The sequence below is a fragment of the Dermochelys coriacea genome, chromosome 1 (genome assembly GCF_009764565.3).
Source record: "Dermochelys coriacea isolate rDerCor1 chromosome 1, rDerCor1.pri.v4, whole genome shotgun sequence".
Lineage (NCBI taxonomy): Eukaryota > Metazoa > Chordata > Testudines > Dermochelyidae > Dermochelys > Dermochelys coriacea.
The window spans coordinates 15,660,592-15,804,770 of NC_050068.2; the positions used below are offsets into that span (position 1 = coordinate 15,660,592).

Genomic DNA, 144,179 nt, shown 5'->3' on the forward strand with positions numbered 1-144,179 from the left:
ACATGAAAAGAATGCAGATACAAGAGGGACTTCTCAATGTGTGTGATTCATTGAGGGGCACTGGCCTTGGCCTGGAGAAACAGTTTTTGGATACTCAAGGTTTGATAGTGTAAAACTGCTGCACAACACTGGTGACATCTGAGAGAGAGTAACGTTATCTAATCAGGTTTCAGAGTAGCAGCCGTGTTAGTCTGTATTCTCAAAAAGAAAAGGAGTACTTGTGGCACATTAGAGACTAACAAATTGATTTGAGCATAAGCTTTCATGAGCTACAGCTCACTTCATCGGATGCATTCAGTGGAAAATAGAGTGGGGAGATTTATATACACACACAGAGAACATGAAACAATGGGTGTTACCATACACACTGTAAGGAGAGTGATCACTTAAGATGAGTTATTACCAGCCGGGGCGGGGAGGAGGGAGGAAGAAAACCTTTAGTGGTGATAATCAAGGTGGGCCATTTCCAGCAGTTGACAAGAATGTCTGAGGAACAGTGGGGAGTTTGGAGGGGGAGAATAACATGGTGAAATAGTTTTACATTGCGTAATGACCCATCCACTCCCAGTATCTATTCAAGCCTAAGTTAATTGTATCCAGTTTGCAAATTAATTCCAATTCAACAGTCTCTCGTTGGAGTCTGTTTTTGAAGTTTTTTTGGTTGAAGAATAGCCACTCTCATCTCTAATCGAGTGACCAGGGAGATTGAAGTGTTCTCCGACTGGTTTTTGAATGTTACAATTCTTGACATCTGATTTGTGTCCATTTATTCTTTTACGTAGGGGCCGATCCAAACTGCTGGAGATCTAGATACCTGCAATTTAAATAGTTACATTCACAACATGGTTATGCTCAGTTTGACCAATGTACATGGCAGAGGGGCATTGCTGGCACATGATGGCATATATCACATTGGTAGATGAGCAGGTGAACGAGCCTCTGATAGTGTGGCTGATGGTGTCCCTTGAATAGATATGTCGACACAGTTGGCAACAGGCTTTGTTGCAAGGATAGGTTCCTGGGTTAGTGGTTCTGGTGTGTGGTTGCTGGTGAGTATGGACTACAAGCCATCAGGAACAGTATCCCCGATAATGTCATGGCTAACCTGGTGGCTGAACTTTGTGACTTTGTCCTCACCCATAACTATTTCACATTTGGGGACAATGTATACCTTCAAATCAGTGGCACTGCGATGGGTATCCACATGGCCCCACAGTATGCCAACATTTTTATGGCTGACTTAGAACAACGCTTCCTCAGCTCTCGTCCCCTACTGCCCCTACTCTACTTGTGCTACACTGATGACCTCTTCATCATCTGGACCCATGGAAAAGAAGCCCTTGAGGAATTCCACCAGGATTTCAACAATTTCCATCCCACCATCAACCTCAGCTTGGACCAGTCCACACAAGAGATCCACTTCCTGGACACTACGGTGCTAATAAGCGATGGTCACATAAAAACCACCCTATATCAGAAACCTACTGACCGCTATTCCTACCTACATGCCTCTAGCTTTCACCCAGATCACATCACATAATCCATTGTCTACAGCCAAGCTCTAAGATACAACCACATTTGCTCCAACCCCTCAGACAGAGACAAACACCTACAAGATCTCTATCAAGCATTCTTACAACTACAATACCCACCTGCTGAAGAAACAGATTGACAAAGCCAGAAGATTACCCAGAAGTCACCTACTACAGGACAGGCCCAACAAAGAAAATAACAGAACGCCACTAGCCATCACCTTCAGCCCATAACTAAAACCTCTCCAACGCATCATCAAGGATCTACAACCTATCCTGAAGGACGACCCTTCACTCTCACAGATCTTGGGAGACAGGCCAGTCCTTGCTTACAGACTGCCCCCCAACCTGAAGCAAATACTCACCAGCAACCATACACCACACAACAGAACCACTAACCTTGAATAAAGACTGGGAGTGGATGGGTCATTACACAAAGTAAAACTATTTCCCCATGTTATTTCCCCCCTCCAGCCCCCCACTGTTCCTCAGATGTTCTTGTCAACTGCTGGAAATGGCTCACCTTGATTATCACCACTAAAGGTTTTCTTCTTCCCTTCCCCCCCCCGCCTTGCTGGTAATAGCTCATCTTAAGTTATCACTCTCCTTACAGTGTTTATGGTAACACCCATTGTTTCATGTTCTCTGTGTGTGTATATAAATCTCCCCACTCTATTTTCCACTGAATGCATCCGATGAAGTGAGCTGTAGCTCACGAAAGCTTATGCTCAAATAAATTCGTTAGTCTCTAAGGTGCCACAAGTACTCCTTTTCTTTTTGTTATCTAATCACTGTTTTTCACTCTCTTTCACCTGCTTGGGAGAAAAATTATTTTAGCTCTTCTGCATTTCCTGCACACTCCATACAGATATTTACATGGTAATCATTAAAAATAACCCAATTATTTTAAAGTCATTTTCTGTACATATTATTTATTCTACAACAGTGCTTAGGGTCTGTTGTGATAGGCATTATACAAATGAGAGAAACAAAACCCTGCCCCAGAGAGTCACAGTTCAGGATTATGACAATATGTGTAAGGTAAGAAGGATGGCGCTGTGGACTGGCCCACTGGACTGCAACTCAGGAAGCATGGGTTTAAGTCCCAACTCAACCACAGTCTTCCTGCGTGACCTTGGACAAGTCACTTAATCTACACACAGTTCCCATCTGCACAATGGGGATAAATTCTTCTCTACCTAGCAGGGGCATTAGGAGGATAAATCTATCAAAAATTGTATCAGATGCTGCAGTGAAGAGAGTCATGATATACAATGACAGGGAGTGTGTATTGGTTGTAGGGTGGCTTTACAAACGTAGGTAAATCTGCTTGGCCAGTTGAACGTGAAATCATTTCTCAATAAAAATGGGAAAGTACACGTTGGCTTCAGAGGCTCAAATGTACTTCCACTTAACCGAACATTTCTTTCTTCCCACGAATTTGCGTTCTCTTTAAGACAGTATGCATAGATCACCTCTTACAGAGCTCTGTGACTGGTGTAAGGTAAAGGATTCAGGTGCTGAACAGGTTGAAAGAATCACCATTATGATGAACACCAAAATCTTCTGACTGAAAAACAAACCATGAGGGAAAAAGCCAACTATGCATCTTTATTGACTCATAAAATCAACTGCCACCAACTCCCTGACCCCGGCTACAAAGTTACAAAGAAGAGACATTTTTCCTGACAAGATTCAGCTGATTAGGATCTACTTTCCAACCTCAACATGTACGTGCTTTTAATTCAGGGCGGGAGAATCTCTCTTTACAATAGCCATTTCTTAAAAGCAAATGTGTCACAGTAATGGCAACACCGTGCAGTTTTATCACACTCAATCTTCAAAGCACTGTACAGACATGTAATTAAGCCTCATAGCACTCCTGGCTCCCAGTCCTGTGCTTGGCTCACACCCCCTTATTAACAATCTTGCATTAAAAAAATATTAGCGCTCAAAAATGTTTATTCATTATAGTCCTAACTTTTGTTCCTCCCATGAGGATTTTAATCCTTTAGTTAAGTAAGATTCATTAATGCATCTCAAGTGCTTTGACAATTTAAAGCGCTATATAAATAATACTAAGAAATGGTAGGGTCTAAAATCTCCCAAGAAAAGTCTTGCTCGCAATCTCTCCATTAAATTTACCACAAGATTATTTGGTACAAAAATTCTCTCCATCTTTCCCCAATATCATCACAAGCAGTCATATGCACACACATTATACATACAAACACTCCAGCGCAGACAGGTCCATGTGAGTCAACCATGGAGCTACAAAAGACAGGAGTGAGGAAACCTTGGGAAAGGAATAACATCTTTGATATTATCCACTCCCAAGATGCACTGCAGGTAGCGTTCAAACCCCATTCCGAAGCCTCCATGAGGGGCCGATCCAAACTGCCGGAGATCTAGATACCTGCAATTGAAATAGTTACATTCACAACATGGTTATGCTCAGATAATGAAAGTGATTCTTTCCATTTAGAATTTTTCCTTCATCTTAATTACTTTGCTTGACCCAGACTCTTGCAACATCAAAAGTATCTGTAGTTAGAAATGGAAGACATCTAATTAGCTCATTTAGTCCTTCCCCTACTGATGCTGAATTTTGCCCTACAGGGATTCTTTAATTTTCCAATCAAATCCCATTTTAAATGTCCTAAGTGATGGGGTTGCCAAATGTGCCCTGGCACACTATTCCGTTGCCTACTAGGGCTTGGCATTAAAGGTATGTCTTCACCGTAGAGTTAACTCGGGCACTTCCTCAGATGTTGCCCCTCATTCCCCTCCTCTCCCATCCACACACACAAAACCCTCTCACATCTGGGGTTGGTAATGTTTTAGACCCAGGCTAGCTGGCCCAGCTCGGAGTACAGGTTAGAGCTTTTGCACAGGCTATTAACACACCCGCTTTGCAATGAGGATGCAGGCTAAAACACTGAAGTGCCGGCAGATGTCTAATGCCTTCCCACAATTCTCCCCTATGTGCCCGAAAGAACAGACAAGTTCTCCCAAAATTCACTAGGAAAGAATCATACAGCAGCTCAGCGTTCTACAGCACAAACAACCCTGGAATATATCCCCAGAAACTGCAGACACACACACACACAGAGGATACAGCAACTTGGGTTTGGGTAGGGCTTTGCAATGTGGCTGCTCACACCTGCACTAGGCTAACCCACGCATTCAGACCTGAGTGCTGATCTAGAGCCCATTAAAGTTAATGGAAAGCTCCCACTGCCTTCAATGGGCTTTGGATCAGGCACTTAACCCATTTCTGATGATTGCTACAGGAGCAGCTCTTTCCCTGTCAGCGCATCACCCATGGTGGAGTCGAGACATTTTCAATACTGCACTGACAAGAGAAAAAGCAGGTTGTGGCAGATGCACGGAAATTTTCCTTTATGCTGGAAAATTCTCTTTGAGGATCTCTTTATTCAACAAGCTGCACACTGTACATTTTCCACATGAAAGAGCCACATACTAGCCTAGCATCCTATCTCTTGCAGTGGCTCACACATGAAGCTTAAGAGGCAAGCGAACTGCTCCCCCTGCACCTGGCTGATTGCACAATGAAATTCCCTGAAGGGAAATATTTTTCCATGACCCCAGCTAGCAATCAGTTTATGCCCTGCAGCTGAAGAGTTGATAGCCCGTGTAACCTTTGAATCTTGCTAAACTATGTACTGCAATAACATCCCAGGGTGGTGAATTCCAGGAGTTCATTATATACCAAGTTAAAAAAGCATTTCCTTTCATCCATTTCAAACACGTGTCCTTTTATCTTTGTGACATGCCCAGTTGCGGTATTACGAGGCACAGCAAAAAGGAGCACCCTCTTTGCTACCATTCACGGTAGGATGTATTTCTACCTTTTCTGTCTCCTTTCAAAACAACATAATCCATTCCTTTTAATCCCCTCATTACACTGAAATCTCCTTGCCCTCTGCTGGTTAAAGAAGTGAGCCTGAAAGAACAGAGGTGTCTGGGCACCCCACGCACCTGAACATTCAAGGTGGGGAAATGCTTTGTAAAACTGAAAGAAGTGCGAGTGAAATTACAACAATCCCAAAGAAATCTTGCTTTGTTGACTGATCCAACACTCCACAAGGGACGAGAGCAAAAAGAAAAAGATTTTGCTCACATCTGGGAAGAAACTGATTTTCTTCCCATTGGAAAAAGCCTTGAATCTTTGGGTTGATCAATGCTGACCTCAAACAACCTCAGTTTTGCATCTCAAAGTTCGTCTCAGTTTCCTATGCTGTTCAGGACCCTACAGGGTGAAATACACATGCAGGAGGCCAGATTGGATGATCAGAGTGGTGGTCCCCTTCTGGCCTTATGTATTTTAAATTGAATATTTCAGTTAATATCCAGGCTCTGTTGCTACGTAGTGATGGTAGGTATAATGTCTGCTTCTGTTCCACACAGGACATGCTGTGTTGGAGAGGCATTCGGATCAAAACTTAGCTACATGAACTGAAGACAAAGGCTTGAATCAGCACCCCCTGGAGTCAATGGAAAAATTCCCCTTGACTTCAATAGGCCAGTTCTGACACTGACGTACTGCGTGCAATTATGGGCAGTCAGTTCCCCATCTATGAAACAAAGAAGACACGATTTCCCCGCCTCAGAGGGGGATTGTGAGTTTAACATTTGCATTGTGCCTCAAAGAGGAGATGCGGCCTATCAATGCTGCTATTACCCATTGGTTGGAAATGCTAGAACAGATGAAGCTCACCTGCTGCCAGTGAGCACTGCAGTATCTCAGGTCACCTCTGCTGCCCTGCTCTCCACTGTATAATAAAGGAGGGGAGTGGGAATGAGGAGGCAGTGGGTCGCAAAGATAGAAAGAAGTTAAAATGACATGGCTTTAGATAGTTTTTACTTCTAATGGCATTAAGTTCTTTCCTTCTTCTGTTGCCATAGAGGGTCATCTCTACCCTATTCAGCATATTGATAGAAAGATCATACTTGCCATTGAGACTCAGAGGAGTATATTACAACATGGAGAGGCCCAGCTTGGCTAGCCCTCCTCCAGTCAAAAAGGTAATGAATTCCAATGGGACAGAACGGACTCCATCTCCAAAGAGCAGATCACACATAACCACCTGCTCTGTCGCTATCCCACTGAGCGAATGCTAGGAAATCCAGATCCCTAGGCAGAGATGCCAATGGGACAAGTGTGAAGCTACTTTCAACATTTATGTCCACAATGAAAGTCAGAATGAGGAAGCGAGTCCAGTATCTAGAGAGTATCTGGGCTGCTACGTGCAGTGTGGGTGGGCATGGTACAAGAACTAGCAGCTCGGGGACAAAGTGTCCCTGTTATTATTATGATAGCGTCTAACGGCCCCCATTGTGCTAGGCGCTGTACAAATACATAGCGAGAGACAGTCCTTGCCCCAACAAGTTTGCAATCTAAACAGGCAAGATAGACAAAGGGTGGGAGGGGAAACAAAGACACGGCAGAGCCAGAAAACTCAGATCTCCTGATTCCCCCAGAGTCCAGTGTCCTAGACACTGGACCACTCTGCCCCTCTGATGCTTATAGTCAAATCTGATAACCAGTAGCATTAAAATGAGGTGACTGAGTTCCTTGCAAGTTACAGTGTGAAAGAAAGGACAGTGGAAATAATCTCAATAACTGCACAAACCAATGCTGAACATCCCTCTCCAATGTCAATCAAAAGGAAAATCTACAACACACACACAATGTATCTAACTGAAAGATCAAGATGGCTTCAGGAACTTTACTGTATTTTCTTATTAAAGCCCACTCATCAGCTGAATAAACGATGGGACCGGGAACACTGTCTGTTTCAGATTACTGATTCTCTCCTTCCACCCTCCTCTCCCCATGGTACAATGGGTCCATTAGAGGCAAGCCACTCCTTAAATAACACACTGAGGAGTGGCCAGATTGTGATTTCCAAGGTCCCACAATGCTCAGTGGGAGGAAGAGGCAAACAAAGATACTCTGTTTTATGCACGATCTCAGAAAAGGAGCATTTTAAAGCATTTCCTGTGCAAATGTTAGTCAATATCTTACTTTAAAAATCACATAGAAGTTTCAATTACCCTCCAATGAGCTATTATGTCAAATTTGGAGACTAAATTCAATCATTAAAATGTTAAAAAAGCAAGTTCCGTCCTGCTGTAATTGTCAGTCTCAGTGCAACTGCAACTAGGGGATTTGCCACTAATCCCGCTGTAATACTGATGGATAATTAGGAGGGGATACAGCGAAGCAGATCAGCTCAATAACTGCCTGCTCTTTGGGTGGACTTTAGAGATCAGGGTTTAGGAGCACTTTTGTGCACTCCTATCCAGGAACTTCCAGCGCACAAGCCCCTGCAGAATCCAGGTACAAAACCAGAAGCTATCCCTCTGCTGAGCCGCGAGGGCTACGACAGTGTCAATTGCTCCCTATGCTGTGTCCTGAGGGCACATTTTTCCTGATGGGAGGTACGGTTGATGGGAGGGTGGAGTGTGGGGACAGAATAGAAAGTGCCTCCAGAACGTGTTGGAAACCCCATGCACCAACACAGACAGGCTGTTGACAATGACTCCTTGTGCTTCCCCCAGGAAAGTTAGAAAGATATGGCACAGCCTTCATGCTAATGTTGGTAGACTCCCTGCCATTACAAAAATAGCCTGCCACAATCTCCCAGCATGGATCTTCATAGAGCTATTGTTTAAAATGCAGCCAACCAGCAGAACCCTATTCATGCACAATCAGGTTGAATGTTGCAGGGCTTAAGGTGACTTCCTATGGGGAACAAATAGTAAGAAGTTACCCTCCTCTCTCCGGACACACTACAGCTTTGTGCAATTAAACTAGGTGCCACATTCCTCAGAAGCACCAGGCACTTCTGAGAGCAGGAGAGCAGCCTAATTGGATCAATCATCTGATGTACTATGACAACTCCTGTGTTCCTGTGATTTGTCTCAATCACCATTCTCAGCTCTATGTGTGCAACAAGCAAGCAAGAGACCGACTATGGCGATTGAACTTGAGCACCCTCCACGTCCTGAGTCCGTGGCAGCTTTCTGACAACACATGCAGTGCAGATGAGCTGCTCTCGGCCTGCATTCTTACCTACAGACATGGAGGATTCTCCCTCACTCCCAATTTTTAAGTCATGACTGGATGTCTCCAAAAGAGGCATCTCACACAGACACTGAAGGGGCTAATATGGGCCCGAGAGGCCAATTAACAGTACCAGGCTGCACCTGGATGAGAAGCCAGCCTTAACTGGACAGGAGAAAGATGGTTAGTATAAAGAGAGAATGTCTGTAGCAGAAAGGGGCTGACGCCCAGCAGCAGCAGTCATTTTTTCAGACTCAGTCTCAGGGCTTATGGCAATAAGAAAGGGTCTCTCCAAACACAGAAGTGATTTAATCAATCAGATTATATTTCCAGTGACAGAGTTAATACCGATGGGGAAACATGTAGCATTAGCCTGAATCCCAGTGCATAATGGGGTAAAGAGGGACTGAAATGGTGGGACAAAGCAGCTAAAAGCACTGTAAGAAATGGAAGGATTGACACAGAAATACCGTGAGTAAATGCATCCGATGAAGTGAGCTGTAGCTCACGAAAGCTTATGCTCTAATAAATTTGTTAGTCTCTAAGGTGCCACAAGTACTCCTTTTCTTTTTGTGAATACAGACTAACACGGCTGCTACTCTGAAACCCGTGAGTAAATGGGAATTCTAAAGCATAGTACAAAAAAATTTCAAAGAAGAATGCCAAAATCTTTGCATCAACGAAAAAAGAGGTAGAAGATATTTTGAACTGTGCCCTGGAGTTGAGAATAATGACATATTTCAGGGCCTGGACAGGAAAAATCAAGTGATTTTGTTTAGAGTACTGACTGGGCACTGTGATTTTAACAAAAATCTGTTGAAAAAACAAAGATGGAGTATGTGCATTCTGTAGGGTAAAAGAAAAACTGATCACCTTTTATGGGTATGTTAGGGCTTTGATAAAAAAAGGGCAAAGCTTTTTGAGGAATTTAAGCGACTTAAGGTAACAAAAGTTATTATCATGTTACTCAGAAAAATATCAGGGAAATGGGATTGTAGCAGAAAGGCACCTGATGGACACAGGGCAGAGCGAAAGGATATAAACGGCTGAGTATTTAGCAATTATAGTCTGTGGCTATAGACTATTCAGTTAAGTCTGCTTCACCATGGAGAGAAAGAGAGGAAAAAAGAGTCTGCAGTACCTCTCTGGGAATAGAGAGGCAGTGAGGGGTAAGCCCTGGGATCCTAGCTAGATGAGGGGAAGGCTGGGAAGGAAAGCTGGATTGCACGGGAAGGGAACACCCCTGGGCAGCAGGCCCTAAGAGAAGGGCGGGTCTGGGTAAGAAATTTGGAGGAGGGGTTAAGCCCTGAAAGAGGGGCATGGCTAGGAAAGCTGGCAATGGAACAAGGCCCAGACTAAGGGAAAGGATCAATAGAAGGGCCTGCAGGAAGGAACTGGTACCCTGAGACTGTTCCTGGAGGGAGAGCGCAGCTGGGGAAAAAGAGACTTTCTAAAGCAGGCCTGGGAGAAGACAGGCTCCAGGGCAGAAGTCCTGAGTGTCAGTGGTTTGGGAGGAGCTGGGCCTCCAGAGAAAGCCCTGGGAAACAGCTCTCTGTGACAGAGTGAGGAGGAACTCTGCAGAGCCAGGGGTGTACTGACTACTGATTTGGGGAAGGACAGAAGAGTTTTTGTCCCTTTGAGCTGGGACATAATTACCCTGGAAGAGGCGGACTAAATCATGACCCGGCTGAAGGGTGGAATGATGGGGAAAGAGACTACCGCAGCATTGGCACAACCATCGAGGGGCAGCACTCAGTGAGCAGAGAGCCACTGTGCCATGCCTGGCCACTACGAGGTGCTCCTGCAGTGAGTGAACTCCTCCACAATATGCCATAGTTCCAACAGAATTTACAGACTTGACACCAAAATTACTGGGTGAAATTCTATGTCTTGTGCTAAGCAGTAAGTCAGACTAGCTCATCATCATGGTCCTCTGGCCTACAAATCCATGAAAGATGGAAAGAAGTTTCATTTGCCCTGCCTACACATGGCTGATATAGAGGCTTGTGGTACCTTGTGCTGTGCTATTCCCAAGCAGTTTCAGGATGCAGGAGGGAATCCTGCCTTCATTACAGCCTCTTAATCCAAGTTATCAGTTTAAAAAGCATTCTCCTCCCTAATGGCTATTCTAGCTTCCCAAGTACTTTTTGATAAATTCTCCGACGTTTGAAACACTTTTCAACATCACTCCTCTACCAGATGATGAACAGATACATCCTAAGCATTATTACGATAATACAAATAATTCATAATTTTTCAAAACGGACACAGAGTCTGGACAGTCACTTTAATAGGAGAAAACTCAGGGAGCCTGTTTTTCCCTTCTTAAATTCAAGGACTGTTCTATTCTATTTCTTTAGAGGGACAACTGTAATTACTTCAACAACTACCCTGCAAATTGCAAGTGGAGTTTTTCATGTGGCCACTAAAGATTAAAAATAGCTTGTGGTTTTTGTGCCCTATTTATCACATACAACAGCACCTGGGATTTTTCAGTAAAATTCTGGGTTTTTTGCATACAGTTTAAGGATTTCATATTAAAAATTCTTGATGAGCAGCAAGTTAATCCATTTTGTGCAATAATGAAAGGTATGAAAGAGTCAACTCTGGCTGTAACTAAACAAGTCGGAGGATAAACTTTAAGTAACATATGGTTAAACTTTGTTCAGGTGAGATGGCCACTTCATTGTTACTGGTTGCAGCTCACTGAGGGCCCCAATGAAAAAGCTTCTTCCGTAACAGTAGTAAGAGAACAGATACTGTTTGTAGACCAAGCTATAAACTTACCATTGGTAGGCATCTGCAAGTCCTAATCTGTGGAATAAACAAACTCTTGTCAATAAATCAGCAGAGCAGATCCATATCAGCTGTGTGATCTGTTAAGAGTTTAGTGCATGGAAATACAGAGTAAGAAAAGGGAAGATATTACTAATTAATAGGGCTGTCAAGTGATTAAAAAAAGAATCGCGATTAATCACGCTGTTAAATAACAATAGAATACCATTTATTTTAAATATTTTTGGATGTTTACTACATTTTCAAATATATTAATTTCAATTACAGCACAGAATACAAAGTGTACAGTGCTCAGTTTATATTTTTTATTACAAATATTTGCATTGTAAAAAACAAAATTTTATTTTGCAATTCACCTCATACAAGTACTGTAGTGCAACTTACAAATGTAGAATTATGTAAAAACAAACAAACAAACCTGCCTTCAAAAATAAAACAATGTAAAACTTCAGAGCCTGCAAGTCCACTCAGTCCTACTTCTTATTCAGCCAATCACTAAGACAAACAAGGTTGGTTACAATTTATAAAAAGAAAAGGAGTACCCGTGGCACCTTAGAGACTAACAAATTTATTAGAGCATAAGCTTTCGTGAGCTACAGCTCACTTCATCGGATGCATATGCTCTAATAAATTTGTTAGTCTCTAAGGTGCCACGGGTACTCCTTTTCTTTTTGCGAATACAGACTAACACGGCTGCTACTCTGAAACCTGTCATTTTACAATTTATAGGAGTTAATGCTGCCTGCTTCTTGTTTACAATGTCACCTGAAAGTGACAACAGGCGTTTGCATGGCACTGTTGTAGCTGGCGTTGCAAGATATTTAGGTACCAGGTGTGATAAAGATTCATATGTCCCTTCATGCTTCTACCACCATTCCAGAGGACATGCTTCCATGCTGATGTCGGGTTCTGCTTGGTAATGATTCAAAGCAGTGTGGACTGACACATGTTCATTTTCATCATCTGAATCAGATGCCACCAGATTTTCTTTTTTGGTGGTTTGGGTTCTGTAGTTTCTGCATCAATGTTTTGCTCTTTTTAGACTACTAAAAGCGTGCTCCACACCTCGTTTCTCTCAGATTTTGGATGGCACTTCAGATTCTTAAAGCTTGAGTCGAGTGCTGTAGCTATTTTTAGAAATCTCACATTGGTACCTTCTTTGCGTTTTGTCAAACCTGCTGTGAAAGTAATCTTAAAACGAACATGTGCTGGGTCATCATCTGAGACTGCTATAAGATGAAATATATGCAGAATGCAGGTAAAACAGAGCAGGAGACACACAGTTCTCCCCACAAGAAGTACAGTCACAAATTTAATTGACAATTTTTTTTTTTTTTTAAACAAGCATCATCAGCATGGAAGCATGTCCTCTGGAATGATGGCCGAAGCATGGAAGAGGCATACAAATGTTTAGCATATCTGGCATTGAAATACCTTGCAATGCAGGCTACAACAGTGCCATGTGAACGCCAGTTTTCACTTTCAGGTGACACTGTAAATAAGAAGCAGGCAGCAGTATCTCCCATCAATGTAAACAAACTTGTTTGTCTTAGCGATTAGCAGAATAAGAAGTAGGACTGAGTGGACTTGTAGGCTCTGAAGTTTTACACTGTTTTGTTTTTGAGTGCAGTTATGTAACCAAAAAAAATCTGCATTTGTAAGTTACACTTTCAAGATAAAGAGATTGCATTTCAGTACTTGTATGAGCTGAATTGAAAAATACTATTTTTTTGTTTATCATTTTTACAGTGCAAATATTTGTAATAAAAAATAATATAAAGTGTGCACTTTGTATTCTGGGTTGTAATTGAAATCAATATTGAAAATGTAGAAAAACATCCAAAAATATTTATTAAATTTCAATTAGTATTCTATTGTTATAAGTGCGATTAATCACGATAACTTTTTTTAATGGCGATTATTTTTTTGAGTTAATTGCGAGAATTAACTGGGATTAATTGACAGCCCTACTAATTAATACAAAAAGGGGAAGAAAGGAAAGAAGCATAATCAATAGCAGAGGTTTCTGAAATACTAAGTAGTACTTTTTTGGTGGTGGTGAACAATGATCTTCTTAAATGTATTGTACCAATTCAAATGCAGTAAGGCCCCAATCCTGCAAAGACTTGCACACACGATTAACTTTACACATATGAATTATCCTATTGACTTCAACTAGGATACTCAAGTGAACGAAGTTAAGCACGCGTGCAAGTCTTTGCAGGATCAGGGCCATAGTTTCTTTACACAGTTGTATTATAAAATCCAACTCTCTTTTAGTTACAATAGCTCTTCAGGGCTAAACATGAGTTAAGACCAATGAAAATTCCTTTACTCAGCAGATCTGACCCTGAATACTCAAAAGGAAGAGATCCCAGAGTAAGATGATGCCATTTTCACATAGTTGCTCTTCAGAGCAGAGCTGGAATTTAAGCCCATTGAAGACATACATTTCATTGATTTATACACCTCTGTTGTATGGGATCTTACTCCTCATCATTCCAAATTAAATAGTTCTGGTTTTAATCTCTCCCCACCCGGATCCTGTACCTCTACAGAATGTCAGTGCCCTTCTTTGGTTCATTATGCTGAAGTGGGCTTCACTGTACTTCATTAACTAGACATGTTTCAGCTGAATAGGTGACTGCTCTAAGTACTAAATGCATTTGCCAAATGTAACTAATGTTACACTGGGATTTCCAAAATCCTCCAAAAATGCCTCTTGTATGTGACTGGCCCAAAGGGGCAGGACTGAACTCTGTGAAGGGTACATTGAAAATGGAGATTGGATCTGAGTTTAACCCTGTGAAAAGGATTTCCTCCCTGCAGAATCACAGGACTGCAGCCTCAATGCCAGCTTTGATAATTGGAGACAGTGCTGCTTCCGGATGACTTCAAAGCACCTTGAAATCACACCGACTGCTAGAGGCCAGAGGGGTGGGGTGGGGTGGGGTGGAGTCAAAGAGCAGAGATCTGTGACAAACTAACATGGGTTCCACTTCCTAATTAACTTATCAACATCTCTTAGCACAGAACAACACTTTCTGAAATGATAGCACTGAGGTTGCAACCACACTAGCAAAGCTCATAGCTGTAATTCACTGCAGTGTGGTTCCTTAGGGTTAGACAACACTGTGTCAAAGAGACCCACGCCCTATCTACACTACAGCTTCCATCTTTGCTACCACTGGTGGTGAATTACCATGTTGGTGAGTGGGCACAAGGCCTAAGGAGGGAGTCCATGTGCCAGACACAATTACTAGGGCTGTGGATTACTCGCAGTTAACTCATGAGATTAACTCAAGAAAATTAATCGCGATTAAAAAAATTAATCATGATTAATCGCGATTTTAATCGCACTGTTAAACAATAGAATACCAATTGAAATTTATTAAATATTTTGGATGTTTTTCTACATTTTCATATATATTGTATGGTAATTGAAATAAAAATGTAACAATTATTTTTGTTTATCATTTTTACAGTGCAATATTTGTAAACAAAAGATACAGTATTTTTCAATTCACCTCATACAAGTACTGCAGTGCAATTTCTTTGTCAGGAAAGTGCAATTTACAAATGTAGATTTTTTTTTTTGGTTACATAACTGCACTCAAAAACAAAACAGTGTAAAACTTCAGAGTCTACAAGTCCACTCAGTCCTACTTCTTGTTCAGCCAGTCGATAAGACAAACAAGTTTGTTTAGATTTACAGGAAATAATGCTGCCTGCTTCTTATTTACAATGTCACCAGAAAGTGAGAACAGACATTTGCATGGCACTTTTGTAGCTGGCTTTGCAAGGTATTTACGTGCCACATATGCTAAACATTTGTATGCCCCTTCATGCTTCAGCCACCATTCCAGAGGACATGCTTCCATGCTGATGACACTAGTTAAAAAAATAATGCATTAATTACATTTGTGACTGAACTCCTTGGGGGAGAAGTGTATGTCCCCTGCTCTGTTTTACCTGCATTCTGCCATATAGTTCATGTTATAGCAGTCTCTGATTATGTGGTTCATTTTAAAAATACTTTCACGGCAGATTTCACAAAACACAAAGAAGGTAGCAATGTGAGATTTCTAAAGATAGCTACAGCACTCGACCCAAGGTTTAAGAACTGAAGTGCCTTCCAAAATCTGAAAGGGATGCTTTCAGAAGTCTTAAAAGAGCAACACTCCGATGCGGAAACTACAGAATCCAAACCACCAAAAAAGAAAATCAATCTTCTGCTAGTGGCAGCTGACTCAGATAATGAAAAGGAACATGCACCAGTCTGCACTGCTTTGGATTGTTATCAAATAGAACCCGTCATCAGCAGGGACGCATGTCCCCTGGAATCGTGGTTGAAGCATGAAGGGACATATGAATCTTTAGCACATCTGGCACATAAATATCTTGCGATGCCGGCTACAATAATGCCATGAGAATGCCTGTTCTCACTTTCAGGTGACATTGTAAACAAGAAGCGGCCAGCATTCTCTCCTGCAAATGTAAATAAGTCTGTTTGTCTGAGCGATTGGCTGAACAAGAAGAGACTGAGTGGACTTGCAGGCTCTAAAATTTTACATTGTTTTATTTTTGAACGCAGGTTTTTTTGTACATAATTCTACATTTGTAAGTTCAACTTTCATGATAAAGAGATTGCTCTACAGTACTTGTATTAGGTGAACTGAAAAATACTATTTCTTTTGGGGTTTTTTTTACAGTGCAAATACTTGTAATCAAAAATAAATATTAGGTGAGCACCGTACACTTTGTATTGTGTTGTAACGGAAATCAATATATTTGAAAATGTAGAAAATACCCAAAAATATTTAAATAAATGGTATTCTATTACTGTTTAACAGTACAATTAATTGCTTGACAGCCCTAACAGTTACTGATAGCTTCCTCGGAGCCCATATGTTAGGAGAGGTTCTTTCTGAGTAGCATGCCACCTTTTTCTGTGGTGAGATGGTACAAAGAGGCACTTTGCATGTTTACCCCAGAAGCAAGTTATCATTTGGGGATACAGCCATATTTTGCTTAATAGATAAACAGCTGATTAATAGATACTTCAAAGCCAATAAACATAATGGAACATCTACTGTCTGTACATCTACTCCTCGTCCCACCAAACTCCAGTGGCGTCTGACACACTCCCTTGCCAGACTGTTCTTCCCCTACTGCTGGTAATCAGCCATAGGGTTTCTCCATACCTCTCTAAGCGTGATTGCAGAAAATGCAGTCGCTCCTCTCTCAGGCTGCCGCCACATAACTCCCCTATTCCTGGTACCAGAAGATCAACAGCTGCAACCTTAAGGGAAAGAGAACCATAAACTGAGTCATGCCATTTAACTGTGCAGTCCAACAGTAATCCTAGGGCTGCTAGGAGGAGAAATTCATTCCTGTTTGTGAGGTGCTCCAATACTATGGAGATGGATCCTATGCAAGTACCTAGATAGTGATCTAATTTATTGGCAGCTGGACATCGTAGTGACTAGCATAAGATAACAGATGGCATAGCTTATATGGTGTACAACAGATCAGGGTAAGTCTACACTGGAGCTATGGTGTAATTTCCAGATCAAGACCACATAGCTGCACTAATTCTAATCAAGCTAGCATGCTAAAAAATAAAAGGGTAGCTATGGTGGTACAAGCAGCAAGCAACCCTGCATACAATCCGGTCTGAAACCATGTGGTCGAGGTGGCTACACTTCTATGCATGCTAACTTGATCAAAGCCAGAGAGGCTACATCTCCTCGAGCTGGAAGTTGCACCTTCCACAGAAGACATATTCTGGCTGGTCATCGGATGCAGGGATTGAACCCAGAACCTCTGGATAGAAAAGCAGGAGCCTCTACTGCCTGAGCTAAAAAACCCAGCTGTGTTAGTCAAAGACTGTAGCAGACTCATGAACTCCTGTTACTAGAGGGGGACAAAGAAGCACACTGAGGAAACATGGGCTTCTACAGGGGTCCTCACAGACCCTTTCCCAAATGCTGCTCCCTCTTGCCAGGTGGGAAGGGCTCTCCCATCCAGTCACTACAACTGCGACTCAAGCTTCCTCTGTTGAGTCTAGGATACCACTTATGTAAATATATGCACACTCCAGAAGAGCTTCTCCAGCCATGATTGTTTATAGCAGCAGCAAATGTTTCATTTCATTACCTCAGACTTGCGGAATGCAAGTTGCAGAGGGGCAGGGTCACTAAATGCAGCAGCCATCTGCCAGTGAGGGTAAAAAATACCAGACTGATACCAAAATCAAATCGAAGTGGGCCCCTTTCGTTCTGAAATAAGTGTCCACACCAAAATAACAAACCGTGTGAAATGAAACAGATTAATTTATTTTGGGGTAAGTCTGTGTGTGGCCAAGCCCCAGCGTGCACAAAGAACCCAAGAGCAAGCTGTGGGGAGGCAGGCAAACACAATTATGCCTCGACTGTCCAAAGCATAGAGGAATTCCTCCAGATGGAGTGCCTGGAGTCACACAGTTCAAAGCAGAACCCAGAAGGAGTCTATTTCCTGTCCCCATCTGCTGGTAGGAGGATAAAATACTCACAGACTGGGCTGGGAAGGCAGGAGAACAATGCCATTGAATACTATGGGCATTGGTTGTCATTAAAGAGACTCCTCTTGAAAAAAACTTGCTACCTTATTTTATGTTTGAACTTCCCTTAAAAAGAAACTGACTACAGCAAACCTAACTGGCTGCCTTCCAAAGACCTAGACTGTCCATTCTTCTCTTGACTGACCGGATTCTCTCCTGCTTTGGATCTCTCTCTAAAGGAAGGAAAGGATCTGGACTGAGGCTTAACTGTTGCAATTGATTGATGTATCTTATCTCTTGCTTCCTGACTGGAGACCAGAACGATGATAATCTATTGCTAGGTAGGATGAGGGAGGACAGGGTGTGTGACCAAAAAGTATGGAGATGGACACACACGGACTTACTGTGTGTTGAGGTCCATCTTCATTGTCCCGCATGTAGAAAGGTTTGAGATCATATGGGTAATTAACCACAAACACAGGAACCTCGCCACAGTGCTTCACCAGGTATTTCTCATGTTCAGTCTGGAGATCGCTGCCCCACTGTAAAGACAACAACATGGAGAGCAAGGGAAGTTGGACCCTGCCGTAGTGCAGTGCGTGCACTTTAGAAGACACAGTAAGACTGCACACAGTGGAGATGCACCATTTTCAAAGGCTGGATACTAGGAAGGGCTCTGCCTCTCACAGGGTCTGTCTGACCTCCTGCATAACATGGGCCAGAGACTCCCACCCAGGAATCCCTGCATCTCTCCCAATAACTTGTGCTCGAAGTAGAGCAGATTGTCTGTTTACTTAGACAACATAACAATCTGGACAAAGGTTCCACGTGCCCCCAACAAACCAGGTCAATTTTTAGCAACCAGCTAAAGTGAATTTATCCAGCCACAGCTTGTACCCATCCTGTTCCCTGTCTCTTCCCTCCCTTCCCAGATGCGCTCTGGTGCATGCCACACCATCTCTGCAGCCTCTTGCTTCGGAAAACCAATGCCCCCTGGAAGAGACCATCAGGTGTACCCGCATCCATTGTGGCAGGAGTGTGAGCCATGAATGATTTGTTGCAGGGAAACTGCTAGTGTAACCGACAGAGGATTTACAACTCTGTATTAATTTATTCTTACAAAAATGGGCTCAGAGTTTATCTGTTGATTTTGGGCTATCTGCGCTGAAGGTGGGCCCAGCCAGACTTATCCTCAAAGCAGTGGACTGAGGACTGTTAAGACTAATGACTATGTATGCGAGATTAGAAGTAGGTTCTCAAGTGAGGACTTTGCTTCCTGTGGCATCTGTTAGAAGCAGGGATGAAGTAGGAGTTTTAGGAACACTGTAATTTGTAAACTGCTTTCTCCTTGGCTACAATAGTCTTTTAGAAGAACAAAGAACTCCCTTTACCTATCTCCGCACTACAGTGTTTTGACTCAGTTTTATTTCATTATTCCCAGTTAAACCCTTGGTACGACCTAAATTCCTCTCACCTATTAGGTGTTCCTGAAGTATACACAATGCACTAGGCACTGTCCATGCACACAGGCAGGACAGCTCCTTCTGCAAAGGGCTTACAATCTAATGGTATCATGCCACTTCTCTTAAGCCATTGCTTAGCTTCACTCTGCACACTTCACTCTTGTAACAACTTGTTTCCTAAATTATTCCATGCTTCATCTTCCAAGCTACTGTGGTTACACTGGATTATGGCTGGTTTGCAACCGTGCAATAACACAAAAGGACTAACGCGTACTGTGTGAACTAACAACTCTGTTGCAACATCAGAAAGAGAAGCGAGGCTTCCCCAGGATTTAGAAATGGAGAGCATTGTGCAGATCCACACCACAGAAGCAGGAACCAGGCATTGGCTCTCTCACAGCCAGGGTACCCACTGACCTTTGGTTGGAAAGTAAACATCTGAGGAGCTCGCTTTAAGATTTCCACTGCTTCAGTATAGGAAATTCTGTAACAGAAAAAAACTAAGCATTTGACATTGCAAATGCGAGTACCAAGAGGTTCCCTTCTTACGTATTGCACTGGAAAATGAAAGGGACAGTGCAGCCATGATCTCAGATTTCTCAAGCTAAGCAAGGTCAAATCCGTTACGTACCTTGGATGGAAACCTCTTTCCTAAAGGAACCCTAAAATATAAAAGGAAGAGCTCCTGGTAACTTAGTAGATGGCAGGTTTCTCATTGAGTCAGTCATTGAACCTAGGTCCCAGCTTGGTGCTGCTTATTGCTTTACCACACATGATGCCTTAACAATGAGCACCTGGAGAGATCAAAGATTACATGATACTCTTCTCAAGAGGTGGTGGTGGGGTGGGGGCTTAGTCCCAGTGGCCCAGGCAAATTCCATTTTGGAGGATTATGTTCTGCTTGCCTTCATTTCATATGATGTTTCTTTTATATTGTTGCAACATACTGTTAAACAGACTTCGTGTTCCACCCTAGAGGTGGCTGCATATCGTCTAGGAGTGAAGTGATTCCGTTGGAATCCAGTTTGTATAAGTACTTGGGGGCTCTTCAGGATGAAAGGTACTCCCATCAGCATAGCACCAAACATGTGCTCCACATAGTACTCTACAAGAGGATAGATCATGCCATGAAGCGCTTACATTAATAGAAGGGTTACAATTGTCACAATGTAAAATGCCAGACTTATTTTCATCAACATGTCCATGTCCTCAAAAAGGCAATTCTGGCACCAGATTCTCCACCACTGTAAATCAATAGAGCAACTGGCAGAGAGAATTGGGATAACAGAGTGGAGAATCTGTCCCACTGTCTCCTTTGCAACCTGCAAAATGTGACTGGAAATCAAAACCAAACCAAGGAGGCTGCGTGATGGATTTTCCACATACTAGGCTGTAACAACATAAACAAGCCATCACTGGGAAAACTAAATTAGCCTGGTAACAATAATCAAATCTCTGTGTATCACTGGCTAAATCCAGTTTTAAACCAAGCTCCCTAAGAAGATCCACAAGGATTCAATAGCACATTAAAGCTTTCTGAAATAAACAGTCAGTGAGGAATATGCTGTTCCATGTGCTTGGGTTATGTGATTCCACAATAACCTGGCTGGAATCTCACCTACTTTTGCTACCTGAAGCCTTTTGAAGTGGCCCATAGCTCAAATGTGACTCATCGTGTTCTCAGACTCAGACGCACACACTGCACTTCTCAGCAATGTTTTGTGGTGCTTGTGCAGATGAAACTTTCAATAACATTGAAAGTTATAGATCACAAATCCATCATCATCAAGCAAGGATGTGGCAGGCTAACTTAAGTGCAACACCCGGGAGAGCTGTGGTTGGGTGACCTGGTATGGCTTGGCAGAATGAATGGACAGCCACCAGAAGTCAAGGGCTCAGATGAGAATGAAGCAAAAAGGAGATGCTTGGAGGCCCAGAATGGGGACTGAAGTCATCTCTTATCTAAAAGCAGTCAAGGGCTATAGAGCTAATAGAGGACAGCAGGGATTTCAAGGAAAGAGAAGCTTATCACAGTCTAAAGGAGCATGGCTGCAGCCTATGAACTACTATTTATTTTGCAGTGGCACCCAGAGTGGGGGTAAGCACTGCACAGCCATACACCCCATCAGGAAGACAGTCCCTGTGCCAAAGCGTCTGGGAAGACAAAAACAAAGGGGAGGAGAAACAGATGCAACACACAAGCAAAGTGGTCAGGGAGACAGTAACCATTCCTGGGGCAAACAGCACAGCTTAAATACAGGTATGGAATTGCGATTAGTGCCTTTAAAAGACATTGAGCAGAATTAATAGTCAGTGGCATGACAAGAGGATGGGGAAAAATAACTATCGAGGAGCTCGACCAACAGCAGCATATCATATGTCAGCAATCAAAAATAGTACTCACGTTATGAATTTGTTCTTCAGCATCTGTTCTAACCTGCCCTTGGTTAAAACAAAAGACAAAAAAAAATGTAAACCTACTCTTAATGGGTAACACAAGAGAGCTCTGTTAAATTCAGGCCTACGCACTGCAAAGAGTGTTTGCAAGATATAGGGGGATTGCAGTTTTTTCTCTCATGTTTATTACCTTTTGGGCAGGAGATACATATTTATGAAAAAGCTCAACATCTTGAGGACATTTGGAGAGCACGATGCTTGTCGCTGTCTTGAAAAGATCCTCCATGACCTAACAGGGAAAACATAGAAGAGCATGAAAATTGAGACCACCTATATATCCTAGGCTATAAAAACGTGTTACATGCAGGCCAAGAGTATCTTTGTCCCCCTCTAGTGGCTGGACTACATAAGAGCCTATCAGCTTGTTCCTGCTTCCAACTAAAGGGCTTAATCTTTTAGCTCAAGAGGCTGAGGTGTGGGCTTTGAGAGCTGCTCCCTTCTGATGACCTGATATTCTTAAGTTTTTGCAATGAAAGATATGTATTTAAAACATTCAAACAGCAACCCAGGTCAGCAGCAAATAAAAGTTGTTACCTCCTGTATTTGTTGATCTCGAGCTAGTTCATAAGGGGTGTTTGCCCTTTAATGAACAGTTCTTTTTCTGCTTTGTTATTATGATTTGTTATAAGGTAGCATTTTGAGGACCCATCCAAGATCAGGACCCCACTGTGCAAGGCACTGTACAATCATAGTAAGAGACAGTTTTGGCCCTGAAGCGCTTACAAGCCAAACAGACAAAGGGTGGGAGAAAGGAAACATTATTCCAATTTTACAGACAAGGAGGCGAGGCACAGAGAGACTAAGACGTATCCACAAAGATATTTCAATGGGAGATAGGTGCCTAAATACCTTTCAGGAACTAGGCTGAAGACACTGCCCAGCATGACACAGGGAGTCTGTGGTAGAGTTGGGAACTGAACTCAGAGCTCCTGAGTCCCAGCCCAGTGCACCAACCACAAGCATATCCTTCCTTTGGAATTTTGCTCTTCTGTGGTATATGTAGAGGAGAACGTGATACTGATGGGGTGTGAACATTTGCTAAGCCTCCTGCTTTCTCTTTCCAACTCACGGCAGTGTCCAAACTCTGCAGGCCTGTGTCAGGGATAGAATGGTGCAGTCGGGCCGCAGCTCAGCTGAAGCAGAGATTAAAGTTTAGCATCTCCCAATAAAAGGGAGGTTTTAACACGTTCTGAGGCATTCTCTCAGATCGCAAGTGGTGATTCTGCCCTCAGTAGCAGAGTCCTGAATCTACTATTTACTCCAGGTTACTAGTAGCCATTGGCTAGCCCAACAGCGACTAACTGAACATTTGAGGTGCAGCAATTCCCAGTCAGTAGAACCTGAGGCAGCATGGGTTTCTGGGATATACACAACCTTGCTGCAGAGCGGAGGTGTTTCAGGGAGGGTGAACATAGACCTCCAAAAATCTCTCTTCTAGCGCCTCTCCACACTGGGGAAATTTCCTCCCAAACTCCTAACTGAATTTAAAACCAGTTCAGCTAAAGCAGGTTTAAAAGTGGATTGGAATCACAGTATAGACCAGCTTTTAGGCACTCTGTCCAAGTTCTCCAGCTAGTCTCAACTAGAGAAGGTATTCTTCACCTCCTGTCGCAAACTGTTGAAGTGCTGCTGGGCATTATTAAATAGTTTCTGCATTCCTCCCAAGAGGTGGCTGTATTGCTACAGTGGGTAAATGGATTTCTACAGGGCTAAACGCTGCTCTCGGTTACATCTGTACAACTCCATGGAAGGTAATGGGGATGCCTGGATATAAACAACAGAATTTGTCCTCCAGTTTCAAAAGTGTTTGCAGATCCAAATGGCTGAAAGGCCCTACCACATGTAAATAAAGACTGTTACCATTATTGGTACACCTACACGGGATAAATTAAAAGCCAACATTCCTACAGTTGAACTGATGGAGCAGCAAGTGACCCAACAGTTGACTTTGTACTCTCTTTAAACTAGCAAGAAAAAGGCTTACACAAATTAAATTAGGAAAATTAATTGAAAATTACAGCAGCCCAGGTTCAAGCAGGCAGCAAGGAAGGGATTTTGCATTAAGCTTCCTCTTTCTAGGAAATGAAAGTATCATCTGGTGCATGAAACCAAAACTTTATTTTGTTTAAGTAGCACTATTTTTTGTTTTTGCTTTGTGCTAAAGTAAGAATTAGGTTACCACAGCATCCAACATAAGCAGCTTTCTTCTTGCGGGAAAAAAAGTGGGTGGTATGGGGAAAAAAACAAGCTGAGAAATATTTCCAAGCTTGAGACTGAGGTTATATTTTGGCAAAACCAAAACCACATGGTGCACACTTTGTCTCTTCCTGACTGCAGTTACTCTTATGTATATATGCATTGCCAAGGTACTTTATAAGGCAAAATCAAGATGAAAGATCTCTGCCCTAAAGGGGTATGTCTTCTCTGCAAAGTGAAGGTGTGATTGTAGCACAGGTAGGCATACCTGTTCTAGCTTTAATCCAGTTAGCACAGGTAACAATAGTAGTCAAGACGTGGTAACATGAGCTAGCAACCCAAGCCACAAGCCTGTTGGTTACCCTGAGAGCATACATAGGTTGCTAGCCCATAGTGAAGCCCGTGCCACCATGTATACACTACGGTTGTTACCTATACTAGCTAGATTCAAGCCAGCATGCCTACCCATACTGCAATAAAACCTTCCTTTGCAGTGAAGACATATCAACAGGGTTACAATTTTAACTGGACAAGATGGAGGGATGGGAAATAGGATATCACAAAAGCAAGTGGAGGAATCTAGCCAATGCCTTGTTAATTTCATTTCTGTTAGCAGTTTGGTCATGGGATGGACTGGAGGGGCCAGGTTTATAGACCTCCTGGAACAAGGGTGACCTGCAAAGGAAATTTTTTTTGTCTGTTCTCTTTATTTCTTAATAAAGAAGGCATAAAGAAGATCCCTGGGGAGGGATGGAGGGAGGGAGCAGTGGAGTGGTGGTGGTGGTGTAATTTTAACATCCTCCACCCCAAATTTTTCTCCTGCTCTTTTCTTTTTAAACTTTAAAAGTCTCGGCAACATCAAGCCTGGCCTTCCCTGATTTTGCTGGAGGACTTCTTGAAGGTCTCCAACTGGGATTCTGAGCTCAGACCTTAACTTTGTGGTACTCTGCTTGTGACTTTCGATATCCCCAAGCTAAGCCTACATCTGAAGTGAAAACAGTAAATATTTCAACAAAGCAGCACTGTATTTGCAACAAAATTGAAGGTTTGAGACAACAGGGCTGCTGTGCGATGGAGAAGAATGTGTGAGCATCTCTGCTGTCAGCCTAAGGCACAATCACTGATACACTCCTGCATGGGATTATTTGTCTTCACGTTCACCCTGAATCATGCCCAATGACAATGATGTAGTCTTCGGTCGATTGCAGGTTGCTACATATTCAAGCATGGTCATGCAATTGTCATGATTCACCTGCGTTTTCATACACTTATATTCCTATCCTCTTCATGCTTGCTCACACAAAATGGTGAGATTCATGTCAGATACTCGCTCAACTCTGCTGTGCATAGCTGTTGTGTAAGGAGGGACATTTCTAGAGAGCAAGGGCTGTGCTCATGGTGTGTCACAACAGAACAGTTAGCGGTGTCACCCAGCTGTCTACATTGGTCTGGTGCAAATGAATGATGTAACTGAACACCGTCGTAGGCAAACACATCACCCCGGAAACCAACTCTGGGATCTCAGTGGAGCTCTTTCACCATTTTTGTACAGGAAACGTTTGCCTCAAGAAACAATTGCTCCGAAAGACCAACAGAAATAATTTGTCAGTGGAACAGCTGCAAAGAGAGTATTTCTCATTGTGTTGACAATGACCTATTTCCTAATGACAAACACAAAACTTACATTAAAAGCGCATTATTAAGGTTGCAAAGTCAAGCAATCAAGTTAAGAAGTGCCCAAATCAAAGTTGCCCATGCAACTTTAATTCAGTCCCCTTGTGCATATGCATGATGATCTTTAATTACATCATTACATACTATTTTTTTCCACAAGATCCTGCCTCATTAAGTGCACAGGATGAACAGTGCTCACTTAATGAGGAGCTATTTAATAGTTTGTTTTCTCCTTGACCACAGCCTTATTTACTACACACTATTCAAACCCTGATCTGAAGACAGAATTATTAATTTCCTCAAGGGCTTGTCTATGGTGCTCATCATTATGTTATCTGAGTACTTCCCAAACATTAATTATCACTACATCCCTTGTGAGGGGAGGGCTATTATTACGACCCATTTTACAGATGGGGAACTGAGGCACACAGAGCTTAACACCAAAAGTATCCACTAATTTTGGGTGCCCAATCTGAGATACCTAGGTTATGATTTTTCAGTGCACTTAGCATAACATATTTTATTTGTTGACTTCAATTGCAGCTGTGAGTGCTCTATACTTCTACACATCAGACCCCAGGTGTCTCAAGTTGGGCACCCAGAAAACAAAGAATACAGAATTAGGGACCACCTGTGAAAAGTGTGGTTTAAGTGGTTTGTCTAGTATCTCATGGAAACTCTGTTGCAGAGGCAGGAATTGAATCTAATTCTTCAGGGCAGCATTCAGTTGCACTACAAGACCGTCCTTTCTCTTCCTGCAATGCCCTGTCTCCCTCACTATGCACCTTCCGAAGTCTGTAACAAATGAGGCAGATAACAGCCTCCCGTACTATATAGCACTGATTCACTCCCAGAGCACCAGCCACAGCGTGCACTGAATGAGGCAGGGGTCCTGTGGGAAAATATTATGTAAGCATGTAATTAAAGACTGTATCATAATGCATATGGACTAGCGGGTTAAATTAAGGTTCCACAGGCAACCTTAATTCTGGCATTTCCTAATTAATGAGGGTTTGACTTTGCAACCCTAATAATGTTCTTTTAATGTAGTTTTTGTGTGTGCAATTGAGTCGGATTTTATGAAAGCAAGCTGAAATATTCCATCATGGGGTATCATATTAACACCCACATGGGTCATCAGCAGGGTTGGAACCTTTAGGTGCACTGCACAACCTCTGCCACTTGAGCTAATGGAGTAACTGACAGCAGTAGTAGGTTGTAATCGCCAATGTGGACCAGCACTAGTGGAGGAGGGGATGCTTTGCACCAGTCGGGGAACTGAGGATTCATGGACGTTGAGCTCCATGCCAGATGCTGGAGGACAGTGTGCTCTAACATGCACACACTCTTTTGCCCCTTCCCTCCAAGCTCGACCCCTTCTGCCCTAAATCACTCCAACGTGTCCCTGCACCAGTCCTGGTCTCTTCCCCCATCCCTGGCTCCTCATCCCAGTGCCATTATCACCACCAAGCCAATCCCAGTCTCCACTCAGGCTTTCCATCCCAGCCCCAGTCACCTCACCCAGCCAGTCCCAGCTTTGCCCCCCCTCCCCCCTAGCTTTCACTAATGCAGACAAAGGCAATGAAGGTGTACATTCTGGACTATTTCCCGCCCAACCTCTGTGATTAGCTAAGAAATGAGACCCTCTCATCTTGCAGGTCATTCATCTTTAACCATTCATACCTTTAACATTACCAAGTCAGTATTTTTGTAAAGTTTTTGGAGATCTCACTGAGAGTGACTGATAGCAAGCCAAATCATAGGACTGTGAATGACTGAGTTAATATGTATAAGAGTGGACAACTGCAATACCATTTGTACTATATTACATATTGCATTCCTTAACAAATGCTTTATGATGATACAAAAAGAAGCTATTTCCTAAGAAAAAAGAGCGTTCCGTTTTTTCAACATTAACGTTTTATTAAACTATTTTTACGTGGAATCATGCCGAGGCAGTATTGGAGTTTGTCTGTGGATACAGATTGTTCAAAGCTACAGTTTGATTGACTGGTCAGGTCTTTTTGATGCTCTTCCTAAGGTACTTATACAGCCCCCATTAGTGCAACATACAAGTGCATGAGAGCTGTAATACATTTATCTGCACAACACTCCAAATCGGGAGCACAAAGGCCAAGGACAGAGTGACACACAAGAAGCCTGGAGCAGAGCAGAGATTTGAACTCTAGTCTCCCAAATCCCAGCCTAGCACACAAACTAGTGGACCAGACCCATGATGGGCAGGGAAAAAGTCAATGGGGGGGTGGAACTCAGTGCCATTGGAGCGGGGAACGGCATCCGTGGAGGAAGAAAGGGAGGGTCTGCATGAAAGAGAGTGACATGACTGCTCTTGCCAAGCTGCCTTTTCATCAGCAATCTGTCAAATTTAACTCATCTTCCTGGGTAAAGACTAACCTCCACCAGCTGCTCAATAGACAAAATACAGTGTCTAGTGCAGAGCAGCAAGAGGTGGCGTTGGGCCATGAAGTGCTGCTGACAAAGCAATAGAGCGTGGAGAAAATCAGAGGATGCAGAAGGAATTCAAACTGCCCACGGGACCTCAGAAAGGGTTAACAAAATAACATAACAGAACGGAAAAGGCGTTTGTCTGTCTCTGAGGAGCTATACTTCCCTTGAGGAAGCATATGGGGATAATGCTGCTCCCCCAAATAGTGCTAAGGTTTTCTTCATGCAACTATTTATAAATTCTTCAGCCAAACTCTCACAGCTATAACATCCATATGCATATTAGTGTGCTGTTGGTGCACCTCTCTGGTGGTTAGTGGCATGTATCCTTCGGCATCATGCCTGTCAACGCACCACAGGCTTCTAGCAGCCTACTCATGTAGCCTGCATAATAGCTTCCTGTTATAATATTTGCTAGCTATTCTGTGACACAGCCCAATGTTCCTCTGGGAAAAGAGGAGATAGAATAACCCACATGTGACATGGTAATCAGGAGACTTGGCTAGAGTGCTCAGCACCATGCAGGATCCCCAATCCACCACAGCACTTAAGGACATGCTTAACTTGGAGCATGTGAGCAATCCCACTGACTCCAATGGGACTACAACTCATTTGCTCAAAAGCAAGCATTTGATTTTTTTGCTAGATTGGAATCACAGCACTCAGCATCTAGCCGGACTGAGCCTTTGTTCTGAGCAGTTCTGGAAGGTGCTCAGATATTATGGTGACGAGGGCTGGCTCTGAATCGGAGTAGAATGATGTCATCATATGTCATAATGGATAGGACCAAGGGAGTGGAGTTCCCATTGATGTAGAATACTTCATTCTGAATTTTCCATCTTGTGTGGTTAAACTCTCGACCTTAAGGCTGCATTGATATGGTGGACATTAGACAAGATTTAATTCCATGATATCTTCTTAATCAGGGGATCTGACAACTCCTTGAATGGGAAACCGCTGTCTTTGAAGAGCCTGCAGCCATCACAGCAGACGAATAAGCGCAGAAGTAGCTAATAAAGCATTGCAAATATCCCCTTCAGTCTTGGATGTCTCACATTGTGAATACAGCACATATAGTGTTGACAATGCCGAGAACAATATTAACACTCGGGTCCTCAAAAACTCCCCCACACAAAGCCCAACTCTGATGTCTGTCAGTGGCCAGGTGACAGCAACCAGAGCAGCGGGGACCTAACTTTATCTGCTCTAAAGTGATTCCCTTGCTTGAGCAGAAAGTCATAATTATTCAGAATTAAATATTCACTAACTATCATAAGAAAAACAACTGGGAACAGATGCAGTACTGTCAACCCCAAGCATAAAAAAATATATGAGTCAAGACCCATATCATGAGGGTTTATTTTTTTAAATAATACATTTTGGGTACTTTTTATTTGGCTTCTGGATTTTGACCCTTCAGGTTAGACTTGGTCATGTTTTCAAGCTCTTATCCATGACTTTGAGGACTAGGAACTGACTGGTTTTTAAATGAAAGCTGAGAGTCTCATGTAATCATGACTCCCGCAGCTGGGGCTTTAAGAAAAGAGGCAGGGTACCAAAAGACGGGGGATAAAAATCACAAGAGTTGGCAACATTGTGGGATGGCTCTGGGGACTGTGTAATGCAACACAGTACCTTTCATTACAGGATGACAGTAAAAAACGATCACATCCTGGGTGATACTGAATGAAAAGTGGTATGAGCTATCAATGGCTTATGCAAAATAAGTTTTGCCATCTCAGTCTGTTTCCTAGTGGACAGGCGTCTACAGCCCCAAAGCCACTACTCCTGTGCTGGCAATAACTAGTCCTCGTTGATTGTATCAAAGAGGTCAAGGATAGAATGGGCAGTGATCCTCAACTTTTCTCTCTCTCTCTCTCTCTCACACACAAGCACAAGCACAAGCACAAGCACACACAGGTAGCCCATCTGGGTAAGAGGTCAGCCTCAGTGGCAATAGGGCAGTGTCAGGACTTAGGCCAAAATTTTCACATGCGGAAGCCTGATGTAAGGCTTGTGTATTCATGTTTACGCCCCTAAACAAATGGCTTGATTTCCAATAGAACAGAGCATCCAAAACTCCCAGTCACTGGCGTTGATGGGAGGTGCAGGTAGTCCACACTTCGGAAAAATCAGGCTGTTTGTACCAAGACATGGATTTAGAAACCTAACTTGAAATACCCACACATGCAAATTTGGCCATTAGTTGCCAGGGCTTTCAATTGGGAATCCTTTGTAAAGCACTAAACTCAGTGACAACAAACTTTCAACAGAAAAACTGCACAGTGCACTGAGCTGTGCAAGGGTGTTGCATTTAGATCAGTTTCTCTAAAGACTTATGGAAAAACAGAAACTTAACTGAGGCCTTAGTGCAGCTGTCAGATATTTTTTAATGACTTGCCCAGTGATTTCAAGAAACAGGAACTCTACTTCTTTAAATAAGAACATCACAAGAATAAGTATTTTGCAATCCTGAATGTGACCTGTAGAATAAACCACTGTGATAGGAAGAAGAATTTTTCTCACAGCTGCTGATGGTGGTCAAAGATTGAGGGGGGAGTGGAGAACCCAGAGAAATTAGGATTTTGCAAGACATTTAACAACAACAACAAAAATTCTCAAAGCCAAAGGGGAAAAGTTCTTTCCTTCCCCCTAAACAGAGCAAAACCCCTAAACCTTTCAGAACTTTGAATTATTTTTGAATTGTTGAACCTGAGAAATTCTGAAAGATTCTAATTCTCTATTTTCTCTGGACTGACTCTTCCCCACAAGACCCAGGAAGTGGGGTCCTCAGAACAACTAGGACAGCGATGTGTAAACTGTGCTTTCCGAGAGCCAGAGGGTGGCATCTGTTTGTGCAAAATGGCTCTCATCTCAGCTTTAGTACGCAGGTAAGACCAGCAGTGATTACATGTTCCAGCCTTCTACTAAAATCAAGGTGGAATATTACATGCTGGGAATAGTAATCTCTGCAGGTTGTTCCTTTGTATTAAAAATTAGCGCTGTCCTGGAGCACATCGTAGATATCTCTGTTTGGCCAATGGCTCACACAGAGCACTCTGGATCAGCCCTTTTTTCAAATCCTTCCTCCTATCCCCTTAATGGCCATTCCTCTGCTCACAGAGAGAGTTTAAATGCTTAGCTGTCTTCAATACAACTCCTGATTTATCTAGAAAGATTACAGTAGGTGATAGGAAAAAGAAAAGGAGTACTTGTGGCACCTTAGAAACTAACAAATTTATTTGAGCATAAGTCTTCGTGAGCTACCGCTCACTTCATCAGATGCATTCAGTGGAAAATACAGTGGAGAGATTTATATACATAGATAGGAGGTTCAACTCCACTGTCCCTGAGGCTGAACACAGTGAATGGAGGAGAAAGCTTCAATACTTTTAAAATCACACACAAACTGGTACCTACCTGAATGATGTCCTGGAGGCTTTCAGTAAAAGACATCTCTGCTTCTACCATGTAGAACTCTGCCAGGTGCCTGCGACTTTGAGAGTTCTCAGCTCGAAAGGTTGGGCTGAAGGTGAACACCTGTGTAAATGCACTGCAATGCAAAAAGAAACAAGATGCAGTTTAGACACAAGGTAAGACAGCAGATTTTGAACTGGGAGCACAGATGGGTACATTCTACACAAGCTCCACCTACAATCCCATTTTCCTCCCACAATCTCAGAGTAGCTGGGATCTTTGTGTTAACTGTTTCACTGCTGATCAGTTTAACAGCACTGTCATTTAAAATTGCCATCATTATGCTTCAGAGTTAACACCCTGAGATAAGTGAGGCAGTTCCCACCTCTTTGTTACTGAGTCAGCCTCATTCAGATAACATATGGCATGTGGATGGGTTTTGCCATCCACATTAGTGCTAGACACATTTTTCTTAGTAAATGAGAGCCAACACTGCAGAAACAGATCAGGGTCTCAGAGACATGCTGGCACATCACAATGCTCATGACAGACAAAGCTCCAGCTGCCAGACACTATTGTTCGACCATGTTATTCACACCTGCTCTTCAGCAGGTTTATCTGACATTGTAGTGGTAAAAATGCCTCAAGCTACTTCAGTCTGGTAGACATGAGGGCTCCCATCACTGATGCAGCTGAACAGGTGCTAGTGGCAACAGGAAATATTTTGTAGTATAGCTAAGGAGTACTTGTGGCACCTTAGAGACTAACAAATTTATTAGAGCATAAGCTTTTGTGAGCTACAGCTCACTTCATCGGATACATTTCACCGATGAAGTGAGCTATAGCTCACGAAAGCTTATGCTCTAATAAATTTGTTAGTCTCTAAGGTGCCACAAGTACTGCTTTTCTTTTTGCGAATACAGACTAACACGGCTGCTACTCTGAAATTTGTAGTATAGCTGTAACCTTCTCTTACACAGTGTGGCTCTCTGCCCCCCTCTAATGGCTGGTCCACAGAAGTTTATAGGTCTGCAGCAGCCTTTGAGATAAATAGACCCGAGCCTTTCATTTCAGGCAGTAGAGACTCCTTCTTTTAGATCCATAGGTCCTACATTCAATCCCCACTTCCAGTGACCCATCTGGGGCTTTGTGTGACTTAAATGTGCTCAGTTGTCTCCTAATTGTTCGATATTTGCCCAACAGCCTTCCATGGAATCTATTTCATTTCTTCTCGCTCTATGCCACACTCATTAGCGTGGAAACTGAGGGCCTTCCAGATCACCATCTTCCTCCACGAAAATTCTTCCTACCGAAAGTCAACCCCTTTCAGTTTAATTTGTTTTTATCCTGGGAAGGTTACATTCAAAGCAGCAAGTTTTCCATTGTGATCTGAAGACTGCCAGATTCATGGAAGTTCTAATTCAGGAGAGAGCTTCACAGCCATAGGCCAGCGGCTTAAACAGCCTTGTCACTCCCACCCCTACACTTCAGTACATGGGTGGCCAACCTGAGCCTGAGAAGGAGCCAGAATTTACCAATGTACATTGTCAAAGAGCCACAGTAATAAGACAGCAGCCCCCCCCCATCAGCTCCCTGCCCCACCCCCACGCCTCCCACCCACCAGGAGCCCTGCCGATCAGCACTTCCCCCTCCCTCCCCACACCTGCCCATAGCGTGCAGGAGGCTCTGGGCGGGAGGGAGAGGAGCGAGGGCATGGCAGCCTTAGGGGACGAGGTGGGCAGGGGTGGAGTGGGGGCAGGGCCTGTGGCAGAGCCAGGGGTTGAGCAGTGAGCACCTCCAGGCACATTGGAAAGTTGGCAGGGAGTTATATCTCCACGTGGTGCCTTGGCACCAGCAATATTCAGAGCCCAGGGGCACAGCTCCACCAACATTCCCTCCCCCCCCCCCCCCCCCCCCCCGCTTGCTGCCCCAGGCCCACCTCTGTGAGCCTCCCTGCCTCTGCCCTGCAGCTCCATGCTGCCTCCCTGCAGCAACTGCTGCCGCAGGGTCCTAGTGTCCCCCATCTCCACTGCCAGGGCAGACTGACTCTGAGCCTGCCCTTCCATCTCAGACCCTTCTCTTTTCCAGCAGGACCCTCCACCAGCACAGGGGGGCCCCACGCCGGCAGTCACCTCTCCTGCCCCATGCTGGGCAAGCGGCAGCCCCACCCCTCACCCCCAGTGAGGCTACAGTCAGGGCAACAGCAGGGGAGGAGGTGCATGCAGCAACCCCGGCACCCACCACGGGGGAGGCCAGGGAGATTCCTGGAGCTGAGAGGGGCCCTAGGAGCACATGCAGTGACAGTGGTGGGGATGAGTGTGCTGCTGGAGGGGCGGGAAAAGGGGGCTCCTCCCCCAGAGCTCACTGCTGCCAGCAGGGAAAGGGCTGGGGGCGGGGGGAGTCCTCTCTGGCCCCTGTCCCGGAGCAGCCTGCCTGCACCCCAAACTCCTCTTCCCCAGCCCTGCCCCACCCCAGATCCCACACCCCCAGACAGAGCTTTCACCCCCCCGCCGCACCCTCAACTCTCTACCCCCATCCCTAAGCCCCTCCAACACCAAAACCCCTCATCCCCAGCCCTAGCCAGAGCCCTCATCCCCCCGCACCCCAACCTCTGCCCCAGCCCTGAGCCCCCTCCAACACCACAAACCCCTCATCTCCAGCCCAGCCAGAGCCCTCATTCCCCTGCACTCCAACCCTCTGCCCCAGCCCTGAGCCTCTCTAAGCCCCAAACCCCCCAGCCCCAGACAGAGCCCTCACCCCCCACTCCTATTCTCACCCTGAGCCCCTCCCACACCCCACATTCCCAGCTCCAGACAGAGCCCTCACCCCTACTCTTGCCCCGAGTCCCTCCCATATCCCAAACCCCTCATCTGCAGCCACATCCCACAGCCCTCACCCCTGCACCCCCTCCCATCCCCAAACTCCCTCCCAGACCCTGTACCCCTCCCTCTGCACCCCCTCCCATCCCCAAACTCCTTCCCAGAGCCTGCACCCCAATCCCCTGCCCCAGCCGAGGTCCTGCACCCCAGACCTCCTCCCCCACCCAAACGCCCTCCCAGAGCAAGTGGTGAGCGGAGTTTGGGTGGGGGTGGGTTCTGGGCACCACCAAAATTTCTACAAACCTGCCACCCCTGGCTCCAGCCCCAGAGTCGGTGCCTGTACAAGGAGCCGCATATTAACTTCTGAAGAGCCACATGTGACTCCGGAGCCACAGATTGGCCACCCCCGCTTCAATAGAATATAGCTGTGATCACGGACAGTAGAATGGGTCTAGATTAGCTGTGCCATTCGGTTTATTCTTTACCTGCCACTATCTTTAACGGTAGGCAGCGTACGGGAAAACATGAACTCTCCTAGTAGAGATTAAGAGTTGCTTGATATTCACGTGAAGCAGTGAAGTGCAGGAGTTGTGTGCGTAATCCGAGACAAACTCAGTAAGGGTACACGCTGAAAGAGGATGTGCAGCTAATAAAAATCTGATCACAACAGTTTCCATTCATGTTAATTCTGATAAACAGAAGGTTTAAAAAGAAAAAACAAAACAAAACCCAAGACCACAAAAATTAAAAAGGTTCAAAAGTGTCACAGGATTCCAAATAAAGGAACATGCATGTTATTGATCAGTCAGCTCTTCCTTCTGATCTCCATGTTGCAAAAGTTTATACATTACTATTTGGAGGAAAGAGCACTTCCACTGTCCAATAATGACCAGGAATGAGACAAATGATAATGCTGTTGGAAGAATCATTTTCCTAGCTCATCACTTATAAGACAAGAGACAACCGATGGATACAGACAGCCAGAGGAGCACAAGGAAACAAGACAATATTGGTCAGCATGATAGACAGTACACCAGTGGCCTAATGTATCACAGCAAAGGAGAGTTTTAAGGAGGCATTTGAAGGAGAATAGGGAAGTAGCTTTGCGCATGTTTACAGGGAGCTCCTCCCAAGCACGAGAGACTGATCCATGACTGGGGTTCTTAGACGCTACCGCAATACAATTAATAACATTCCCAGTTCTCTTAAGACCAGTAGAGTATGTTTACACTGCAATAAAAGACCCCTGGCGTGGCCGTGGCTGGCCCAAATCAGCCTACTCTGGCTCGTGGGGCTCAGGCTCCAGAGATATCAAACTGCAGCATAGACTCGGACTTTAAAGTCAGAAGGGACCATCGTGATGATAACATAAGAATGGCTCTACTGGGTCAGACAAAGGGTCTATCTAGCCCAGTATCCTGTCTTCTGACAGTGGCCACTGACAGGTGCCCCAGAGGGAATGATCAGAACAGATAATCATCAAGTGATCCATCCCCTGTTGCTCATTCCCAGCTTCTGGCAAACAGAGGCTACGGACACCATTGCTGAGCATCCTGGCTAATAGCCATTGATGGACCTATCCTCCATGAATTTTAGTTCTTTTTTCTTCTGGTCCTGGCCTTCACAACATCCTCTGGCAAGGAGTTCCACAGGTTAACTGTGCATTGTGTGAAGAAATACTTCCTTTTATTTGTTTTAAACCTGCTGCCTATTAATTTTCATTACTTAGTTCTTGTGTTATGAGAAGTAGTAAATAACACTTCCTTATCTACTTTCGCTACACCAGTCATGATTTTATAGACCTCAACCATCTCCCCTTAGCCGTCTCTTTTCCAAGCTGAAAAGTCCCAGTCTTATTAATCTCGCCTCACCTGGAAGCCATACCATATCCCTAATCGTTTTTGTTGTCCTTTTCTGAACCTTTTCCAATTCCAATATACCTTTTTTGAGATGGGGTGACCACATCTGCACTCAGTATTCAAGATGTGGGCATATCAAGGATTTATATAGAGGCAACATGATATTTTCTGTCCTATTATCTATCCCTTTCTTAATTAGTCCCAGCATTCTGCTCGCTTTTTTGACTGCCACTGTACATTGAGTGGATGTTTTCAGAGAACTCTCCACAATGACTCCAAGATCTCTTTTTTGAGTGGTAACCGCTAATTTAGACCCCATCACTTTATATGTATAGTTGGGATTATGCTTTTCAACGTGCAATACTTTGCATTTATGAACACTGAATTTCATCTGTCATTTTGTTGCCCAGTCAGCCAGTTTTGTGAGATCCTTTTGTAGCTCTTCGCAGTCTGCCTGGGTCTTAACTATCTTTAGTAACTGTGTATCAACTGCAAATTTTGCCACTTCACTGTTTACCCCTTTCTCCAGATCATTTCTGAATATGTTGAATAGGACTGGTCCCAGAACAGACCCCTGGGGGACACCACTATTTAGCTCTCCATTCTGAAAACTGACCATTTATACCTACCCATTGTTTCCCATCTTTTAACCAGTTACCAATCCATGAAAACACCTTCCCTCTTATCCCGTGGCAGCTTACTTTGCGTAGAGCCTTTGGTGAGGGACCTTGTCAAAGGTTTTCTGAAAATCTAAATACACTATATCCACTGGATCCCCTTGGTCCCCATGCTTGTTGACCCCCTCAAAGAATTCTAGTAGATTGGTGATTTCCAAAGGCATGATTTCCCTTTACTAAAACCATGTTGACTCTTCCTCAACAAATTATGTTCATCTATATGTCTGACAATATTGTTCTTTATTATAGTTTCAACCAGTTTGCCCGGTACTGAAGTCAGGCTTACAGGCCTGTAATTGCTGGGATCATCTAGTCTGACCTCCTGCAAATTGCAGGCCACAGAACCTCACCCACCCACTCCTGTAATGTACCCCTAATCTCTGGCTGAGTTACTGAAGTCCTCAAATCATGATTTAAAGACTTCAAGTTACAGAGAATCCACCATTTACACTAGTTTAAACCTGCAAGTGTCCCCTACCCCATGCTGCACAGGAAGGTGAACCCTCTGCCCCCCAGCATCTCTGGCAACCTGACCTGGAGGAAAATTCCTTCCAAACCGTAAATAAGGTGATCAGTTAGATCCTGAGAACATGGGCAAGACCCACCAGCCAGACACCCTGCGAAAGAGCCCTTCCCATCTAGTATCCCATCACTGGCCGCTGGAGATATTTGCAGCTAGCAGTTGCAGATCAGCTACATGCCATTGTAGGCAGTCTTCTCATACTATCCCTTCCATAAATTTATCAAGCTCAGTCTTGAAGCCAGTTAGGTTTTTGCCGCCACAGATTCCCTTGGAAAGCTTTTCCAGAAATTCGTTCCTCTGATGGTTAGAAACCTTCGGCTAATTTCAAGCTTAAATTTATTGATGGCCAGTTTATATCTGTTTGTTCTTGTGTCCACATTGGTGCTTAACTTAAATAACTCCTCTCCCTCCCTGGTATTTATCCCTCTGGTGCATTTATAAATAGCAATCATATATCCCCTAAGCCCTCTTTTGATTAGGCTAAACAAGCCAAACTCTTTGAGTCTCTTCTCATTAGGTAGGTTTTTCATTCCTTGGGTCATCCTACTAGCCCTTCTCTGCACCTGTTCCAGTTCGAATTCATCTTTCTTAAACATGGGAGACCAGAACTGCACACAATATTCCAAATGAGGTCTTACTAGTGCTTTGTATATTGGTATTAAGACTTCTCTGTCTCTACTGGAAATACTTCGCCTGATGCATCCTAGGAGTGCATTAGCCTTTTTCACATCCGCATCACATTGGCAGTTCACAGTCATCCTGTGATCAACCAATACACCCAGGTCTTTCTCCTCCTCTGTCACTTCCAACTGATAAGTCCTTATAACAAAATATCTTGTTAGTCGCTAAGTGCATGACCTTGCACTTTGCACTGTTAAATTTCATCCCATTTCTTTTACTTTTCAAAGTCATCCAGATCTTCTTGTATGGTATTCTAGCTCTCCTCAATATTGGCAATACTTCCTAACTTTGTTTCAGAGTAGCAGCCGTGTTAGTCTGTATTCGCAAAAAGAAAAGGAGTACTTGTGGCACCTTAGAGACTAACAAATTTATTAGAGCATAAGCTTTCGTGAGCTACAGCTCACTTCATCGGATGCATCCGATGAAGTGAGCTGTAGCTCACGAAAGCTTATGCTCTAATAAATTTGTTAGTCTCTAAGGTGCCACAAGTACTCCTTTTCTTTTTCCTAACTTTGTGTCATCCATAAATTTTATTAGCACAGTCCCACTTTTTGTGCCAAGCTCATTATGTTAATGTTAAATAAGACTGGTACCGAGACCGATCCCTGAGGAACTCCACTAGTACCCTCCCTCCAGCCTGACAGTTCACCTTTGAGCATGACCCATTGCAGTCTCCCCTTTTAACCAGTTCCTTATCCCCCTTTCAATTCTCATATTAATCCGCATTTTCTCCAATTTAATTAATAATTTCCTATATGGAACTGTATCAAATACCTTACTGAAACCCAAATAGATTAGATCTACTGCATTTCCTTTGTCTAAAAAAAATCAGTTTTTTTCTCAAAGAAGGAGTTCACATTGGTCTGACACAATCTACCTTTTGTAAAACCATGCTGTATTTTATCCCAGTTACCATTTGGGCTTGGGGTGAAGCCTAGACTCTGAGACCTCATGTGCGGGGAGGGTCTCAGAGCCCAGACTCCAGCCCAACCCCAAATGTCTATACTCCTATTTTTAGCTCCACGGCCTGAGCCAGCTGACCCAGTCTCTAGGACTCCGTGCCATGAGTTTATCACAGTACAGACATAACCTTAGTATTTGAAAGTGACATTTGAAAATCAGGAGCTTAATTTTCATAAGATTCATAGATTCCAAGGCCAGAGAGGACAACTGTGATCATCTAGCCTGACCTCCAGTATAACACAGGCCATAGAACTTCCCCAAAACAATTCCTAGGGTAGATCTTTTACAAACAGATCCAAACTTGATTTAAAAATGGTCAGTGATGGAGAATCCCAAGAAATACTGAGCACCTTCAATCCCATCTGAAGTCAATGGGAGCTGATGATTCTCAGCACCTCCGAAAATCAGGCCCTTTTATGTCCTCAGATGCAACCAGGGGCAGAGGGGGTGGGCGGGGGGAAGATACCAGACAAACCCTAACATGTGCCAAAGCGCAGCAGCTGGGGCATTATTGTCTGTAATACTGTTCTGATATATGCTACCACAGGAACACAAAATAGGCTTTGAAACAAGACCCTCGGTAGCCAATTTCACACAAAGCAGGACTGAGCCCACTGGAGCTGACTGTTCACATAGCTAATAGACACTATTTGAATGAAAACAGCACTATCAAAGAGTGCAGCGCTACCTTTAATAAACTGCTCTCTCTCCAAAACTGCTATTTGATTTCATTCACTTCTCTTCTCATTCACTCCTAGTCTGAAGCCCAATATTGTACTGTACCACACAAAGCACACATCCTACGGCACCAGCATGTTAAATCCTGTAAGATGCTTAACACTCTGGCCCCGATCCAGCGAAGTGCTGAGGCACATGCTTAATTTTAGGCATGTGACTGGCCCCATCTACGTCAATGGAACTACTCACATGTTCCAAGTTAAGCACTTGCCTAAGTGCTTTGTTGGACTGGGGCCAGAGCACTCAGCACCTTGCAGGACTGAGCCCTTGTGATCCAGGTCTTTGTACTGTACTCAGAGATCATTAGTTGCGTCCGATCTGTATGTATATTCCCAGGACCAAGGGAAATCAAGACACAGGGGGAAAATGACCATCTCTCTCCACCCCAACACCTCTATTTCCCTTGCTACTCAAATCCTCCTGGTTCTCTCCCATTTGACCCATTTCGTGGGGAGCAAGCAGGTGGCTGATGGCTGGCTATTCCCACTTCCCTTTCTCAGGGCTTGTCTACATGTAGAAGTTACGCTGGTTTCACTCAAGTCGATTTAAAAAACAACTATTACAGGAGCATGTTAAACTGGTAAGAGCTAGGTTTAAACCAATATAAGAGGCCCAAAGCTACACCACTTTAAACTGGCTTAAAAGCACCCCTTTAAATCAGCACAGCAACACTGCAGACTTGGTCTCAGCCACCCAGCTCCATTGATGACTTTTATGCTGCAATTCAAATTTAGTTAACAATTCTGCTAATCACTCATGGGCAAGGAAAGGATCCAGCTCCCCTTCTCACAGCGAGGGCTCTGCAGGAATAATAAAGACTTACTTGTGTCACTGAACGAAGCAAATATACCTCTGAGCCATTTTACATAGTCAGCTTAATAACCATCACACAGCAAGTTAGTGACAAGGCTGGGAATAGGACCCCCAGGAGTCCTGACTCAGGGCTAGCTACTAGACCACACATACACACATTTATTACTTCTTATTTGTTTTGCTGCAGTGTTCCCAAAGTTGCAGGAGCACTGCCAACACAAAGAAATCACTGGAATGGGTCTTCAGGGCAGATTTGAGCCAGAAAGGCAACCTGTGCTGAGTGGGAATAAATCCTATTCTGAAACAAGAGTAAATGGACACAGAATGTGACCTACAAAGATAGTGTTCTCTTTGCTGATCCTCCACCCCCACAGTTTGTTCCCAGATGAAAGACCCTTTCTTAAAAGTCAGATCAAAAACCTAAAAAGTGTTTCAATCCAAGGGTGGTAAGCAAGGCATGACGTCAAGAGAGAGTAGGAGCAGCAGATAAGGATGGGAACGCACCTGAGGCTGAGCTTCCTCAGCATGCCGTCCTCTCTGGAGGAAGAGGAGTGCAAAAAAGGCTCATTCTTATACAGTTCCATTGTATTTCACCTGACTTTGCTCATTTTGTGAGGCTTTTATCACTGAGGGCCGACCTGCTCCCCAGGCACTTTCCATAAACGGAGGATTTTGCCCCAATGTCCAAGGCCAAGACTCCCCCTCCCTCAACCACTGGGCACCAGCTGGCTACCACTCTAAACTCAGGGGAGGCTGTCTTTAAGCAATGCTGCGGTTCACAACAGGCCGTGGGACCTTTCAGGATACAAAGCACTATATGCTGTTGCTCATTCAAGCAGACAGAGCCAACGCACACAGGGCCAGGCTGTCAGAGAAGCTGAGCACCCACTGATCCTAAGAAAGTCAGTGGGACAAAAGGAGATAGAACGGGGCTGCTGACTGGAGCCGGCTCACACTCTTTATCTGAAACTCCTTTCAAGATGAAAAATGGCCTTTCTTGAAAACAAACATTTACAATGAATATTTGTTTTAAAAAACTTGAGAAAAAGCAAAACACGTGATTTTGCCCCCACTTCTTCCTCCTCCTCACCCTGCCTTCATTTGAAAAACAGACACTGGGGTGACAAAAAGTCTATTTTTTTAGCTATATATATATTTTTTTTTCCTCCAGGTTTGGGGGATTTTTGTTGAAAAAAATTGAAAAAATTCATTTGAAATAATTTCTGTAAAATATAGTCTTTTTGATCAGCTCTACCGATAACTATATATATATGGAAAGATACACCTCGACCATGCAATGCAAGGGTGGGTTTAGGCCTAGGCAAAAGATGCAGATGGCTGCTGTTTCAATACTTGATGTGACAAGGTAGAACTATACTTCCTTCTGTATACAGCCAAAAACAAGCTGCTATCTGAGATGGTTAGACAGGCAGGGACTGAGAAGTGCAAAACTTCTGCTACCAGTCAGTCAGATCAGGCAGCAGTCTCCCTCACCGTGATTGCCAAGGGGCAAATGGAGCCCTGCACCTGCGGCAGGATGAAGAGTGGGCCCAGAACAATAGCACACATACCTAGAGGCCTGGCTCTCTCCAGCTGCAATTTCATCAGTTCTGCTCTCGGTGCAAAGAATTGGGGATAAAGACACTGAAGTAGGTACCAAACAAAATTAATATAGGGTCACCCAGGTCAGATTGACACAGATCCAGGCATATTCATATCATCCAATAAATAAATATTAATCATATACTTTGCATTTCTACAGCCACCTGCCATCCCAGGCCCTCTAAGCATGTGACATACATTAACGAATTAAGCCTCACAACACACCTGTGCGTTATCCTTATTTTACAGATGGGGAAACTGCAGCACACAGAGGTAAAGTGAATTGCTTCAAGCCATACTGCAAGCTTACGGCTGGACCACAAATAGACCTGAGATCTCCTAAGTGCTACTCCTCTGCATTTACTACGATGTTATTTTCAGTGGAGTTTTGTTTTTCCCTGGTTTTGATTTTCATCAAATCACTTTATTTTTTAAAAAATCAATAAAGCCTCCAGATAGCAATGGCAGCTCACATCTTTCTGATGAAAGACAGCACACCAGTTTTTAGGCATTAGTTCAAATAATAATTCCCATGTCTTAGCTAACAGGGACATTTCACAGTGGAATGATACAAAATGTTCCACAAACTGAGATAAAATATGTAGCAAAGATCTCATTCAAAACCTGATCATGAGAGGGGCAAAGAACGCAACTTTAATGAAAGCAATTGTGTCCCATCTTTACCCTCTATGCTGGAAAGAATGCACACCTCCTCAAATTGCAGTGGAGTGGCTTTAAAGAGTTTTTTAAAGAGTCAATTTTTCAAACTATGTGTAGTCCCTGTATTCTGATGATTGCATGCAGCACACAAACAGTGCTCAAAAATTATGCACACAGCTGCTCCGATGTACGAATGGAGACACGGTTGAGGCACCTTTAAAATTTTGGATCCAAGTATTTAAATCCTGCAGGTTTCAAAACCTACAGCATGCAAAACAAATGAATGACTATACTAAAATCCTGAAAAAAGTGGTTATGGCAACATTCGCCAGGTAGTGTTGTTACACATCACTTCCAAAAAGAAAAGGAGTACTTGTGGCACCTTAGAGACTAACAAATTTATTAGAGCATAAGCTTTCGTGAGCTACAGCTCACTTCATCGGATGCATTTATGAAAGCTTATGCTCTAATAAATTTGTTAGTCTCTAAGGTGCCACAAGTACTCCTTTTCTTTTTGCGAATACAGACTAACACAGCTGCTATTCTGAAACACATCACTTCCACTTTCTTTTTCTTCGGATGCAAGCACTGTTCATCTTTAAAGAAATGCTTGCTGTTGTTTGTTTTGTGATGCAATCGGTTTGTTTTAAGGGAGGTGTGGAAAGCAGCAAGAGTTTGCTTTTTGCCTTAAGCTAACTACAGTCAGTTCCTGAGATAAAGCTGGCACAGGGAGCTGCTCCAGGGGACTTGCTGGGCGCCGCTTCCAGCAGTTCCCATTGGCTTGGAGCAGCGAACCGCGGACACTGGGAACCGCGATCGGCCAAACCTGCAGACGCAGCAGGTAAACAAACTGGCCCAGCCCACCGGGGCTTTCCCTGCTCAAGCAGCGGAACAAGTTTGGGAACCACTGATCTAGACCATCTCTGCCAGGTGTTTGTCTAACCTGCTCTTAAAAATCTCCAATGATGGAGATTCCACAACCTCCCTGGGCAATTTATTCCAGGGCTTAACCACCCTGACTGTTAGGAAGTTTTTCTTAATGTCCAACTGAAACTGTCCCCAACCGTTTCAATCGCGGGAGCCCTATTTTTGGCTCAGAGCCAACTATACTCATTTCTTCTTTTCCTTCTCCTCCTCCGGTTGCTTAATTTGGTGCTGTTAGCCTATACTTTAAAACAACTTCACGGAGTTAATTGGTTGCTTTCCACCCCACCCCCCCTTTCACACTTTTGGTTTTTCTGAAGTTTTAAACAGATCTTAAGGCAGTTAAAGAGAACTTAGTTTGATATCATCCTGTCTGGCAAGAAATCACTTCTCAATGGTTGTGAAACCCTCATTTCTGTACATTTTATCTTTATGGCCCCCACTTTTCTATTGTTAATCTGTCTGGTTCTCTAATTGTTTCTGTCTGGCATACAATAAATGTTGCTAGGTGCAAGTTAATTAGGGTAGTGGGATATAATTGGGTTAGTTAAATTTCAGTAAAATGATTGGTTAAGGTACAGCTGAGACTATTACTACATAAACAGGACGTGGGTGGAAGGGAAATTGGAATCATGCTTGCTGAGGGGGGAGAACGGGAACAGCGACACAGGCAAGGCTCTGCGGCATCAAAACTGGGAAGGGGACACGAGGTAAACGCTCTGCGGCATCAGAGCTGGGAAGGGGGACGCGGTGTAAACGCTCTGCTGCGTCAGAGCTGGGAAGGGGACACTGGGGAACAGACTCTATCGGCGTATAGAGATAAGCCCAACTGGTGTGAAGGGCTTTGGAGTATGCTTGCTTGGAAACTAACCCTAATAAACATGGCGTTGTCTGCGCTTCAGACTTACGTCTTTTGTTGTTTGCTGTCTGCGTGACAAGAACCAGGGAAGTGGGAGAGTGAAGGGAAAGCCCTTAACAATGGAGATTCAAAAACCTCCCTAGGTTTTATTTTATTTATTTATTCCAGTGCTTAACCACTCTGACAGTTAGGAAGTTTTTCCTAATGTCCAACCTACACCACCCTTGTTGCAATTTAAGCCCATTGCTTCTTGTCCTATCCTCAGAGATTAAGAAAAACAATTTTTCTCCTTCCTCCTTGTAACAACCTCTTATGTACTTGAAAACTCTTATGTCTCCTCTCAGTCTTCTCTTCTCCAGACTAAACAAATCCAATTTTTTCAATCTTCCCTCAGAGGTCATGTTTTCTAGACCTTGAGCATTTTTGTTGCTCTTCTCTGGACTTTCTCCAATTTGTCCACATCCTTCCTGAAATGTGGCACCTAGAACTGGACACAATATTCCAAATGAGGCCTAATCAGCACAGAGTAGTGCAGAAGAATTGCTTCTCGTGTCTTGCTTACAACACTCCTGCTAATACAACCCAGAAGGATGTTCACTTTTTTTTGCACCAGTGTTACATTGCTGACTCATATTTAGCTTGTGGTCCACTATGACCCCCCCAGATTCTTTTCCTCAGTACTGTACTACTTCCTAGGCAGTCATTTCCCATTTTGTACGTGTGCAACTGACTGTGCCTTCCTAAGTGGAATACTTTGCATTTGTCCTTATTGAATTTCATCCTATTTACTTCAGACCATCCCTGCATCAAGCCCAACAGCATGTGCCTCAACTAGAGGACGTCTCGCCATGCCGACCGTCAACCTAGCACATCTCTTGTACTGACTGTACCCCCAGGGATGTCAGCCCAGTTTACAGATGAATAGAGAGAGGTCAAACAGCTTGTCCAACCAAGTTGCGAACCACTGAGCAGGAGTCCCAAGTCGCAGGTCCCCTGCTTTAAACCCTAAAATCGCACTCCCATCAAATAAAAAAAATGTAATTAAAAATCACTAGAGCAATTACAAACAAGACTGTAGTATGCAGTAATTGAATTAACACAGACATGTCATGGCTGCTTTTTATAGCTCCAATTAAGTGTCTGTACCAGTCTAATTAATGGAAGTTAGTTTGCCATCTAATTACAAGAGTCTGTGTTATGAGTGTGATTCAGACAAATGTTGCACAAGACACTTCATGAAGAGTCTTGTTTTAAAAGGATCCAAGATAAATTAGCCAATTATGCCTTACACTTGGTGACTCTTAACAGCAGGGGTGCTGAACAGGTCTTATACAGCATTCACGCATCTGCATCCAAACGTATTTAAGACTGTACAAGGCAGAGCAGTGACGTGCATGAAGAGAATACAGGAGGGAAGCTCCTTTCATGGGCTGCATAATTAAGAAGCATCAAATTTCATCATTCTTTAAGGCAGCATTTCCCAACCTTCTGAAAGCTAAGCCTTCTTCAGGAAAATGAAACCAATTGGAAAATGAAGCCCTGCTCTGTGTTGTTAAAGCCTACCACAAAATGAGTGGTCAGTCCCAGCAGATAGTGTAGATCCTCCTAGTGTGATACTACTACTTTCTTCCATGTTCAGATGAGCAGTGAAATATTGACATTTCAAGTATTATTGACATCTGAGCAGCCACCAAAAAGAATAGGGCAGTTCACACCTCAGGGCTATTTTTTCAGGCTCTCAGCAAACATAGGTTTCAGAGTAGCAGCCGTGTTAGTCTGTATTCTCAAAAAGAAAAAGAGTACTTGTGGCACCTTAGAGACTAAAATTTATTTGAGCATAAGTTTTCGTGAGCTACAGCTCACTTCATCAGATGCATTTGGTGGAAAATACAGTGGAGAGATTTATATACACACACAGAGAACATGAAACAATAGGTTTTATCATACACACTGTAAGGAGAGTGATCACTTAAGATGAGCCATCACAAGCAGCGGGGGCGGAGGGGGGGGGGAGAAAGGAGGAAAACCTTTCATGGTGACAAGCAAGGTAGGCTATTTCCAGCAGTTAACAAAAACATCTGAGGAACAGTGGGGTGTGGGGGAGAAATAACATAGGGAAATAGTTTTACTTTGTGTAATGACTCATCCATTCCCAGTCTCTATTCAAGCCTAAATTAATTGTATCCAGTTTGCAAATTAATTCCAATTCAGCAGTCTCTCGTTGGAGTCTGTTTTTGAAGTTTTTTTGTTGAAGGATAGCCACCCTCAGGTCTGTAAGCGAATGACCGGAGAGATTGAAGTGTTCTCTGACTGGTTTTTGAATGTTATAATTCTTGACATCTGATTTGTGTCCATTTATTCTTTTACGTAGAGATTGTCCAGTTTGACCAATGTACATGGCAGAAGGGCATTGCTGGCACATGATGGCATATATCACATTGGCAGATGTGCAGGTGAACGAGCCTCTGATAGTGTGGCTGATGCGATTAGGCCCTATGATGGTGTCCCCTGAATAGATATGTGGACAGAGTTGGCAACGGGCTTTGTTGCAAAGATAGGTGCCTGGGTTAGTGGTTCTGTTGTGTGGTGTGTGGTTGCTGGTGAGTATTTGCTTCAGATTGGGGGGCTGTCTGTAAGCAAGGACTGGCCTGTCTCCCAAGATCTGTGAGAGTGATGGATCTGCTCCGCAGATATTCTTGTTAACTGCTGGAAATAGCCTACCTTGCTTGTCACCATGAAAGGTTTTCCTCCTCCCCCCCCCCCCCGCTGCTGGTGATGGCTTATCTTAAGTGATCACTCTCCTTAAAGTGTGTACGATAAACCCATTGTTTCATGTTCTCTGTGTGTGTATATCAATCTCCCCTCTGTTTTTTCCACCAAATGCATCCAATGAAGTGAGCTGTAGCTCACGAAAGCTTATGCTCAAATAAATTTGTTAGTCTCTAAGGTGCCACAAGTACTCCTTTTCTTTTTGCGAATACAGACTAACACGGCTGCTACTCTGAAATCTGTTCCTGGGTTAGTGGTTCTGTTGTGTGGTTGCTGGTGAGTATTTGCTTCAGGTTGGGGGGCTGTCTGTAAGCAAGGACTGGCCTGTCTCCCGAGATCTGTGAGAGTGATGGGTCGTCCTTCAGGATCGGTTTTAGATCCTTGATGATGCGTTGGAGAGGTTTTAGTTGGGGGCTGAAGGTGATGGCTAGTGGCGTTCTGTTATTTTCTTTGTTGGGCCTGTCCTGTAGTAGGTGACTTCTGGGTACTCTTCTGGCTCTGTCAATCTGTTTCTTCACTTCAGCAAGTGGGTATTGTAGTTGTAAGAATGCATGATAGAGCTCTTGTAGGTGTCTGTCCCTGTCTGAGGGGTTGGAGCAAATGCCGTTATATCGTAGAGCTTGGCTGTAGACAATGGATCGTGTGGTATGATCTGGATGAAAGCTAGAGGCATGTAGGTTGGAATAGCGATCAGTAGGTTTCCGATATAGGGTGGTGTTTATGTGACCATTGCGTATTAGCACCGTAGTGTCCAGGAAACATAGGCAGACATTGTTGCATTGTTACACATGGGTCACAATTTTGAGATTCTCTGTGCGACTAGAACAGCCAGTGTCTTAACCTTAAAGCTGAGACTCTGGAGAATAACTGAGATGCTGATTTGCACCAGTCACTGCAGCTAATTCTTCGCACCCTCCCGGGGGGACATATCTAGCCTTCTGGGAAAGGGTGCCCTAAGGTGAGCTGCAAATAAAATCTCAGAAATCCCATCTGCTTTAGTAAAGTCTCTGTTTTTAGGATCACAAAGGGACATAATTTGTGACAAATGCTAGTCAGGTTGCTCAATTATGATGACTATTGTGGCACCACCAAGAAGCCCCAGTCATTGACCAGCACCTCATTGTGCTATATGCTTTACAAACACAGACTACTATAGTGATGAGGGAGAGACATGAATCTGAACAGAAAAATGTGTGAAAAAACATCCATGCCTCAGAGAAAATAATTAGCAGGAAATACATAGGAAATTAGGCAAAAGCTACGGCTAACTATAGCGGGCCACCTACAGTTAAGGTCTCGACCAGCCTTCTTTTTAAATACAATCAATAGCCAATTTTAAAAGGTTGGTTACAAAGATTACTTTGCTCTTACACTGAAAAGCAGGCCACTCCTGTGGGATCAGACTGAGTGAATAGGGTGCGGTGCACATCGTCAGTCTTTCTCAAGGGGTAAAAGCAGTTCCTGCAGAATCTTCATTTTTTAAACCAAGTTTCTAGATACTATGGCAGCAAAAGCTAAATACAATTCCAGCTCTACGCAAAACCTTGTGGGTAACTAAAGAATTTGCAGTGAGGCACAGGGAAGAAAGAGAAATATCCAAAACTGTTCCCAAAGGCTATTTACCAACAAACTGCCTGCTCATCCCTATGGCTCTATGCTTGGGAAGAGCAGCTGAGGAACCTCTGCTTTTACCCATTTAACCCAACCACATGCTCTCCCACCTTCTCAATAAGGTCTCTTCAATACTCTTCATAAGCCCTGCTTTCCAGAGCTATCCCCGTTTTGCTCAACCCCAGCTACTAATAGGCTTCTGACGGTGTCTGCCCACTCCTGTTTCCCAAGCAAATCAGGGCAGGACCTGGCTACATGGGGTAGATGGAACAGGGTTTTCCTCCAAAACCCTTAGGAACCAGGCCAATGCTCTTGGTTTAAAGGTCAATGTATGTCCCCATCCTCACCTATAGTCATGAACTTTGGGTAATGACCAAAAGGACGAGATTGCAAGTAGAAGTGGCAGAAATAAGGTTTCTTCACAGGGTGGGTGGGCTTACTCTCCAGGACAGGGTGAAGGGCTCGGCTATTTGGGAGAGCCTCGGAGTAGAGCCGCTACTCCTCCAGATTGAGAGTAGCTTGTTGAGGTGGTTTGGGCACCTGATAAAGATGCCCGCTGGGAGGCTTCCTTTGGAACTCTACTGAGCACATCCCACTGGGAGGAAGCCCTGAGGCTGACCCTGCACATGCTGGAGGGATTATATCTCCCTGCTGGCCTGGAAACACTGGGGAACCCCAAAGAAGGAGCTGACATCTGCTGTGGAGGAAAGGGAGGTCTAGTCCTCCCTACTCTCCATACTGCCGCCGCCACCACAACACTCACCAGGAAAAGCAGTGTAAAGGAAAACGAAGAAAGAAGAAGTGTCTGTACCAGATGACTGGAAGGTAGCTAATGTCAGGCCAATTTTTAAAAAGGGCTCAATAGGAGATGCTGGCAATTACAGGCTGGTGAGCCTAACTTCAGTACCGGGTAAACTGGTTGAAACTATAATAAGGAACAGAATTAATGGACATGGTTTGTTGGGGAAGTGTCAACAGGGTTTTTGTAAAGGGAAATCATGCCTCACCAATTTATTAGAATTCTTTGAGGGAGTCAACAAACATGTGGATAAGGGTGATCCAGTTGATATGGCATACTCAGATTTTCAGAAAGCCTCTGAGAAATTCCATCACCAAAGACTCTTAAGGAAACTAAGCAGCCATGGGATAAGAGGAGAGGTCCTCTCATGAATCAGTAACTGGTTGAAAGATAGGAAACAAAGGTTGGGAATTAACAAAAACCAGGGGCCATCCAATGACATTAATAGGCAGCAGGTTTAATACAAACAAGAGAAAGTAAATTTTCACACAATGCACAATTAACCTGTGGAACTCGTTGCCATAGGATGTTGTGATGGCCAAAAGTATAACTGGGTTGAAAAAAGAACTAGGTAAGCTAGATGGAGGATAAGTCTATCAATGGCTATTAGTCAAGATGACCAGGGATTCAACCACATGCTTGGAGCAACCCTAAACCTCTGACTACCAGAAGCGGAAGCTGAGTGGATCACTCCTTAATAACTCTGTTCTGTACACCCATCCTGAAGCTCTGGCATAGGCCGTTGATGGAGACAAGATTCTGGGCAAGATGGACTATGGTCTGACCCAGTATGGCAGCTCTTATGTTACAGTTAATATCGCAACGAAACTATGATGCATCTCCATGAAGGATATTTTTGAGCCCACAGGGACTTCTCACTTAGTCTGTTTTTGAAGATTGAGCTATTTAACAGTATTTCGGTTATAAACCTCAGAAATATGTTATGCTTAAAAAAAAATAAAGGAGCAGGTTCACAGAACAGCTATAGATCAAGAATAAATATAGCTCATCTAAATTTAGTTGGCATTTGGTCTATTTAAAATGCTTGGAAAAACAACATGTTATTGCAGAATAAAGCATGAAGCTATAACATCCTGTAATAGGTGCAACAAGGCCCCAATTTTTTTCCTTTTTTAGATGAGGAGGAGCATGTGAATGATGCCACTGGAGTAATATTTAGTAGAAAAGACCTGGTATTTGTTCAATTAGTTTTCTGTCTAGTCCCAGAGTAGGCTGTGTGTTATTCTGAGAAAAGAGACTAATTTAATGGAGATATTATTAAGTTAAAATACCATTTCATCCTTATTTGATTTATAGGAGTATGTCCTCCAATAAAGGTCAGTGGGCATGGATGTAATTTCATCACACACACAAATAAAATCCCACCTTTTTCAGAGGTACAGAAAAACACCTCCCCCCTACAAATAACCAACCTTCTCTCAACTCTCTCATCATCTCATCCTGCAGACAATTGCTCTGGAGGATACAATAGCCTTAGGCTGTCAGTAAGCTCCACTTCTGTCAGAACAGCCAGGGCAGCAAGTCAGAGAGCATGTCAAGGACACCCTGCCAAGCATATGCACTCTCGTGAAAACTTAGCGTGAGCACCTCAGCTGACCTTAGGTGCTTTTGTGGGCTGTTAGAGCCCAAGCCAGAGAGAAGTAAAACTTCCACAGCACCTTATATCCTCGGTTTCTAGGGATGAAAACTTGGCCCAACTGCAGCGATAGGGGGGGTTCTGCAATTGATTTCACTGAGATCAGGATTTCACCCTCAGCAGTCAATAGATATACAATACTATACAAGTTTTACTTCTCCCTGGCCTGGACTCCATCAGAGGGAGAATGTTTACTGACGTCAATTAGCTTTGCAACAGCAGAGTGAAGTAGGTTATTATACCCAGTTCTTCAATGGGCAAACTGAGGCAAGAGTGACTCTTGCCCAGGGTCATACAGCAAATATGCACTAGAAACCACACTTGCACCCAAGTCTCCCAATCCTGTTCTCTAACTCAGATTTCAAACACCTGACTTGTTTGGTGATGTATTTCTGAGGATGCCACTGAACATTCAACTCTGCAGAACCAAAGCTTTCATTAAAAAATCCCCCATGGTTACGAGGATAACCTTCCTAATGTGCACTGTGTGATAAGCTGACACACTGCTGTCTTTCTGAGGCCTGTTAAACGCTCAGCTTTTACAACAATTTCACTCAATCAGGAGAAGCACAGACTTAATTAATGCAACCCACCTATAGTGAGGGCTTGTCTTCACTACTGGGGTAAATCGACCTAAGTTACGCTACTCCAGCTATGTGAATAATATAGCTGGAGTCGACGTAGCTTAGGTCGACTTACCCCAGTGTCTTCACTGCGCTGTGTCGATAGGAGACGCTCTCCGGTCGACTTACCTTACTCTTCTCAGGGACTAGAGTACTGGAGTTAATCGGAGAGCACTCTGCCATCGATTTAGCGGGTCTTCACTAGACCAGCTAAATTGACACCCACTGCACTGATTGCAGCAGCATAGATCTCCCCAGTAGTGAAGACAAGCCCCAAGAGAAACACCTTTGTATCAATAGAATGACACCAACACGTGGGGAGGGGGACCCACTGGTTTAATCTAACAATTAAGTTAAATCATTATGAAAGCTTAGTGTAGACCAGACCCGAGTCTGCAGAGAGACTGAAACAGTGGCACTGATAGGTATGAATTCTCACATCCCCTAAATCTCACGGGCTGTTAACACCGAAGGCTAATGACAACACTGCAATATCATCAACAATTATTCAATTGCCGATTACTTTCATAGCTGGAAAAGGGGAAGTGTTGGGAGCAAAAGCATAGTAAGCACTAGGAGTTAGGCAGGGAAGGAGATGCAGAGGGAAGAAGAGAGAAAGCACACAAACACCAGGAAAAGGGATAGAAACAGAGAAAGGAGAATGGGGAAGGAAGAGAAAAAGAACAGGAACAGTATTGGCCTAAAGGGAAGCAGATTTCCCCATTAAGCGATGCTGGATGTGATCATAAGGTCCTGGACAAATAACAGATAATGATAATAACTAAGTTATTACATAAAAGTCATGTCCCAGCCTGGATCTCTGTGATAACCTCTCACTTATGTTACAGTTAATATCGCAACGAAACTATGATGCATCTCCATGAAGGATATTTTTGAGCCCACAGGGACTTCTCACTTGGTCTGTTTTTGAAGATTGAGCTATTTAACAGCATTTCGGTTATAAACCTCAGAAATATGTTATGCTTAACAAAAAAAAAATAAAGGAGCAGGTTCACAGAACAGCTATAGATCAAGAATAAATATAGCTCATCTAAATTTAGTTGGCATTAAAACTAAATTCCAGGGGGGATGGAGGAGAGTGTGCATCTTAAATTTACACCCTGACTCATTCTCCACAATTCAAATGAAATCCAGCTTTCCCCAAACAGTGATTTGGACTCTACAGCACTGACCATAAAAAAATGCCCAACTTGTTGTTTGGCAAGCACATGGAAGGTGAAACATGTGAAACAAAGCCTACTGGACAGAAGCTCTGACTGAGTTTTATGAGACTCCCTTAGGTCAAGAAAAAAGATTTCCATACCCAGCCATCACCTCCAGATGGAGTTGTCCAGAGACAGTCAGGAAGGCAGGAACATTGAAGAAATGGGAGTTTTCCCCAGGTTCCTGTACTTTATTTGATGTCTGTAAGTCAAGAACACACAACATGCCAGACTATTAATCGACAACTAAGGATCATGGCTCCTAATTTATCATTCATGCCCCTCCTCAGAAAATTACAGGTGCTTCAATCCAAATGAAAAAAAGAACAGGACAAGGTCCCATGATTCCAGGAGTAAAGCCATACACCAGGGGCTTGTCTACACCAGGAGCATTGTCTAATTGGTTTTAAAAGTAGTTCAAGCTAAGTCCATTTCAAAACCAGATTGGGGCCTTTTCTAACTTGGCAATTATCTCCTATTTCAGCATAGCTGCACCCTGGAAACTCCTAATGTAGACAGGGAAAGCCATGATTTGCAAGAGAACATGGGGCTAATCTCCAGTCTCGACAGGGCTTCAGCGTGATTTAAAATGGTATCACCTGTTGTCACTGAAGTAGCCCACAGAACATCTGGAGGGGGAAGGGGAGAGAAACCAACTCCAAAGTTGGAAATATACCAAAAAGAGATTCTTAATTGTCTCTTAAGGAGGAATTAGACCAGGGGTGAGCAAACTTTTTGGCCCAAGGGCCACATCTGCGTATGGAAATTGTATGCCGAGCCATGAATACTCATTAAATTGGAGGTTGGGGTGTGGGAAGGGGTGAGGGCTCCAGCTGTGGGCTCTGGGGTAGGGCTGGGTATGAGGGGTTGGAGGTACAGGAGGGTGCTCTGGACTGGGACCAAGGGGTTCAGAGGGTGGGAGGGGGATCAGGGCTGGGTAAGGGGGTTGGGGCGAAGGAGGGGATTGGGATGCAGGCTCTGGGTGGCGCTTACCTCAAGCAGCTCCCAGAAGCAGCGGCATGATCCCCTCCGGCTCCTACATGGAGGTGCGGCCAGGCAGCTCTGCACACTGCCCCATCCGCAGGTGCCATCCCTGCAGCTCCCATTGACCACAGTTCCCGGCCAACGGGAGCTGCGGGGGCCACGCTTAGGCCAGGGGCATTGTGCAGATCCCCCTGGCTGCCCCTAAGTGTAGGAGCTGGAGGAGGAACATGCTGCTGCTTCCGGGAGCGGTGTGGAGTGCAGCAAGCCTCCAACCCCACTCCCCGGCGGGATCTCGAGGGCCGGATTAAAACATCTGGAGGGTCAGATGCGGCCCTTGGGCCATAGTTTGCCCACCCCTGATTTAGACAGTAGTGGCATGTGATTGTATTTAAGTCATTAACTAGTTATAAATTGCATATATGGGAGAGTGGAGAGGGACACACAATTTATGGGTGCCTGCCTAGGTTCCCTGTAAGCTGCGCAGCCATGCAGCAGACTATTTAAGGCCGCACAGTCACCCAGACCGGCCTGGCCCAGCGCCTCCGGAGCTGCTGGGGAGAGGAGCCTCACCCCCGCCCAGGCCAGCTGGAGCTGCCACAGCCGGGGAGAGGAGTCCCTCCCCCGGCCCGGCCCAGCCCTGCCAGATCTGCCATGGCAGGGAGTCCTCTCTCCCCGCTGTAGCCCTGGGACAGCCTGCACCCCCAAACTCCTCATCCCCAGCCTCACACCCCCGCACATCCCAATCTCTGCCTCAACTCTGAGCCCCCTCCCACACCCTAATCGCCTCATCCCGCACCCCAGAGCCCGCATCCCCAGCTGTAGCCCTCACCCCCCATACCCCAACCCTCTACCCCAACCCTGAACCTTCTCCCACACACTGAGCCCATCAGCCCTACCCCGCCACATGAATTTTGTTATGTGCCCCAATATGGAGGTGATGTGTCACACATCACCTCCATATTGATGCACATAAAATTAATTCTGCACATGGGTGGGAAAAATTAGAGGGAACACTGGACTGCCTGCTTATATAAGCCATGAAACATGGTTTATAACAAATACAAATTCCTATTCTCAACCCCTGACCCCAGCAACAGAATGAACTGCATTATAAACAATTTTCTGTAAGAGAGCAGTGTTTTTCAGCTATTAGAAAAGTACACAGAAAACTATTCCCCTCTCGATCCTGCACGTGTCTAAATACTCACATGAACAGTCCCATCACAGTCAACGGGACTAATCAGATGAGTCAATTTATGCATGTGCTTAAGTGTTTACAGGATCGGTGCATTATAACCACATGAGTAGGCCAAGTTTTCGTAGAGGGCTGGTTCCCACTGACTTCAATGGTAGGATACACATCAAGTGCAGGATATGGTCCTTAAACTTTGGTGCATACCTAAGGTTATTATATGGCTCTGAAATAATTTACTAATGTGGTAATAGAAAGCAAAAAGACTGACAAGGGAAAAAAGCCATCGAGTGAAGCAGAAAGGAACTAGGGAGGAAGGTCTTGTGGATAATGCATTGCACTGGGACTCAGGAGAACTGGGTCTAGTTCCCTGGCTCTGCCAAAGACGCCTGGCATGACCTTGGATGAGTCACAATCTCTGTGTCTCAGTCTCTCATTAGTAAAATGGGGAGAAAAGCACTTCACTTGTCTTGTAAGACTAAGTTCTTCAGGGCACAGACCATCTCTTACTAGGTGTATAGCACAGTGGGGCCTTGATTGTTGTTGGTGCCTCCAAGCATTACTGTAATGCGAACAGCAATATAAGAAATTTACTTTGTAACAGAAGTGGGGGATTCATATTTATATACCACTGTGGGGTTCTTGGAGAAAGCTAAAAATATGCAGCTCTTCTTACTTCAGTTATACAGGCTTATAGGACTAGAAGCGGGTTAGCAACTCTGAATTTTGCTTGAAGTCTATGCAAATGGTCATGTAATTGAAGTGTATGTTATTGCAAAAGAGCTTATATATAACTTACATTGTGAGGCAATCAAACGGTAGGTTACAATAGGAAGAGCAACAAAAGAGTATAACAAGATGCATTGTAAAACACAGGGAGGGAGTGCCTCTACTCAACCCGTTTTACAGATAGGGAAACGGGCACAAAGAGGTAGAAACCTGAATTTTCAGCGGTAACCTAATTTCAGGAGCTCAGACTGGGACACTTCGGGTCTGAATTCCAGAGGAGCTGAGCACACACAGCTAATTGGAGCTGTAAATGTTCAGAACCTCAGGGGGTGGGGAGTGGAAATCAGTTCCTAAGTTTTTAAGAAACTGAGGCATCCAAAATTAAAGGTTGGAATCACTTGAAAAGCTGTACTGGAGAACAATCCAGACTGTCCAATCCAGTCCTGAACCTTAATTACTATTTCATTCTTCTCCACAAAGATCATGGAAAATAAAATCTTTAAGAATTTCTGCCAATAGAATATCTTTGGTTTCACACATCACTGCCATAAAGGCTCAATTTTAAGTCTGATAAGAAAGCGGGGGAGGGGAGGAAGGGGTGTATTTTCCATCTAAGGAAGGTCGGCTCAAGTTTATTAAAAAAATTTTAATCAGTGCTATTTTTCTTTCACAGGGAAATGAACTTGATTCTATTAGAAAAAGGACTATGGTAATGAGAAAAAAAGAAAATGGAATATTCTATCGAGTCTTCATTGTTATTCTATCACTAAAAAAAAAGACTCCAGCAATATGGAGATTACACGTTATACAGGCACAGAGCCACAAATGACCTTTTCTTCCAGCTCTTGCGTATCTTTCCAGGTCATTGGACAATTTGCACACAAAGAAACACCCTGGAACATTTAGCTGGGCATAGACAACATTTTTATTAGGGGAAGGCCTAGAGTTAAAAAGAAAAGAAAAGCTGTTGGATATTGCTCTAAATGAGTGGTTTTGTACCATGATTACATATGTCCACTCTAATAAATGGAGAAATTATAATGGTTTCAAACTCAGTATTTCATTTGTTCATGTAATCCCTAATTTGGGGGGGGGGGGGGTCTCTGCACTCATGTAAAAAATGCAAGGTTTCTTATTAAACATTCTTAGTTAAGATCTTCTCCATCTACCCCCTTCCTCAAGTTTACGCACTAAATCCAGACAGGTTTCAGAGTAGCAGCCGTGTTAGTCTGTATTCGCAAAAAGAAAAGCAGTACTTGTGGCACCTTAGAGACTAACAAATTTATTAGAGCATAAGCTTTCGTGAGCTGAAGCTCACGAAAGCTTATGCTCTAATAAATTTGTTAGTCTCTAAGGTGCCACAAGTACTGCTTTTCTTTTTGTAAATCCAGACAGTTTCCTCTCCTATTGATGAAGTTTATTTCATTCTAAAGTACAATATTCTTTCTCCAAGGTAACTTTAGGATGAGGCACATAAGCTCAACTGCTTGTGGTCATTAATGATTCTAGAGCACTTTTCACAAGATATGGGTGCTCTGGCTGATTCCCTCTAGGCTGGTTAATTCTGTTCTACTTCAGATTTCTCCTGTAGTTGGGCATGGTGTTCTACACTTCCTGAACTAAACTGCTTTGTACTGTCACTATGCACCATCCAACAGCTCGCAAGTTTCACCCTAGCAGTGACCGCACTGACAAAGGAAATACAAATACCTGAACTCGGAACCTGACAGCTACGTGCAAGAGGTACAGGCGCCAACTTCTCCTGGCACCGGTGGGTGCTTGCGCCTCCCCCGCCCCAACTCTGGACCAAACTCAGGATAGCCTTCTAGGGGCACAAAGCTCTAAAGATATAGAGCAGGTTGCACAGAGGAGCCAAGAGGCCAGTGAAGAAGCTTGGCAACATGTGACCTCCAGAAGAGGTAAGCGGAATGTCCGGGTTCCAGTAACACAGACACAGGTAACTAACCGCTTTCATGTTCTCTCCACAGGTACCATTGCGGAGAGTGGACCAGATGATAGGTCTGGGGGGAGAAAGCAGAAGGAGACTCCGCTGGTTGGGAGGCATGAGATGCGATGTCCTGAGGTTGGGGGTTCCCCGACCACCACCACCCGCCTTCTCCTCTTGTTATCTTCATTTTAGGGCTTGTCTGCACTACAGAACCTCGGCTGGTATAGCGACGCCAGCAGAGCCCCCTACGGGAGATGTAGCATACCCTGACAGAATCCTAGCGGCAAAGCTACACCTCCCTAACGGACATGAGCTACACAAGTGGTTCTCAAACGTTTGTACTGGTGACTCCTTTCACATAGCAAGCCTCTGAGTGGGATCCCGCCCTTATAAATTAAAAACACATTTTTATATTTTTAACGCCATTATAAATGCTGTGGAGTTTGGGGTGGAGGCTGACAGCTCACAACCCCCCATGTAATAACCTCGTGACGCCCTGAGGAGTCCTGACCCCCCAGTTTGAGAACCCCTGAGCTATGCCAACAGAAACACTCTTCTATTGGCACAGTTATGTCTGTGGGGGGAGGGCGGTTATGGCAGGATGGACTGATTTAAATAACTGATTTTAATCATGACATAAATCAACTAGCAAGAAACATTAATTCCAATAATCAATTTTAATTTTGGTTTGCATTTGTACTTCCATGAAGACACACTATATTTATGCATATTTACTTAAGCAATTACGTAAATTAACTTACATTTATAGTATTAAAAATGCTGAGTAATGCATTTCTTATTTACTAGATTAATTTTTTTACTTGCGATTTGTGTCAAGTTCTACATGGATGGAAATTCAAATTCATTTAAAAATGCACAACAACAGCATTTATAAAAAAAGGTATCAAATATGGATACATAAGAAAAAAGTTTATCAGAAAATTTGTCACAAAACACCTTTTGCATTTAAAACTAAATGACTTATTAAACAAAGGAAGTATTATCTGTAGTTAGCAAACTGAACAGATTGTTTCTGGTCACTGTGTCCTTCAAGATTTTAGAACTTTTAGATCTCATCCTCACACCTAATTTTTATTCATAAATTGGAAGAGGAAAAACAAACTTTCCTGCTTTTCCAACTCCCAATCAGTTTCTTAATTTTGAATGAACAGGCCGTTGAACGGAGTGAATTGAAGACATGTAGACATTTTCTCTGCCTCCGCTCATCTAAAGCCTCAACAAACTCTGCCTCCAGGTTCTTAGCCAGTGCCTTTTACCAGTTCAGTGGTCTGAATTGCATTAAAATTTGGCAGCAAACACATTTTTGAATTTAAATCATTTTAACAGATTATAATAAACTTAGGCCATAACATATGTTGTCAATTTCAAATATTTTTAAAAAATAAACCTGTATTTAAGTTAAATTAAAAAATCTCATTTAAATTAAAATAAAATCAATTTTTATTTACCCTGAGACCTATGGATATATTACTCTGATTAGAGGCTATTTGCTTTAGGAACAATAAAACACTTGATTTTACAATGCACTCCTTAAAATTCTAATGGAAGAAGAAGACAGAGAAAAAGAACCGAAGGGACCACAGGAGTCATTCCTCCAGTCCAGAAATGAGATGCTCATCTATCACCCTTTCAGGGTATGTCTTCACTGCACAGCTAACCATGGCTCTAGATCAAACCCAACTACTATCCACACAGAAAACCCTCTCACCTGGCTTCGGAGGTGCTTTAAGTCTGGGCTCATTTACCCAGCTGGGTTTGTGGGTCAGCATCCCAGATCCACTTTAATTAAGGTGGGAAGTTTGCAACTTTGCAGGGAGGCTGCAGTCCAAATCACTAGAGTGATGAGTCCTCCAATGCCGTCCTGCAATTCCTCGCCAAAGGACAGATAAGTTTTCCTGCAACTGACTGGAAAAGAATCATAGGCTGTTTCAACACAGAGAACTATGAGACATGCCCCTAGGCACAGATGAGCGAGTGCAGAAATGGTGTGGACACAGTAATAGGGGTATTTCTTTGCTGTGAGAATGCTCAGACCTGGGCTAGGCTAGTCCAGAGACGCAGGCCCAGATGCTAGTCACCCAGGTTACCTCTGCAGTGAAGACGCATCCCTATAGTGAAAGCTGAGAGAGTCAGGGCTATTTAAAAAACAAACAGAGCGTGTGAGGCAAAGCCTAACTGACTGAAAGTTGAATCTTACTGCATAACAGTATCCCATTTGTTCACTGGCTTGGCTGAAAATCTCTCTAAGGTACCGATTAGATGTATAGGTATAGAGGGGTTAGGCACAGACTACCAGCTTGTGGATCAAAAAGAAATTTTGGTTGTCAGAAATGGGACAGACCAATATGAGCTTGGCATGAGCTCCAACTCACTCCAACTTTTGCTGAAAACACTCCGACATCCCAGCATGAGGCAATCATAAAAAATTGTTACAAGGAGGAGGGAGAAAAATTGTTCTCCTTAAACTCTGAGGATAGGACAAGAAGCAATGGGCTTAAATTGCAGCAAGCGTGGTTTAGGTTGGACATTAGAAAAACTTCTGTCAGGGTGGTTAACCACTAGAATATATTGCCTAGGGATGTTGTGGAATCCCCGTCATTGGAGATTTTTAAGAGCAGGTGAGACAATGGTCTAGACAATACTTAGTCTTGCCATGAGTGCAGGGGACTGGACTAGATAACCTCTTGAGGTCCCTTCCAGTCCTACGAGTCTATGATAATCAAAGAGCCTCACCTCTGGAATCAGTTCCCAACCAGACTGTGTTACAGCTCCGCTACTGACTGGAAGGAAAACATTTAGCAGACACTCACTGCGTCCACACTATGCTATTTTTGCTCAAGTTAATCTATTGGGGAAAATTGTGACTATGTTTCCCTCTGGGGTCAATAGGGTTTGTTTTGGATGTACTGAAGGAAAGATAAGGAGTTAATGTCTAGATCTAGAGTTACAGAGGCATATTTATTATAGGTTTCATCCCATCCCATGTTAAGTAAGGACATCCTCATATTGCTAGGAGGATGGGGAAGCGGTTATATGGTGGCTACTTCCTGACAGGACAATACACACTGACAGCATGTAATCTCTGGCCAAGTTCTTGAAATGACTGGTACTTGGATTGTTTATGTGGGTCATAATTAGCTAAATCTCCCTAAGCAATTTATTCCAGTGCTTAACAACCTTGACAGTTAGGAAGTTTTTTCTAATGTCCAACCTAAACCTCCCTTGTTGCAATTTAAGCCCATTGCTTCTTGTCCTATCTTCATAGTTTAATGAAAACAATTTTTCTCCCTCCTCCTTGTAACAACCTTTTATGTACTTGAAAACTGTTATGTCCCCTCTCAGTCTTCTCTTTTCCAGACTAAACATGTAAACAAATTCAAATCCAACGTGATTAAAAAGGTCTAAAAACCCGAGGACTACATGCCTTCAAATTTCTCAGATCTTCTTTCTAAAGCAGGGAGTTATTGTTCCATCTTTCTAAAAATCTCCCCTACAAATGTATCTATTCTCCCTACCATCTCTGAGGGAATGCACAACGCTGGGCAGCTACCAGACATCATTAGTCAGAGGATTAAACCTCCCAGGTAGAGGAAGATAGATATGAAAGATGGTGAATTGGGAGGTAAAAGCACCCTCCAGTAGAGTCCAGGAGTCACAGCTCCAGTGCCTCCTACCTTTTCCCACGAACAGGAGAGCTAAAGCGATAGGGTTTTTGCCAGTTTCAGTGTTGCTCAACGGATCTAAGCAACAGCAGAGAAATTGAGCAGAATCTAGTCTGTTTTACTTGCCTACTGCTTGAAGACTATGAGCAACAGCAGATGCACTAGAGATGATGGAAGGGTCAGGAAGCAAGTTCACATGTGGAACAAACTTCAAAATCAAAGACTACCAACTTTCTTTTAATGAAAGATTATATTCTGCAAATGGTTCATCTGTCTGTGCTCTTATATAGGAGCCCATCATCATGGTATCTGAGCAGTAGCCAAGATTTAGACTTTGTCTACACTAGCACTTTTGTCAGCAAAATTTTTGTCGGTCAGGAGTGTGGAAAAAAACCTACGCCCCTGACAGACATAAATGTCACCAACCAAGCACCACTGTGGACAGATGCTCCCCCACTGACATAGCTACTGCTGCTCATAGAGGGTGGCTTAATTATGCCAGTAACAGAGCTCTCTCCTGAGGGCACAGAGCAGCTACACAAGAGCCCTTACAGCAGTACAGCTCTGCCGCTGTAAGGTCCATAGTGTAGACACACCCTAAAAATCTTGCTCCCTCCCACAGCAAGCAGCAGGCAGATGGTTTGTTTACGAAGTTATTATTGAACACAGATGAGTGGGAGTGTGCATTTGAGGTAGAGCGGTGGGAAAGCCTGGGTGAAAGGTTGGATTCTGTGTTTCACTTTAAACACACTGAGCAATGAAGCAGCTGACTAAAGAGAAGGTGCTGGGTGGAGAGAGAGGTGGTACCCATGTAGGGCTTTGAAAAAAATCAGGACAGAGATCTTGAGCTGGGATCCTCTGTCCAATGGGCAGCCAGTGCAGAAAGCAGAGAATGTGGGGAAGCTTCCCCCTCTCCAGTGGTGATCAGAGCTTCGGAGCCCCACATTTGTAGCACCGTGCTTCCATATACACTATTTAATAGGATAATACTTGGCACTCACACAGCACCTTTCAACCAAAAATCCCACAGTGCTTTACAGATGGGGAAACCAAAGGTACAAATGTAAATGACGTGCCCATGGTCTCAGTCAACTAAAATCCAGTTTTCATGAGTTTCCCATGTCCCATCCGCTAGATCGCAGCTACCCATCCCCACCGCAATCAACATTTGCACAAGGGCTTTTGTGACTTAAGACATTCACACTGCAGTCCTACATAATTTAATTCTGTGAAGTTTTGGGGTGGTGTGATAGGGTGTGCTCCCCACACAGGTCCTGAAGGGGCTAATGTGGAACTGAGTGGCCAATTATGTTATCTGGGTGAACCTGGAGAGAGAGCCTGGCTTAACTGATCATGAAGCCCAGGAGTAGGCTGGTCAGCATAAAGCGAGGAAGTTGAGTGCAGAAGAAGGCTGCAGTGAGGGCGTGTGCAGTCATTTTCTGGGAGCAGCAAGGTGATGAGTTGGAAACCCAGGGGGGAGAATAATCCCTGCAATCCTAGCTGCTGAATAAAGGGTCAAGCCAGAGAAGTTGTGGGGAAGAACACCAGAGAACATTGGGTCGGAAGAAGCCTAAGGAAACAGCAGGAAGGAATGGCACTGTGCAGACCATGGCTGCTGGTTACAGGGTCCCTGGGCTGGAACCCAGTGTACATGGAGGACCTGGGTTCCCCTACCAGCCACCAGGAAAGTGGCACAGGACCTGGAAACTTGGAACCAAAGACCATCTGAGGCAGTGTCCGGACAGCTAGTCCAGTGGGATTTTGTTACCCTAGCAGGGGATGACTATATAGTGACCTGGCTGGAGGGCCGAGTCATGAAAAGGAAGCACCCCAAGAACCGGAGAGAGAGAGAGGGGACACGGTGCAAGCAAGTGATAGAAAGGAGTAGCAGACAGGTCAAGAGATAATTCCCAGACCCAACCACAAGGAGGTGCACTTGCAGTGAGCAGAACGCTTTAACAGGTAGATATAGTTCATGCAGAAGACTAAACAGAGATATGCTGTAGGACTGAAAACTATATAATGTGTTTACTGTCAAGCGTCACTTGTTTCCACATCTTAATTTGCAAATAACAGCCAGGAGCATTAATCTTAATCTATTAATCTTAATCTATTAATCTATTAATCTTAATCTATTAATCTTTAATAGATTAAAACAGCTGTTTAATCTATTTCAGTTAGAATCATCACTTTATAAGTATCACAAGGAACAGTTGTAGGTGAAAAAAATAAATCTCAGAGAAGTACATAAAAAAAAATATTGTAAACAAAACTGACTGTGTCCCTTTAACACCCAATAATTACAAAGTTGTTTTGTAAGTACAACTTACCCTGACATGAAAGAGCTCCCCCGCACCTTCGCAGTCGTTTGACGTAATTATAGGGGTATGAATGTGCACGTAGCCATTATCCTGAAACGGAAAGCAGATTGAAAGTTGCCAGTCCAAGGATATTACGTGTCAAATCCAAGGAAGATTTCAAAATGCGCAAGTCAGGATTCATCTACCAGCCCAGGACCAAAGACAACGTGTAACATTTTAGAATCGCTTCTACGTTATGCGAGAGATACCATAGCATGTGCTAAACACTAGCTGGATTTCTGGAGCATGCAAATTTAGTGCCTGATGCTTCACGTGTTTGCACTATAGAACAAACCCTGCAGAGGGGTCTATAATCACAACAATTCTACCATGCGAATAGAGAGCTCCATTACTTACTAGTCCACAGTGCCAAAATCTCTGTAGGAAACAAGTATTTAAATCTGAAAGCCTGAGAGAAAAATAAAGGCCACTCAGGCAAATGAGACTATGGAAAGAGCACATTTAGACTGTAAGCGGAAGGGACCACTCTTCCTGTACAGTTCCTAGCACAATGCAGCCCAACTGTGGTTGGGTCTCTTGACTCAACAATAATACAAGTAATAATGTCAGCTCCACATTATTTACGTATGCAATCCCCTACGAGTGCACCTATGCAGGGCTCTAGGGGCCTTTCAAAATATAAACAAAAACACACACAGCAAAACTCCCTGAAACAGGGAGCAGAATACCCACCCCTCCAGCCATAAATCCCATCCTTCAGCACATCCTTCCTCCCACACACAGCCTGGGAAAATAAATGGGATTTGCAGCCTGCCCTAAATGTCAGCAAATTGGGGCTATCTGAACCAAAGAATTGGGGGAAGGCACGGGCACGTGAATTTCAAAAGTTCAGGGCTGGTGTACAATACATTTTACAGGAAGACATTTAAAGTAACAGGTAGGGAGTAGAGTTTCTAAAGCCCAGTGTAATTTATGGCAGCTACCACCATTAAGCTGGCAATAGAGTACATTTCACATTAGCAGACTTCCTCCTTGGTTTAGGAAATTCCTGAGAAGTAGGGCTCATCATAGGGGTACCCAGAACCACAGTCCCCCCCCGCCAAGAGACTTAGCAGAGTTTCCATTATCAAACCACAAAAAATATTATGGTAACATTAGTGGCTCTGCCATGAACCCACAGCAGCAGGGAAGTTCAGAGCTCAGAGGAGATATTCATGCTGCACACGCTACACTGGGTAGGTCTACACTGCAATTAGACACCTGTGGCTGGCCCATGCCAGCTGATTTGGGCTTGTGGGACTCAGGCTGCAGGGCTGTTTAATTAAGATGCAAACATTCCAGCTCGGGCAGCAGTCCGAGTTCTGGAACTCTCCCCCTTTGCAGCCTGAGCCTGGACATTTACATCACAGTCAAACAGCCCCACAGCCCGAGCCTCAAGAACCCAAGTCAGCTTGCAAATGCCAGCTGTGGGTGTCTAACTGCAGTGTAGATATACCCCGTGTCTAGGAGCATAGGGTCCTTAAGGCTAGGAGAAGTATTCATATCTCACAGTATTGAACTACCCAAGGGTAAAGTTAAAGGTGGGTTCCTAGCCTTAGACATCCAAAGCAAAAATTATAGCGTTAATCAGGCACTGTCAGGTGAAAAAAATCCTTGGGATAAGAGCATTTTTAAAAAATGAAAAGAAGCTTGGCCTACTACATGATTAGTTAAAGATCTACTGTTTACATTTTAGCTTTATGCTCTTTTTCGTTTTCAGTTTTGCACAATGAAAACAGACTAGTTAGTTTCATTTTACAGTTCTTGTGCACAATGCTGCAACGTTTGGACTGCAAGTACTGCATGGGAAGATTTGGATTCTTTTTTTTAAAAAAAGGTCATTTCCACTGGATCACAAAGAAATAAAATCAATTAGACATGTTCTTGTTGGTCTTAGCATTTGCAAAAGCTTATTTTTACAAATATCTAAGTTTGTGGCCAAATTTAACCTTACATTCATTGTTCCTTTAAAAATCCATTCAAGTATCATTAAGTCTCTAGCTTCAAAATATATATCATATTAAGCAGAAGAACGCCACATGAAAAATATCACAATATTGAATATAACTACAGACGAGGTATTTGCTTTAGCAGCAGTAAGATATACACGTCTTATCAGAATTTCAAGCTTACTGGTAATTCTAACAGCATTTTCCTATTGCTCTTGAAAACGTCCTTCAGGATAAGATGTTCTTCAACATCCATCCATGTCTTTTGCAACCATCCGAAGTCAAACTATTGTGGGTATTGCCATCAAGTGGGCAAACACCAGTACTGACTTTTCTTAATGAAGTGATGATGTAGCACTGTTGGTCCCAGGATATGAGGGACAAGGTAGGTGAGATAATATTTTATTGGACCAACTTTTGCTGGTGGAAGAAGAGCTCTGTATAGCTCAAAAGCTTGTACATGTCCCACAAAGAAGTCGGTCCAATCAAAGATATAACCTCACCTACCTGGGCTTTTTCTTAACCAAGTCTGTTTACCTATAAGTAAGGCTACAAATATGTCACGGAGGTCATGGAAATCACAAAAAGAAAAGGAGTACTTGTGGCACCTTAGAGACTAACAAATTTATTAGAGCATAAGCTTTCGTGAGCTACAGCTCACTTCATTGACCTCTGTGACATTTTCTGCCTGGGACTGGAGCTCCCAGCCAGCCGCCCCACCCTGCAGTTCCCAGGCCCCACGCTAATGGGGACCCCCTGCAACTGCCCAGACGCGGCGGGTGGCTGGGGGACCCTGCAGCTCCCAGCTGCAGCAGGGGACCACCCTGAGCTATCAGTTGCCCCGGGGAGCCATGGGGACCACGTCGCAGCCCAGCCCCCATGGACAGGGGAACCCCAGAACTCCCACTCCCCATGGCAACAGGGGACCTGAGAGTCCCAGCAAGAGTGGGTGCTGAACCAGCCTCCTCATTTTGTCAGGAATATTTTTAGTGAAGTCAGGGACAGGTCACAGGCTTCCATGAATTTTTATTTATTGCCTGTGACCTGCCCCTGAATTTTACTAAAAATATCTGTGACAAAAACTTAGTCTTATCTATAAGAAGCTGGTACAGTACAGAAATTAACAATAGCTTTAACTGGCACAATATTTTGATGTTAAAGCAATTCTAAAATCCATGATATTGCACGGTACTCTCTTGAGAAGCTAAGCTTGGCTTAGTCATCTAAGTATCAGATTTGAAATACCAAGGCTCTCGGAACTATAACTTCAAATTACAGGAGGTCTGATTCATCCTTTTGTGACAGTAAACTGCCTAATAATCCACAGGTCTAGTTTTGGAGGAAGAGTGCTTGGCATGTAGTTTTAACTCACTCAAGTCATAGACTTTAAAGCCAGAAGGGATAAACAGATCTCACGTAGACCACAGGCCACTTGCACACTAACCCAACAACTGAAATGAGACCAAAGTATTACAGCCCACAGGAGACTAGACCATAATGTGCTGCAGACAGACAACTGGAGGGATCCAGGTCCACAAGTGCCTGAGGCACCCGCAATGGGAGGGAAATGATTAAGTTAGATATATCCAGATAATCCTGGCAAATGACCCACATCTTGGAAAGGAAGGCGAACCCCGCTCCTCCGATCATTGCCAATCTGAGCTGGGGAAGATTCCTTCTTGACCCCATAGATGGTGATGAGTTAGACACTGAGCATGTGAGCAAGAACCAGCCAGCCAAGCACCTGAAAGAGAGAACGCTCGGTGCCCCCTCAGAACCCTGGCCCTCCCCATCCAGTCTCCCATCTCCAGCTTGGGCCAACCCTGCTTGAGAGGAAGGAGATAAATAAAACCAAACCAAATGCACGGGGGGTGGGGGGACTATCCCTTCCTGAATCCCTCTCATTGGCTCCAAGGAAACACATTGTACAGATCCAAGAGGGAGGCTCATTTTAAGACAAGTCTTTACTGGCAGAGGGAGCAAGAGCTAAGAGAGAACTCAAGGGCTCCAGAGGACTCACCACACTTTTCTCCACTAACAAAGTAGGAGTTGTGCTCCGAGTTTATGATTGGGGCCAGGAGTTGACAAATTCTAACCCCATCACTGCCATTGTTTGTACGTGCTAGGTCACGTCACTAATGGCCATGCTTCCAATGAAGCAACCACCAAATTTGGATGCCTCAGTTTCTGGGTATCCAAGCTAGGAGAACAGGAGCTTCATTTTCAGAGGTGCTGAGCATCACAACTACAACAGAAATTCAGGTTAGGAAGTGAAGAACACAATGGCGTAGCCAGGTGGAAAAAACAGTGGGAGCGGAAATTAAAAAAGGCCGTCACCCCCTCGCACTCACCCGGCGGCACTCCGGGTCTTCAGCAGCACTTCGACGTCAGGTCCTTCACTCACTCTGGTCTTCAGCACTGAAGGACCGCCCCCGTCCCCCCTGCAATGCCGCCGAAGACCAGGCGCGAGTGAAGGACCCGCCGCCAAAGTGCTGCTGAAGACCCAGAGCGCCGCAGGGTGAGTACCAGGGCGTGGTGCCTTTTTTTTTTTTTTTATCTCCACTCCCCCGACCCGCCGCCGAAGACCCGGAGTGCAGCCGGGTGAGTAAAAATTTAAAAGGCCCCAAATAATTAAAAAGGCGCCACTTCTGCTCGGAGCAGGAGCGGCCGCTGCCCCGCTCCCTGCCTAGCTGCGCTACTGGAAGAACAGTGTATCCAACTGAAACTGCACCGACAGCTAAAGTGGAACAATCCATTACTACACAGGGAAAATGGGTTCTTTAGTAACAGTGTGTGTAGAAATCCGACTATTAGCTTTGAATGCTGCTGTTCCATGGAGGACTCCCAGCTCAAAGGGAACATAACGAAGTAACATGGTAGAGCTGTAAAAGGAAACAGTATCTCAAGAGACTGAAATGACTGCTCTTTACTCTGTATTAGCTGCTTTTTGCATGGACCTACCGATTTATTTGCTGAATCTTATTCCAGTTTTCTACAGTCAGGATAGATATAGAGACAAAAGTTTCTACATACAATGCAAGGCAATAATAACTGGAAACCACTGGTATTTGTTAGGAGTTAGTTTTTAAATGGCCTGAGTTCTCCTGCACATCAATTTCTACCTGTCCTGATACAGTTATTGGATGTGTCTACTGTGATACTGCACTCCATAGTCATCATAGTGGTATGATTATGATATTTTATGACCTATAATTATGTCATGTGAGGGGTCATTGGAAAAGTTATGATTTGCTGAATATGATTATCATATTTGTATGCATGTATTATTTTTGTATCTGAAGTTATGAATATTGACTAGGTATCTGTATTTCAAATGTGGTTACACCTCAGTGACACCCACTAGGCAAGATGCTTCCAGTCTACACAGCTGGTTGTGAAGGGCCTCTTCAATGTAACAGGCCATGGGGAAAAACAATAATCCTTAGGAGAAGTTTATCCCCCAGCGTGGTGAGCCTTCCTGTGAACTTTTCAGCCATCTTATAAGTAATGGCTGCTATGACTCAGCAAGGCATGCAACCAGACCACAATGCACTGAACTCCATATTGGTACCTGTATTTTTCCATAAACTGGGTTGGGAACTTAGCTGAGAACAAAGGGTTCCAACCATATGGAAAATTATATACGGTGGGGAGTAACACCTCAGGGCCTCACTCCCCACGCAAGAGAACACCTGAGGAACAAAGACTGAACTGGGAGAAGTGCTGGTCCCAGGCTAAAGGGATTTCTAGCCTGTGTATAAAAACTTGGTGGACTGCTTGTATCATCAGGCAGGGTGAGAAATTGCTAATTAAAATCCTATCTATCCAGTATATTAGGCTCAGTTTGCGTTTTTGTTTATTTGCTAGGTAATCTGCTTTGAACTGTTTGCTATCACTTAAAATCTTTCTGTAGTTAATAACCAGCGTGTCTAAGTAAAATGTCTGGGAAAATCTCAAGTTTGATTAACACTGGCTTGTTGTGCACATCTTTCCCACATTGAGGGGAAAGCAAACTATATTAATGAGTTTGCATTACACAGATCCCTGTACAGTGCAAGGTGGTATAATTCTGGGTTTATACACTAGCAAGGGTGCAAGGCTGGGGAGCTGGGAAATTGGCTGTTGTCTCCTGTTTGACCTCGAGTGGCTTAGATAAAGCACTCAGGTAGCTCATTTGGGTGTGTGGTGCCACCTGCTGTCATGTTGGGTGATAACAGGGCCTGGAGATTTAAAATAAAAATGTATTTTATTTAAAAAGCCTAGAAAATGCTCAAAATTAAAACATTTCATTCAACCTGAAATGATTTTCATGACCTCAGGGTCAAAGTATGTGGGGGAGAAAGAGGGAGAATAGTGGTAACACTTCCGGCCTCAGCCCACAAAATATAGAATCTAGGATAGTAAAGGTATGTCTACACTGGGGTTAGGTGAGCGTAAGTACGTCACGCAGGGGTGGGGATTTTTCACACCACTGAGAGACGCAGCTATACTGATATAAGTTCCCAGTGCAGGCTGGTCCTAAGTCAGTGTCAGAACTAGCAAGAGAACTTCAGAGACCCAATTCCATGTCTCCCACTGTCACCCATTACATAACTGCAATGGGAAGGCGGGAGTGTTATGTGGCACCATCATTTGTATATGTGAAAACACAAGTAACAAGATCAAGCGAAGAAGCAGAGCACCTTGAAAAATGAGTGGATCGCTGCAGTAGCTTCACTGCGTATCCTCAGGAGGGAGCTCAGTGTGTTGGTCCTGCATCGTAAGTGAGGGAACTGCCGGCTGTATTCCAGAGGTTGCCTCTCTCTTGGTTTAAAAGGGAACATCTAAAGAAAGGACAGGAAAAAAACAACCCTGAGACCCTGCAGTTAGAATAATTTTACTGATATCCATGAAATATCATCACTGCCTATTAAAGTTCAATAAGTGACACAAGTCAGAGGCAAAATAATACTTTTTGTTATTTTTTTTTCTAGTTTACTTTGTGGATTTTACAAAGACAGCCAGAAAGAGAATGAACCACAAGGGACAGATGTTGATCACATTTGGAAAATGCTCAGATACCACAGTGATGGTGTCCATATAAGCACCTATATAGAATTAGAATTTCAACAAGACTGAGTGCCAAAGTAAGTGGCTAGATTTTCAAAAGAGCCCAGCAAGGTGGGTGCCAATCACTTTCTGACATCTTGCCATAAGTTTCACAGTGTCAGCAGAGCACTTCTGAAGATCTGGTTCCAATTTGTGGGTGCTGAGCAGGTGGGAAATCTGGCCCGCAATTCTTTAGCAAATCCAGTCCTTAGTATCCAGTTAGTTTCACAGTTTCCTCCCAATGCCCAGTCTACTAGTCAGTTTCTCCCTTAATGAAAAGGCCCTTGTCCACATCAATGGGAGAGTAGAAAACACCTTAAAAACAGAGATGACTTTAGAAAAAATAGCAGAAAATACAGTTTGAAATGTGCTCTGTCAGAAATAGGAATATTTTGAAATTAGTCATTTTCCAAAAGGCATCCTGAGAGCTTGACTTTTACGTGCAATAACATACCAGAGTATCACAGGGTCCTACTACACGAATATTTTCAGCTTTCAATTCCACATTTTGCATCCTATGCAGACTTTTTACCAGTTTCCCTTGCACTTCCACCGCGCTTCCAAAAGTCAGATCTCTGGAAAAAACATCAACAACAACAATGTATCACTATGGGCCTGACATAAAGCCCATTAAATTCAAGGAAGCCATGCTGACTTATTTGGGTTAATTTAGATCAAGCCCTATGCTTACCATATCTATTATCACAAATAGGCAGCTTGTTACAATTTGATTGCTATATTTTATTCACATGGCAAGCAATATATCCCCCATGGAAAGAATCTGAGCTCAGTGTGTGTGTATTTGAACCCCTGATTCCAAAAGTCTGGATATTTTAAATTATTTGATGTATAAACCACCAGGCTGTCCATCATAAAAGAAATAAATTGCACAGGATCTTCTTCTGTAGCTGAAAATTAATGAAGCCTAAATGTTTATTTTTATTAGAAGCAAGCTCTCCATGACTGATCCAAGATGAGCTCCAATGTCTGTTCATAAGGACAGGCCTCAAGGTTTGCCAGCCCCTTTGTGCTCTCTCTTGCACTGAGCCTGCAAAAGAGGTGCCCCAGCTCACTGGCGCAAAAGGCAGGAAAAGACTAAGGAGCCTACAGAAGAGATCCGACTGAGGAAAGGCTAACATGGCAACCCTAGCTTCTGGTAAGATACAGCCTGACCTACACAGGAAGAATAAGCCAGCGTGGGAAGCCACACCATGGAAAAAGCACTATGAAACCTGTCCCCAATGAATCAATAGGAATTTTGCCACTGATTTCAGTGGATACAAAATTTCAATTTACAAGTGCCCCCTACTTCCTACTTCCTTCAGAACCAGTTAACCCAGCTCCTTAACTGATAGCTATTGAACCACACACACAGTGCAACACCCTCAGCAACCACTGAACGTACTGCCCCTGCAGCACTCACATCCCTGCTGCCACAGCAGGTGAGACACCAGGCCTGGGAATCGATGCCCTTAGTCTAAGATAGGGTGGAGCCGAGCTCTACAACCACATCACCAACCCTTTTCAACCAAGAATCTGCACAGAAATTTCTTTAAATACGTAAAATCTGCAAACCTATGTTCCAAGATTGGGTCAGCTACAACTTGGAGGCTTTCCAAAGAACTGCCATCATTTATGTGCAGGAACAAAACCTCTTTCTGGGACCGGACAGAACGAACCCAGCCCTGGAGGAGAAAGAAAATAAAAGTTGGTGGTTGCCTGGTTTGAACTCAATCTAGTTATAAGCAGGACCCAACTGACACTGAGCAAGTCATTTCAAGCCTGACCCAACTTCCATTGGAGTCAATGGAAAGATTCCCTTAGGGCCCAATCCTGATTCCAATGAAATCAGTGGTAGTTTTACTATAGATTTCAAAGCAAGTAGGAGTAGATCCTGAGGGAGACACCCCAACATTTTGCCTTAGCATAATAGGGACTCACCTGAGTTGCCATGGAGCTGGGAAGATTAAAGTCAGTGACAGACTTTGAAGATAAAAAGCATTCCATAAATGCTATATCATTATTTATTATGTCCCTTGTAAACACTCCTCATTGCAACAACAGAGACAATCAGAACACCATTCCTTCAAAGGGCAGTGTCATGGTAATTTTCACGTATTGTTATTCTTCACTGCTATGTACAACCATCTGCAGGAAGCTTGAAACTGAAATCTGTATCCTAATTGGCTATTTGTCCATACCTACTGTGAATACATACTGCCTTAATAAAGAGGCCTATATCAAGGAGATTAGGTCCAGAATGTGAGCTTTGTTTAAGGGAAAAAAATAAAAACCAATTAATATTACTATTATTTATATTATCATAGCACCTAGTCATGGACTAGAACCCATTTTGCTAGGCACCCTACAAATGCAGAATCAATAGAAATATTTCACTGTTTTGGGTGGTTCTCAAATTAAAACAAAGTTTTCTAGCTGGACTTAAATTTAAAATTAAAAAATTGACAAAACCTTTGTTAGCACAGAGTTAAAGTTGCCTGCTGATAACATGCACCCTTCCAGAATGTCTAGTTCAGCAAAACTCGCATTTGTGAAAACAAGGAAATACAGAGTTAAGGTAAATGCCCAAGAAACCTTGATTCTGTCCCCCTGGAGCTGCAATAGTCCTTAAGAATTATCTTCATGCACTCCAGCTGCATTCACTGTGTGAGGTGTGGCTGTACTGAGTGGCGAAGGAATAAGATGTAGCAGCTTAGAAGAGCTCTAATTGTGATACAAGGTGATCTGGGTGACTGTGGCCCTGTGGGGGTGTACGTGAGCTCCTCTTTCTGAGGCCTGTATGTGTGATCAAAGGAAAAAAATGCATATGAACTTTGGGAGATACATTAGATCTCATTTCATCACTGTGTTGTATAGGCTGGGTCATTAGAAGAGCCCAAAGATCATTAGCAGTGCAGTGGAGATGAGTGTGGCATGGAAGTTTTATTAAGGCGAAGCAAAAGTAGAGCATTTGATGGTATTCTACGGTTCAAGGTCTTGTAAAATGTAGCAGATGTGGTGTTCAATTTGTGGAGCAGGCTAAGTATAGGGAGCTCCTGTTCCATATAGGACAAAGGCAGAACGTGAGTACATGTTACAGGCTTATTGGAGCATCACTCAAAGCCCCTCCTGCCATTGCCCCGCTACTATTTTTAGTGCACTAGCAAGATCAGAACTAGCATGGGTACGTCTCCTCCAGCTGGAATTTACATCTTCAGGTCAAAGGCAGCCGCAGAGCCCATCCAGCTACTCTGGAGAAGCCTCTGCAAGAAGATGATCTTCAGAAAGGGCTGAACTAGAGAAGTAATAAGAACTTCACGGAAACGACTACGGGAACAAACAACATAAGACCCCCACCCACCTGGACTTTAATATCACGAGCCACCTCCTGGGCCTCTAGGGCCTCGCAGACCCTCAGCTTTGCAGCCTGCGTGTGCTTGGGACAAGGAGCAGAGGAACAACGGCGCAGAGCCAGGAGCAGGCACCGGGCCCCAAACATTGCTAAAGGCCTTCTGCAGCCGCCCCCGGCTAACAGCCAAGACCCTACTCAGACTCCGCGCCCTTGCCCTCCTGCGTGCCCGCCAACCCCGACGTCCGCCCCTGCTGGTAACGTAAAGAGACCCCACTCAGCCTCCGCTGCCCTGGTCTCAGATACCCCCCCCCATCTCCAGAGGGCTCCTAGGCCCAGCTCCCCCTACTCGTCCTGTCTCGAGGTGGGCCCTGCCCCGCGGCTCCAGGAGCCAGGGTCCGCCCAGGCCGCCGCAGCCGCCGCTCTGCCCGGAGGAGGGGGCGGGGCTGAAGGCCCCGCTTGAAGCGGCCCGGCCCCGGCCCGCTCTACCCACGTGAGACCAAAGCAAGCCGGCGGCAGCTGTCGCCGCCTCCCGCACGCTCACGCGGACCCCTCGTAGCCAAGGTCGCCGCCAGCGGCCTAGGTGAGCCAATCAGGAGGCGGGGCGATGTCCGGAAGGACCTTCCGTAGGCGCAAGGTGCGCTGGGAAGTGTAGTTCGCGGCTCAGAGGCCGGGTTCCGTCAGGGGCGGGGCCGCCTCCTGTAGCGACCCCGGCGCCGGGGGTGGGGGCCGAGCGGCGCAGCCCTGGGCTGGTGCAAGGGCCAGGCGGGGTCGGGTGACCTACTGCTGAGAGGTTTCAGAGGAGCAGCCGTGTGAGTCTGTATTCGCAAAAAGAAAAGGAGGACTTGTGGCACCTTAGAGACTAACAAATTTATTAGAGCATTTTTTCCACCAAATGCATCCGATGAAGTGAGCTGTAGCTCACGAAAGCTTATGCTCTAATAAATTTGTTAGTCTCTAAGGTGCACAAGTCCTCCTTTTCTTTTTGCGAATACAGACTCACACGGCTGCTACTCTGAAACAAACTCCTCTTGTGTCCGAGCTGCTTGGCTATTTGTTTGGCCCAGTTTGTACTTCCCTCTACAGCCTCTCCAACGCATCGTCAAGGATCTACAACCGATCCTGAAGGACGAGCCATCGCTCTCACAGATCTTGGGAGACAGGCCAATCCTTGCTTACAGACAGCCCCCCAATCTGAAGCAAATACTCACCAGCAACCACACACCACACAACAGAACCACCAACCCAGGAACCTATCCTTGCAACAAAGCCCGTTGCCAACTCTGTCCACATATCTATTCAGGGGACACCATCATAGGGCCTAATCACATCAGCCACACTATCAGAGGCTCCTTCACCTGCGCATCTACCAATGTGATATATGCCATCATGTGCCAGCAATGCCCCTCTGCCATGTACATTGGCCAAACTGGACAGTCTCTACGTAAAAGAATAAATGGACACAAATCAGACGTCAAGAATTATAACATTCAAAAACCAGTTGGAGAACACTTCAATCTCTCTGGTCACTCAATTACAGACCTGAGAGTGGCTATTCTTCAACAAAAAAACTTCAGAAACAGACTCCAACGAGAGACTGCTGAATTGGAATTAATTTGCAAACTGGATACAATTAACTTAGGCTTGAATAGGGACTGGGAGTGGATGGGTCATTACACAAAGTAAAACTATTTCCCCATGTTATTTCCCCCCCTCGCCCCCCACTGTTCCTTAGATGTTCTTGTCAACTGCTGGAAATGGCCCATCTTGATTATCACCACAAAAGGTTTTCTTCCTTCTCCCGCCCCACCCCCTTCCTGCTGGTGATGGCTCATCTTAAGTGATCATTCTCCTTACAGTGTGTATGATAAAACCCATTGTTTCATGTTCTCTGTGTGTGTATATAAATCTCCCCACTGTATTTTCAACTGAATGCATCTGATGAAGTGAGCTGTAGCTCATGAAAGCTTATGCTCAAATACATTTGTTAGTCTCTAAGGTGCCACAAGTACTCCTTTTTTTTTGTGAATGCATACTAACACGGCTGCTACTCTGAAACCTTCCCTCTACAGAAACTTCTTCCTCCGAGTTTTGCAAAGAAGTTCTCATTCTGTGGGGGAATCCCAGTGAGACTTTGGTCTTCTTGGCCTCGCTTTTCCTGTATTCTTCCCCTTCTGAGCTGCAGTGGCTTTTGGGGCTGGGAGCTGCTGAACTAGACCTCTAACAGAGTTACTGATGATGTGCTGAGAAACCACATGCCTCATTGCACAGACCCTCTAGGTGAGAAAAGCGTTGGTGAGCAGAGTCCCCAGCACCGGGAAAGAAGCTCCATTGGGTTCTGAGAAAGGGGAGGAAAAAAGCTTTTAATCTGCCCAGCTTTAATGGTTTGCTGTTTCTCTTGTAATGCCTTCACTCACACTAAGTGCCTCTTCTCCCTCCAGCTTCTTCTGCTGCTTTACAGCCCCTCCTCTTAATTTGCCCCCAAATAGCTGATGCCTCCACAGGCTGCAGAAGGCCCAGGTGAACTCAGGGCTTTGAGTTTCTCTTGAAAGACCAACCAGAGGATATAGGAATCTGGGGCAGGGGAATCAGTCTGGGGAAAGCGTAGTATTCTGGTATAGCCAGTCCTGTGATCTGGCCCAACCAACCTCCCTAAGCAGTCAGTTCTCCAGTTCCACTGAATTTTCTGGGAGAGATACAGGTAATGAACACATTTTTGGAACAAATTGATAAACAGTAATAAATCACCAGGACCAGATGGTATTCAACCAAGACTTATAAAGGAACTCAAATATGAAATTGCAGAACTACTAACTGTGGTATGTAACATCATTTAAATCAGCTTCTGTACTAGATGACTGGAAGGTAGCTAATGTGACACCAATTTTTTAAAAAGGCTCCAGAGGTGATCCTGGCAATTACTTGGTTGAAACTATAGTAAAGAACAGAATTATCAGAAACATAGATTAACATGATTTGTTGGGGAAGAGTCAACATGGTTTTTATAATGGGAAATCATGCCTTGACAATCTACTAGAATTCTTTGAGGTGGTCAACAAGCATGTGGACAAGGTGATCCAGTGGATATAGTGTACTTAGACTTTCAGAAAGCCTTTGACAAGATCCCTCACCAAAGGCTCTTAAGCAAACTAAGTAGTCATGGGATAAGAAGAAAGATCCTCTCATGGATCAGTAATTGGTTAAAAGATAGGAAACAAAGGGTAGGAATAAATTGTCAGTTTTCAGAATAGAGAGAGGTAAATAGAGGTGTCCCCCAGGGATCTGTAGCCTACTCATCTGTGTACTGCTGTCCTGACCGTTCCTGTGATGTCTCTCCAAAGCTCCTGGATGAAAGGCAGGGAAGGTCCCTGCTGGCATATCCTTTATCCGCTCCTCATGATGAGGTAGAAGTTTTGCCTGAGCTCAGCCATGGGTCAGGCAAGCAGGCTCAGCACTGACACTGAGTCAAGAGGCAGCAATATTATTGTGACTTTGGGTTTATTAACAGTTTTGCTGGTTAAACCCTGAATAGTTGGATGGTTTGGGGTTTTTTGGTTTTTTGGTTTTTTTGCTCAGATTCTAGAGTGCTGAGTGCACATAAGAACCTATGTACGATGGACGAGAAGCCTGGAGCTGCCTAAAGTCCAAGACAGGGAGAGTGTGAGGCATTAACATGAACTTCAGACTCTTGAGTCAGCTCTTCACTAAGTGCAAACGGGCACAGCTCCATTGGCTTCAGCAGAGCTATGCTGACTTATACCAGCTGAGGATCTGGTCCTTGATCTCCACTGACACTCTCTTGAAGGGGATCGGTCAGTTATACACACAGGGAGACGTGAACTCTCTTCTAGTAACTTCTCTGAACAAGTGCATTAAAGCACCTCCAGCTGCTGAATTTCTCAAGAGAAAGTTGGTTTTGATATGAACCCAGAACCCTGAGCGGGGTCACATCCCTTTGTCCATCTGACAGCTGTTAGTTAGATTGTCTGTGACAAACAAGATTTGCTTACTGCTGAAACCAAGCTGCCTTTGCCCAAACTACCCCAGTTCTCTAGGAAAGTGGCTCTGAACCTTTCCAGACTACTGTACCCCTTTCAGGAGTTTGATTTGTCTTGCCTGCCCCCAAGTTTCACCTCACTTAAAAACCACAAAGTCAGACATAAAAATACAAGTGTCACAACACACTATTACTGCAAAATTGCTTACTTCTCATTTTTCCATATAATTATAAAACAAATCAATTGGAATATAAATATTGTACTTACATTTCAGTGTATAGTATATAGAGCAGCATAAAAAAGTCATTGTCTGTGTGAAATTTTAGTTTGTACTGACATCACTAGTGCTTTTTACCTGTTGTAAAATACGGCAAATATCAAGATGAGTTGATATACCCCCTGAAGACCTTGGCATACCCCAGGAGTACATGTACCCCTGGTTGAGAACTACTGCTCTAGGAGAGTCTTGCCATGCATGGGAGTGGGGTGGGAGGAGCACTGGACCATACAGTCTGATTTCCCTCCATTTGCAATCTCTCTGCTTTGCAGATGAGCAATAATGTGGCCAGGAAGTGCAGGAGCAGTGAGAGGGACCAGACAGCAGCAGAATCAAATGGGAAGAGGCAAGAGAGGGCAAGAATTATTTTCACTTTTAATTAAGCATTGCTCCAACCTTGCACTAGTCTACATTCTCAGCTTTGGGGGAATATTGTCAAAATCCCATCTCAAGATCTGCATAGGTGCTGGGAGGGTTTCCTGTCTTTGTGGTTTTGAGACTCAATCTCCTTGGGCCCCCAAGGGTTAGAACATCCCTCTGTTCCTGCTAGAAATGAATGAAACATGGTTGTCCACTGGCGCTTTTTGATGGATCCAGCCCAGAGCAATACATGGGTCAGGAATGGACAAAACCCAAACAGCAGGGGACCTTTCTCTGGGATGAAGGAGGGTCACCTCATCTCTCTCAGCCCTCCTCTGCATTTGTGCCCCTTTGTCAGGTTTCTCCCTTCTCTGTCACAGAGAAGCCCCGAGTGAATCCTGCATTGATGACTTCCCTCCTTTCATTAAAAGAGTCTTAGTGTAGAAAAGAAACTACTTGAGAGAGGGGACGTATTGCCTTTTAGAGGCGTCCAAAGGTGGTGTGTAATTTTCCCAGATTACTGGGTGGGAGCTCAAGCTGGTTCTGTATTATATTGTTGAAAAGGAACACCTAGATATTGAATCCAGTCCTGGTTGCTGCCGACTCCACCTGGCAGAAGGGTTACACAGGTTAAAATGCTGGATGCACGATGTCACACAACATCTCTGAATATTTTTCCAGCCTCAGCTTGAATGACTGCCCCCTCGTTCCACAAATAAAGAATTGGTTACCCTTCCTGATACCTTTTCTCCTTTGAACAGTGATTCCTAGACTCTTCTTAAACTGAGTAAAAATGGGGATCAGGGGTTGGAATTTTTACCCTACAGGAACTGTCTCTCCCGCTGGCCCAGGGCTCTGACATCCGGCCACCTAGCTTATTGATAATTTCCAGCTTCCCTCTGCACTCTGTTAATTCCTTCCTACATACAGGAGTGCCTGGCTGAATGTGCCATAGAGCTGGAGAGAGGAGCAGCAAAGATGGAGTTGTAGCTGGTGTCTCTGCAGCTCCCCTTATACTGGGGCCCTATGTCCCACCGTCTCTGGAAATCAGACCCTCGACAGTCAGGTGGAACCTTGATTCAGTACCAGGAAGGAACCACCCAGGGGCTGCTAGAGCAGTGGTTCTCGGATGGTAGGACATGGGTTGTTTTGAAGTACATTATCAACTAAAAATCCATTCTTGATACACCAATTTAAATGATAAAGTTGATAGGCCAAGCAGTTGCGAGATTTAGCTGGGAGATGCTCAGTCTTGAAGTCTGAGAACCACTGTGCTAGAGTACTTCCTGGAGCCTGTAAGAGAAAATCCCCCTTTCCCCTACCTGTCCCCAAGTGCTTCTGTCTCTTCCCTCTCTCTCCCTGCAGGGGTCCTGAGTTAGCTCCTGAGACTTTGGATCACATCAAGCAAGAATTTCTGATTCTTTACTCATGGAATCTTTCTGAGTCTGTTCAGTGTGGAACTTGGGGATTCCTGGGGGCAATACTGTTGATTGATTGCTCTGTAACTAGATCCCTCGACACTCCCTGAAGGGATGTTTGTAAATCTGTCCCTAATTCCCTGAATGCATACAGCAGCCATCATCCTTTGTTAAGAGTCCCTCCCCATCTCAGTCTCCCCCATGCCTTTTTCCCAGAGACAATATGGCTCTGCCTAAGGTTGTCCTCCTGCAGACTCCTCAGTAGTTGAACTTTTCTCTAGGTTAGCCCCAGATTGCTAATGCCACTGCCCTCTGAAACTTTAGAGAAACTGATCTGTGGGAAAAGAAATCGCAGATCCGGGATTGTACCATTCGCTCATTTCACTAGAACCACTGACTTTGGGAAACTAATTTGCCAGGGGGGATCCAGCTGTTGCATGGAGACATGGATAGATGGTCAGATACTCTGAGTACAACACATATCCAGGAGAATAAATAATAGTGACTCTAATTAATATCTGGCACTTAAAGCAACTTACCTAAGTACCTGAAAGTGTTTGATAACGATGAGTTAACCTTAGCTCTTTGGTAGCCTCCTGTGCTCTCTGTTGCTGTGTGCAGAGGAGGGTGTGATGGTCGGTATTCCTGTGTTCACCCCTTTCACAGGATTATGATAATTTTGTACAAAGTATGCCTTGTGAGGTATCATTTGAAAACTCATAATTCACAGATCATTATTGTCCTGGTAAAATATGTGTGGCAACTCTGTATGTAAAGTTATAAGATTCTGCTGTATGGTATTAGCAAAAAGAAAAGGAGTACTGGTGGCGCCTTAGAGACTAACAAATTTATTTGAGCGTGAGCTACAGCTCACTTCATCGGATGCATTCAGTAGAACATACAGTGGGGAGATTTATATACATTGAGAACATGAAACAATGGGTGTTACCACACACACCGTAACAAGAGTGATCACTTAAGATGAGCTATTACCAGCAGGAGAGTGGTGGTGGGGGGGGAGAAAACCTTTTGTAGTGATAATCAAGGTGGGCCATTTCCAGCAGTTGACAAGAATGTCTGAGGAACAGTGGGGGGCGGGGGGAGGGGAAACAGTTTTACTTTGTGTAATGACCCATCCACTCCCAGTCTCTATTCAAGCCTAAGTTAATTGTATCCAGTTTGCAAATTAATTCCAATTCAGCAGTCTCTCGTTGGAGTCTGTTTTTGAAGTTTTTTTGTTGAAGAATTGCCACTTTTAGGTCTGTAATCGAGTGACCTGAGAGATTGAAGTGTTCTCCGACTGGTTTTTGAATGTTATAATTCTTGATGTCTGATTTGTGTCCATTTAGGTTGGACTATGAACAAGAGGCTGCTAGGCAGCTCTCCAACACCACTTTCTACAAGCCACTACCCTCTGATCCCACTGAGGGTTACCAAAAGAAACTACAGCATTTGCTCAAGAAACTCCCTGAAAAAGCACAAGAACAAATCTGCACAGACACACCCCTGGAACCCCGAGTTGGGGTATTCTATCTGCTACCCAAGATCCATAAACCTGGAAATCCTGGACGCACCATCATCTCAGGCATTGGCACCCTGACAGCAGGATTGTCTGGCTATGAAGACTCCCTCCTCAGGCCCTATGCTACCAGCACTCCCAGCTATCTTCAAAACACCGCTGACTTTCTGAGGAAACTACAGTCCATCAGTGATCTTCTGAAAACACCATCCTGGCCCCTATGGATGTAGAAGCCCTCTACACCAACATTCCACACAAAGATGGACTACAAGCCATCAGGAACAGTATCCCCAATAATGTCACGGCAAACCTGGTGGCTGAACTTTGTGACTTTGTCCCCACCCATAACTATTTCACATTTGGGGACAATATATACCTTCAAATCAGCGGCACTGCGATGGGTACCCGCGTGGCCCCACAGTATGCCAACATTTTTATGGCTGACTTAGAACAACGCTTCCTCAGCTCTCGTCTCCTAATGCCCCTACTCTACTTGCGCTACATTGATAACCTCTTCATCATCTGGACCCATGGAAAAGAAGCCCTTGAGGAATTCCACCAGGATTTCAACAATTTCCATCCCACCATCAACCTCAGCCTGGACCAGTCCACACAAGAGATCCACTTCCTGGACACTATGGTGCTAATAAGCGATGGTCACATAAACACCACCCTATACCAGAAACCTACTGACTGCTATTCCTACCTACATGCCTCCAGCTTTCATCCAGACCACACCACGCGATCCATGGTCTACAGCCAATCTCTACGATACAGCAGCACTTGCTCCAACCCCTCAGACAGAGACAAACACCTACAAGATCTCTATCAAGCATTCTTACAACTACAATACCCACCTGCTGAAGTGAAGAAACAGATTGACAGAGCCAGAAGAGTACCCAGAAGTCACCTACTACATACAGGACAGGCCCAACAAAGAAAATAACAGAACAACACTAGCCATCACCTTCAGCCCCCAACTAAAACCTCTCCAATGCATCATCAAGGATCTACAACCTATCCTGAAAGACGACCCATCACTCTCACAGATCTTGGGAGACAGGCCAGTCCTTGCTTACAGACAGCCCCCCAACCTGTAGCAAATACTCACCAGCAACCACACACCACACAACAGAATCACTAACCCAGGAACCTATCCTTGCAAAAAAGCCCATTGCCAACTCTGTCCACATATCTATTCAGGGGACACCATCATAGGGCCTAATCACATCAGCCACACTATCAGAGGCTCGTTCACCTGCACATCTACAAATGTGATATATGCCATCATGGGCCAGCAATGCCCCTCTGCCATGTACATTGGTCAAACTGGACAGTCTCTACGTAAAAGAATAAATGGACACAAATCAGACGTCAAGAATTATAACATTCAAAAACCAGTCGGAGAACACTTCAATCTCTCTGGTCACTCGATTACAAACCTAAAAGTGGCAATTCTTCAACAAAAAAACTTCAAAAACAGACTCCAATGAGAGACTGCTGAATTGGAATTAATTTGCAAACTGGATACAATTAACTTAGGCTTGAATAGAGACTGGGAGTGGATGGGTCATTACACAAAGTAAAACTATTTCCCCATGTTATTTCCTCCCCTCGCCCCCCACTGTTCCTTAGATGTTCTTGTCAACTGCTGGAAATGGCCCATCTTGATTATCACCACAAAAGGTTTTCTTCCCCCCCCCCGCCTCACTCTCCTGCTGGTAATAGCTCATCTTAAGTGATCACTCTTGTTACATTGTGTATGGTAACACCCGTTGTTTCATGTTCTCAATATATATAAATCTCCCCACTGTATTTTCCACTGAATGCATCCGATGAAGTGAGCTGTAGCTCACGAAAGCTTATGCTCAAATACATTTGTTAGTCTCTAAGGTGCCACAAGTACTCCTTTTCTTTTTGCAAATACAGACTAACATGGTTGCTACTCTGAAACCTGTCTGTGTGGTATTACTAAGACATGTTTCAAGTCTGGGGATCAGCCATAAACCAGTTCCCCAGAGACAAAAGGCAAGCTGATCCCTCATCCAGGTGTCAGCAAAATCAAATGGACCATCACCTGGGTAAGTGGCCATTCTTTGGCAGGTAAGAGGTTGTGGGCAAAAATGTACATTTTGACAAAGAAACAGCTGGGGGTCCCCATCCACCCAGATTTCTGTCTCCTGAACCTCAGCTGGAGATCAGGAGTGGCAGAAGCTTCCTAAAAGTGTGGGGGGGCCCCACCAGTGACCACACTGTGGCCCTGCACCCAATGCTGCCCCTTCCTCCCCAGGCCCCCACCCTCTGCACCGCCCCTTCTCTCCAAGCCCTCATCCTCATGCCACCCCTTCTTCCCAAACCCCTGCCCTCGAGCTGCCCATTCCCCCGAACTCCCACCCTCACACTGCCCCTTCCCCTGAGTGCCTGTTCCTGTGCCATCTCTTCCCCCTCAACTTCCCACTGGTTCCTCTCTGCCCCTTCCCCCCAGTCACTTGCCCTTACAGCCAGTAAAAAGTGGGAAGGCCCCCTGCGCCCCCCTGTTCCAGCACCCCTGCAGGAGATGCTTCTTGAAGAAGAGAAAGAACCATAAGAAGGAGGAGCAGATGCCCCAAATTATTCCTACCTTTCTCTCTACTTACAGCCCGTGACATCGGAAGAATAAAGGAAACAGCATTGGACTGTGAGAGAGATCCTGACTGAAAGAAGTTTGGCCAGTAAGCCCTGGTCTAATCTACAGAATTCCTTCGGTTGAACTATGTCGCTCAGGGGTATGAATAATCCACACCCCTGAGTGATGTTGTTACACCAACCTATGTGTAAACAGAGCTCTGGGCAGGAGAGCTTCTCTCGCTGACATAGCTACCGCCTCTCGCAGAGGTGGAGTTATTAAGCGAACAGGGGAGCTCTCTCTCGTTGCTTGAGGGCATCTTCACCAGAAGCGCTGCACCAGCACCAACACAGTGGCGCCAATGCAAGTTTGTAGTGCAGGACTGCCCTAAAACTGGTGAAACGTGGTGAGAGAGACCTTTGCTTTGAATTTACTCTATTTTGTTAAGTTAGGCAATAGTTGCATTTTACTTTTATTTTTCTTGTAACTAATTCTGACTTTTATGCCTCATTATTATATTCCCTTAAAATATATCCCTCTTTTGTAGTTAATTAAACTTGTTTAATTGTTTTATCTAAACAAGTGTATTCGGGAAACTCCATTTGAGTTAACAGGATTTGTACATGTAATTTTCTATTAATAAAATGATGGATTTTATATGAGCTCCTGTTGTCCAGGAGAGAGCTGGGCAGTACCAGACATAGATTTCTGGGGGAAAGTCTGGGACTGGGAATTAGCTGGTGTGGCTCTGCTGTGTAATTCATTAGTGATTGGACATGGTGCTCATACATTATAACTATGAGTAACATACATGCTGTAGGCTGTGTGAGGAGAGGTAACTCTCACCATGAATCAGAGTCAAAGGCACCCCAGGTTGGGGAGCTAAGGGGACACAGCTGTTCATCAGTCCAGACTGTATGCTGGATAATGTTAACCCTCATCAACAAAAAAGACCCAAATGCTAAATATATTCTGGGGAAAAAGCTGGTAGTAGCAGACACTATCACATAACCCAGCATCACACTCAGTTACCGGTGAGCTCAAAGAGGATGTAAAGATGTATGTGGATGCTATCAAAACATAGAGACCAGTGTCAGAAAAGAGACTACTCCAGCTACAAAAAGCAACCTTGACACACATGCAACTTCAGGAAGTTCTACATTACATTAGGGGCGACTGGTCCAAGTATCTAAAAGACACTAAAGAATTGACAAGAGACTATTTTTCAGTGTGTGGACAATTAAGCAAGTCAAATGGACTCATGATTAAAGACAATGGCATCATAATTCCAGATGAAATGAGAAGAGAAATCTTAAGCCTCACCCATGAAGGACATTAATGATTAACTAAATGCCATGAGTGGACCAACTAGCCAATGTGCTGGCAGTGCATCAGCAAGGACATAAAGAATAAAGTATCTGTATGTGAATACTGCCGAATTAATAGACCAACACAGCACAAAGAACCTTTAATAACAACACTTCTACCAGGCAGTCCTTGGAAGAGGCTAGCTGAAGATTCATGCATATTCAGAAGACATCATTACTTGGTCGCCATGGACTATTTTTCCAGTTATATAGAAATAACTTAAAAGATATAACCTGTCACAGTGTTTCCTGGCACTTTTGCTCACTTCCATATTCCCGAACAACTAATAAATGCCAACGGACCACATTCACTGCAACAGAATTTAAGTCATTCCAAATAAAATATTATTTTCATCGTATTACTAGCAGCCTACATTACCCATTACCAGCGAATGGAGAGACTGAGAGAGCTGTACAAACAGCTGAGAAAATCTTACAGTGGAAAGATCCATTCCTTGCTCTTCTGAGTTACAGATCAACATCACCAGCAGCTACTGGATATAGTTCAGCACAACTCCTGTTGGGAAGACAACTCAGAACTACTGTTCCAACTTTGGGAAAGAATCTATCTCTAAGGTGGCCAGACGTGAAGAGAGTGGCCAAATAGGATAAAAAGGTTAAAAAAAAAAGCTTATGAACACTTTTCTTAAAGATGTCACTCAGAGAATTGCCAGGTCTAGAACCCCGGTGACTGTGATCATGTCAACTGGATGGAGAAAAGGGACCGACAGCCCCAGCTGTCATAAAGAAAAACAATTCAGCACCCAGATCGTGTGTGATCGAGACCAACAGTGGAGAGTTCAGCAGAAACTCCAAACATCTACATCTTGTTCTTCAGAAAACAATCAGCTGAGAAAACTCTACAGACGGCAGATGCAGAACAAGAAGAAGAAGACTCAAGAATTCTGAACAAACCACAGCCAGTTGTTGCAACTAATGGACAGCCAGATGACCACTTTGTCATGCGCTTGGGTCGTGTAATTAGAAAGCCAGTCCAATTCAGAGACACTTAACAGACTGATACATACTGAACTTCAAAGATAGTGCAATAGTGTAAATAGTGTATATGGTAGGAATGTAGAACTTAAAGGGGGAGATGTAATGGGATGCTCATCTCTATTATATTGTTCAGCCACTAGGGAGCGCTGTGTGTAAAATACTTTATTTAAACAAACCTCAGCCATACCTGGCCGAGCTTTGAAGTATCTTGTGATTAACAAATCTGGTGTGCATAAGGAAGCTCTGTAGCCTATCCACATCTGGTACAGGAGAGTGACCTAGCAGACTAAGGAGACAATGAAGAAACTGCTGTGCAGCAATGACAGGTTAAAGGGAGAGAGATCCCAGCACTAAAACGGAGGTGATGGGATTGTTGGGGAGGGGAACTGATGGGGCCCCTCATGGGCCTGGTGAGGATGGAAATGGGAACATTACTGTAATGAGGAGGTGAGGGTTGCTGGGGTGGGGACGGGGTTGTGGTTGTCTCTTGCCCTTTGTCCTGCGCTGAGAGGGGAGGCAGGTGGTGGGTCTCGCAGAGGGAGAGGCATATGCTTGGCTCACTCCTGGGGAGACTTGACATCGGTTCTTTCTTTCTTTGCAGGTATCCTGTCATCCAAAGTCAAAGCCTCGCGGGGTGAGAGAGCTGGTGCAGCTCCCCATGTGCATGGCATGGTGGAAGATCCTGACACAGTAGCTGAGCTCAGGTCCCCGCACAGGGGAGTAAGCAAAAGGTGAAGCTGGATTCTCCTCCCTGGGGTCTGAGTCTGAAGATGGGTTGGGACTGTTGGCTGTTATAAGTGATGGGCCTTAGGGCAAATAATCCCAACCTCTGCCAGCCCTGCCCTGCTGTAACGGCTCCCTGTGCTGTCCAGCGCACAATGGGCTGGGGGGCTCTGGTCCTCTCTGGGCTCTCACTACAGGGGAATGGGGGTATAAACCAGCAACTGTGGGATGGGGCCCTATCTCTCTAGTCTTCAGCAGTTATTGCCCGCCTGTCCCCACAGCTTCCACATCTCCAGTAGGAAGGACTGGGTTCTTCCCTCTTTCATAAGACCATAGGAATGGCCATACTCGGCCACATCAAATGTCCATTTAGCCCAGTATCCTGTCTTCCAATGTTGGCCCATACCAGGTGCTCCAGAGAGAATGAACAGAACAGGTAAGCATCAAGAGATCCATTTCCTGTTGCCCATTCCCACCTTCTGGCAGATAGAGGCTAGGGACACCATCCCTGCCAATCCTGGCAAACAGCCATTGATGGACCTGTTCTCCATGAATTTATTTAGTTCTTTTTTGAACCCTGTTATAGTCTTGGCCACCACAACATCCTCTGACAAAGAGTTCCGCAGGTTACTGTGCGTTGTGTAAAGAAATATTTCCTTTTGTTTGTTTTAAATCTGCTGCCTATTAATTTCATTTGGTGACCCCTAGTTCTTGTGTTATTAGAAGGAGTAAATAACACTTCATTATTTACTTTTTCCACACCAGTCATGGTTTTATAGGCCTCTATCATATCCCCCCTTAGTCCTCTCTTTTCCAAGCTGAAAAGTCCCAGTTTTATTAATTTCTCCCCAAATGGAAGCTGTTCCATACCCCTAATAATTTTTGTTTCCCTTTTCTGTACCTTTTCCAATTCCAATATATCTGTTTTGAGATGGGGCGACCACATCTGCACTCAGTATTCAAGATGTAGGCATACCATGGATTTATATAGAGGCAAGATGATATTTTCTGTCTTATTATCTATCCCTTTCCTAATGATTCACAACATTCTGTTCACTTTTTTGACTGCCACTGCACATTGAGTGAATGTTTTCAGAGAACTATCCACAAAGACTCAAAGATCTCTTTCTTGAGTAGTAACAACTAATTTAGACTCCATCATTTTATATGTATAATTGGGATTATGATTTCCCATGTGCATTACTTTGCATATATCAACATTGAATTTCATCTGACATTTTGTTGCTCAGTCAACCAGTTTTGTGAGATCCTTTTGTATCTTTTTGCAGTCAGCTTTGAACTGAGCTATCTTAAATAATTTTGTATCATCTGCAAACTTTGCCACCTCACTGTTTACCCCTTTTTCCAGATAATTTCTGAATATGTTGAACAGTACTGGTCCCAGTACAGACCTCTGGAGGACACCACTATTTACCTCTCTCCATTTTGAAAACTTACCATTTATCCTTACCCTTTGTTTCCTGTCTTTTAACCAATTACTGATCCATGAGAGGACCTTCCCTGTTATCCCATGACAGTTTACCTTGCTTAAGAGCCTATGGTGAGGGACATTGTCAAAGGCTTTCTGAAAATCTAAGTACACTACACCCACTGTGTCACCCTTATCCACGTGCTTGTTGACCCCCTCAAAGAATTCTAGTAGATTGGTGAGGCATGATTTCCCTTTACAAAAACCATGTTGACTTTCCCCAGCAAATCGTGTTCATCTATGTGTCTGATAATTGTGTTATTTACTATAGTTTCAACCAGTTTGCCCGGTACTGCAGTTAAGCTTACTGGCCTGTAATTGCCAGGATCGCCTCTGGAGCCTTTTAAAAAATTGGTGTCACATTAGCTATCCTGCACTCATCCGGTACAGAAGCTGATTTAAATGACAGGTTACATACCACAATTAGTAGTTCTGCAATTTCACATTTGAATTCCTTCAGAACTCTTGAGTGAATACCATCTGGTCCTGGTGACTTATTACTGTTTAGTTTATCAATTTGTTCCGAAACCTCCTCTAATGATACATTACTCTGGGACCGTTCCTCAGATTTGTCACCTAAAAAGAATGGCTCAGGTTTGAGAATTTCCCTCACATCTTCAGCTGTGGAGACCAATGCAAAGAATTAATTTAGCTTTTTCAACAATGGTCTTTTTGTCCTTGAGTGCTCCTTTAGCATCTCGATTGTCCAGTGGCCTCACTGGTTATTTAGCAGGCTTACTGCTTCTGATGTACTTAACATTTTTTTGCTATTACTTTTTGAATCTTTGACTTGCTGTTCTTCAAATTCTTGTTTGGCCTTCCTAATATTATTTTTACATTTCATTTGCCAGAGTTTATGCTCCTTTCTATTTTCCTCAATAGGATTTAACTTCCACTTTTTAAAGGATGCCTTTTTGCCTCCTACTGCTTCTTTTACTTTGTTGTTTAGCCACCTTGGCACTTTTTTGGTCCTCTTTCTATGTTTTTTAATTTCGGGTATACACTTAAGTTGAGCATCTATTATGTGTCTTTAAAAAGTTTCTATTTAGCTTGCAGGGATTTCTCTTTTGGTGCTGTACCTTTTAATTTCTTTTTAACTAACTTCCTCATTTTTGTGTAGTTCCCCTTTCTGAAATTAAATGCTACTGTGGTGGATTGCTGTGGTCTTCTCCCCCACCCCTTGGATGTTAAATTTAATTATATTATGGTCACTGTTACTAAGTAGTTCAGCTATATTCCCTCTTGGACCAGATCCTGTGCCCCATTTAGGACTAAATCAAGAATGGCCTCTCTTCTTGTGGGTTCCAGGACTAGCTGTTCAAAGAAGTAGTCATTTAAGGTGTCAAGAAACTTTATCTCTGCATCCCATCCTGAGCTGCTAATCTGGGGATAGTTGAAGTCCCCCATTATTATTGAGTTTTTTCTTTTTTATAGCCTCTCTAATCTCCAAGAGCATTTCACAGTCATTGTCACCATCCTGGTCAGGTGGTCGGTAATATATCCCTACTGCTATATTCTTATTATTTAAGCATGGAATTACTATCCATGGAGATTCTCAGAGTAGCAGCCGTGTTAGTCTGTATTTGCAAAAAGAAAAGGAGTACTTGTGGCACCTTAGAGACTAACACATTTATTAAAGCATAAGCTTTCGTGAGCTACAGCTCAGATGTATCATATCTCTATGTATCATAGAGATTCTATGATACAGTTTGGTTCATTTAAGATTTTTATTTCATTTGACTCTACACTTTCTTTCATATATAGTGCTATTGCCTCACGAGCACGACCTGTTGTGTCCTTCCGATATATTTTGTACCCTGGTACTACTGTGTCCCATTGATTATCCTCATTCCACCAAGTTTCTCTGATTCCTGTTATATCAATATCCTCATGTAATATGAGGCACTCAAGTTCATCTATCTTATTATTTAGACTTCTAGCATTTGTATATAAGTACTTAAAATATTATCACTTTTTAGTTGTCTGCCATTATGTGATGTAATTGAATGGGACTCTTTTTCATTTGGCTGTTTCTCCTCAGATCCTACCCTGCCCTTTCCCTGCCCTGACACCCACCCTCAGAGGGGGTCAGACAAATGGACCCTCCCTGTCTGATTATGAGCTTTGAAGCACAGGTATCTATGCTGCCCCCAGCTGCCTCTCAGCCCCCTTCGCCTGTGGGGTCCTTGCTGGTGTAGGGCTGATGCCTGGCATGCTCCAAGCCTGCAGTGGAATAGGTGGCCAGGCTGGGCAGGACTAGTCCCAGCAAATAGGACTTTCACCCCTGCCCTCCTGCATCCCAGTGAGCTCCAAGGTCACTTCTCCTGTCCTGGGCTGCGTGGATGGGGAGGGCCTGGAGACATCAGCCCCAGGAGAAAGAGGGCCGGAGCAACAGTCACAGCATCCCAGGTGCTGTGCTGCCCATTCTGTTGTGATTGTGTTCTGGGACATTGGCTGCTGCTGGGACTCTGGATCTGTCTTGCTCTAGGAAGTTGATTCTACTGCAAAGGAGAAGCTGGCCCCATTGCTGCCTAGTGACCGATGATATGGCCCAGGCCCAAGGCTGGCTGTGGTATTGGCTGGAGGCCACCCAATCCACTAGGTATTAGGCAACTTCCTGAGTTTTTGTGGTCAGGACTTTGCAGAGAACTTCCATTTTCGAGAGCTGTAGTGAAACATTATTGTTCTCAGCTTTGATCTCCCTATCAACTTTCCCCCTCTTGAGCAGCAATGGCCCCCGGAGGGATCCCTGGGGTCACCAGGAACTGCTGGGCTGGGGCTCTAATAGTGGTGATAGCACTGAGAATTCACAGAGCTCATTGCACAGACCCTCCAGGTGAGCAGAAACCCCCCTTTTGGGCTCTCGGGATGGGGAACACAAAAGCTTTCCCCCTGCCCGGTTCAGGGCTCAGAGATTCTCTTACAGGATCAACACAAGGGACTAGCAACTGGAGGTGAGAGGGGAGGATTAGCAATTGGAGGGGGGAAAGGCTGCAAGGGACTAGCAACTGGAGGTGGGGAAAGGCTGCAGCAGAGGTGGGTGAAGGTGGGTTCCTGACCTGTTCCTCTCTCCTCTCAGAGCATTTCCTGCTGCAGCAGAAGTCTGAGTGTCACTACACCAACGGCACACAGCGGGTGAGGTATCTGAAAAGACTGATCTGGGGCCAGCAGGAGATCTGTTACTATGACAGTGACTTGGGCTTCTCGGTGGCCCGTACGGAGTTGGGTCAGCCGATCGCGGAGTATTGGAACAGGCTGGCGTGGCTGAGCTACTTGTGGGCGTCAGTGGAGAAGTTCTGCAGTTATAACCGTAGGAGATTTAAGAACATTACTGTGGATAGGCGAGGTGAGCTGAAGGGGGAGGAAACCAAATTGGAACTGGGAACTTTGAATCAGCCCCCCATCTGGTGGTGTTATATTTGGCTCCCTCTGCACACTCCCTACCAGGCAGCAATTGAGCATCAGTGGGGCTGGGTTTGATCTTGAAGGGGCAGAGTGGGAGTTGGAGGAGGGGACTGGAGAAGACAGAATCTTTAATAACAAAGGATTGCTCTCAGCTTGAATTAGGCCCCAAATCCCAGTTTTGAGGGAAATTCTCCCAAAACCTGATACTGAAGGAAATAATTTGGGTGAGCCCCACAGACAGGCCAGGACCCCAGAGCTCCACACAGGGTTATCCCCATCCTGCCAGCCCTTGCAGGCAGTGGGACTGGGACTAAGGGCAGCGGGTGAAACCCTCCCACCCATCCCCTACCAAAGCTCTCTGCAGAAGGCACTGAGGTACCACGGGGATCCGTCAGCTGGGAGACGGTGGTGAGGGTGGGACCAGTGTGACTGGAAGGGCTGTCATGCAGAATACAGTCATGGCTGTGCATTTCAGGGTCAGGGCTGCTGAAGAAGATGCAGACAGGTGGATTTCAAGGAGAAATCCAGATGGTGTAGACTTGAGCTGGCCCGCTCTGGGCCCATTCCCACCCATGTCCCAGCAAGGAGCAATTTCTGATAGGACAGAACAGGAGAAGGTGTGTGCTTTGTGCCCTCTTTGCCAAGGTGTTTCTCTCTCTCACACACACAGTTAAGCCCAGAGTGAAAATTTCCACCCTGAAAGCAGAGTCTTCCCACCGCCCCAGCTTGCTGGTTTGCTCCGCAACAGGGTTTTATCCTTCCGAGATAGTGACCAAGTGGTTCAAAAATAGGCACGAGGAGACAGCTGGAGTTGTATCCAGGGAGCTGCTACATAATGGAGACTGGACTTTCCAGATCCAGGTGACACTAGAAATGAAACCCAGGTGGGGAGATGTCTACACCTGCCAAGTGGAGCACATCAGCCTGCAAACACCCATCACCATGCAGTGGGGTAAGAGACTGACATTGGGGCAACCCCGGAGGATGCCTTGGGGTCACTCCTAGCTCTATGGAGAAGACCAGAGGCTAGGCGTGAAGCAGACTGTGATGGGATGTGTGCCCTATACATGCTGTGAGAGGGTTAATATGGGCCCGAGAGGCCAATTAACCCACCTGCTTGTATCTGTTCAGGTAGAACAGGTCTAATTGGAGATAAAGCCCAGCTTTATTTTATTTATTGATTTTACCGTCTTCCCCCCCCTCCATAAAGAGCTGGGTGAGTTGAGGGACACTGGGCTGGGCTCACTCTGGGGAGCAGCCTGAAAGAAGACTGAGCAAAGCAGGTGAACTGGAAGCCTGACTGGAGGCAGGGACACTGCTGGGCTGCAACCTTCCTGAACTCCTGAGCAGGGGTGCCGGAACCAGGGGCGCTGTGGGAGCAGCAGCACGCCTAACTTGAAGTGGTTTCCATCATGTACAAGGGTTACAGTTTGGTTCAATGGCTTTCAAGCACCCCCACTATAAAAATAGTTCCAATGCCACTGCCCCTGAGTGAGGGGAGGAGTGTGCCAGCCCCCGGAGAGTGGGGTTGTTGGAGGCATAGGAACCTGGTGTGCGGCATGGGGAAAAGCCTGTAGCACTCAAAGCATGCCTGGGAGCAAGAGGTGGCCTGCTGAGCCCAGCTGGGATGAAGGTTTGGTTGTTTCCATGTTTGTTAGACTTTGGTGAAAGACTCTGAGGCCCCGGAAGGGACTGGACTCTGTATAGTGGGCTGGATGGAGGGTCAGGTCACTCCTACAGCTGGAGAAGGCCAAAGGAAGTGGGGGAAATGGAGGCAACAGGTGCTGCAGTGTAACAACCATCTAGAAGGGGGCACAGTGCCCCACATACCTACTTCCTTACGCCCTTCAGTAAGACAACAAAGATATTGTAACAGAAATCAGAGTCCAGGCTGAGCCCTAGTCCTCTGTGCTCCTTTTTTGACAGTAGCACAGTCTGACTCTGCCAAGAACAAGATGTTCATTGGAACTGGGGGCTTCGTACTGGGGTTGAGCCTCATGGTGATGGGACTCCTCATCTACCAGAAGAATAAGAAAGGTGAGTAGCGCGTGAATGAAGGAGGTGAAATGTGTCCCCAGTAAGATGGACGGATAGTCTTTAGGATTTCACTATAATTTAGATTTACCAAGTCAGTTAGTTTGAATTTCAAGGACATTTTGGATTTTTAGGACCTATGCCAACACCTGTTGAAGTCAATGGCAGTTTTAAATGACTTCTACAGACATTGGATTGGGCCTTCAGTGACTAGAGACCTTTCCAGGAACCATTTGGGCCATCCTTTGTGCCTTGAAAGATCAGTCTCTGACCTGGTATAGTTCTGAAACAGACCATCTGAATTCTGGACTGTGGTGGTGCTTACTTATGGCAAATTCTCCACTTCTTCCCCACAGACTCTAGCAACATCAGTTTATTGCAGACAGTTAGTAGACTCTGGATATGGATAAATTCATATTTATGTACAAAAGAATTAAGAAACCTCTCCTTTAAAATCAAAAGAAACCTATGAACTCTTGACCCCAAAGTTTTGGTTGGTTGTTCCTTTTTCCAACTTCTCTCGCATCTCAGTACACTAACATAAATTTAAGTTCTTCCACTTAAAATGAACTAGAATGACCGGTTAAAATCCTGATGGTAGGATCTCTCTCACACAAGCACTCGCAAGCTTTCTCCAGCCTAAGCCTGCCCAATGACTCCCTCTTTTCTTAAACAAATAGACTTAGCAGGTTCTTCATTCTTGGTCTATTTCTCTTAAGAACAGGGGTCCTCGGCCAAGAGTTGGTTGTTTTTGGATGAAACAGTTTCATTGACAAATGCTGATTCTCTGGACCAAAATGTTTTGTCATATCTATTATAGAGTCCGTGAAACTTTTGTCGAAACATAGGCAGGTTTAAATTGGAAACTTACCAAGATTCCAGGGTCCACAGCCCTGACAGGGAGCCTCTGAGCCCCCGGACACCCAGCTGGAGACTGGCAGGTTCCCTGCAACACAGCAGCCAGCCTGCAAGTGCCCAGCTGGAGCCAGGATTCTGGGGGATGACTGGTTCTCCGCATCTGCAGGCAGGATTTTTGCCACTGCTAGGCTCCAAGTTCCTGGGCAGGGAGGCTACCAGCAATGAAATTGACATTCTTGTCAGTTTCATGGCTGCTATTTCACATTTTGTCTCAGAAATACCATATTTTGCTGTTTTGTAATGAAATTTTCAGGGATCTCCAGTTCCAGTAAATTTCAGTAAATTTGCTTTCCTTCCAGATCAAAATGAAATTAACTTTGTAAATACCCAAATCCCTGAATTTCAGCCAGCTCCAGTTATGACCTCCCTGCCCATCCCAAATTGTTTACTGGGTGGGTGCCTTGGCTAGATGGGACCAGGACTTGTGGGTAGGGTCTCAGTATGGAGAAGGCTGAAAACCACTGCCTTAGAAAAATAGTTCCCAAACACCAGTTTCTCCTTAAATTAAGAGGAATGGGGGAGCAGGGCCTGGAGACTTGATCCTGCCAGAACCAGCTCTCTAGCCTGCCTAAGGCTCTGAGCACATTTCTTTGGTTTTTCAAGGTTCCAAATTTCCCAAACTCAAGGTAACTTCAGTCTTCACTCTGCAACCCATTAAATACTCTCTTCCCCATCAGAGCCCCCTGGATGAATGTGCTGTAGGGATGGAAAGAGGAGCAGAGAGGATGTTGGTTGAGTGGGCATCGCTTCAGCCTGCCCTTATTTGGGGCCCCTGTTGTCTCCTCTTATCTCCCCATTTGTTATTTCCAGATCCTTTATACACTCAGACCCTAAGGCCATGTCGACACTACAAAATTATGTTGATCTAACTTACGTTGGCATACAGCCACCACAGTTATGAAATCGCTTGTGCGTGTGCACACTTGGCTCCTTGTGTTTGTGGTGCATGTCCTCACCAGGAGCGCTTGTATCGATTGTATTGTCAGTGTGGGGGATTGTGGGACAGCTCCTGGAGGCCAGTTATAGTCAAAGTAAGCAACACATTGTCTACACTGATATCGACCGTGACTATGCTGCTCGGGGAGCTGGGTGTTTCTAAATCGGTGTAGAGAGGCCTTTATCTCAGCAGGAGCCAAATTTAAGTGGAGATGCTTCCACAGCTAGTTCGACACAAGGCAGCTTACATTGACCTAACCCTGTAGTGTAGAACAGACCAAACAATATTGCGAGGCTGGAGGTGGTGTGAGAATCAGGCAGATTTTGCTCCCTCCATTGAGGGTGAAATAGGAGCCTCCCCAAGCAGCAGAATGTCCTGATTCCTGCTAGAGTATTTCTCCTCCCTGAGGCTGCCAGGTGGAGTCACTGGGGAATGCCCTGGAGCTTGCAAGAGAAAATTCCCACTTGTCTCCCAGTGGTTATTTCTCTCTTCTCTCTTTCCCCACAGGGTACCTGTGCTTGGACACTGGAGAATCTCAAGCTGCTGGGAGTGACAGGGGCAGCTCTACAAACTTACTGCTCTGTGACTAAATCCTTCCAAGTTCTGGCCATCTCTAAATCTTCCTTTAACTCTCTGCATTCACTCATGAGCCATTACTCTCTCCCTTCCCCTCGCTAGCTGTTTCTCATGAGCTCTTGCCCAGGTCAATACTGTGCTGGCGGGGGGAGTCATTGCTTTCCCTCAATCCTAGCAGGTTCCCCTCCTGCCAGTTTTCCCTGCTGCTCTGCCCCAGATTTAACTGCTCTGCAGTTAAAGAACCAAAGGGCTTGTAGATCCGAGATTGTCCACCAGGGGCTGATTTCATGCAAGCTGTTGACTTGGGGAATCTCCAGTAGAAGAGGAGGGCAGGATCCAGCTGTCATATGGAGCTGAGGATGGATGTCCAGCTACTCCAAGTGCAGCACATACCCAGATAGAAAAGAGGAGAATAAATAATAATGTTTCTAACTAATGCTTTGCACTTAGAGAAATTTTGTCTAAGGGTCTGAAAGGATTTGATAACTGTGAGTTAATTAAAAGTACTAATTAACCTGGTGTTGATCTTTAATTTCATCTGTTTGGTAACTTTCTGAAGCCAGTCTGTGATTCTGTATATCATGACACCCCACCCTTTGGCTAATGGACATTGTACTGTACTCAGCTGATGAGCAGAACATGAAAACCTATGTAGAACACCAAATTAAAGAGATAAAGCCTTCCCTGGGGGTAACTAACAACCCACGAGATTATAAACATGGAGAAAATGTTTACACTCTAATTTGCCTTTCACTGTCACTGCTGGTTTGTTCTTGCTGCTGCTGTTACTCCTGGCAGCGGTCTCAGTCAGCATAGACACTGAAACTAGGCTGCTCAGTCTCAGTTCCTGTCTCTAACTAGGTTCACTGTGTGGTTCTCATGCACTAATCAGCTGCTGTTGTACTTACCTGAGGGTTTTATCCTGACACTCATCATAGATTTCATAGAATTTAATGCCAGAAAGGACCATTAGCTCTTCCAATATGATCTCCTGTATAAATTATATATATATATATATATATATATATATATATCCCCCTATATTGAGCCCAAGGACTTTAATTGGACCAAAGCATTTCAGTCCTCAGGAGAATAAACTGTTATAGGCCATTGGGAAAAAACAGGAGAGACAGCGGTGCCAAACTCACAGTGATAAACCAAAAGCTGGATTTCAGGCCTCAGTGACTTGGCAGTGTCCCAGAAATGAACCAACTCAGGATAAAACCCAATGATGCTTTGAAAAGTAGCATCCACAAGGCTAAACCTACGAGGAGTCCAATGACACCTTAAAGACTAACAGATTTAGTAGGGCATAAGCTTTTATGGGTAAAAACCCACTTCTTCATATGCATGGAGTGAAAATTACAGAAACAGGCATAAATATAGATTGGCACATGAAGAGAAGGGAGTTACCTTACAAGTGGAGAACCAGTGTTGAAGGCCAATTTAGTCAGGGTGTATGTGGTCCACTCCCAATAATTGGTGAGGAGGTGTCAGCACCAAGAGAGGGAAAATTGCTTTTGTAGTGAGCCAACCCCTCCCAGTCCCTATTCAAGCCCAAATTGAGTATTAAGTTTGCAAATGAATTGTAGCTCTGCAGTTTTTCTTTGAAGTCTGTTTTTGAAGTTTTTTTTGTTGAAGGATGTCTACATTTAAATCTGTCATTGAATGTCCAGGGAGATTGAAGTGTTCTCCTGCTGGTTTTCATATGTTACTATTCCTGAGGTCTGATTTGTGTCCATTTATCCTTTTACATAGAGACTGTCCAGTTTGGCTAATGTACATGGCAGAGGGGCATTGCTGGCATATGATGTCCATATATCACCTTAGTAGATATGCAAGTGAATGAGCCCCTGATGGTGTGGCTGATGTGGTTGGGTCTCAGGATTGTGTCAGTAGAGTAGATATGGGGACAGAGAAGGCAACAGGGTTTGTTACAGGGATTGGTTCCTGGGTTAGTGTTTTTGTGGTGTGGTTGCTGGTGAGTATTTGCTTCAGGTTGGGGAGCTGTCTGTAAGCGAGGATTGGCCTGCCTCCCAAGGCCTGTGAGAGAGGGGGATTGTTTTCCAGGATAGGTTGTAGATCATTGATGATGACCTGGAGAGGTTTTACTTCGGGGCCGTTTGTGATGGCCAGTGGTGTTCTGTTATTTTCCTTGATGGGCCTGTCCTGTAGTAGGTGACTTCTGGGTACCTGTCTCGCTCTGTCAATCTGAAAAACAGAGCAAGACAGATACCCAGAAGTCACCTACTACAGGACAGGCCCAACAAGGAAAATAACAGAACATCACCATCAATTTGGGCTTGAATTGGGACTGGGAGTGGTTGGCTCACTACAAAACCAATTTTCCCTCTCTTGGTATTGACACCTCCTCATCAATTATTGGGAGTGGACCACATACACCCTGACTAAATTGACCTTCAACATTGGTTCTCCACTTGTAAGGTAACTCCCTTCTCTTCATATGCCAATATATATTTATGCCTGTTTCTGTAATTTTCACTCCATGCATCTGAAGAAGTGGGTTTTTTACCCACCAAAGCGTATGCTCTAATAAATCTGTTAGTCTTTAAGGTGCTACCGGACTCCTCGTTGTTTTTGTGGATACAGACTAACACAGCTACCCTTCTGATACAAGGTTAAACCTAGTGTAGAGTGGAATGGAGAAGTGACATAGTCATGGTAGCACCCCTGATCACATGTAGGACTTAAATTGTTGTATAGCACTTCAGGACTGATCCTGCAAAACTTTCCTGGTGGGTGGCATGAGTAGCATGAGTAGATCCATTGAAGTCAAGTTAATGGGACTACTTGTTACAAGACTGGGCCCTTAGATCTGCCACCGTAATAAGTAGTCTTTAAATGCTGATGGGCAGAAACTAACCCGTATTTGCACAGCTCATTAGATTATCCAGTGAAACAAGCTGCTGTGGGAGATGGTGAGATCACCTTAACTGGAAATATTCAAGGGACAACTGGGCATTCATCAACCTGGGATACATAGGGATAATTAATCCATCCTGCCATGATGCACGGAGTCGCAGAGGGAGCAGATGACCCACCAAAGATGTCTTTCAGAATGAACAAATGGATGAATCTATGAAATCTTCAGTCCCCCAGGGTCTTTTTGTACAGCTCCACACAGCCTGTGGAGGAAATGATAACTATATCCAGCAAGCCTGTTTCTAATTAACTAATAATTATCTACAAATTGCTGTAATTATTGCCTTGGATTCCAGAGAAGAGAGCCATGACAACAAGATGAGCATAGTTTCCTTATGAGTGAAATATTTTCCTTGTCTTATCTTGAGTGCCTCGCTGCTGTGAGGCTTGGGGACTTTGCTTAGCTTTCTTTTTGAGAAGTGTGATAAAACTACTCTTGCTGCCTGGGAAGGGAAGTATTGTTTAAAAGGCATGCAAGGGTTTTTCTTGATCTCTAAATTTCTCTTATCTGCTGCTTTAATTCTGGACAGTTTTTTGGGGGTGTCATAAAAATAAAATCTGTACATTAAATACCACAGTGCAAAGCATAATCTAAGTACATAGATCATTTAAGTAAATGGACAAAATGAACCACCAGGGACTGAGTTGTGCAATGAGGAATAAAATCTAATACTTGAAAGGAGAGGCCAAAATCTTCCTTCCCATTATTGCTAACCTGGAAAAAAGGATAGGAAAGTTGAATTTATTCTTTGTATTGCAGCAGTGCCTGTAAGCGCCAGTCATGGACCATGACCCCATTGTGTTAGGTGCTGTACAAACACAGAACTAAAAGATGATCTGTTGGGTGGTTGCCATCACTTTTTTAGTGTGTGTGTATGTGTGGGGTGTGTGTGTGAGTCAAATCACTTTCTCCCCCAGTCTTAGCACTGCCAAAATCTAGGGCTAGTTGGACCCCTCAGTTTATTCCTTATTACAAACAGGGACCTTGTAACAGGGGGCTTTTAAGGGCCAGAGACATGGGGTCAGCCAGCACGCTTCACTAATGGATGCAGCTGAGAAGGGGACAGGTGTTCTCTATAAAGAGCTTCAGGAGTTGAGGTCCAGAAGCCACATAGGCTGCTGTGGGTGGTAGTCTCTCCATTGGGCTCTTTCTTGGAGACCTTATTAAAGGGACAGAATTATTCTGTTTGTTTCTTTTGGGTTTCCCCCTTGTTTGGAATTTTTACAGGATTTGGATTTGGATTTTTTTTACCCATTGTGCTAGGCACTGTACAAACCCACCGTAAGAGATGCTGCCTCCTCTGAAGTATTTAATTCTAAAAAGACAGGACTGGCAAAGGGGTTGGGGGAAGAGAAGAAAGGAATCACCCCCATTTTATGGATATAGAACTGAGAGACTGACCTGGCCAAGCTCTCACAGGGAGTCTGTGGCAGAGCTAGGAACCAAACCTAAATCTGAATCTTAGTCCAGTGTCTTACTTACAGAATCATGCTTCCTCTCAGCAGTTGTGCCCTTTATTCAGTCACTCTTAACTGATTCCCCTAAATGATACTGCTTGCTGCCAGTGTTTCCAGGACAGCCTATACTTTGGATAGTCTGTGCTATGTTTATTATGTTTATGCAGCTGCAGCATATTTGCCTGAAGTTAGTGGCCTGTAGATATGCAGCTATGAACATGTGGTGTCTTATTAAACAGAAACGAAAGCAGTTGGACCCTGGTCAGAATTAAGGCAGTATGGGTCCTAGGCTCTACCCCTATGGCCCTGCCTCCGCTCCATGATCCTGCCTCCCCTCATAGATTTGCAAGGGCAGCATAAGACCCCCTTATTCCATCCATAGGCGCCAACTTCTCCTGGTGCCAGTGGGTGCTCGGGCCCCCTTGCCCTGGCCCCACCCTGACTCCACCCCTGCCCCACCCTCTCTTGCCCCACCCCACCCCCATTCCAACCCCTTCCCCAAAGTTCCCACCCAAACTCTGCCCTCTCTCTGCCCATATTGGACCCCTTCCCCAAATCCCCATCCATGGCCTCACTTCTTCCTCGCCTACTCCCCTGAGCGCACCGCGTTCCTGCTCCTCCCCCCTCCCTCCCATAGCTTGTTATGCCGCAAAACAGCTGTTTTGTGGTGGCAAGCGCTGGGAGGAGAAATGGGGATGCAGCGCGCGAGGAGGAGGTGGAGGTGAGGTGAGCTGGAGAGGAGAGGAGAGGGGGCGGGATGGGGAACTGCTGGTGGGTGCAGAGCACCCACCAATTTTTCCCCATAGGTGCTCCAGCCCCGGAGCACCCATGGAGTTGGCGCCTATGATTTCATCCAGGAATGGCAGCAGACTCCCTTCACTCCTGAAGAGATGGGGAAACACCCCACCATTTACCCCTCGCTGCCAGGGAATATCTGCTTGAGTGAGTGGGCCAGGCCTGCTGTTTCTGTCATTCACAGAATCCTGTGCTGGGATGGCATTGGCAGACCAGTGGGAGCTTCATGCTCCTCATAGAATCATAGAATCATAGAATATCAGGGTTGGAAGGGACCCCAGAAGGTCATCTAGTCCAAACCCCCTGCTCAAAGCAGGACCAAGTCCCAGTTAAATCATCCTAGCCAGGGCTTTGTCAAGCCTGACCTTAAAAACCTCTAAGGAAGGAGATTCTACCACCTCCCTAGGTAACGCATTCCAGTGTTTCACTACCCTCTTAGTGAAAAAGTTTTTCCTAATATCCAATCTAAACCTCCCCCATTGCAACTTGAGACCATTACTCCTCGTTCTGTCATCTGCTACCATTGAGAACAGTCTAGAGCCATCCTCTTTGAAACCCCCTTTCAGGTAGTTGAAAGCAGCTATCAAATCCCCCCTCATTCTTCTCTTCTGCAGACTAAACAATCCCAGCTCCCTCAGCCTCTCCTCATAAGTCATGTGCTCTAGACCCCTAATCATTTTTGTTGCCCTTCGCTGTACTCTTTCCAATTTATCCACATCCTTCTTGTAGTGTGGGGCCCAAAACTGGACACAGTACTCCAGATGAGGCCTCACCAGTGTCGAATAGAGGGGAACGATCACGTCCCTCGATCTGCTCGCTATGCCCCTACTTATACATCCCAAAATGCCATTGGCCTTCTTGGCAACAAGGGCACACTGCTGACTCATATCCAGCTTCTCGTCCACTGTCACCCCTAGGTCCTTTTCCGCAGAACTGCTGCCGAGCCATTCGGTCCCTAGTCTGTAGCGGTGCATTGGATTCTTCCATCCTAAGTGCAGGACCCTGCACTTATCCTTATTGAACCTCATTAGATTTCTTTTGGCCCAATCTTCCAATTTGTCTAGGTCCTTCTGTATCCTATCCCTCCCCTCCAGCGTATCTACCACTCCTCCCAGTTTAGTATCATCCGCAAATTTGCTGAGAGTGCAATCCACACCATCCTCCAGATCATTTATGAAGATATTGAACAAAACGGGCCCCAGGACCGACCCCTGGGGCACTCCAATTGACACCGGCTGCCAACTAGACATGGAGCCATTGATCACTACCCGTTGAGCCCGACAATCTAGCCAGCTTTCTACCCACCTTATAGTGCATTCATCCAGCCCATACTTCCTTAACTTGCTGACAAGAATGCTGTGGGAGACCGTGTCAAAAGCTTTGCTAAAGTCAAGAAACAATACATCCACTGCTTTCCCTTCATCCACAGAACCAGTAATCTCATCATAAAAGGCGATTAGATTAGTCAGGCATGACCTTCCCTTGGTGAATCCATGCTGACTGTTCCTGATCACTTTCCTCTCCTCTAAGTGCTTCAGGATTGATTCTTTGAGGACCTGCTCCATGATTTTTCCAGGGACTGAGGTGAGGCTGACCGGCCTGTAGTTCCCAGGATCCTCCTTCTTCCCTTTTTTAAAGATGGGCACTACATTAGCCTTTTTCCAGTCATCCGGGACTTCCCCTGTTCGCCACGAGTTTTCAAAGATAATGGCCAAGGGCTCTGCAATCACAGCCGCCAATTCCCTCAGCACTCTCGGATGCAATTCGTCCGGCCCCATGGACTTGTGCACGTCCAGCTTTTCTAAATAGTCCCTAACCACCTCTATCTCTACAGAGGGCTGGCCATCTCTTCCCCATTTTGTGATGCCCAGCACAGCAGTCTGGGAGCTGACCTTGTTAGTGAAAACAGAGGCAAAAAAAGCATTGAGTACATTAGCTTTTTCCACATCCTCTGTCACTAGCTTGCCTCCCTCATTCAGTAAGGGGCCCACACTTTCCTTGGCTTTCTTCTTGTTGCCAACATACCTGAAGAAACCCTTCTTGTTACTCTTGACATCTCTTGCTAGCTGCAGCTCCAGGTGCGATTTGGCCCTCCTGATATCTTTCCTACATGCCCGAGCAATATTTTTATACTCTTCCCTGGTCATATGTCCAACCTTCCACTTCTTGTAAGCTTCTTTTTTATGTTTAAGATCCGCTAGGATTTCACCATTAAGCCAAGCTGGTCGCCTGCCATATTTACTATTCTTTCGACTCATCGGGATGGTTTGTCCCTGTAACCTCAACAGGGATTCCTTGAAATACAGCCAGCTCTCCTGGACTCCCTTCCCTTTCATGTTAGTCCCCCAGGGGATCCTGGCCATCTGTTCCCTGAGGGAGTCAAAGTCTGCTTTCCTGAAGTCCAGGGTCCGTATCCTGCTGCTTACCTTTCTTCCCTGCGTCAGGATCCTGAACTCAACCAACTCATGGTCACTGCCTCCCAGATTCCCATCCACTTTTGCTTCCCCCACTAATTCTACCCGGTTTGTGAGCAGCAGGTCAAGAAAAGCGCTCCCCCTAGTTGGCTCCCCTAGCACTTGCACCAGGAAATTGTCCCCACAGATTGTCCTCCCACAGATCACTGAGAGTTAACTCCCATGCATCTCAATGGGGTAAATTTAACCCCTTGGAACTATTGTTTCAGGCTCTTTGTAAACTCACACAGACGTCCCTGCATTGGTTACATGTAGGACACATTTTCAAGCTTTTCTTCCTGACCATGTGGGATAGAAACTTACTTTATTTTCCTACCCGTGATAACTGAGATTGTGCCATTATCACATGAATCTGGGAGCTGGGGCTCTAGGCACAGACCTATAATACCTATGCCTTAATCCAGCCCTGGTTATACCTAGACTACCTCCTTTGTTAAGGAGGGGCAAATTGAAGAAAACATTTCCTGAGAAGCTCAACTACCTACAGCCAATTTTCATGGCGTTCTCATATGAAGGAGGCCTTCCTGAGGAAGCCGTGATCTGGTGTGGAAGTTCACCATCTACAGAACTCATCTCCCAGGCAGGGGGAGTGAGTGGGGAATGCAAGTGGTTCAGAATGAGGTCTTCAGACACGGGAGTTGAATCAGACCCAAATTGGAACCAGTATTTTTACTTGAACCAGAACCTGTCCCATAATTTTGTCCTACCTGCTGAACTCGAACTAGCACTAAACTAAACCAAAAACTGGGTTACTGGTTAAAATAAAGGTTCAGTATTTTTTTTAAGCTCAATATTTAAAAAATGTCCTGTGATTTTATTTTCATTATAAAACAAGGCAACAAAATAACAAATAGGCCATGTGATTGCTACCCGCAAGGCCTGCCCCAGTATAATGAAAAGAGAATGAGAATAGAAGGAGGCCAGCCCACCAGAGGAGGGAGGGAGAGGGGATGCTTAGGAGCTGCCTGCACACCACATGCAGCAGCAGGGGCCCCAAGAAATACATGCACCATCTCTGAGACTCCCCCCGGGGAGAGAAGAGGTGGATGCTCCCTGGTCCCAAAATTAACGATCACTTTTCAAGCTCAAGGGAAATGGTAATGGCTCCCCAACACTTCACCCCTTAGACAGGCCTCTTCCCACCCATCTCCAAACCCTGGTGCAGCTCCTCTCTCCAGTTGCCCCCAAACTCAAATGTATCCTTTCACCACAGAGGTCCTGTATGACAGAGCAAACATTAGAAGATGTTGTTTGAGTTCTCTCAAACAAATCAGACATAAAAAAATGTGTTTATATGACACCACAAAAACACTAGGAAATCTCATAGGGTACATCTACACTGCCACAGAAAAACCCATGGTACCAAGCAATGTTCCCTCTAATTTTTTACATCCATATGCGGAATGAATTTTGTTATGTGCACCAATATGGAGGTGATGTGTGGTGGAGGAGGGGCCGAGGGATTCGGAGTGTGGGAGGGGACTCAGGGCTGGGGCAGAAGGTTGGAGTGCCAGGGGGTTAAGGATGGGGTGTAGCCAAGGATGAGGGGTATATGGTGCAGGTTGCCCTGGTGCTGCAGTGGGAAAAGAGGACTCCCCCCAGCCCTCTCTCATCGCAGCAGCCCAGGGCCGGGGGAGAGCAGCTTAGAGGGAACTTAGATACCAAGTCTCAGAGCCCAGCTCAGTTGATTTGGGATCACAGTGCTTGGGTTGCAGGGCTAAAAATTGCAGTATAGACATTCAGACTCGGGCTGGAGACCAGGCTCAAAGATTCACCCCCTTGTGGAGTCTCTTGGGCTCCAGCCCAAACCTGAATGTCTGCACTAATTTTATAGTCCCACAGCCTGAGCCTTGTGAGCCTGAGTCAGCTGACCTGGGCCAGCCATGGCCATACTATGGGTCTCTTATTGCAGTGAGACATATTGATAGATTCATAGACTTTGAGGCTAGAAGGGACCATCATGATCATCTGGTCTGACCTCCTGCACATTGCAGGCCACAGAACCTCAGCCACCCACTCCTGTAACCTTTGGCTGAGTTACTGAAGTCCTCAAATATTGAGCTAAAGACTTCAAGTTACAGAGAATCCACCATTTACTCTATTTCAAACTAGCAAGCGACCTGTACCCATGCTGCCGAGGAAGGTGAAAACCCCTCAGGGTCTCTGTTAATCTGACCCGGGAAAAATTCCTTTCTGACCCCAAAACTCATGTAAAATTAGAATTGAAAATAAGTAAATGGTCACAAATCAAAACAGTTTCAATTTTCAGCTTCTGCTCTCTTTTTTGAATTTCCTTCTACAGTAGCAAGAGTCTGAGACATAAGCCCTTGTATCAGAGGCCTGGTATGAAGCCTGAGGTCTGAACTAAAGTACTGGTCAAAGCTTCACTGATATGAAGCAAAGTCAGGTTGTGAGCAAGAGGCAGGCCCTGCTCACAGAATTTGGCAAGCACAGGGCTGATATTGCAGAAACACATATTCCTAAGAGGTGCTGGGCATAGAGCACTCCCGCAAGCGCATTCCAGAAGGGTGGTACCAGAACACCTTGATACCAGCATATTCCCCAAAGAGAACAGGAACACACTGACCCATCCTAAAGATAAGGTCAGGATGACAGCATGATGGATAGAGATGTTTTAATCAAATCAACAGGTACAAGGCAATGGGTGGCAGCCTAATATGTCAGAGGGTGGCACCCTGATATGTCAGAGGCAATATGTACCTTGTTTGTATTGGTGTATAAAGATATATCTCAGAGGGTGTGTCTTTGGCCGGCCTAGGGGGCAGTGGAAAGTCCCGCCATTGACGGAGCTGCGTCCATTGTCACAAGTATACACGTCTCAATATCCTCGTAGAGTCTGCCAGGTGCTATTACCGTGCTTTGTCGACAATAAACATGGCTAGGTGCCTTTGCTGAAAACCGAGTCTGTGGATTTATTGGGCAGTTTAATTGAGGTCTGGTATCTCTGCTATCTTCACAGAGCTGGGACAGCATGCTGAATGAACACACACACACGAGAGCCAGCATCTCACCACATCTTCCACTAAAACCAGTGGTGAGCTGGAGCCGGTTCGCGCCAGTTTGCGCGAACCGGTTGTTAAATTTTGAAGCCGGTTTAGAATCGGTTGTTAAAGGGGTGGGCATACTCCAGCCCGCGGGCCGCATACTGTCCTGTCCGTCCTGCCTGGGCTCTCGGCTGGGGAGGATCCCCTGAGAATTTTTACTCACCCAGCGGCACTGCGGGCCTTCGGCAGCACTTCAGCGGCGGGTCCTTCTGTGCCGCCGAAGACCCGGAATGAGTGAAGGAACTGGTTCTTCAGCTTCTGGCAGCTCATCACTGACTCTAAAACATTTGATATTTGATTTGAAACTGTTTGAACCAGTAACCGAACCATGCCTTCTTTTTTTGATGGCTTGAACCAGAACTGAACCAGAATACACTGAATGCAATTGAACCCAAACCTAAGCCAAAGCAAAATAAATATTGGTTTGACTCCCTGCTTCCAACTGCTCTCCGGCTCTGGGATTGAGCTATTTTATTGCAGCTGTTCCTCTCCCCCACCCCCTCCAGACAGATGCCACCTAATGAATGAGAATTGGTTTGCAGATAGAGGAGCTGTCACCAGAAATGATTGGTTGGGTTCAATATTCTATTTTCCCAGATAAAAAATATATCTTTGAAATATCCTTTGGGAGATCTGCAAACCTAACTGAGTGATTCATAGAGCTCAAGAACAAACCGAGGGTCTGTAACCAACATATTAAATCAGGGAAGTTTTAAAACATTTTCATATTCAATATCGTCTCTCCAAGCACGTTCCAGCAGAGGGTAAAATCACAGACAGAAACAATCTCTGGAAACAAAGGGAATCAACAGAATCACTTTCTAAAGCCCTAATAACACTAAGGAGGGAATCAAGTCCTCTTAACTCTTAGGGCAAGATGATACTCTTGGGGGAGGGAGAAGAGCCCAGTTAATAGTATTCCTTTGTGGGGGGAGTCAATGTCAAAACCTCTGTTGATTTCAGCAGGGACCAGGATTTCACCTCTTCAAGCATTAACTCACAACTCCTCTGCACTCACATGAAGCAGGCAGTTAAGAACCATTATCCCCCATTTTGTAGTGGGGGGAAGAGGGTGATGGATGGGTGCCTTGCCATAGATCACAACACAGTGAGCTGGGGGCACCAGTGGAATTCAGTCTCCCCCATGTCTCCTTTAATGCATATTCCTCCAGGCCACACATCTCATGTCTCTCTCCTAATACTCAACTCCTCCCTTCTATAATTGCTAAACAAGCTCTTTCACCTTTGCTAATCACCCCTCACACATACACCCAAGAAGCCCCTCACCCCATGGATAAGAAGAGCCACCTGCCTATCCTTTGTGATATCTTGAGCCCGGGTCTAAGCATTCCCAGACAGCCACCATATCCTGGCTTCCACCCAATGGTTGCTGAAAGCTGGTGGGGTGGGCCAAGAAGCTAGTTGGACTACAGGCTCAGCCCAGGCACCACCCACGGAAGCCGTGATTGGGGGATTGCCTGGCTCCACCAGTTGGTCAAACCAGGCTATTTAAACCAGAAAGAGGCACAAGCAGTTGTCCGAGCAATAAGGTGGTTTCCTTTTGTAGCTGCAATGGACTCTGCTGGTGCCTGCCTCCGGCACCCGAACACTGTTCCTGACTTCTGCGCTGCTCCTGCCGAACCCCTGCCTTTGCCCCTCTTCCCACCATGCTCCTGCTCCGTGTCTGATCCTTGCCTCTCCGCCAGTTCCTGCCCTTACCTTGCTTCCACCACAAGTTACCAGTCCTGGCTCTGACCCCAGCCTCTGACTCTGGCTTGACCCCTTGGCTTTGGTAATTGGCAGTTGACTCTGGTCCTGGCCCTCTGCTTTGTTCCCCAACCTGGACACCTGCTCTGCCCACTAGACCTGACTCCTGCTCTGACTACTAGGCCAGACTGCCTACATCCCAGTCCACAACAGCCTTCCCTACAGGCTGGCCACTTTGAGCTCCCCACCTGCTACTGCTTCCCAGCAAGAATCAGGGACCAGGGATGGAGACAAGGCCAACAGGGGAACAGAGTCCTTGCTTTGCCTAGCAGTCCTGACCTAGTCCCTCCTTCCCAGCCCAGCACCCCGTATTAGCTTCCTCACAACCCAGGAGACTGGCCTGCCCGGTTGGCATAAGATGTCTCAGCACAAGACAGTGTCCTAAAAGCTAGAGGAATCCCCCTTTGCCACAGACACCCCGTCCATTTAGTGGGTGATCAGCTTGAAGGTGTGAAGGCAGAGATCCTCTCTCTCACTGCTGGTAGTTTGTTCCACTCCAGCTGTTCACAGCACAGTGGTTTTTTGCTTCCCAACTTCAGTCCTCAGCTCTCACATTAAACCCCTCCTTTCCTTTATCCACACCTGGTCACCTCTCCATTTCCTGTTTTACACATTTCTACACTTCAGCCACTTGGTGCCAGCAGAGCTCACACCAGTACCACACCCACTAATAATTCCAAACTCTGATTTCAAATTCATACTATTTGAGGTACAAATACCGCCAAGGAAATAGCAATTCACGGCTTTGACATCTTGTTAAATGTTAAACGTTGCCTTAGGGATTTGGGATGGCTATTTATTTCTATTATGGATTATATACGATGAGAATGTGAGCTCCGATTTTGCATTTAATCTATTTTAGCTTTGCTTTCACTACTGACAGAGGCTCCATGTGAAGGCAGTAGACTTACTCCCCATTTTGACCCTTACTTACAGTAATGGAAGCTAATTCTCAATGAAACCAAGACACTAACGACTACTTTCCATCTAAACAATTGTCTCGCCAATTGACCCATCTTGATCCATGTCCAGGGACACATACTGCCATTGCAAATAGTTGTAGGAGAAAAGCTCAACCAGAGCCTGACATACTGGCCTCAACTGGAACACCTGAAAATAAAGATCTCTTCCCATACTGCCTCGATACCAAAACTATCTGGAAGCTCATGGGGAGCAGACCTTTCGATACATCTGTATTGGCTTTGGAGTTCGCTCTGTGGTTTGGGGGTGCAGTTGCCACACTCAGCTTGTTGACATGGAAGTGAATTCAGCCACTTGAATTATTTGTGGTTGCTTGTATTATACACCAACCTCCAGTTTGTATGTGCTAGCAACTCCGCCAGACCTTCAATGAGATGCCAATGCTATTAAGTCTGCTTGGAGAGTTGCAACAGATGAAACCAACCTATTATGTCTCAAGTTGGCCGATGCCCCATTCTCAGACAGGAAATCACACGCAGCGCCAACTTGACAGTCTGGTCTTATTCAGGGGAGGAATCCCAATATGCAGACCAGAGTGTGACATGACAGCTGACCTCTTGACAGCCCTTTGCTATGGCAGCCCATGCACTCTTGAACAAGAGCGTTACTTGTCCTTTACCATGCACAGATCATCAGCACCGCCAGAAGCTGAAAACTGTGTTCTCAAAGAGGGGAATCATTGGTAGGAAAGAGTCCACCACACCATGTAAATCGAGGTGTCCAGTGCTGCACCAGCCTCCTTGTAGACAGTAGGCCTATTTCCTCGATTGTAGGCTCAACAAGCTATTCTCTGGCACATAGAGAGTTGCCAGAGCTATGTCCCTGATTGGCCTGTCTTCCTCTCCACGCTGAGACCGTAGGGAAATATTACAAACAAAAACTCATGTGCTCGAAGAGTGCCCAACCAGACATCTACAATTCCTAGCCTCCCTTGATACAGAGGCTGTCCTCTGGTTATGGAATTTGGACATTGAGCTCTCATGTTTGCAAACAAGGAGAAGAGGTTTATATACAAACATAATAACTGACTTAGAACTGCCTGCTTGTTCTCATAGCTAGTCTATGTAGCCATGCCTTGGTTACCTTCATCTTCCCTGTTCAATTTTTTCTGTTTGTTTTTCTGTCTGTTTTTTTCTGTTGGTGCATTCTTGTCTTAAATTAGTCCCTTGGCCTCGACTCAGGATAGCTAAGAGACCACCTAAAGCTCTGGGATGAAGACTGTGATTGACAGCTTCACTCCTCTGGCCCAATGGAACAATAAGAGAAAGGTTGTCTGTGAGGGAGACAGAACTTCCTTGAGGGCTGGTCTGTAGAATGAACTCCCCCCAGGAACAAAGGATCATAGCAGACCTCACCAACTTCCACTCCAAGAGCAAGGCACATTTCTTTGGCCTGCCTTCTCCAACATAAATACAGAATAAAATGTATATTTAAAAAAATAATCAACCAAACAACCCCCCCCCCCCGCCTGCAAAAAAAAACTAATTCAAATCAAAACCACCCCCACAACCTCCAAAATCAGAACAAGACACTCCACTGCACACACTTCTCTTCCATGGCTTAAAGCACTACTGCAAGGTACTCAGAGACTATGTTGGTAAGTGTGGTGTAAACTTAGTAGCAATGCTCATAGGCATAAAAATTTGCAGCATCAGAGCTTTAGATTGCAAATTCTTTCCTGCAATGGCAGTGTCTTACTGTGTGCATATCTACAGTATCTAGCAATATAGGGCCCTGATCCTGGCTGAGGACTATAGTAGTTGATGCCTCTTCGGGGGATTTCTGCAGTAATCAGGAATCAGTACCTAAATACTACAGTAAGTACCTTAGATAGACAGGCAGATGTATAGGTTTTAGTGCCTGCAGTAATTACCATTTTCACAGTGTTATATGGAGTACATAATTGAGAGGAGTTAGATAAGTGATCAGACACAGGCTTTTAAAATATTATTTAATTACAAATGATTGTTTTATCAGGAATGCCTTTAACAGGTACAGATCACAAGGAAGAAAAGGTCAGGTTTTGAAACATGAGTCAATTAACAAGTTGATTCCAGCATCTGGAATGCTACTAAAGTGGGCTCAGCTAAGCCCTGATTTTACCACGAGCCCTGTATGGGCAGAGGGGCCTGCCCATGCAGAAGTATTTTCTGGCTCAGATCCCCACCCTGTACAGATTCTCCATGTAGGTGATGTGATCTATACTCTTAGCCCTGGTCTACACTAGGTGTTGAGGTTGAATTCAGCAGCGTTAAATTGATTTAACCCTGCACCCATCCACACGACAAAGCCCTTTTTTTCGACTGAAAGGGCTCTTAAAATCGATTTCCTTACTTCACCCCTGACAAGGGGATTAGGGCTGAAATCGGCCTTGCCGGGTCGAATTTGGGGTACTGTGGACACAATTAGACCTCCGGGAGCTATCCCAGAGTGCTCCATTGTGACCGCTCTGGACAGCACTCTCAACTCAGATGCACTGGCCCGGTAGACAGGAAAAGGCCTGCGAACTTTTGAATTTCAATTTCCTGTTTGGCCAGCGTGGAAAGCTGCAGGTTACCATGCAGAGCTCATCAGCAGAGGTGACCATGCAGAGCTCATCAGCTGAGGTGACCGTGATGGAGTCCCAGAACTGCATAAGAGCTGCAGCATGGACCGAACAGGAGGTACGGGATCTGATCGCTGTATGGGGAGAGGAATCCGTGCTATCAGAACTATGTTCCAGTTTTTGAAATGCCAAAACATTTGTGAAAATCTCCCAGGGCATGAAGGACAGAGCCATAACAGGGACCCGAAGCAGTGCTGAGTGAAACTTAAGAAGCTGAGGCAAGCCTACCAGAAAACCAGAGAGGTGAACGGCCGCTCCGGGTCAGAGCCCAAAACATGCTGCTTCTATGATGAGCTGCATGCCATTTTAGGGGGTTCAGCCACCACTACCCCAGCAATGTTGTTTGACTCCTTCAATGGAGATGGAGGCAACACGGAAGCAGGTTTTGGGGACGAGGAAGATGATGATGATGAGGTTTTAGATAGCTCACAGCAAGCAAGCGGAGAAACCAATTTTCCCGACAGCCAGGAACTGCTTCTCACCCTGGATGTGGAACCAGTACCCCCCGGAACCCACCCAAGGCTGCCTCCCGGACCCGCCAGGCGGAGAAGGGACCTCTGGTGAGTGCACCTTTTAAAATACTATACATGGTTTAAAAGCAAGCATGTTTAATGATTAATTTGCCCTGGCATTCGCGGCTCTCCTGGATGTACTCCCAAAGCCTTTGCAAAAGGTTTCTGGGGAGGGCAGCCTTATTCCATCCACCATGGTAGGATACTTTACCACTCCAGGCCAGTAGCACATACTCGGGAATCATTGCAGAACAAAGCATTGCAGTGTATGTTTGCTGGTGTTCAAACAACATCCGTTCTTTATCTCTCTGTGTTATCCTCAGGAGAGTGATATCATTCATGGTCACCTGGTTGAAATAGGGTGCTTTTCTTAAGGGGACATTCAGAGGTGCCCGTTCCTGCTGGGCTGTTTGCCTGTGGCTGAACAGAAATGTTCCCCGCTGTTAGCCGCGGGGAGGGAGGAGGGGGGAGGGGCTAGCTATGTGGTGGGGGAAGGCAAAATGCGACCTTGTAACGAAAGCACATATGCTATGTATGTAATGTTAACTGCAAGGTTTACCGTGAAAGAGTGTACCCATTGTTCTATAAAATGAGTCTTTTTAAATACCACTGTCCCTTTTTTTTTCTCCACCAGCTGCATGTGTTTCAAGGATCACAGGATCTTCTCCTTCCCAGAGGCTAGTGAAGATTAGAAGGTGAAAAAAACTACACTCATGATGAAATGTTCTCTGAGCTCATGCTGTCCTTCCACATTGACAGAGCACAGACAAATACATGGAGGCAGACAATGTCAGAGTGCAGGTAAGCACAAAATGACCAGGAGGAGAGGTGGCGGGCTGAAGAGAGGGCTGAAGCTTAAAGGTGGCAGCAGCGTGATGAGAGGGGCAGGATTCAATGCTGAGGCTGCTGGAGGATCAAACTAATATGCTCCGGCATATGGTTGAGCTGTAGGAAAGGCAACAGGAGCACAGACCACTGCTACAGCCCCTGTGTAACCAACCACCCTCCTCCCCATAGCCTTCCATAGCCTCCTCACCCAGACACCCAAGAACACGGTGGGGGGGCCTCCAACCACCCAGACACTCCACCCCAGAGGATTGCCCAAGCAACAGAAGGATGGCATTCAATAAGTTTTAAAGTGTTAAGCTTTTAAAGTGTTGTGTGGCCTTGTCCTTCCCTCCTCCACCACCCCTCCTGATGCTTCTCTCCTCCACCACCCCTCCTGGGCTACCTTGGTAGTTATCCTCCTATTGGTGTGATGAATTAATAAAGAATGCATGAATGTGAAGCAACAATTACTTTATTGCCTTTGCAAGCGGGGATAGAAGGGAGGAGGGGAAGGTGGTTAGCTTACAGGGAAGTAGAGTGAACCAAGGGGTGGGAGGTTTCCATCAAGGAGAAACAAACAGAACTTTCACACCGTAGCCTGGCCAGTCATGAAACTGGTTTTCAAAGCTTCTCTGATGCGCACCGCACCTTCCTGTGCTCTTCTAACTGCCCTGGTGTCTGGCTATGCGTAACCAGCAGCCAGGCGATTTGCCTCAACCTCCCACCCCGCCATAAACGTCTCCCCCTTACTCTCACAGATATTGTGGCGCGCACAGCAAGCAGTAATAACAGTAGGAATATTGGTTTCGCTGAGGTCTAACCGAGTCAGTAAACTGCGCCAGCGTGCTTTTAAATGTCCAAATGCACATTCTACCACCATTCTGCACTTGCTCAGCCTGTAGTTGAACAGCTCCTGACTACTCTCCAGGCTGCCTGTGTATGGCTTCATGAGCCATGGCATTAAGGGGTAGGCTGGGTCCCCAAGGATAACTATAGGCATTTCAACATCCCCAACGGTTATTTTCTGGTCTGGGAAGAAAGTCCCTTCCTGCAGTTTTTGAAACAGACCAGAATTCCTGAAGGTGCGAGCATCATGTACCTTTCCCGGCCATCCCAAGTTGATGTTGGTAAAACGTCCCTTGTGATCCACCAGTGCTTGCAGCACTATTGAAAAGTACCCCTTGCGGTTTATGTACTCACCGGCTTGGTGCTCCGGTGCCAAGATAGGGATATTGGTTCCGTCTATGGCCCCACCACAGTTAGGGAATCCCATTGCAGCAAAGCCATCCACTATGACCTGCACATTTCCCAGGGTCACTACCCTTGATATCAGCACAGTTTTTGATTGCGTTGTCTACTTGCATCACAGCAGCCCCCACAGTAGATTTGCCCACTCCAAATTGATTCCCGACTGACCGGTAGCTGTCTGGTGTTGCAAGCTTCCACAGGGCTATTGCCACTCGCTTCTCAACTGTGAGGGCTGCTCTCATCTTGGTATTCTTGTGCCTCACGGCAGGGGAAAGAAAGTCACAAAGTTCCATGAAAGTGCCCTTATGCATGCAAAAGTTTCGCAGCCACTGGAAATCATCCCAGACCTGAAACACGATGCGGTCCTGTCTGTGCTTCTTTCCTGAGCCCAGAATCGGCGTTCCACCACATGAACCTGCCCCATTAGCACCATGATGCCCACATTGGCAGGGCCCATGCTTTGAGAGAAGTCTGTGTCCATGTCCTCATCACTCTCGTCACTGTGCTGATGTCGCCTACTCGCCCAGTTTTGCTTTACCAGGTTCTGTATATACTGCTGGATAATGCGTGTGGTGTTTAATGTGCTCTTAATTGCCAAAGTGATCTGAACGGGCTCCATGTTGCTGTGCTATGGCGTCTGCACAGAAAAAAAGGCGCGGAATGATTGTCTGCTGTTGCTCTGATGGAGGGAGGGGCGACTGACGACATGGCTTACAGGGTTGGCTTACAGGGAATTAAAATCAACATAGGGGGTGGCTTTGCGAGAAATAGAATGGCCCCCTCAAGGATAGAACTCAAAACCTCAAGGATAGAACTCAAAACTAGGTTTAGCAGGCCGTTAATTTCATGGAGGGAGGGAGGGGAAAATTAATACAAAACAAATCTGGTCTATTTCTTGTTTTGAGCCACTTCATCTATCTTTATACAGCTTGCTAGCAGCAGACTGTGCAATATGACCGCTAGCCATCATCATCACCTGGGTGCTCGGCAGAAGACGGTGCAGTATGACTGCTGGACATCATCTTCTGCTGGCTGCAAATTAAAAGACAGTGCACTGCCTGTAGGACTGAATCGCCATGAGACGAAACTTAAAAGGGAAATGACCTGGCTGAGTCACTCCCATGTTTGCCCAGGCGCCCCTGACCTCATCGAGGTCGGTTAAAAGAGCACCCAGGACTACATCGATGACGGCTACCAGGCATACTGCACTGTCTGCTGCCAAAAGGCAATACATTGCTGCTGTGTAGCAATGCAGTACTGCGTCTGCCAGCACCCGGGAGACATTCGGTGATGGCAAGCTGAGCGGGCTCCATGCTTGCCGTGGTATGGCGTCTGCACAGGTAACTCAAGAAAAAAGGCGCAAAATGATTGTCTGCCCTTGCTTTCACGGAAGGAGGGAGGGAAGGGGGGCCTGACGATATGTACTCAGAACTACCCGTGACAATGTTTTAGCCCCATCAGGCACTGGGATTTCTACCCAGAATTCAACTGGGCGGCGGAGACTGCGGGAACTGTTGGATAGTTATCCATAGTGCAACGCTCCAGAAGTCGATGGTTGCCTTGGTACTGTGGACGCACTCCACCGACTACATGCACTTAGAGCATTTGTGTGGGGACACACACAATCGACTGTATAAAAACGCTTTCTACAAAACCAACTTCTATAAATTCGACCTAATTTCGTAGTGTAGACATAACAGTAGAGGTCTGTCTGGTGGTGATAATGAAACAGAAGGGGAAAAATATCCCAAGACACTATGGAAAAAAAATGTGATGCATATTTTCCCAGAGTTTCATAGGAGATTATGAGGCAATATTTTGTAGGGAAGGTTTTCATTATAAAATTCAAAAACCTAAATCCCCAACAACAATTTTTAGGGCCCGCAGCTCTTAGATAAGATCCTGTGTTTTGTTCTTAGGGGGAAAAAGATTGCACAGTAGAAATTTGAAATCTTTTTGCAATTTTGCAATATTTTACCATTTTATTCTAGTGCAAGACTGGAGGATGAGGTTCATTCTTCTTATGGGTCACCATTTTTTCCTCGTAGTGTTTGTGGTGTAGCTATGTAATGTTTATGCCTTTCTTTCCTGTGTACTATAACTTTAAATCTCAAGGGGATCAGCTGTCCAGTTTGTGTTCAGTTCAGTATAGACTGTGCAACTTAGCTCCTCAAAGGCAGTGGTTCTCAACCAGGGGTACATGTATCCATGAAGGTACACAGAGATCTTCCAGGGAGTACATCAACTCACCTAGACATTTACCTAGTTTTACAACAGGCTACATAAAAAGCACTAGCAAAGTCAGTACAAACTAAAATTTCATTCAATGACTTTTTATACTGCTCAATATACTATACACTGAAATGTAAATATAATATTTATATTCCAATTGATTTATTTTGTATTTATATTGTAAAAATGAGAAAGTCAGCCATTTTTCAGTAATAGTGCGCTGTGATACTTTTGTATTTTTATGTCTGATTTTGTAAGCAAGAAGTTTTTAAGCGAGGTGAAACTTGTTGGTATGCAGACAAATTAGACTCCTGAAAGGGGTACAATAGTCTGGAAAGGTTGAGACCCACTGCTCAAAGGTATTTAGTAGGGCTGTCAAGCAATTTAAAAAATTAATCACGATTAATCGCACTGTTAATAATAGAATACCATTTATTTAAATATTTGTGGATGTTTTCTACATTTTCAAATATATTGATTTTAATTACAACACAGAATACAAAGTATACAATGCTCACTTTATATTTACTTTTGAAGACAAGTATTTACACTGTAAAAAAACCCAAAAGAAATAGTATTTTTCAATTCACCTAATACAAGTACTGTAGTGCAATCTCTTTATCATGAAAGTTGAATTTACAAATGTAGCATAATGTACAAAAAATTGCATTAAAAATAAAACAGTGTAAAATTGTAGAGCCTGCAAGTCCACTCAGTCCTACTTCTTGTTCAGCCAATCGCTCAGACAAACAAGTTTGTTTATATTTGCAGGAGACAATGCTGCTTGCTTCTTTTTTACAATGTCATGTGAAAGTGAGAACAGGCATTTGCATGGCACTGTTGTAGCCGGCGTCGCAAGATATTTATGTGCCAGATGTGCTAAAGATTCCTATGTCCCTTCATGCTTCGACCACTATTTCAGAGGACATGTGTCCATGCTGATGATAGGTTCTGCTCTATAACAATCCAAAGCAGTGCGGACCGACACATGTTCATTTTTATTATCTGAGTCAGATACCACCAGCAGAAGGTTGATTTTCTTTTTTGTTGGTTCGGGCTCTGTATTTTCCGCATTGGAGTGTTGCTGTTTTAAGACTTCTGAAAGCATTCTCCACACCTTGTCCCTCTCAGATTTTGGAAGGCACGTCAGATTCTTAAACCTTGGGTCAAGTGCTGTAGCTATCTTTAGAAATCTCACAATTGTACCTTCTTTGCTTTTTGTAAAATCTGCTATAAAAGTGTTCTTAAAATGAACAACATGTGCTGGGTCATCATCTGAGACTGCTATAACATGAAATATATGATAGAATGTGGGTAAAACATACAATTCTCCCCCAAGGAGTTCAGTCACAAATTTAACGCCTAATTTTTTTAACACGCATCATCAGCATGGAAGCATGTCCTCTGGAATAGTGGCCGAAGCATGAAGGGGCATACAAATGTTTAGCATATCTGGCACGTAAATACCTTGTAATGCCAGCCACAAAAGTGCCATGCAAATGCCTGTTCTCACTTTCTGGTGACAATGTAAATAAGAAGAGGGCAGCATTATCTCTTGTAAATGTAAACAAACTTGTTTGTCTTAGCAATTGGCTGAACAAGAAGTAGGACTGAGTGGACTTGTAGGCTCTGAAGTTTTACACTGTTTTGTTTTTGAGTGCAGTTATGTAACAAAAAAAATCTACCTTTGTAAGTTGCACTTTCATGACAAAGAGATTGCACTGCACTGCACTACTTGAGTGAGGTGAATTGAAAAATACTATTTCTTTTGTTTATAATTTTTAGTGCAATTATTTGTAATAAAAAATAGTATACACTTTGATTTCAATTACAACACAGACTACTATATGAAAATGTAGAAAAACATCCAAAATATTTAATAAATTTCAATTGGTATTCTATTGTTTAATGGTGTGATTAAAACTGAGATTAATTGTGATTAATTTTTTTGAGTTAATTGCATGGGTTAACTGTGATTAATTGACAGCCCTAGTATTTAGGCTCCTAACTTCTGTTTAAGTCAATGGAAATTAGGAGCCTAAATACCACTGATGATTTGGGCTTTAGAGCTTGATAGAGCTCATTGAAGTCAAAACACCCATTGGCATTAATGGTGCAGGATCAGAGCTTTAGTGAGGAGATGCACTACAATGAGATATTTTCCTCTCAGCTGACCTGCTCTGACCTGACCAGCTCCTCCAACCCACAGCCTAGCTCCTGTGCCATTTGGGATGTGGAGGTGAGAATGAGTTATTCTTAAATCACTATACTGCCTCCTGTAAGGATGAAGCACTGTATGCTCTGCAGCCTGCCTGAACAGCAAACTATCAGTCCTGCTTAGTGTTTTATACTGCCACCCATCACCATCGTATCCAGGGCCCAGATTTTGAAAGGTATTTAGGCACCTGAAATTACAGGTAAGCACCTAGTAGGATTTTCAAAAACACCCACGCAGGATAGGTGCTAACTCCCACTGAGATCATGGAGAGTGCTCTGTCCCCAGCTTCCATCCTGGGCTTAGTGCGGTGCATTCTCCCAGAGGAACACAGCTGTTGTAGGGATTCATAAGTCACAATTTGGTCTTTGAAGGAGCTGGGGCTTGATCCATTAATTGCTTTGAAGATTAGAACTAAAGCCTTAAACTGGCATTGGTGGCTGACTCGCAGCCAGGGTCTTGAGCATGGAGAAGGCAGGCAGCTGTAGTCTTCACCATCAGCAACCCAGCCATTTTCTTCACAGCAGTAAGCAGGGTCTGAATGAGCTCTCCCTTGACATCTAGTAATGAGCTGGGAGGGAAGAGTTCAGGCACTGATCTTGTTTGCATAGACACGCCCATGATGCCTATGTGAGCAGCATGATGGGGCTGCTTTGCCCAAATGATCTCTTCTGGCTGGTGTTAGATTGCAGGTCACTTTGTTATTGTGGAGCAGGGGTAATAAAGTGTGTTACCATTGTTGTGTGACTAAAGAACAGCAGAACTGTGGTTGGCATGCCCTGATTGAGGGACTTACCCTCTGCTGAATGGCTAAGCAGGGGTAGGGGTGCCAAAAGCCAGTGGAGATGAGAGGGGTTAGGTGTTTGTGGTGCTGAATGGTCTTAGGCACAATATAGCTCATCCTCTTTCTACTGTGTAATGATAGAGCTGATTAAGACTCAATTGAGAGTCCTTTGTGGCAGATCAATAGAGTTGAATAACTGATAACCAGGTCTAAGCATTAGACCTGCTTTGGGACAGTGCCTGTGGTGAAAGAGATTGCCCAGCTTGCACTAGCAGTGAGGCTCCTCCAGTAACAGCTGAACTGAAAGCTGTGTTAGTGGGGGGGACCTTTAGACATCCCAGAGCGTGTGGTAGAGCAGAGGAGCAAGCAAGGTGCTTTTACTCTTCCCCATCTCCGGGTGGGAGGTGAATTCATGTGATTGCACCTCTGAGTCTTCACTGACCAATGACAAGAAGTGTGAGTGGGGTGCAATGGAGGGAGTGGGGAAGGGCTGGTTAAAGGAACTTTTGTTTGTAGGACTTAAGGACCTGAGGCAACAGACACTGCCTAATGTATTCTGGGGTGGGTGTTTTGCTCATGGTCTTATGCTTATGGAACCATGCTTGTGGTGTTTTCCCAAGTTAATGCTGGGTTATTTTCCCCTTTTTTGTTAGAAGTTTCTTTTCTACACACAGTCAGTGCTTGTGAGAGGGGAAGTGTGTACAGGTGCCTGGGATGGTGTGTAATTGGCCCAAGTTACTGGGTGGGGGCTTGATTCAGTTCTGTGTTGTATTGTTAAAAAGGAACCCCTCGATACTGAACCCAATCCTTGTTGCTGCCGGCTCTACCTGACAGAAGGGTTACACACTCATCATCAGAGACAGTGAATTACAGTAATACAGCCTGACAGTGACAAATACTTGGACCACTGTGCCCAGGTCTTCATCCAGGAAGAAGGAGCTAAGCTTCCTGTTGAGCTGAAGGTGCAAGAAGGCATTTTTAGGCAGTGATGCTACTGGCTATCCCTATATTTCTCCCTTAGGCCATTCAACGTCAGTTTCACAGTCATAGCATGGTGCATGTGCCTTCAGCTGTGGTGCTGCAAAGGGTTCAGAGAAATCCTACCAAAAGCCTGAGTCTCAGGCCAAAAGCCTGCAGTCAGGCAGTTACATGTTTGTGGTAGCAAATGAGCCTTTAAATCTGGAAGCTTCTGCACTAGCAGTGATTTGATTTTATGCAATGTCTCTCATGCTACAGTATTGCTAAGCATGTCACTAAATCCTTGCACATCAAAGGAACAAAGTAAACCAAGCAAGACTGCAAAAGCTCTATTACAATTCAGTTTTAGTTAAAGGTGGCTTGACAGCCCTGGAGACTGAAAACTTTTAGCTTACAGCAAAACTTACCCAGACCAAGTAGTAGCAGCATGCAAACTTCCCTCACTGCTGGGCAGCATACCTCAGCACCTCAAGGAAGGATTAGGTACTGGATAGCTAACCAACTATTCACGTTTAATACTGACTCTACCACCGATTTGCAAAGTGGCCTTAAGCAAGGTGCTTAACCTGTTTGTATCTCAGCTTTCCTGTCTGTAAAATGGGGATAATATAGCTTACTGTAATGGATAAGGGCAGAAAAGGTATGTACCCTGTTTTGTGTGTCTAGAGAAAGTGAATGAAGCCAAAAGAAACAACTGAAGCCAGGAGAGAAGATGGTCCTGGGGAATAGTGTCTGGGATGGTGAAGTATAGGAAAACCCAGAACATGTCCCTTTAAGGGCTTGGGACCAGGAGTCTGGAGAATGGGTGGGGGCAAGGATCCGCACTCTCCCAGCCAGCAGAGGCAGGTGTTTGGAGTTATTAGACCCACTTGGAGGTCACAAGAGCGATTAGTTGACTGGGTGAGTGACTAAAGAGGGAGCTCCAAGATCGGTCAAAAAAGGAGCTGCTGCAAGTGTTCCTGAGAGGCAGAACTCAGGTAGGATTATGCCCCAACAAACAGGGCTGTGAAACCCCTGAACCTGAGCAGAAAGTCTGCAGGCCAGGACTGGAAACAGTCCCATTTTGGGACTATGTGATCCGTAAAGCTGAAGAGTGAGTGGAAAGAGGCCATTGGGGAGCGGAGTGATATTTAATGATTTAGGGGGATATTGTTTCAAAGATCTTGGCTGTGACTGGATTAGGACTAGATGACCTGGATGGAGGAACAGAGAACACACTGATTAAATCTGCAGATGATACAGATTTAGGGAGTATTGCCCACACTTTGGAAGACAGAGTTAAAATTCACAGGGATCTTGATAAAGTTGATCTCAAGATAAAGATCTTGAGAAATAGGCTATAGACAACAAAGTGAAATTGGACAAAGACAAAGTAAGGTGTTACACTTAGGGAAGAAAAACCACATGCACAAATACACAATGGGGGATAATGGGCTTGGCAGCAGCACTGCTGAGAAAGATCTGGGAGTTGTGGTGGATCACAACCTCAACATGAGTCAGCAATGTGACACTGTTGCAAAAAAAAGCCAATGCAATTTTAGGTTGCATTCACAGAGGCTGTCAAGACTGATTTCACTCTGGCACTTTGAGTGCAGAAGGTGGGGGCCCGCAAGGATTCTAAAAATTAATCTGGGCCACTCCAGGCTGATATTAAACTCCCAAGGTTACAGCTTTTCTTTGACCTTGGATGGGTAGATGCTGCCACTACCCAAGTGCAAGAAAAACCCCTTTGAGAACCCAGGAAGGCACACTTGGGAATTCCTTCCTGTGCCTCAAGCCCCTTCACCCCTCTCCGGGGAAGAGCTGAGAAAGAAAACAGAGAAAATCAGCTGTTGCCACCAGCTAATTAAACAACATGTGCACAAACTTCTTAGGACACAAAGATCCAATCTTGTTCTTAAAAAAGGTAAATTTTATTAAAAAATAAAAAGAAAGAAAATGCATCTAAAAACTCAGACTATTGCTAGATTTTTAAAAAGAACCACTTTTAAGGATTAAGCATCAAAATAACTTTGAGGTCCAGTTTAAAGGTTACAAGTAAAACAAAAACACCTGGGGTTATCACAGAGGAGTCCACAAGCCATAAAGAAATAAACGAGAGAAACCTAATTGCATCTTCCTAGACATTTCCTGATCTGCTTACATATCTAGGGTTTCAAATGAGTAGTTCCTAGGTATGATTTGATGATTTTTCATACCTGGCTCAAAGCTTCTTACAGCATTGCTGCTCTGTGTCTCCTCTCGGGGAGAACAACCACAGACAAACAAAGTGAGAGTCTTGTTTCAATTTTTAAAAAGTTCTAGCCTTCCCATTGGCTCTTTTCACCAAGTGCCCACTCGCTTCCCTTTACCTATGCATGCAGTCAGACTTTTTAAGCCTTTACAGGTAAAGCAAGTAGAGAACAGCTACTAACGGGGATTTTATAGCTAACTGTCTGGCTGGGTGTCCATAAAAGGTAGCTGCGCCCCCTTCATTTATCACAGAGACATAGCATGCAAGTCACAGGAGGAGATCATGCCGCTCTACTTGGTGCTGGTTAGGACTCAGCTGGAGGACTGTGTCCAGTTTTGGTCATCAATGTATAGAAAGGCTGTAGAGAAACTGGAAAGGATCCAGAGGTGAGTGACAAAGATGATCAAAGGGATGGAATGCAAACCATATAAGCAATGGCTGAAGGAACGGGGTATGTTTAGTTGGGAAAAGAGGAGATTGAGCGGGGACATGATAGCGATCTTCAAAGACTTGAAAGGCTGCCATAAAAAAGATGGAGGAAAGCTGTTCTCTCTTGCCACAGAGGGCAGACAAGAGGCAATGGGTTCCAACTAGAGCACAGCAGATTTAGATTAAATTTCAGGAAAAACTTTCTCACTATAAGAACAGTAGGACAATGGAACAGTGTCTAGGGAAATTGTGGAAGCTCCTTCACTGGAGGTTTTCAAAAGGAGGCTGGAGAGCCATCTGTCTTGGATGGTTTAGACACAACGAATCCTGCATCTTGGAAGGGGGTTAGACTAGATGACCCTTGCGGTCCCTTTTAATCCTTTGATTCTATTTCCAGGAACCTTCAGGGAAACTGAGGTAGGGGATTCCAGTGGCATGCTATACCACAAGGATGTGTGCTTGAAGAATGCAAACCCACCTACCTTTATCTACCTTCAGGGGGTTCTGAGGATTAACTAGGTAAGGTAGTGCTTTGCAGGTATAAAGAACTAAGTACCATTAAACCACCCTCAGTTATACCCACGTCAGGTGAGTTCACCAGATATAATTACAGGTCAAAAAGTGGGAGTGTGCTAATAAAATATGCAGAAGGCACAACATTGGGAGGTATTGCAAATATGGAGGAGGACCAGGATATTGTACAAGAAGATCTGGATGACCTGGAAAACTGGAATTATAGAAATGGGGTGAAATTGAATAGTGCAAAGCGCAAGATCATGCACTTAAGGACTAACAACAAGAATTTTTGCTGTAAGCTCAGGATTTACCTGTTGCAAGAGACAGAGGAGGAGAAAGTCATCCTGTGATCAACCAGATTTATGAGTCACCAATGTGATGCAGCTGTGAAAAAGGCTAATGTAGTCCCAGCGATGCATCAGGGGACGTATTTCCAGAAGCGATAGGGTAAGTGATAGTTCCATTATACAAGGCACTGATGAGACCTCATCTGGAATACTGTGTGCAGTTCTGGTTTCCCATGTTTAAGAAAGATGAATTTCACATCCGATGAAGTGAGCTGTAGCTCACGAAAGCTTATGCTCAAATAAATTTGTTAGTCTCTAAGGTGCCACAAGTACTCCTTTTCTTTTTTTCAAAGTGGGAATAGGTGCAGAGAGAGTTTCTAGGATGATCCGAGGAATGGAAAACCTATCTTATGAGAAGAGACTCAAAGAGCTTGGCTTGTTTAAGACTAACCAAATGAAGGCCAAGGGGAGACATGATTGCTCTCTCTAAATACATCGGAGAGATAAATACTAGGGAGGGAGAGGAGTTATTTAAGCCAAGCTAGGGGTGAAAGTAAAATTTCTCTCTTACTGGTGTGGGGGGGGCAGCTTTCCCCCCACACCCTCTGGAAGGGGCAGGGCCTCAGGCAGAAGGGGCAGGGCTGGGGCTCCGGTAGCTGCCGCAGTGGCCAGAGTCCCGGGCCCTTTTAAATCGCCGGCCCCAGGGTAGCTGCTCCTTTTGTCCTCCCCCATCAGCAGCCGGGGGGGGGGGGCAAAAGGGGCAGGGACGTTAAAGCGCAGCTGCTTTAAGCAGGGTCCTTTTGCCACGGGAGCACTTTAATATCGCTGCCCATTTTGCACCCTCCTGTCAGTGGCCCTGCCAACAGGAGGACACAAAAGGAGCAGCGCTTTAAGGAGGGTCCTTTAAAGTCCTTTAAAGCCTTACTTTCACCCCTGAGCTAAACACCAGTGTGGACACAACAACAAACAGAGATAAACTGGCCATCAATAAGTTTATTCTTGAAATTAGACAAAGGTTTCTAACCATCACAGGAGTGAAGTTCTGGAACAGCCTTCTAAGAGGAGCAGTGGGGGTAAAAAACCTGACTGGCATCAAGACTGAGCTTGGTAAGTTTATGGAGGGGATGGTGTGACGAGACTGACTACAATGGCATGTAGCAGATCTGTGACTGCTAGCACAAATATCTCCAATGGCCAGTGATGGGACACTTGATGGGGAGGGCTCCGAGTTAGTACAGAGAATTCTTGTGCAGGTGTCTGACTGGTGGGTCTTGCCTCTGTGCTCAGAGGCTAACTGATTGCCATATTTGGGGTTGGGAAGGAATTTTTCCTCCCAGGTCAGATTGACAGAGACCCCGGGGGGTTTTCACCTTCCTCTGCAGCATGGGTCACTTGCAGGTTTAAACTAGTGTAAATGGTTGATTTTTCTCTAACTTGAAGCCTTTAAAGCATGATTTGAGGACTTAAGTAACTCAGCCATAGGTTAGGGTCTATTACAGAAGTGGGTGGGTGAGGTTCTGTGGCCTGCCATGCACAGGAGGTCAGATTAGATGATCAAGATGGTCCTTTCTGGCCTTAAAGTCTCTGAGGCCAGAATTTGCCCAAAAGTGGTGGTGTTCACACCTCTTTTGTGCTCCACCACTCTAAGATTGTCAGTTAGGGCATTGGTTCTCAGACGTTTCAATATGTAGACCAACTTTTCCATATGGGGAAACCGTCTCACCCTCCCTGCCCTTTCATATAGCTAGAACTAGAGCTGGGCAGAGAAAGGCGTTTCTGCCATTTCATAGAAGATTTCAATGTTCTGATGTTTGGTTTTGTTCTGATTTGGAACTAAAACCAAACATCTTAAAATTCTCTGCAAAAGGGAATGGAGGGGGGCAGTCTCTGGGACTGGCTCTGGGGCAGTCTCCCTGGCAGGCTGCCCTTGAGCTATGAGCACTGGAAGCCATGCAAGCCTGGAAGTCTGAGTTCCCTGTTGGCCTGCTGGGGGTGCTGCTGAGGAGACAGGTAGGGGAAATCAGGCAGGATTCTGGCAGAAATTCATGGAAATTGAACATTTCATTTTCAGTGAATGGGCAATTTCTAACAAATGGAAATTTCATCTGAATTTTTCCAGCCAGCTTTCCCAAGACCACCCCCCACTTTCCATTTAGCAATATGGAAAAGAATGGATGGTCATGACCCCTTGCAACCTGTTTTGACTTCTGGTCCATGAACCCTTGAATCTGAGCTAACTGGTGGTGGTCAGTTATATGATACAAACATAGCCCAGCAGGAAGTATACTGAGAACCACCAATTTTATTTAACATAGCTTAAAACCAGCCATTAAATAATAATGGCTTTTGGTCAGTGTAAGACTGTGGTTCTTCACAGAAGACCCCATGCAGGTAGTACTTCAAAACAAAACAAATACAGCCCTTCCCCATGGGTTTCTTTTTTCGGAGAATCTAGACTTTCCCAGATGTGTGGTTGTGAAGTTCAGAATAGTCTGGTGTGAAAGTTCAAAAGCAAACAAATGGCCCCTCGCTGGTGGGTTTCTTTCTGCAAGGCATTTCTGATTAGAATCCAGACACCCCACAGAGATCTGGAAGACGAAGCCCCAATTAATCAGGTAGAGTTCCCCTCTCTGGAAGAGAGCACTAGCATTTCCAAATCCTTCCACAGTCTCTTTTGTTATGCTTATATCTAACCCTCTCTTTCCAGCATGCCCTTCTATGGAGGCCTAAAAACCCAGCCACCCAAAGATTATACTTCCCATGATTCCTTCTGGCCGAGAGGAGAGCCTTGTCCCACCTTGTCCCACTTCAAAGCACTGGTGCTGGGCGTGATGCAGAATCAGCATTCTGGGTTCTTTTCCAAATCATAAACTGCTGCCCTGGGACCAGTTCTTCTCTCTCAGTGGCTCTTTCCTTTGTCCAGTGGGTCTGTCTTTCCACTCCAATCCCTGGAATAGGGAAGTATGGCCCTGGAGACTTCCCTCTACAGTCTTAAAGGGCCAGTCTACCTCATTACAAGGATACATTTAAAATGATACATTCTTGGTCAGCAAAAAGGGACAGAGTCAGTATTTCAGGGCAGATGCTTCCATGGGAGGTGGGACAGGCATCCATTGCTACATATGAGAAGACCAGGTTAGAGACAGAGAGGGCAGAAGGGACTCTGCCTAACCTGAAATGCTTGTGAGACCTTAGACACACAGAAGGGGCCAGACTAGTGGGAGGGTGCATCTCATGTTATTTTGCAGAGATCTCTCTAGTGCTTTTTAAGAGTAAAGTGACTGTGGTTGAGAAATTCCATTGCTAAGCCTGTGATCCTTGCTTGCCTGTCACTTTGTACCTGAAGGGGATAAACTAGAACCCAGATTAACCACAGCTAGGTGGAAATTTGGGGGAGCAAGTATGAGCAAATAGGAGCTTGGGAGGTCTGAGACATTGGTTCCAGGGATTAGGATGACTGGACTTCAGAGTCCCACATCCCAAGGAAGTGATCAGACAAGAAGTCTGTACCTGGGAGGGTGACCTATAAACCCAGAGCTAAAAACAGTGACTAAACTCTACCTAGACCCAGGGAGCTTAGACACACCTGAGATCAAGTGGTTGGATCCACTCACAACAGACTGGTGACTGTCTGGAAGAGGAACGAGGCCAGGCTGTAGCAATCCAGTCTTGATTTAAAGCCTTCATTGATGGCAAATCCACCACATTCCCCAGGTAGGTTGTTCTGATGGCTAATTACCCTCAGTCTTAAAATTTTGTGTCTGATTCTAGCCTGAAGTTGTCTAGCTTCAGCTTCCAACCATTGGATCTTATTATGCCTTTCTGCCAGGTGTTAGTGTGTGATAAGCCTCTAGACAGATAGCTGTGTGAATCACAGAAAGCTTGTGCTACTGCTGATCTCTTCATATGTCAAGAAGTGGATAGGCAGAGATGCTTGTAACTGCTGCACTTTCCAGGTTATTTCCTAGGAGAGTCCAATTAGAAGCAAATGACAATATTCCAGACTGAGGGTGGAAGGGGAAACCAGAAGTGATTGCAACATGGTCTGTTAAGTGGCGGCAGGGAGGACAAACTCTTTGGAGGGGTTGCAGGGAATAGCTTGAGTAGTACAACTAATAAGGCCACTGAAGCAAACAGCAAAGTGAGGTTTGAGAAAGCTAGATATATTAATGGAGGAAGACGGAACTAAAGGACAGAGTAACAAATTAGAGAGGTGGGACAGAGACGCTGAAGCTGGAGAGGCGTGTGTGTGTGTGCACGTGCGTGGGGGAAATAACCTTTTCTTGTCCAGTAACTTCCTTATGTCCTTATTATCTTCAGGAGAAAACATTCCCAGTGCCCATGTTTTATGGGACTTATGGAAGAGTCTGTAATGGACGGCACTTCAACCTGTAAATATGGCTGTTGCTGCTGTTATAACTGCTATGCTCGGCATCTGCAGTACTGTCTCCTGGTCATGCCATTGACGTGCCTTTCAGCTGTTTTCTACTCTGTGTTTGCCAACGAGGAGCCATCCTTATGTGATCCCCTCCGTCCACCTCGTCCCTTCAGTTTGCAATTTATTTCCCCTTAAAACCTTACTTTCCTCATTTACAATGAGTGGCATGTGTTTACAAGAAATGTTTAAAAAGCAAGAGCAATGCCGTTAGCTTTTTATAACGAACTAGAACATTTGACCTATTTTACTCCCACTTGGTTACTACTTGCCTTTTAATCAATCAAATAAAACTGTGTGAGCATTGCATTTCATCTTGTCTGGACTGTTGTATTTAATCTCCCATGTGGGTGGAGGTAGATGGGGAGGAGGGAAGGGCTCAGAAGCCTGAAAATGTGAGAGATGACTCTCTAGTTCTTCTGATTTCACAGAAAGTTGCCAGAGAGGCTTTAATTAGGACCTATCAAAAGTGTTCAGGAAAAGGAAAAAGGTTTGTCCAATTGTTAGGCCCTGCTAAGCTTTTTACAAGTCAGAGTTTTTTGCATTATGTGGAAATTTATTCATGCTACCAATTTTACAGTTGTGTTCCCTTGGATTCTGCACATCTATCTGCATGAGAAAGCTACTCTATCATCTTTGCAGCTTGCTTGATCCATAATTTTCCTGCTGGTAAATATAGGGTGACTCATGCATCTCTTGGTGGAGATTGGATTTTCACTGATGGGAGATATGTTACGCTCATGTGCTAAAAACATTACACTTGTGTGCTGAATATCTTCATTACTTTTGTGTCTTCTGGACTATTGTAAAGTAGTTTTAGAAGCTGACAGAGTCCTTGGTATCCACTCTGTCGTAAAACACAAGAATAATAAATGACCAGATGATATACCCATCCTGGGAAAGCCCTGTACAATTCAAGAGGAAAATTATAACTTTTTGATAGGATTTTGGAACCATAGTACAAACATTAATAGAAAACTATATTTCTGCTGTAGAACTCTAAGTTGGGTCAAAACGCTATAGAAAGGATATTGTTCTCAGTTTGATTCTGTAGATTTTTAGAGTGGCTTCTGTTGTAGTCAATGGGACAATTCGCATATGTCATACAGATATAGGACTGACCGGAAGGGACCTGTTGGGTCATCAAATCCAGCCCCCTCCTATCACAAGCAACCCCATCATGTAATCCCTTTCATAAATTTATCAGATTCCATCTTAACTCTAGTTAGGTTATTTGCCCCCACTTCTGGTGGGAGGCTGTTTGAGAAGCTCACTCCTCAGATGGTAGAAGCCATTGTTTAATTTCCAGCCTATTCTGACCAGTTTATCCCCGTTTCTTATAGTCTCAACATTTTCCTTTTAATCACTCTTCTCCCTCTCTGATGTATTTACAGAGAGCAATCAGATCCCCTTTCAGCCTTTGTTTTGGTAATCTAAACAAGCAAAGATGTGGGTTTTTTTTGTTTTGTTTTCTTTTTTTAGTCTCTTCTCAGAAGATAGACCCTCCAGTCCCTGGATCATCCTAGTAGTGCTTCTTGGCACCTGTTCCAGTTTAAAGACATCTTTCTCGAACATGGGTGATCAGAGTTGGACACAATATTCCAGAGGAGGTTTTATCGGCACCTTGGACAGTGGCATTACTTCCCTGTCTCCACTGGAAATACACCTCACTTGATGCATTCTAGGATGGCACTTGCCTTTTTCACAGCCACATCACATTGGTGGCTCATAGTTATCATGTGATTGACCAATACATGCAGGTCTTTCTCCTCCTCTGTCACTTCAAATTCATAAGGCCCCCAGTATAAGGCCCAATAGGTCTCAAATCCAGGCCAGAAGAGCTACCTGCAGTAAACACCTCCAAGCTGCCACACAGTGGCAGCTGTAACTAGCTTGCGCTCCACAACCTGCTGTGGACACAAACCATGGGAAGTCCCACCTTAAGGGATCTGAGAGGCAGTATCATCATGGCTCCTGATTGGCTCCCTGTCCTATATAAACCCAAGGGCTAGGGAATTCCAGGAAGTGTCCAGGCAACTGTAGCTTTCCTGTATCTGCCATGACTGTTCTTGCTCAAGAACTCCTGGCTTTGAACTCAGCTTGATTTGGACCTTACCTCTTGACCTGGACCCTGAAAGCTGACTCAAACTCTGATCCTTGGTATTGACCCCACTCTGGAACATGACTATGAACTCCTCTGTTACTCTCAGCCTCAGGTTTGACCCTACTATGACCCTTGGTCCTGAATGCCCTTATTGGGATCCTGATGCCCAGTTTATAGCAGAAACTTTTATCGTTCCCTAAATGAATGACCTTCATTTTGTACTATTCAATTTTATCCCATTTCTGTTATTTCAGTCTGTGAGGTCATCCAATTCTTTCTGTACAATATTTGGATTTCCCTCTGTATTACAACTTTGTCATCAGCAAATTTCATTAGCACATTCCTACTTCTTATGACAGTATCATTAATGAAATTATTAAATAAGATCAAGACTGATCCTCCACTAGGAACCTCCTCCAACCTGATAGTTCTCCTTTCAGCACAGCCTGCTGTCATCTCCACAGGTCATGAGATAAAGAAAGGGCAAAACACCATAATCTAAAACAAAGTGGTTAACGTAAGTGTCTAATACAGCAACAAAGGAAAAATATATGACCATCTACAGACTGTAAAACAGACCAGGATCACTGAAGACATATAGAAATATTTTATCAATTGCTTGTAACATTATCTTTTAACCACTAAAATAAAGGGAAAAGACAAAGGAAAATTATAGATTTTTAAAGCCAGAAGGGAGCATTCAATCATCTAGTCAGACCTCCTATATTTCACAGGCAACAGAACTTTATCCATGTACTCCTGTATCGAGCCCAATAACTTGTGTTTGGCTGAAGCATACCTTTCAGAAAGGCACCCAGTCTTGACGTGAGGACTTCAAGATATGAACTGATACTTTGAGAGGCGGAGGGATAATTGTTTCATGTGTTTTGAAGAAGAATAAAGTTAGATTTCTAAAATCCTCTTTTTAGAAAACATCTAAAATTTGATACATTTTAATTTTGTTTTAGAATAAAATATTCAAAGTGGACACATTTATTGGTATTTGTGATGGGATGTCCACCCCCACCTCCACAGGACTGGAAGGGGATTAATGTGGCCAGGTAGGCCTTTAACTCTGCAGCCTGCACCTGGAAGGATCGCCAAGGAGCAGGGAGCTGATTGCAAGCAGGTTCAGCTGTGCAGGAATAGGCGGGGCTTATAAAGCCAGGAAGCTGGCAACAGACTGGTGCTACTGCTGGGACAGTGTAGTCACTCCCTGGAAGAAGGAGGAGTGTTTGGAGCTGATGCACCCAGAGTAAGGCTGATGCTACTGCAGGGGAGAGAATGGCACTAGTGACCCCTAGGAGAAGAGTTTGAGAAGGAGCTGGGACCTGAAAGACTCTCTCCCCATTCCTTCTAACAGGATGCTTATGACATACTGGTAAAAGTACCTGTACCACATCGTTGCTGGAAAATGGATGCAAAGTTTTCTAGCGTAGATGGGACAATGCCCTGTAGGTGGTCCCTGAAGCCCAGGGTTGAGAGACCCATTGACTGGGGCATGTAGACAGGCTCAGATGGCCTTTTATGCTGTAGCTAATGTGTGCTGGGAGCATGGTCTTCAGTCTCAAGGGCTGCTAATCAGGCACTTCTCTTAAGCACTGCATTTTATTTTACAGGAAAGCAATTAATGGTGGGCCCAATGGAAAGGAAGAGTGATCCAGGAGTTAGGGTACTGCCCTGGGATTTACGAGACCAGGGTTCAATTTCTTGCCCTACTACAGACTTCCTTTGTTACCTGGGTAAGCTCCTTAGTCTTTGCCTCAGTTTTCCTCCTATAAAATGGGGTCCAGGGTACTGCCTTGCCTCATAGTGACATTTAAATCTCTAAAAAGAAAAGGAGTACTTGTGGCACCTTAGAGACTAACAAATGTATTTGAGCATAAGCTTTCGTGAGCTACAGCTCACTTCATCGGATGCATTTGGTGGAAAATAAAGAGTTTTCCACCAAATGCATCCGATGAAGTGAGCCATAGCTCACGAAAGCTTATGCTTAAATACATTTGTTAGTCTCTAAGGTGCCACAAGTACTCCTTTTCTTTTTGCGAATACAGACTAACACGGCAGCTACTCTGAAACCTGTTATTTAAATCTCTGAGGTTCTGCTATTACAGTGATGGAGGGAATCCAGGTACATGCATTGACATTAGGAGAATAATGGTCAGGCAGATGTGTATGATAGTGGTATTTTGGATCTATATAATAAATGCTAGGGCCCAGGTTCAGCAAGGTCCTGGACTTCAGGAAAGCAGACTTTGACAACCTCAGGGAACTGATGGGCAGGATCCCCTGGGAGAATAACATGAGGGGGAAAGGAGTCCAGGAGAGATGGCTGTATTTTAAAGAATCCTTATTGAGGTTACAGGGACAAACCATCCCGATTGTGTAGAAAGAATAGTAAATATGGCAGGCGACCAGCTTGACTTAACAGTGAAATCCTTTCTGATCTTAAACACAGAAAAGAAGCTTACAAGAAGTGGAAGACTGGACAAATGACCAGGGAAGAGTATAAAAATATTGCTCGGGCATGCAGGATTGAAAGCAGGAAGGCCAAATAACACTTGGAGTTGCAGCTAGCAAGAGATGTTAAGAGTAACAAGAAGGGTTTCTTCAGGTATGTTAGCAACAAGAAGAAAGTCAAGGAAAGTGTGGGCCCCTTATTAATGAGGGAGGCAACCTAGTGACAGAGGATGTGGAAGAAGCTAATGTACTCAATGCTTTTTTTTTTTTTTTTTTTTTTTGCCTCTGTCTTCATGAACAAGGTCAGCTCCCAGACTACTGCACTGGGCAGCATAGCATGGGAAGGAGGTAACCACCCTCTGTGGAGAAAGAAGTGGTTCAGAACTATTTAGAAAAGTTGGACGAGCACAAGTCCATGGGGCCAGATGCACTGCATCTGAGAGTGCTAAAGGAGTTGGCGGATGTGATTACAGAGCCATTGGCCATTATCTTTGAAAACTCATGGCGATCGGGGGAAGTCCCGGACGACTGGAAAAAGACTAATGTAGTGCCCATCTTTAAAAAAGGGAAGAAGGAGGATCCTGGGAACTACAGGCCAGTCAGCCTCACCTCAGTACCTGGAAAAATCATGGAGCAGGTCCTCAAGGAATCAATTCTGAAGCACTTAGAGGAGAAGAAAGTGATCAGGAACAGTCGGCATGAATTCACCAAGGGCATGCCTGACTAATCTAATTGCCTTTTGTGATGAGATAACTGGCTCTGTGGATGAGGGGAAAGCAGTGGAAGTGCTGTTCCTTGACTTTAGCAAAGCTTTTGACACCGTCTCCCACAGTATTCTTGCCAGCAAGTTAAAGAAGTATGGGCTGGATGAACGGACTATAAGGTGGATAGGAAGCTGGTTAGATTGTTGGGCTCAACGGGTAGTGATCAATGGCTCCATGTCTAGTTGGCAGCCAGTATCAAGCGGAGTGTCCCAAGGGTCGGTCCTCAGGCCGGTTTTCTTCAATATCTTCATTAATGATCTGGAGGATGGTCTGGATTGCACCCTCAGCAAGTTTGCAGATAACACTAACCTGGGAGGAGAAGTAGATACACTGGAGGGTAGGGATAGGATACAGAGGGACCTAGACAAATTAAAGGATTGGGCCAAAAGAAATCTGGTGAGATTCAACAAGGACAAGTTGATTCCTGTACTTAAGATGGAAGAATCCCATGCACTGCTACAGACTAGGGACTGAATGGCTAGGCAGCAGTTCTGCAGAAAAGGACCTAGGGGTTACAGTGGATGAGAAGCTGGATATGAGTCAACAGTGTGCCGTTGTTGCCAAGAAAGCCAATGGCATTTTGGGATGTATAAGTAGGGGCATTGCAAGCAGATTGAGGGACGTGATCGTTCCCCTCTATTCGACATTGGTGAAGCCTCATCTGGAGTACTGTGTTCAGTGTTGGGCCCCACACTACAAGAAGGATGTGGAAAAATTGGAAAACGTCCAGCAGAGGGCACCAAAAATGATTAGGGGAATGGAACACATGACTTACGAGGAGAGGCTGAGGGAACTGGGATTGTTAGTCTGCGGAAGAGAAGAATGAGGGGGGATTTGATAGCTGCTTTCAACTACCTGAAAGGGGGTTCCAAAGAGGATGGATCTAGACTGTTCTCAGTGGTAGCAGATAATAGAACAAGAAGTAATGGTCTCAAGTTGCAGTGGGGGAGGTTTAGGTTGGATATTAGGAAAAAGGGTGGTGAAACACTGGAATGCGTTACCTAGGGAGGTGGTAGACTCTCCTTCCTTAGAAATTCTTAAGGTCAGGCTTGACAAAGCCCTGGCTGGGATGATTTAGTTGGGGATTGATCCTGCTTTGAGCAGGGGATTGGACTAGATGACCTCCTGAGGTCCCTTCCAACCCTGATATTCTATGATTCATGAGTTGGACTACTCATGTCTTAAATTAGGCACATAGTGGGGCCTAGTTTGTATCCTTGTCTAGAGGAAGCTGTTGCATGTACTGCCCGTGGGCTACTCTAGGAGAGATTGCACCTCATTGGCACAATCCTTCCTGATCTCTCCAATGCTCAGAGGAGAGGCATGCAATTCACAATCTATTAGCTTGCTCCTCATGGAGCACCATTCCTGCTCCACAGACCAGTCTGGAAATGGAGCAGGGCCCATGCCCCTGTTTCTTCCCCACTCTTCTTTTGGATGATTTGTTTGCTGGTGGAAGAAGGATACGAGCAGGGTCTGTTCAAGTGGGTTGCTATTTTGGATTGACCCTTACAATGGGTAGGAAGGATTTCTTTGTGTGACCACCCATGTACCTGTACAAGAGCCAATTGTAATATAGCCCTCATTGATGGAATACTGCAATAAATTGGAGAAGACCTCTCCAGCGGTGCTTTACAGGCTTCCTCTTCTGTACGTGTTGTCAGTAGATCTTAGCAAATCAGACACCGCATATAGAATGAAGCTCTAAGTTGTTTGTTCACTGATGTGTCTGCAGCAATCAGGATCTTTGTGAATGCTGAAGCGTATGCAGTGTTCAAGAAACCAGCAAAAGTATCCTTGGCTGTCCTCCTCCCTGCCCTAAACTACTGTCAGATAGTTTAGCACACCCTACGCGCTGTTAAATGTGCATTGATTATCTGGCTTTAATAGTATCAACATTCACTCTATCAATGTTCAAACACCACTTCGGGAAATAAATATCCATAAATCATTCTGCTAACACGACCCACCAAACGAAGGCCAAATGATCTGAAGTAAGAATGTCTGAAATATATTCTAAATCAAGGAGCTATGTCTCATTAATCTTTTAAACATAATATGAGCTGAATAGAAAAGAAGTGACCTATGTGGCCACACACCATGTTGGAGGAGGGCATGTAGAGCTAAGGCCCTGGCTGAGCAGAGCACTTATATATGAGTTTGGCTTTCCACACGCTTTTGCTTAAGTGTTTTGCCAAATAGAGATGGGATCACTCATCTGCTTAAGTCAGTATTTCTCAAACTGACGGTCCCGACCCAAAACAGGGTCACAAGACTAGTGGGGGGGGGACACAAAAGCAATGGCTGCTGGCTGGGGATCCCAGCTCTGAAGGCAGCGCTGCTGCCAGCAGCAGCACAGAAGTAAGGGTGGTATGGTGCGAAGAGTCATCATTTTTTGGGGTGGGGGGGGTCATCACAGCCTGAAATATTTTCATAGGGGGTCCTAACAAAAAAAGTTTGAGAACTCCTGGCTTAAGTCTTTTGCTGTACTGGGGGCCTGACTTCTGCTCCAAAAAACAGGGCTATGGACTGGGGATTTTCACATTGGATGGGGGAAGGAACCCCCACTGCTAATGCAGCCTCAGAGTTGCAGTAAGGTGACTCTGAGGAGGCCCCTTTCCTCCCCACCCACCGGGAAAATGATTATTTGTATTACGATAGCACCTGGAGGTCACAGCTGTAGGCATTATATATAGTAATAGACAATCCCTGCCTCAAGAAGCTACAATCTGTACAGACAAGGCAGAGAGCGTGTTATCCCCATTTTACAGATGACAGAGAGACTAAGGGCTGGCTTTTTAAAGGTACTTAGGTGCTTAACTCTCCCTGAAATCAATGGGCATTAGGTACCCAGGTAGCTTTAAATCTGTCCCTAGGGTGAATGGCCCAGGATGGCTGGGTTCAGTTCCTAGCTCTGCCACATATCTCGTGACTTACGAGTTCAGTGCCCTGAATAAAACAGTGGCTTCAATGCTCTAGCCCTACCCCAGGGATGGGAAAGTTGATATAATGGGATAGGCATGAGTGTGGGACTTGGAGAAATCTGTGTTCAATTCCCAGCTTTGCTATACTCTCCTGTGTGACCGGGGGCAAGTTTTAATTCACCTAGTGCCTTCATTCCCCTTCTGTACAATGGGGAGGATACCCTGCCCCCGACTGGCCAATGCCACAGGGTCTGGGAAAAAGCACCAGTGAAGGGAGAAATCTCCTCTGCCCACCTGCCTGTGTTGCTCACTTCCCCGCCTCTTGGAGGGGGGCAGCCACTTTATGTGCTGAGGGACTTCTACCCCCTCGGCCCATGGAACAGCAGAACTCACCTTTCTCTTTCTTTCTCTTCCCCTTTCCCTCCTGTAAGGGCCAGGTGGATTTGTGGAGCACCCAGCCCTTCCGCTCACCAGCTGGCTGCACGTCATTCCCCCCACTCCCCAACGAAGAAACTCCCTCCAGGCCCAGCCTCCATTTTTGGAGAGGGCTTGGGGGACATACTCCCAGCTGCCCCCACTCACTATCTCACCCAGTTCCAGGAAGGGAAGTGAACTGGTGGGGAAGAAGAGGAACAGAGCAAAGGGGCAGGGATAGTGACATAGCACCACACTGTGGGGCATGGGGTATGCAGACTTCCCACCTGCCCATCTTTTGTAGCCATAGCTCATAGAATATCAGGGTTAGAAGGGACCTCAGGAGGTCATCTAGTCCAACCTCCTGCTCAAAGCAGGACCAATGCCCAACTAAATCATCCCAGCCAGGGCTTTGTCAAGCCTGACCTTAAAAACCTCTAAGGAAGGAGATTCCACCACCTCCCTAGGTAACCCATTCCATTACAGCTGTCTGACTGTAGAGGGACAGGGGCCTGGTATGCCCTTCATTGCTAAGATCCAGCCCACAGACCAAGAGTATACAGTGTCTTCTCTAAGAATACTGAATATGGAGACATTTGCAAGAGGGCTGTTTAGATGCAAGCATCCCACACTGCACAGAACAGTGAGGGCGGTTTAGTAAAAGACACAATGACAAGACATTCTGCTTCTCACGCTTTTACCAGCGGTGGGAACACTTTCAAATCATTTTCCATTTTTAAGCATGTCTTAATTTTTATCTGAACTCAGACCTGGCAAAAGGAGCCAGACTGACAGACCTCTGGTTATCAAGAGAACTGGTCCAGCCTGGATAAGGCCTTACCAAATTCATGGTCCATTTTGGTAAATGTAATGGTCATAGTATTTTTAAAATATTGAATTTCATGGTTTCAGATATTTAAATCTTAAATTTCATGATGTTGTAACTAAGCATGACTATGTATTTAAAAACCTAAACATATAAAGCCCTTAAGTCAGCATTTCTCAATCTGGGGGCCCCGACTCAAAAGGAGGTTGCAAGGCTATTGTAGGTGGTATTGCCACCCTTGCTTCTGTGCTGCCTTCAGAGCTAGGCAGCTGGAGAGCAGCAGCTGCTGGCTAGATGCACAGCTCTAAAGGCAGTGCCACCACCAGCAGCAGCACAGAAGTAAGGGTGTTAAGACCATACCATGCCTTCACAACTGGGCTCCTGGCCAGCAGCTGCTGGTCTCCAGCCACCCAACTCTGAAGGAAGCGCAGAAGTAAGGGTGGCAACACTGCAACCTCCCTACAATAGCCTTGTAAACCCCCTTTTGTGTCTTGATCTCCAGTTTGAGTATAGAAGTACACAAAAGTACAAATTTCATGGAAGAGACCAGATTTCCCAGTCCATGACATGTTTTTCACGGCCATGAATTTGGTAGGGCCCTAAACATGGACAATGGCCCTCAAGAAGTACCTATAGACCTCTGGGAACCAGAACACCTGGTTCCATTCTTGGCTCTACCACTGACTCATCTTACCACTGACTCATCTGATGGTTGTGTCACCGTTCTGTGCCTCAGTTTCACAGTAAAACAGGACAATAATGCGCTTTGAAATCTACAGATGACATGCACTATATGCGTGAAAATGATCAGTACTTATTATTCTCATTAACATTAATTCAAAACAAAGCAACTTGCCAATTAGCTGAAATAAAGTGAGTGTGTTTTATGTAAACCAAACAAGATTAGAAAAAGCAACTGTTAAAGCTTTTCCGCTCATGCTCCTTTGAAATGCTGTCAACTAAAACCAAACATGATGCGGCATGCAAAGTCCTGCAGAGCTTTAGTGGCATGTTCCTAAATATGTTTAGTAGTGGAGACTACTGTTTCCACTTGAATGGAGGAGCAGGCCCTAAGCCTTTGTAAAAATGTATGAAATATTCTCATCATAAATGGTAAAGGATAAAATGGGAACTGTCTAAACTAGGTTAAGGACTGGATGCCATGTGCCTCAGCAAAGAGAATAATGCTTAATGGCTGTTTCCTGCAGTGAAAGATTGTCTGGCTATCACTTCTTAAATCACAGTGGTTTGCTATATTTTCATTTGGGGGCTCTTGAAATTAACGTCAGCTAAGGCTCCAGCTGCCATCAGTGGAATGGACTGTAAAGCGTAGTCCCATCACTTTCCATCTTCCTTTCTGTAAATGAATGATATTCTTCTCCCTTTATTGGGTTGCTGGAAGGCCAGTTTATTTTGCAGTTCATCACCAGATTTTTTTTTCCTTTTTTTTTTTTAATCACTCCATGATGTCGTGTTGCAGAACAATAACATTGTGTCTTCCAGTCACTTTTGGGGAAATCTAAACCATCCATGGGGCATTTGTACCTTTAAACACATTGGATATTTTGCAGGGCTCTGCTCTTTACCAGCAGAAAGATTTAACTCAACACCATTTCCTTCTTCAAATAGCCTTTTACAGTCCTCCACTCCTGAATGTGACTCCGTATTTGCCAATCCCATCAATTATGCTATTCTAGACTGGGCCACACTCCAATAGGTTGCTCTTTCAGGAGCCCCTAAAGTACCCAGAAGTGACTGGACAACTTGATGCATCTGGTACCTGAACCAATTACATAAGTGTGATGGAGGATCATCTTCTGACTGGGATTTAGTAATGCTGCAACAGAGAGGAGAAAGCATGAACGGGAATGCATAAAGCAGGGACCAGATTAAAACACTGGGCCAGATGTGTTTTATCTGTTTTATTTGGAACATAATGGGCCAGATAAGGATATATACCAGCTGAGGATTTGGCCATTGTGTTCCAAACTCCTCCTTGGTTTAAGGAGGTGTAACTCTGCTGCAGTACCTGAAGGATCGTGTTCTGTGTCCCTGTCAAGTTAATGCAGGTTGTCCATCTCCATTTAAAATTATCTTGGATCTAATCCAAAGACCACTGAAGTCAACTGGAGTCTTTTCACTGAATTCTGTGGACTTTGGATCACCATGACACTGAAATGTTCTCTCCTCCCTGCCCCCAGGCCAAAGTTCACCTGTGGCATCTGAGAATGATCCTTCAGGGCGAGGCTCGACATTTGATTTCCCTTTCTGGTTGTCACAATGGATTAAATGTACCCTGCACAAGTCCCTCAGTGGCACTTCCCTCCCATGGGTTGGGGAGCTGTATGCAGGTGCTGGGGTCACTGGCAGAGAGGCCATGCCGGCAGTTTCAGTCTCCCTGACACTGGAGCTGGTTGAAACTGTTTTGGATTTTGAAATGTCAACAACATTTTTTCATCAATTTCAAACTTGGACAAAAATTGGCAAACAAGTAAAATTTCATGAAATGTTTAGGGATTTTTGCCCAGCTACAGAGCTGCTCACCATTGTTCAAAGTGTCATTGAAAATGTTAGACATAAACAAAATTAAAAATGACAAAACCTCTTTGACTGAATTTTCATGGACTTCCCCTCCAGTTTTAACCCTACACACCTTGGAGGGCTCTCCACTTTGGCTCAACAGGTTGGTGGGTTAGGGCCAGGAAATCTGTGCTTGCCCACCTCCAGTGGAAGGCCATGGAGAAGCAGAGGTGAGAAGTCTTGCAGCCCTACAGCCTGCCTGTAAACTGAGGAGTAGGCTCCATCCTCTGTCCCTCACAAAGCCCGATGACTCTGCTTTTGTGAGGAGCAGTTCATTTGCCCCTCAGCTTGCTGGTCATTGGAGTTTTAGGAGTCATATGGGAGACAGCATGGTCCTGTGAATAGGGCATCTGCATTCCATTCTTGATTCCACCCCTGACCTGTTATATGATTATTATTTTTATTTCACCTTCCTGTGCCCTGTCTCCCTTCCCACCAATTATCTTTATTTAGATCGGTAGCTCAGTAACAACATATAGCCTTTGTTTATTGCAATTTTGCTTTTAGACACTTTTATTAAGGCATCCTGAGGCCCCAAGAATTGTTTTATTAATGGTTGTCTCTCTCATTTGATTTGACAATAAAATATTAAGGCAAAAGTACTAACAAGTGGCTCCATTTTTCTGGCAGAGTATTTGAGTTTTTATCATTATAATTAACAAACAGTGGAGGAACGCATCCTGGCTATGTCACCAGCATTTGCAAGGGTGCAGGCGACAGCTGTAATTTAAAGGGCTGGAAGAATCACATAATTACTCAGCAATGATAATAGGGTACTTGCATGGTCAGCGGATAACAGAGAATATGTGACATTGGGGAAAAGCTAGTGATGTACATTGCTAATGAAAAAAGAAAAGGAGTACTTGTGGCACCTTAGAGACTAACAAATTTATTAGAGCTTTCGTGAGCTACAGCTCACTTCATCGGATGCATTTGGTGGAAAACCTTGGTTTTTCCACCAAATGCATCCGATGAAGTGAGCTGTAGCTCACGAAAGCTTATGCTCTAATAAATTTGTTAGTCTCTAAGGTGCCACAAGTACTCCTTTTCTTTTTGCAAATACAGACTAACACGGCCCACACCGGGAAAGTAGCATAACTTCCATAAAGGCCTGGATCCTGAAAGTCTATTCTATAGACCTAGAAAAAATATAGGTTTTTATTCAATGCTCATCACCATAGTACCTGAGTGCCTTCTGGTAGCACGTTTAGCCACGTGACTAAACATCTGTCACCTGTGTGTTCTCTCACTCTCTCCTAACAGGGAGAAGCGTGTGCAGTGAAATGTCTAGGTTTGATAGGGTTTTCCTTTTATAGATTAAATATACCTATGTGGATGTTAGAGAAGGCAAGATCAAAGTAATATGCTTTGCACTTGTAATGGAAAGTGGTGAGGTTTATGATGGTCCTTAGATCCTGGGGGAGTTCACTCCACAGCCTTGGTCTGGCACCCAAGAAAGTTGTCTCCTGCACAGATGAGCTTTACTCTTATTGCAGAGATTTTTATTGTGACAGATGAGGGTAGTAGTTGACCACACTCCACCCAGGAGCTTTAGATCTTTTAGCTAACCTGGACCTGGGCCATGGAGTGCTTTGAGGATAAGGGTTGACACCTTGCACTTGATTTGGCAGTCTATGAGAAGCCAGTGTAGAGAGAGGAGAACAGATAAGATATGCTCCAAGGTAGTCTGTGTTGCTGAGGGGATGCACTGTGGCATTCTGTACTAGTTGGAGTTCCCTAAATGCTGAGGGTTTTGCCTTGCTGTAATCCAGCTGAGGGGTGCCAAAGGCATGAATAGCTGAGACCAGGTTTTCATCCATTCAAGATGGGACTGAATTTCATAGCCAAGCAGAGATGGTAGAAAGCATGATTCATGGAGGGCTTCTTTGTGAGACCTCAGCTTTAGCAAGGAATCCAAGAGTATTCCGAGATTGTGGGTGTGTATCTTCAACCACCAGAAACTGCACCATAGCTGCAAAT

General features: G+C 44.7%; 2 protein-coding genes and 1 long non-coding RNA gene across 9 annotated transcripts; 2 read left to right on the forward strand and 1 right to left on the reverse strand.

Annotated features, from left to right (window-relative positions):
• Window positions 1-2,327: 2,327 nt before the first annotated feature.
• Window positions 2,328-75,313, reverse strand: NARS2 (asparaginyl-tRNA synthetase 2, mitochondrial). 5 transcript variants are annotated; one of them, XM_043504089.1, is made up of 15 exons: window positions 74,730-75,296; window positions 72,944-73,053; window positions 71,823-71,943; window positions 70,963-71,103; window positions 64,302-64,382; window positions 53,537-53,637; window positions 31,639-31,771; window positions 22,013-22,111; window positions 21,830-21,867; window positions 19,843-19,909; window positions 18,367-18,504; window positions 16,626-16,723; window positions 11,413-11,439; window positions 3,761-3,948; window positions 2,328-3,102 (listed from the first exon to the last, which is right to left on the reverse strand). In XM_043504089.1, exons 1-14 carry the CDS (start codon window positions 74,865-74,867, stop codon window positions 3,804-3,806), a joined length of 1,437 nt encoding a protein of 478 aa, XP_043360024.1. In that variant the 5' UTR covers window positions 74,868-75,296; the 3' UTR covers window positions 2,328-3,102; window positions 3,761-3,803. The 5 variants fall into 5 exon arrangements, with proteins under 5 accessions (XP_043360024.1, XP_043360025.1, XP_043360027.1 ...); XM_043504090.1 differs by lacking the exon at window positions 74,730-75,296 and adding an exon at window positions 73,310-74,711; XM_038374625.1 differs by lacking the exon at window positions 2,328-3,102 and having other exon boundaries at window positions 3,123-3,948; window positions 74,730-75,313.
• Window positions 75,314-76,818: 1,505 nt separating this feature from the next.
• On the forward strand, window positions 76,819-97,856 carry LOC119860656 (HLA class II histocompatibility antigen, DQ beta 1 chain-like). The gene is made up of 6 exons (XM_038414659.2): window positions 76,819-76,997; window positions 91,514-92,308; window positions 92,552-92,818; window positions 93,548-93,829; window positions 94,804-94,914; window positions 97,274-97,856. The coding sequence occupies exons 2-6, from the start codon at window positions 92,203-92,205 to the stop codon at window positions 97,354-97,356; spliced, it is 849 nt and encodes a 282-aa protein (XP_038270587.1). The 5' UTR covers window positions 76,819-76,997; window positions 91,514-92,202; the 3' UTR covers window positions 97,357-97,856.
• Window positions 97,857-121,500: 23,644 nt separating this feature from the next.
• LOC119848342 lies at window positions 121,501-130,435 on the forward strand. 3 transcript variants are annotated; one of them, XR_005290241.2, is made up of 6 exons: window positions 121,501-121,705; window positions 125,287-125,408; window positions 125,710-125,852; window positions 126,725-126,799; window positions 129,258-129,406; window positions 130,013-130,435. It is a non-coding gene; the product is annotated as an uncharacterized LOC119848342 (long non-coding RNA). The 3 variants fall into 3 exon arrangements; XR_005290242.2 differs by having other exon boundaries at window positions 121,501-121,620; XR_005290240.1 differs by lacking the exon at window positions 121,501-121,705 and adding an exon at window positions 123,086-123,204.
• The last annotated feature ends 13,744 nt before the right edge of the window (window positions 130,436-144,179 follow it).

What these genes read in the sequence shown, in the direction of transcription:
- NARS2 (XM_043504089.1), bottom strand. Translation starts at nt 74,867, where the DNA reads ATGTTTGGGGCCCGGTGCCTGCTCCTGGCTCTGCGCCGTTGTTCCTCT. An exon ending in CGATCCACTCATTTTTCAAG is followed by an intron (nt 64,383 to 70,962) that starts GTGCTCTGCTTC and finishes TTTCCGTTTCAG; the next exon opens with GATAATGGCTACGTGCACAT. An exon ending in CTGAAGAACAAATTCATAAC is followed by an intron (nt 19,910 to 21,829) that starts GTGAGTACTATT and finishes TTTCTGTTACAG; the next exon opens with AATTTCCTATACTGAAGCAG.
- LOC119860656 (XM_038414659.2), top strand. Translation starts at nt 92,203, where the DNA reads ATGGCCCCCGGAGGGATCCCTGGGGTCACCAGGAACTGCTGGGCTGGG. An exon ending in TCATTGCACAGACCCTCCAG is followed by an intron (nt 92,309 to 92,551) that starts GTGAGCAGAAAC and finishes CTCTCCTCTCAG; the next exon opens with AGCATTTCCTGCTGCAGCAG. An exon ending in CATTACTGTGGATAGGCGAG is followed by an intron (nt 92,819 to 93,547) that starts GTGAGCTGAAGG and finishes TCACACACACAG; the next exon opens with TTAAGCCCAGAGTGAAAATT.